Source organism: Taudactylus pleione, unplaced genomic scaffold (genome assembly GCF_031769625.1).
Source record: "Taudactylus pleione unplaced genomic scaffold, aTauple2 ptg000224l, whole genome shotgun sequence".
NCBI classification, from domain to species: Eukaryota; Metazoa; Chordata; class Amphibia; order Anura; family Myobatrachidae; genus Taudactylus; species Taudactylus pleione.
Window position 1 is genome coordinate 61,300 of NW_028284626.1, and position 122,578 is coordinate 183,877.

Consider the following 122,578-nt stretch of genomic DNA (forward strand, 5'->3'; position numbering starts at 1 on the left):
CCTCAACAGTGACCACCTTGGCAGCCCCGCTCTTCAGCACTATACACATTATATCACATAGTCTATGTACCCTCACCAGTGACCACCTTGGCAGCGCCGCTCTTCAGCACTATACACATTATATCACATAGTCTATGTACCCTCACCGGTGACCACCTTGGCAGCACCGCTCTTCAGCACTATACACATTATATCACATAGTCTATGTACCCTCACCGGTGACCACCTTGGCAGCGCCGCTCTTCAGCACTATACACATTATATCACATAGTCTATGTACCCTCACCAGTGACCACCTTGGCAGCGCCGCTCTTCAGCACTATACACATTATATCACATAGTCTATGTACCCTCACCAGTGACCACCTTGGCAGCACCGCTCTTCAGCACTATACACATTATATCACATAGTCTATGTACCCTCACCAGTGACCACCTTGGCAGCACTATACACATTATATCACATAGTCTATGTACCCTCACCAGTGACCACCTTGGCAGCACTATACACATTATATCACATAGTCTATGTACCCTCACCAGTGACCTCCTTGGCAGCACTATACACATTATATCACATAGTCTATGTACCCTCACCACTGACCACCTTGGCAGCACCGCTCTTCAGCACTATACACATATCACATAGTCTATGTACCCTCACCAGTGACCACCTTGGCAGCACTGCTCTTCAGCACTATACACATTATATCATAGTCTATGTACCCTCACCAGTGATCACCTTGGCAGCACCGCTCTTCAGCACTATGCACATTATATCACATAGTCTATGTACCCTCACCAGTGACCACCTTGGCAGCACCGCTCTTCAGCACTATACACATTATATCACATAGTCTATGTACCCTCACCAGTGACCACCTTGGCAGCGCCGCTCTTCAGCACTATACACATTATATCACATAGTCTATGTACCCTCACCAGTGACCACCTTGGCAGCGCCGCTCTTCAGCACTATACACATTATATCACATAGTCTATGTACCCTCACCGGTGACCACCTTGGCAGCGCCGCTCTTCAGCACTATACACATTATATCACATAGTCTATGTACCCTCACCAGTGACCACCTTGGCAGCGCCGCTCTTCAGCACTATACACATTATATCACATAGTCTATGTACCCTCACCAGTGACCACCTTGGCAGCGCCGCTCTTCAGCACTATACACATTATATCACATAGTCTATGTACCCTCAACAGTGACCACCTTGGCAGCCCCGCTCTTCAGCACTATACACATTATATCACATAGTCTATGTACCCTCACCAGTGACCACCTTGACAGCGCCGCTCTTCAGCACTATACACATTATATCATATAGTCTATGTACCCTCACCAGTGACCACCTTGGCAGCGCCGCTCTTCAGCACTATACACATTATATCACATAGTCTATGTACCCTCACCAGTGACCACCTTGGCAGCACTATACACATTATATCACATAGTCTATGTACCCTCACCAGTGACCACCTTGGCAGCACTATACACATTATATCACATAGTCTATGTACCCTCACCAGTGACCACCTTGGCAGCACTATACACATTATATCACATAGTCTATGTACCCTCACCAGTGACCACCTTGGCAGCACTATACACATTATATCACATAGTCTATGTACCCTCACCAGTGACCACCTTGGCAGCACTATACACATTATATCACATAGTCTATGTACCCTCACCAGTGACCACCTTGGCAGCACCGCTCTTCAGCACTATACACATATCACATAGTCTATGTACCCTCACCAGTGACCACCTTGGCAGCACTGCTCTTCAGCACTATACACATTATATCATAGTCTATGTACCCTCACCAGTGATCACCTTGGCAGCACCGCTCTTCAGCACTATGCACATTATATCACATAGTCTATGTACCCTCACCAGTGACCACCTTGGCAGCACCGCTCTTCAGCACTATACACATTATATCACATAGTCTATGTACCCTCACCAGTGACCACCTTGGCAGCGCCGCTCTTCAGCACTATACACATTATATCACATAGTCTATGTACCCTCACCAGTGACCACCTTGGCAGCGCCGCTCTTCAGCACTATACACATTATATCACATAGTCTATGTACCCTCACCAGTGACCACCTTGGCAGCGCCGCTCTTCAGCACTATACACATTATATCACATAGTCTATGTACCCTCACCAGTGACCACCTTGGCAGCGCCGCTCTTCAGCACTATACACATTATATCACATAGTCTATATACCCTCACCAGTGACCACCTTGGCAGCGCCGCTCTTCAGCACTATACACATTATATCACATAGTCTATGAAGGTCTGTGGGATGGATCTTGTAGTGTTGTTAGGAGACAGCAGCCAGATCACTGAGGCCTTTATTCCCGGCCCATGTAGTGTAGATTTGTGGTGCTGACAATAATTGTCTCTGGTATTATTTATACAGAACACACACAATTATTACCTTGTTTATTAGAGATACCATTAGTTTCTTTATTTCTCCTAAAGAGGCCAAAATAATCTCCCCAAAACAGGCAAAAACATTTTTCATTGAATTGCAAGAAAGTGATAAAAAGTGAATGTTTTTATTTATTTTCTGTAACGACCTCCATGAAATACTTTGTGGTTTGTGCATCACCATAAATCCACCATCCCAAAGTAGCAAACAGCTGGATTCTACCCATAAGTTTCCATAATAAACTCTGTTTTCAAAAATGATAATGTATTTTATCTTCTCTGTGTATGACTGATATACATAAAATGTATCCTATATAACAATGACGTGGTCTGTTATTACTGCAGAGAGTGGTGCTGATATATAATAGTATAATAATGTATTTTATCTTCTCTGTGTATGACTGATATACATAAAATGTATCCTATATAACAATGACGTGGTCTGTTATTACTGCAGAGAGTGGTGCCGATATCTAATAGTATAATAATGTATTTATCTTCTCTGTGTATGACTGATATACATAAAATGTATCCTCTATATAACAATGACGTGGTCTGTTATTACTGCAGAGAGTGGTGCTGATATCTAATAGTATAATAATGTATATATCTTCTCTGTATATGACAGATATACATAAAATGTATCCCCTATATAACAACGACGTGGTCTGTTATTACTGCAGAGAGTGGGGCTGATATCTAATAGTATAATAATGTATTTATCTTCTCTGTGTATGACTGATATACATAATATGTATCTCCTATATAACAACGTGGTCTGTTATTACTGCAGAGAGTGGTGCTGATATCTAATAGTATAATAATGTATTTATCTTCTCCGTGTATGACTGATATACATAATAAGTATCCCCTATATAACAATGACGTGGTCTGTTATTACTGCAGAGAGTGGTGCTGATATCTAATAGTATAATAATGTATTTATCTTCTCTGTGTATGACTGATATACATAAAATGTATCCCCTATATAACAATGACGTGGTCTGTTATTACTGCAGAGACTGGTGCTGATATCTAATAGTATAATAATGTATTTATCTTCTCTGTGTATGACTGATATACATAAAATGTATCCTCTATATAACAACAACGTGGTCTGTTATTACTGCAGAGATTGGTGCTGATATCTAATAGTATAATAATGTATTTATCTTCTCTGTGTATGACTGATATACATAAAATGTATCCCCTATATAACAATGACGTGATCTGTTATTACTGCAGAGAGTGGTGATGATATCTAATAGTATAATAATGTATTTATCTTCTCTGTGTATGACTGATATACATAATATGTATCCCCTATATAATAATGACGTGGTCTGTTATTACTGCAGAGAGTGGTGCTGATATCTAATAGTATAATAATGTATTTATCTTCTCTGTGTATGACTGATATACATAATATGTATCCTCTATATAACAACGACGTGGTCTGTTATTACTGCAGAGAATGGTGCTGATATATAATAGTATAATGTATTTATCTTCTCTGTGTATGACTGATATACATAAAATGTATCCTCTATATAACAATGACGTGGTCTGTTATTACTGCGGAGAGTGGTGCTGATATCTAATAGTATAATAATGTATTTATCTTCTCTGTGTATGACTGATATACATAAAATGTATCCCCTATATAACAATGATGTGGTCTGTTATTACTGCAGAGAGTGGTGCTGATATCTAATAGTATAATAATGTATTTATCTTCTCTGTGTATGACTGATATACATAAAATGTATCTCCTATATAACAACGACGTGGTCTGTTATTACTGCAGAGAGTGGGGCTGATATCTAATAGTATAATAATGTATTTATCTTCTCTGTGTATGACTGATATACATAATATGTATCTCCTATATAACAACGTGGTCTGTTATTACTGCAGAGAGTGGTGCTGATATCTAATAGTATAATAATGTATTTATCTTCTCTGTGTATGACTGATATACATAATATATATCCCCTATATAACAATGACGTGGTCTGTTATTACTGCAGAGAGTGGTGCTGATATCTAATAGTATAATAATGTATTTATCTTCTCTGTGTATGACTGATATACATAATATGTATCCTCTATATAACAACGACGTGGTCTGTTATTACTGCAGAGAGTGGTGCTGATATCTAATAGTATAATAATGTATTTATCTTCTCTGTGTATGACTGATATACATAAAATGTATCCCCTATATAACAATGACGTGGTCTGTTATTACTGCAGAGAGTGGTGCTGATATATAATAGTATAATAATGTATTTATCTTCTCTGTGTATGACAGATATACATAATATGTATCCCCTATATAACAATGATGTGGTCTGTTATTACTGCAGAGAGTGGTGCTGATATCTAATAGTATAATAATGTATTTATCTTCTCTGTGTATGACTGATATACATAAAATGTATCCTCTATATAACAACGACGTGGTCTGTTATTACTGCAGAGAGTGGTGCTGATATCTAATAGTATAATAATGTATTTATCTTCTCTGTGTATGACTGATATACATATAATGTATCCCCCTATATAACAACGACGTGGTCTGTTATTACTGCAGAGAGTGGTGCTGATATATAATAGTATAATAATGTATTTATCTTCTCTGTGTATGACTGATATACATAAAATGTATCCCCTATATAACAACGACGTGGTCTGTTATTACTGCAGAGAGTGGTGCCGATATCTAATAGTATAATAATGTATTTATCTTCTCTGTGTATGACTGATATACATAAAATGTATCCCCTATATAACAATGACGTGGTCTGTTATTACTGCAGAGAGTGGTGCCGATATCTAATAGTATAATAATGTATTTATCTTCTCTGTGTATGACTGATATACATAAAATGTATCCCCTATATAACAATGACGTGGTCTGTTATTACTGCAGAGAGTGGTGCTGATATATAATAGTATAATAATGTATTTATCTTCTCTGTGTATGACTGATATACATAAAATGTATCCCCTATATAACAATGATGTGGTCTGTTATTACTGCAGAGAGTGGTGCTGATATCTAATAGTATAATAATGTATTTATCTTCTCTGTGTATGACTGATATACATAAAATGTATCCCCTATATAACAATGACGTGATCTGTTATTACTGCAGAGAGTGGTGCTGATATCTAATAGTATAATAATGTATTTATCTTCTCTGTGTATGACTGATATACATAATATGTATCCCCTATATAACAATGATGTGGTCTGTTATTACTGCAGAGAGTGGTGCTGATATATAATAGTATAATAATGTATTTATCTTCTCTGTGTATGACAGATATACATAATATGTATCCCCTATATAACAATGATGTGGTCTGTTATTACTGCAGAGAGTGGTGCTGATATCTAATAGTATAATAATGTATTTATCTTCTCTGTGTATGACTGATATACATAAAATGTATCCTCTATATAACAACGACGTGGTCTGTTATTACTGCAGAGAGTGGTGCTGATATCTAATAGTATAATAATGTATTTATCTTCTCTGTGTATGACTGATATACATATAATGTATCCCCCTATATAACAACGACGTGGTCTGTTATTACTGCAGAGAGTGGTGCTGATATATAATAGTATAATAATGTATTTATCTTCTCTGTGTATGACTGATATACATAAAATGTATCCCCTATATAACAACGACGTGGTCTGTTATTACTGCAGAGAGTGGTGCTGATATCTAATAGTATAATAATGTATTTATCTTCTCTGTGTATGACTGATATACATAATATGTATCCCCTATATAACAATGATGTGGTCTGTTATTACTGCAGAGAGTGGTGCTGATATATAATAGTATAATAATGTATTTATCTTCTCTGTGTATGACTGATATACATAAAATGTATCTCCTATATAACAACGACGTGGTCTGTTATTACTGCAGAGAGTGGGGCTGATATCTAATAGTATAATAATGTATTTATCTTCTCTGTGTATGACTGATATACATAATATGTATCCCCTATATAACAATGACGTGGTCTGTTATTACTGCAGAGAGTGGGGCTGATATCTAATAGTATAATAATGTATTTATCTTCTCTGTGTATGACTGATATACATAATATGTATCCCCTATATAACAATGACGTGATCTGTTATTACTGCAGAGAGTGGTGCTGATATCTAATAGTATAATAATGTATTTATCTTCTCTGTGTATGACTGATATACATAAAATGTATCCCCTATATAACAATGACGTGGTCTGTTATTACTGCAGAGAGTGGTGCTGATATATAATAGTATAATAATGTATTTATCATCTCTGTGTATGACTGATATACATAATATGTATCCCCTATATAACAATTAATACAGCACAGTAGCTGGTCCCGAGGCCGTGTCACATGATGTATACAACCGCACATGATCAGAATGGACCAATCATAGAGATCTATGCAGATTGCCAGAATGAACTAAAGAGAGAGTCTGGATAATCAGATCCTCCCAGTCATGTGAGGTAATCACACACATGACTGGAATGGACCAATCATGGAGATCTCTGTAGAAAAACCAGCAAGAGGCATGGATGATTTGTTTCACCTGGTCACATGGTAAACCACAATCACGTTACCGGTTACACCAGTAACAATGAGTAAGAGTTGTCATGGTGAAGATATAAAAATACAAGTCTCCGGGCACATTGCATGAGAACAATGTCACGTGATGGAGCTGACCAATCCCAATCATTACATATATATATAATAGCGATTCTAAGTTATAAAGTCACACAATAAGGTATAAATAACACTAATGATATAATAAGATAATGTATTAGTGATCTGTATAGCGGCAGCGTCACTGGGATCCAGGTCACATATATATATATATATTATTATATTTTATTTATAGGGCGCCACAAGTGGTCCGCAGCACCGTAAATACAGTACAGGGTACACAGAACATTACAATACAGTAACCAACTTATAAACAGAGCACAAGTAACAATTAACAACACAATTCTCCATACACAATACGGCTGGGAAGGTGAAGGCTGTCATAGAAGTGCTAGAGAAGAAGCCTGTGAGACAGTGGGGAGGAGGATCCTGCTCCTAGGAGCTTACAATCTAGTATAAATAACACATGATACAGTAAGATAACAGATTAGTGATTATTATTACCCCATATAGTAAAGTTATAATGTTGATAATATTAGTAATAATGTGCGATAGTTTCCACTAGTGAGTCACATGATAGGATCACACCCACACCCCAATTACACTAATAAGGGCAGAGATATATATATATATATATATATATATATAAGCAAATTAATATTCATCCAAGGTCCCTATTGGAGACTTATTCTGAAAATATATAGAATATGAAGAGTTTAGATTTAGGCATAATGAGAACCACATGTAAAGTATCACTGTATATTTTGATGCTGGATAGATATATATATATATATATATATATATATATATATATATTATATATGAGATGTCTCTTCAAATCAAATAGTAAGTACTCTGAAGCGTATTGAATTTTTCCAGTACAATCCTGGATAAGTAATGGCTGTCTTTATGTTGTGTTACTTAATTATGAATTTTAGAATCATGAGTGTTAATAAAGGTTCTGTATTATATGGTTTCAAAAATGAAAGTATACAATATATTTATTTGTATTGTTAAACTATGGAATATATTAGTTTTTTGCTATGGTTCAGGATAATGATATAGTCTCTATAAATCCAATAAGGATATACTTATGAGAATATGTGGAAATAATTTATTCTATACCTTCTTCTATCAATTTTTAAATGATTATAAACTAAATGCTATGAGACAGATTGATGTCTTTATTTTTACATAAGTTATAGGACATGTAATTAATTAAGGTGTGACTAATGATAGAAATTATTAATAATGTTCTTTGGCAACTGATGGAATTTTTTAACGTATAGGTCCATTTTAAGGACAGTATGTTGCCAGTTTCTGTCCGGACTTTTTACAATTCCTAGAATCCGGTATGTATATTCAACCTTCAAAGATTTATATTTATCATGATCAATTATGAGTAATGTCATATGTATACATATTTTATGATGTAATTCTCTAAAATATAAGTCCATTTAAAAGGACATTACTTGGAAACATCTTGTGGATTTAGTTAGTTTTTTGCATTTTGGTATGTATTGACACCAGGAGCAATTCAAATTGTATTAGACCCTATACCATTGTTTTTGTACACCCATTTATTTTTGTTTGTATTTATCTTTAATTGAAGATAAAGTCCTAACAGACAAAACACGTTGGGTTGTGTATTACCAGAAGGGAGAAACCTGCCTATTTGAAAACCTGGTCTTAAGGGGTTAATGGCAGGCTATATATCATCTTCTTCTGTTGAATAATTTAGCAATTGTGTAAGCATTTTAAAAAAAAATTATATGTCAATTTTTTTATTTTAATAAATGTATTGTTCAAAATCTAACAGTGGTCCATTGGGCGTTTTTTGGTGAGTGGCTCTTTTCCAGAAAAAGTTAATTCGGAACTTATAAAAACTACGTCAAGGTTGGTCCAGTCTACTAAAGAAGAAAAAATTGGACTGATTCTTACTCTTCAAAAGGGACTTTATCTGATATCCTACTGTTGGAGGTTCTGATCTGTAGAACGCTTTTTACCCCACGGAAGTGGGTTTCGAACTGTGAAAATACTGAAAATGTATTTAATTATCCATTTAACTGTTAAGATATTTTCGTGTTTTGCGCCCTCATCATATTTTGGTCGATATATATATATATATATATATATATATATATATATATTATATATAGATTACACATACACTACCGTTCAAAAGTTTGGGGTCACTTAGTGCTTTTCTTTCAAAAATAAGGAAATTTCTGTTTTTTTTCAATGAAGATAACATTACATTAATCAGAAATATACTCTATACATTGTTAATGTGGTAAATGACTATACTAGCTGCAAACTTCTGGTTTTTAAAGGAATATCTACATAGGTGTATAGAGACCCATTTCCAGCACCATCACTCCAGTGTTCTAATGGTACATTGTGTTTGCTAAGCGCGTTAGAAGACTAATGGATGATTAGAAAACCCTTGTGCAATTATGTTAGCACAGCTAAAAACGGGTTTGCTCATTAGAGAAGCTATAAAACTGGCCTTCCTTTGAGCTAGTTAAGTATTTGGTGCATCACATTTGTGGGTTCGATTATACTCTCCAAATGGCCAGAAAAAGAGAACTTTCATGTGAAACTCGACAGTCTATTCTTGTTCTTAGAAATGAAGGCTATTCCATGCGAGAAATTTCCAAGAAACTGAACATTTCCTACAACGGTGTGTACTACTCCCTTCACAAAACAGCACAAACAGGCTCTAACCAGAGTAGAAAGAGAAGTGGGAGGCCCCGGTGCACAACTGTGCAAGAAGACAAGTACATCAGAGTCTCCAGTTTGAGAAATAGACGCCTCACAAGTCCTCAACTGGCAGCTTCATTAAATGGTACCTGCAAAATGCCAGTGTCAACGTCTACAGTGAAGAGGCGACTCCGGGATGCTGGCCTTCTAGGCAGATTGGCAAAGAAAAAGCCATATCTGAGACTGGCCAATAAAAGGAAAAGATTAATATGGGCAAAAGAACACAGACATTGGGCAGAGGAAGATTGGAAAAAAGTGTTATGGACAGACGAATCGAAGTTTGAGGTGTTTGGATCACACAGAACATTTGTGAGATGCAGAACAAGTGACAAGATGCTGGAAGAGTGCCTGACGTCATCTGTCAAGCATGGTGGAGGTAATGAGATGGTCTGGGGCTGCTTTGGTGCTGGTAAAGTGGGAGATTTGTACAAGGTAAAAGGAATTGTGAATAAGGAAGCTATCACTCCATTTTGCAACGCCATGCCATACCCTGTGGACAGCGCTTGATTGCAGCCAATTTCCTCCGCCAACAGGACAATGACCCAAAGCACACCTCCAAATTATGCAATAATTATTTAGGGAAGAAGCAGGCAGCTGGTATTCTGTCTGTAATGGAGTGGCCAGTGCAGTCACCAGATCTCAACCCCATTGACCTGTTGTGGGAGCAGCTTGACCACATGGTACGCAAGAAGTGCCCATTCAAGCCAGTCCAACTTGTGGGAGGTGCTTCAGGAAGCGTGGGGTGATATTTCTTCAGATTACCTCAACAAATTAACAGCTAGAATGCCAAAGGCCTGCAATGCTGTAATTGCTGCAAAAGGAGCATTCTTTGACTAAAGCAAAGTTTGAAGGACAAAATTATTATTTCAAATAAAAATCATTATTTCTAACCTTGCCAATGGCTTGACTATATCTTCTATTCATTTTGCAACTCATTTGATAAATAAAAGTCAGTTTTCATGTAAAACACGAAATTGTCTGGGTGACCCCCAAACTTTTGAACGGTAGTATATATATGAAAATTTGTCCTTCTGTCTTTCTATACAAATCCACAGTTTACAAGCCAAGATCGTAAAATTTGATATAGGAGCGTATTAAAACACGGCAGAGGCAACTATAAAAAAATTTAAATCGAAATTACTGTTAGTTTTTAAATAATTAAAAAACACACATACTCAGGACACCCTTAGCGACCCCCACACTGACACCACCAGCACCCCTGCACTGCCAGCACACATGACTGATGACACCACTGGCACCCCCGCTCTGCCGACACCCTGTATTGAGAACACCCTTGCACTGCCAACACAGTCAACAAACCTGCACTGATGACACCACTATTGATATTAAGCCAGGCTTATTATGAGTCTGAATATGGTAAAAATTGATATCTGCATCCATGAGGAGAGATCCATTTGATTTACAGTCAGGCCCATAAAGATGACAACTATACTGGGATGCAAACACGCAGCTCTGCAGCACAAATTTTTATTTATACTTGCTCATGCATGAGCTTACACAACTAGATGGTGTCAACAGTGGCGACCAAACTTTTTTGTTTATCTCCTTGGTTGCTGGACTGCACTATGGAACGCACAGAGGCTACTTCCGGTTCATTCCTTTGTCAGCCCCTGAAGGGTAAAACCGATTGGATGAATCTTATACACCATGGAGACCCTGAATGCCGGAAACAGCTGCACAAGGAACTGGAAGTAGTTGCTGTGCATTTCATAGTGCGATCCAGCAACCAGGAAGTACACAGTCATCCTGGTATCAGAGCAACAGAAGCTCTTTGCCATGTTTACACTGTACATCCGACAAATTTTGAATGCTTCTGTCACCGAAGTTTGCTTTATACCGTTACAGGTCCTACTTCCTTCAAAGACCTTAGGACTGTGGAAGTTTGTCACACTTTTTGTGAGGCCTGCCTAAGGAGGGGTTTGTTGGAGGATGATGTGCAAACATTCTTAAAATTCCGGGCAACGCCAGGTACTCCAGCTAGTGCGTGCGTGTATGTATGTATGTATGTATGTATGTATATATATATATATAAAATATCCCCTGGGTATATTCGTATTAGATATTAGACATTTTAATGCATTTACCAAGCCCTATATTAATTATTGTTGGCGAGATATCTCTAGCACTGTACATTCCTCCTCTCTTTATATTAATGACACACATACCAATTATCTGCGGATGGAGAACTTAAACTACTGTGTGACTGGAGTGTTACCAAATCCCTGTTTTGTATCAGCTCAATTAAATACTTTTCTCACGTGTGACATCTGATGTCTAACAAGGCTCGTTTTTCGTGTAAAACATTTCCCACACTCAGAGCATGGAAATGGTTTCTCACCTGTGTGAGTTTTCTGATGTGTAACAAGAGCTGATTTATATCTAAAACATTTCCCACACTCAGAGCATGGAAAAGGTTTCTCACCTGTATGATGTCTCTGATGAGTATCAGCACCTGATTTCTGTGCAAAACATTTCCCACACTCAGAACATGGAAATGGTTTCTCACCTGTGTGATTTCTCTGATGTATAACAAGAGCTGCTTTATATGAAAAACATTTCCCACACTCAGAGCAAGTAAATGGCTTCTCACCAGTGTGTGTCATCTGATGTCTAACACAAAGAGATTTCTGGGTAAAGCATTTCCCACACTCAGAGCATTGAAATGGCTTCTCACCTGTATGAGTTCTCTCATGTGCAACAAGATCAAATTTATATGTAAAACATTTTCCACACTCAGAACATGAAAATGACTTCACACTTGTGTGAGTTCTCTGATGTGTAACAAGATCAGATTTTACTGAAAAACTTTTCCCACACTCAGAACATGGAAATGGTTTCTCAACTGTGTGAGTTTTCTGATGTCTAACAGAAACTGACCGACGTATAGAACTTTTACCAGATTTAGATAACATTCTATTACCTATATGAGCTGTACTGTGTGTAGCAAGATCTGAATTATCAAGAAAACGTTCCTCATCATTAGAGGGACCAGATGACATATCCGCACTGTGAAGTGCTGGATGTATATTTAGGGTAATTGGAGTTTCTCCTGGAGAATCCGGTCTGATGTTCTTATCTTCTATTTTAAAATCTGGTGACACGATGAGATCTCCCTGCGAGGTATTCCTGCTTGTGCGTCCATCTACTGGAAACAAATGTATAAGAATAAACAATTTACATTGAGAGCAAATGTTCTTGGATGTCTCTGCGCTTAAACTCAATATGTATAAGACTGAAATGATTGGCTTCCCACCATCTGGAGTTCACTCACCTCCTTCAATTTTATTATCCATCGACAACCTCACCATCTCTTCTATCTCACAAGTCCACTGTCTTGGAGATATCCTTAACTCCGCCCTCTGCTTCAATTCCCACATTCAGTACCTCTCCCAGTCTTGCCGCTTCCACCTTCAAAATATCTCCAGGATCAGACCCTCTCTCACCCTGGAGGTAACTTATGGTGCTAACACACGGTACGATAAAAATGTACAATATGAACAATATCGTTCATATCGTGCATTTTTTAGTGCCTTCTAACCCCCAAACGACCAGTGATGCACGGGCACGTATGGACAATAACGATATTGTCCATCGGCCGTGCATGCTGTAACCTGGTCGATATCGACCAGGTCACATAGGGACCCACGATCGTTGATCGCGGATTGCTGGCCTGTTGTTGGTGGGTTGGTGGTGTGCTGGATGAACAATAATGATCATTTAGCACACCGGGAAGGTGCAGGACGATCAGCCAGCGATATTGTTATCGCTGACTGATCGTACCGTGTGTACGCACCATAAAACCCTCATCAACTCACTGTTCATCTCTAAACAGGGCTATTGTAACCTCCCTCCTATGTGGCCTCAACACCCATTTCTCTCCACTGAAATCTGTACTCAATGCTTCTGCCTGGCTCATCTTCACCAAACTACAAACTGCCTTTCCTCTACTCAGGTCCTACACTGGCTCCCCATCCCCACGAGAAAACATTCAAACTCCTCCCAATCATCTATAAAGTTGTGATGTGGGAGTATATGGTTTTATAGTGCAGGGAGGAGACACTGGTCAGATCTCTGGGCTGGTAACACACAGTGACATGATGTGAGGGGGAGAGCAGGGGTATAATAGGGGCTGTTGGCTCCTGATGTATGAGAAACACCAGAGAGTGTGGGGAGGAGACTGGTCAGATCTCTCAGCTGGTAACACACAGTGACATGATGTGAGGGGGAGAGCAGGAGTCTAATAGGGGCTGGTGGCTCCGGATGGTTGGGGGGGAGAGCATGAGACTTAGAGGCTGATGGCCCCTGACTCCCCCAATGTGCAGATACAATTCCCTCATAAGCTTGTACATCGATGTAGTGACTGAGCAAAGAGAATATGTTATAAGGGTTTATAACTCACCTGTGCTGATATATGTAGGGATTTTTTCCTTCTTACACTGCTGATCACTCCTCACATATGTCTCTTCTTCTCCCTCTATATCTTCTGCCTTTATATCAGTCACATACGTCTCTTCTTCTCCCGCTATATCTTCTACCTTCATATCAGTCACATACGTCTCTTCTTCTCCCTCTATATCTTCTGCCTTTATATCAGTCACATACGTCTCTTCTTCTCCCTCTGTATCTTGTGCCTTCATATCAGTCACATACGTTTCTTCTTCTCCCTCTATATCTTCTGCCTTTATATCAGTCACATACGTCTCTTCTTCACCCTCTATATCTTCTGCCTTTATATCAGTCACATACGTCTCTTCTTCTCCCTCTATATCTTCCGCCTTTATATCAGTCACATACGACTCTTCTTCTCCCTCTATATCTTCTGCCTTCATATCAGCAAGATCTTCATTCTAAATGACCCATATAACAATAATGTCTGATTTAATTGAGACTAAATAGTATAATATCAGTGCATAAGACACACACAGCTTCTCTACAGATCATATAGTGACAGTCCCTTTAGTATATTTGTGAGACCCTAAATCCCACCTACCTGATGCGCCTGTGGGATCCTCTGATTCTCATCTATACAATCCTGTGAATAAAGAGGACGGAAACATCTCTCTGGGGTATTTCTATTACTGGGTCCATCTGTAGGAGACACATAGTGACTGAGTACATTGTATATATGTGATTATCAGGTTATGTGTATATAGAGGCTCCCAAACCTCCTCTCCCCTGTACAATAAATGACAGTCTTCTCTTACCCAGTGATGTGAGGGGCCGGTGATTCTCCATCATCACGTCCTTGTACAGACCCCTGTGTTCCTCTATATACTCCCACTCCTGCATGGAGACATAGACAGCGACATCCAGACACCTTATAGGAACCTGACACACACAATGATACAGTCATCACCCAGACACATCCCCTGGTGCTACTGTATAATGTCCCATTCCCAGCAGTCACCTCTCCAGTCAGCAGCTGAATGATCTTGTTTATGAGTTCCAGGATCTTCTGGTCATTGTGTCTCTCATGCATCAGTGAGTGAGGTGGAGGCACCGTCATGGGGGTCTGGGTCCTGCTCAATCCTCCTGATACACAGGGACGGCTGCTGGGTGTCTTACTCTCACCAGATGACTTCCTCACTACTGTGTAACCCTGTGTATTGGGGAAATATAAATGAGAAGGTCAATTAAACTCCACTTAAATGGGGCTGTTTATTCAGGTGATCACATTGCATAATATTCAAGTAGACTCGTATTTTACAACAAAAAAAAAATCTTATAACAATCTACCATATATATGAAAATGTGGAGTATATAGTATCTCTTGCAGCCCAATAAGTTTTTTGTAAGTGACAGAAAGAGAACAACAATAGCAATGTAATAAATACCAACTCCAGTGAGGACTGTGGGATTAATACTATATCTGAGACCGGCTCCCTGCTACTCGGATATTACTATAGATATAAGTGATGTCACTGTGACAGTCCCAGACCCCCTCACCTCCCCAGTAATGTCCCTGTATTATTACTATAGATATAAGTGATGTCACTGTGACACTCCCAGATCCCCTCACCTCCCCAGTCATGTCCCTGTATTATTACTATAGATATAGGTGATGTGACTATGACACTCCCAGATCCCCTCACCTCCCCAGTCTTGTCCCTGTATTATTACTATAGATATAAGTGATGTCACTGTGACACTCTCAGATCCTCTCACCTCCCCAGTCATGTCCCTGTATTATTACTATAGATATAAGTGATGTCACTGTGACACTCCCAGACCCTCTCACCTCCCCAGTCAGCAGGTAGATGATCTCCAGGGTGAGATTTAGTATCCTCTCAGTCATGTGACTCCTGTCCTTGTCCATCCTCAGTGATCAGTGATTTATACAGGACACGTCTCACCCTCACGTGACTTCTAGTAACAAGGATCTGACTCCTCACTGCACAGAAATCTAGGAATAAATATAAATATTAGAAGCTATTTCTTACCAGTTATCTATGTAGTGAGCACATATTACACAGCGCTTTACAGGGAATATTTAGTCACATCTGTCCCTGCCTTTCCTACATTTCCTACCACATGGACAGCCTACACACACACACACATACATACACACACGGGGTATTTATGAAAGAAGCAAACTAACGTACCAGTGTGGATTTGCAGAGTGGGAAGAAACCAATGCAAACACTGGAACATACAGAATCCACACAGAACCTTGGTTAGGAGTTGAATTCACGACCCCAGAACAGCGTAGAAATGCAGTCCACTACGCTATCATGTTGCTGTTGTTATATAAATGTAAGAGTACACTGAGTGACCACTAAGTCCCCTCATTCCCAGAGACAGAGTCTAGGTCAGTGTTTCTCAGAAGCTCCTCTGACCCAGCTTCAAAGGGCTGCTGAGTGACCCCTACACGGCAATGCTGGAGGTTACACCAATGGTCCTCTCATGTCCAAGAGTCATTGACCTCCACGACACACACTTGATTCAATATGTCTGAGGAAGCAGACCTGATCCACGTATTGGGAGTTACACTGACACTCCCCCGGTACCCCCTCTATTAGTGCCTTGGTAACCATGGTTGGCCTGAGTTTTCCTTGGTGAGAGGGTTAATAGTCCCCTCCCTAGATATGATGATGTTGCCCCCAATGTTGGGGTCGAAGTGAAGGATGATTTATTATTGTGGACCCCTGGTATGCAAATGCCCTCATCCTCTGGGTGTTTTGTAGAGGCCCTTCAGAATAATGCTGTGGGGCCACAAAGCTCTATTTACACCCATAATACTGAGACACCTATTCCGGGAGCTGGAAGAGATGGAACTGGTAACCTCACATCTGTTCTGGCAACTCAGATAGAACTATTCCTCCAACACCTACTCGAGCATCTGGAATGAAGGGCTCAGGTACTTAGAGCCCTATTCTTGAACCCGGAATGGATGGCTGCGGCACTGGGGAGAACCAATCGGGGCAGCTATAATGAATGGCCAATGTTCTCGTAGCCCTATACCAGCACCTATAATTGCTGGCTATTGTACTCAGGGATCAATTGCGGCAGCCCAAACACCTGGCTAACATAATCAGAGCTCACTCCGCCACAGTTGGTTAAGGTTATCAGAGCTCTAATCCCGCACCGGGAACGCATTGCTAATGCACTCAAAACTCCATTCTGGCATCCAGAATAGATGGCAGATATACTCTAGCTCTGTATGAGCACCCAGAACAGCAGGCTAGCATACTGTAGCTCCATACTAGCACCTCTTCCTGTTTATCGATGCCAGCTGCATACTATCATACGGTCTCTTAGTCACACTAGCAGGCAACCAATGTAAAGGGTTGCAAGGGGGCTCTAAGGCATTAAAAGGGGTGTGAGGAGGCCCTGAGGCATATAAAGGAGCATGTGGGGGCTTTGGGCTGGCATATAATGGCATAAGGGGCTCTAAGGCATAAAAAGGGGTGTGAGGAGGCCCTGAGGCATACAAAGGAGCATGTGGGGGCTTTGGGCTGGCATATAATGGCATAAGGGGCTCTAAGGCATAAAAAGGGGTGTGAGGAGGCCCTGAGGCATATAAAGGAGCATGTGGGGGCTTTGGGCTGGCATATGGCATAAGGGTCTCTAAGGCATAAATAGGGGTGTGAGGAAGCTCTGAGGTATATAACAGTGCATGTGGGGTCTCTGGGACGGCATATAATGGTATAAGGGGCTCTGAGGCATATGAAGGGGTGTGATTGGGCTCTTAGGCTTATAAAGGGGCACAAGGGGGATCTAAGTCATATAAAAGGGCATGAGTTGCCTTTATAGCATATACAGTGCTGTTTTTGGAAACGTCTCCTGTTCAGGAACCTGTAAAATGAAAAGGTAGTAACCCTGCCCTCAGATCTGGTCACAATGTACAGTGATAGAGAAGGCACGGTAGTGGTGAGGGTGCATGTATCCCCACCGTGTATGCAGATAGCAGAGCTGTCACATACCCCCAAATGAGGACGTGCACTGATGGCTCCACAGAGGCAGGGGGCGCTGCAGTGAGCTGAGCCATTCAGGAGGATTCCATATGGTAGTGGATAGATCCCCGTCCGTAGATGTACCCTGAATTCATCAGTTACTACCAACGTCATTCCCTACTAACCATGTGGACATAGAGGAGGAATATAAACCTGTAGCAAGTGAAGCGAGCCCCCGTGCCCGACGTGTTGCAAACAAAGCGAGACCGCAAGAGGACAAATTTCTTCTTTTGTTGGCCTTTATGGGTATGGAACCGCACTTCTGCCCTCACTCCATGTCACTTCCAGGTACATCTAGTGAAGGGGATCTATACACTACCGTCTCATATATTTACCAAATCCCACTGACCCATTTAATGCTACCAAGACACCAGATAGCGGTCTGTTACCAAGCAAGTATGGTCCGTGCCACCTGTATTATAGTAACTACTGACTCTGCGCCACCTTTATTATAGTAACAACTGGGTCTGCGCCACCTGTATTATAGTAACAACTGGGTCTGCGCCACCTGTATTATAGTAACAACTGAGTCTGCGCCACCTGTATTATAGTAACAACTGAGTCTGCGCCTCCTGTATTATAGTAACAACTGGGTCTGCGCCACCTGTATTATAGTAACAACTGGGTCTGCGCCACCTGTATTATAGTAACAACTGGGTCTGCGCCACCTGTATTATAGTAACAACGGAGTCTGCGCCACCTGCCCTATAGTAACAACTGGGTCTGCGCCACCTTTATTATAGTAACAACTGAGTCTGCGCCTCCTGTATTATAGTAACAACTGGGTCTGCGCCACCTGTATTATAGTAACAACGGAGTCTGCGCCACCTGTATTATAGTAACAACGGAGTCTGCGCCACCGGTATTATAGTAACAACTGGGTCTCCGCCACCTGTATTATAGTAACAACTGAGTCTGCGCCACCTGTATTATAGTAACTGGGTCTGCGCCACCTGTATTATAGTAACTGGGTCTGCGCCACCTGTATTATAGTAACAACTGGGTCTGCGCCACCTGTATTGTAGGAACAACTGGGTCTGCGCCACCTGTATTGTAGGAACAACTGGGTCTGCGCCACCTGTATTTTAGGAACAACTGGGTCTGCGCCACCTGTATTTTAGTAACAACTGGGTCTGCGCCACCTGTATTATAGTAACAACTGAGTCTGCGCCACCTGTATTATAGAAAAAACTGGGTCTGCGCCACCTGTATTATAGTAACAACGGGGTCTGCGCCACCTGTATTATAGTAACAACTGAGTCTGCGCCACCTGTATTATAGTAACAACTGAGTCTGCGCCTCCTGTATTATAGTAACAACTGGGTCTGCGCCACCTGTATTATAGTAACAACTGGGTCTGCGCCACCTGTATTATAGTAACAACTGAGTCTGCGCCACCTGTATTATAGTAACAACTGGGTCTGCGCCACCTGTATTATAGTAACAACTGGGTCTGCGCCACCTGTATTATAGTAACAACTGGGTCTGCGCCACCTGTATTATAGTAACAACTGGGTCTGCGCCACCTGTATTATAGTAACAACTGAGTCTGCGCCACCTGTATTATAGTAACAACTGAGTCTGCGCCACCTGTATTATAGTAACTGGGTCTGCGCCACCTGTATTATAGTAACAACTGGGTCTGCGCCACCTGTATTGTAGGAACAACTGGGTCTGCGCCACCTGTTTTATAGTAACAACTGGGTCTGCGCCACCTGTATTATAGTAACAACAGGGTCTGCGCCTCCTGTATTATAGTAACAACAGGGTCTGCACCACCTGTATTATAGTAACAACTGAGTCTGCGCCACCTGTATTATAGTAACAACAGGGTCTGCGCCACCTGTATTATAGTAACAACAGGGTCTGCACCACCTGTATTATAGTAACAACAGGGTCTGCACCACCTGTATTATAGTAACAACAGGGTCTGCACCACCTGTATTATAGTAACAACTGGGTCTGCACCACCTGTATTATAGTATCGATGAAAACGGCATCACCTGTATTATAGTAACAACTGGGTCTGCACCACCTGTATTATAGTATCGATGAAAACGGCATCACCTGTATTATAGTAACTACTGACTCTGCGCCACCTTTATTATAGTAACAACTGGGTCTGCGCCACCTGTATTATAGTAACAACTGGGTCTGCGCCACCTGTATTATAGTAACAACTGGGTCTGCGCCACCTGTATTATAGTAACAACTGGGTCTGCGCCACCTGTATTATAGTAACAACTGGGTCTGCGCCACCAGTATTATAGTAACAACAGAGTCTGCGCCACCTGTATTATAGTAACAACTGAGTCTGCGCCACCTGTATTATAGTAACAACTGGGTCTGCGCCACCTGTATTATAGTAACAACTGGGTCTGCGCCACCAGTATTATAGTAACAACAGAGTCTGCGCCACCTGTATTATAGTAACAACTGAGTCTGCACCACCTGTATTATAGTAACAACTGAGACTGCACCACCTGTATTATAGTAACAACTGGGTCTGCGCCACCTGTATTATAGTAACAACTGGGTCTGCGCCACCAGTATTATAGTAACAACAGAGTCTGCGCCACCTGTATTATAGTAACAACAGAGTCTGCGCCACCTGTATTATAGTAACAACTGAGTCTGCACCACCTGTATTATAGTAACAACTGAGACTGCACCACCTGTATTATAGTAACAACTGAGACTGCACCACCTGTATTATAGTAACAACTGAGTCTGCGCCACCTGTATTATAGTAACAACTGAGTCTGCGCCACCTGTATTATAGTAACAACAGAGTCTGCACCACCTGTATTATAGTAACAACCGAGTCTGCACCACCTGTATTATAGTAACAACTGAGATTGCACCACCTGTATTATAGTAACAACAGAGTCTGCGCCACCTGTATTATAGTAACAACTGAGTCTGCACCACCTGTATTATAGTAACAACAGTCTGCACCACCTGTATTATAGTAACAACTGAGTCTGCACCACCTGTATTATAGTAACAACTGAGTCTGCACCACCTGTATTATAGTAACAACTGAGTCTGCACCACCTGTATTATAGTAACAACTGAGTCTGCACCACCTGTATTATTGTAACAACTGAGTCTGCACCACCTGTATTATAGTAACAACAGGGTCTGCACCACCTGTATTATTGTAACAACTGAGTCTGCACCACCTGTATTATAGTAACTGGGTCTGCGCCACCTGTATTATAGTAACTGGGTCTGCGCCATTTGTATTATAGTAACAACAGTCTGCACCACCTGTATTATAGTAACAACAGTCTGCACCACCTGTATTATAGTAACAACAGTCTGCACCACCTGTATTATAGGAACAACTGGGTCTGCGCCACCAGTATTATAGTAACAACTGGGTCTGCTCCACCTGTATTATAGTAACAACGGGGTCTGCACCACCTGTATCATAGTAACAATGGAGATTGCGCCACATACTTATAAATATAGGATAAAGGGGCAGCACCATGAGACATCCAAGTTACACAGCACCTGGGCAGCGTATACACTGCCATGACCGGGCACATGGGCTGGAGGCTGGGTCACTCACCCAATACATATTATGTGCGTCTGGTAACCCTGGTAAGCAGGACCCCTGTGTTATTGCCCAGGCTTGCCCTGTTACCGTGCCACAACTGTACCCTGCTGCAGGACAGGCTGGCATTATACAGCTAATACTGGGGGGCTTTCCTGTGCCCTGAGCCCCTGGTTATTATACACACTCCCCCCACCCTATAGTCCTATAGCACTTACTAAGTAACGTAGAACTATAGGATTAGCCGTGCAGTGACCCCAGCAGCCATATTCCCATCACATCCGGGTCACACAGGAAGTGTCTCATGCACGCCCCCTGCAGGGTGTATATGGCATTGCTCTCCCTACATCCCCCAGCTGTCACTTACAGGGCACACTAGAAGGGACTGTACCCGGCCAGTAACCTCTGTAATCCAGGGAACAGAAGTTACACTGAGCTCTACAACCAGATGTGGGCGATGTCACCATCGTGTGCGGCTCTGCGTCACACCGATAAGGAGGAAGTAATGGCAGCTATAGGCAGTAATGGTAACACAATAGTAATAATCTCATCTCCGTCACCATCGTGTGCGGCTCTGCGTCACACCGATAAGGAGGAAGTAATGGCAGCTATAGGCAGTAATGGTAACACTATAGTAATAATCTCTCATCTCCGTCACCATCGTGTGCGGCTCTGCGTCACACCAATAAGGAGGAAGTAATGGCAGCTATAGGCAGTAATGGTAACACAATAGTAATAATCTCATCTCCGTCACCATTGTGTGCGGCTCTGCGTCACACCGATAAGGGGGAAGTAATGGCAGCTATAGGCAGTAATGGTAACACTATAGTAATAATCTCATCTCCGTCACCATCGTGTGCGGCTCTGCGTCACACCGATAAGGAGGAAGTAATGGCAGCTATAGGCAGTAATGGTAACACTATAGTAATAATCTCTCATCTCCGTCACCATCGTGTGCGGCTCTGCGTCACACCAATAAGGAGGAAGTAATGGCAGCTATAGGCAGTAATGGTAACACTATAGTAATAATCTCTCATCTCCGTCACCATCGTGTGCGGCTCTGCGTCACACCGATAAGGGGGAAGTAATGGCAGCTATAGGCAGTAATGGTAACACTATAGTAATAATCTCATCTCCGTCACCATCGTGTGCGGCTCTGCGTCACACCGATAAGGAGGAAGTAATGGCAGCTATAGGCAGTAATGGTAACACAATAGTAATAATCTCATCTCCGTCACCATCGTGTGCGGCTCTGCGTCACACCAATAAGGGGGAAGTAATGGCAGCTATAGGCAGTAATGGTAACACTATAGTAATAATCTCATCTCCGTCACCATCGTGTGCGGCTCTGCGTCACACCGATAAGGAGGAAGTAATGGCAGCTATAGGCAGTAATGGTAACACTATAGTAATAATCTCTCATCTCCGTCACCATCGTGTGCGGCTCTGCGTCACACCGATAAGGAGGAAGTAATGGCAGCTATAGGCAGTAATGGTAACACTACAGTAATAATCTCATCTCCGTCACCATCGTGTGCGGCTCTGCGTCACACCGATAAGGGGGAAGTAATGGCAGCTATAGGCAGTAATGGTAACACTATAGTAATAATCTCATCTCCGTCACCATCGTGTGCGGCTCTGCGTCACACCGATAAGGAGGAAGTAATGGCAGCTATAGGCAGTAATGGTAACACAATAGTAATAATCTCATCTCCGTCACCATCGTGTGCGGCTCTGCGTCACACCAATAAGGGGGAAGTAATGGCAGCTATAGGCAGTAATGGTAACACTATAGTAATAATCTCATCTCCGTCACCATCGTGTGCGGCTCTGCGTCACACCAATAAGGGGGAAGTAATGGCAGCTATAGGCAGTAATGGTAACACAATAGTAATAATCTCATCTCCGACACCATCGTGTGCGGCTCTGCGTCACACCAATAAGGGGGAAGTAATGGCAGCTATAGGCAGTAATGGTAACACAATAGTAATAATCTCATCTCCGTCACCATCGTGTGCGGCTCTGCGTCACACCAATAAGGGGGAAGTAATGGCAGCTATAGGCAGTAATGGTAACACTATAGTAATAATCTCATCTCCTTCACCATCGTGTGCGGCTCTGCGTCACACCAATAAGGAGGAAGTAATGGCAGCTATACGCAGTAATGGTAACACTATAGTAATAATCTCTCATCTCCGTCACCATCATGTGCGGCTCTGCGTCACACCAATAAGGAGGAAGTAATGGCAGCTATAGGCAGTAATGGTAACACTATAGTAATAATCTCTCATCTCCGTCACCATCGTGTGCGGCTCTGCGTCACACCAATAAGGGGGAAGTAATGGCAGCTATAGGCAGTAATGGTAACACTACAGTAATAATCTCATCTCCGTCACCATCGTGTGCGGCTCTGCGTCACACCAATAAGGGGGAAGTAATGGCAGCTATAGGCAGTAATGGTAACACTACAGTAATAATCTCATCTCCGTCACCATCGTGTGCGGCTCTGCGTCACACAAATAAGGGGGAAGTAATGGCAGCTATAGGCAGTAATGGTAACACAATAGTAATAATCTCATCTCCGTCACCATCGTGTGCGGCTCTGCGTCACACCAATAAGGGGGAAGTAATGGCAGCTGTAGGCAGTAATGGTAACACAATAGTAATAACCTCTCATCTCCGTCACCATCGTGTGCGGCTCTGTGTCACACCAATAAGGGGGAAGTAATGGCAGCTATAGGCAGTAATGGTAACACTATAGTAATAATCTCATCTCCGTCACCATCGTGTGCGGCTCTGCATCACACCAATAAGGGGGAAGTAATGGCAGCTATAGGCAGTAATGGTAACACAATAGTAATAACCTCTCATCTCCGTCACCATCGTGTGCGGCTCTGCATCACACCAATAAGGGGGAAGTAATGGCAGCTATAGGCAGTAATGGTAACACTATAGTAATAATCTCATCTCCGTCACCATCGTGTGCAGCTCTGCGTCACACCAATAAGGGGGAAGTAATGACAGCTATAGGCAGTAATGGTAACACTACAGTAATAATCTCATCTCCTTCACCATCGTGTGCGGCTCTGCGTCACACCAATAAGGGGGAAGTAATGGCAGCTATAGGCAGTAATGGTAACACAATAGTAATAATCTCATCTCCGTCACCATCGTGTGCGGCTCTGCGTCACACCAATAAGGGGGAAGTAATGGCAGCTATAGGCAGTAATGGTAACACTATAGTAATAATCTCATCTCCGTCACCATCGTGTGCGGCTCTGCGTCACACCAATAAGGGGGAAGTAATGGCAGCTATAGGCAGTAATGGTAACACAATAGTAATAATCTCATCTCCGACACCATCGTGTGCGGCTCTGCGTCACACCAATAAGGGGGAAGTAATGGCAGCTATAGGCAGTAATGGTAACACAATAGTAATAATCTCATCTCCGTCACCATCGTGTGCGGCTCTGCGTCACACCAATAAGGGGGAAGTAATGGCAGCTATAGGCAGTAATGGTAACACTATAGTAATAATCTCATCTCCTTCACCATCGTGTGCGGCTCTGCGTCACACCAATAAGGAGGAAGTAATGGCAGCTATACGCAGTAATGGTAACACTATAGTAATAATCTCTCATCTCCGTCACCATCATGTGCGGCTCTGCGTCACACCAATAAGGAGGAAGTAATGGCAGCTATAGGCAGTAATGGTAACACTATAGTAATAATCTCTCATCTCCGTCACCATCGTGTGCGGCTCTGCGTCACACCAATAAGGGGGAAGTAATGGCAGCTATAGGCAGTAATGGTAACACTACAGTAATAATCTCATCTCCGTCACCATCGTGTGCGGCTCTGCGTCACACCAATAAGGGGGAAGTAATGGCAGCTATAGGCAGTAATGGTAACACTACAGTAATAATCTCATCTCCGTCACCATCGTGTGCGGCTCTGCGTCACACCAATAAGGGGGAAGTAATGGCAGCTATAGGCAGTAATGGTAACACAATAGTAATAATCTCATCTCCGTCACCATCGTGTGCGGCTCTGCGTCACACCAATAAGGGGGAAGTAATGGCAGCTGTAGGCAGTAATGGTAACACAATAGTAATAACCTCTCATCTCCGTCACCATCGTGTGCGGCTCTGTGTCACACCAATAAGGGGGAAGTAATGGCAGCTATAGGCAGTAATGGTAACACAATAGTAATAATCTCATCTCCGTCACCATCGTGTGCGGCTCTGCGTCACACCAATAAGGGGGAAGTAATGGCAGCTATAGGCAGTAATGGTAACACTATAGTAATAATCTCTCATCTCCGTCACCATCGTGTGCGGCTCTGCGTCACACCAATAAGGGGGAAGTAATGACAGCTATAGGCAGTAATGGTAACACTACAGTAATAATCTCATCTCCTTCACCATCGTGTGCGGCTCTGCGTCACACCAATAAGGGGGAAGTAATGGCAGCTATAGGCAGTAATGGTAACACTATAGTAATAATCTCATCTCCGTCACCATAGTGTGCGGCTCTGCGTCACACCAATAAGGAGGAAGTAATGGCAGCTATAGGCAGTAATGGTAACACAATAGTAATAATCTCATCTCCGTCACCATCGTGTGCGGCTCTGCGTCACACCAATAAGGGGGAAGTAATGGCAGCTATAGGCCGTAATGGTAACACAATAGTAATAATCTCATCTCAGTCACCATCGTGTGCGGCTCTGCGTCACACCAATAAGGGGGAAGTAATGGCAGCTATAGGCAGTAATGGTAACACTACAGTAATAATCTCATCTCCGTCACCATCGTGTGCGGCTCTGCGTCACACCAATAAGGGGGAAGTAATGGCAGCTATAGGCAGTAATGGTAACACTACAGTAATAATCTCATCTCCGTCACCATCGTGTGCGGCTCTGCGTCACACCAATAAGGGGGAAGTAATGGCAGCTATAGGCAGTAATGGTAACACAATAGTAATAATCTCATCTCCGTCACCATCGTGTGCGGCTCTGCGTCACACCAATAAGGGGGAAGTAATGGCAGCTGTAGGCAGTAATGGTAACACAATAGTAATAACCTCTCATCTCCGTCACCATCGTGTGCGGCTCTGTGTCACACCAATAAGGGGGAAGTAATGGCAGCTATAGGCAGTAATGGTAACACAATAGTAATAATCTCATCTCCGTCACCATCGTGTGCGGCTCTGCGTCACACCAATAAGGGGGAAGTAATGGCAGCTATAGGCAGTAATGGTAACACTACAGTAATAATCTCATCTCCTTCACCATCGTGTGCGGCTCTGCGTCACACCAATAAGGGGGAAGTAATGGCAGCTATAGGCAGTAATGGTAACACTATAGTAATAATCTCATCTCCGTCACCATAGTGTGCGGCTCTGTGTCACACCAATAAGGAGGAAGTAATGGCAGCTATAGGCAGTAATGGTAACACAATAGTAATAATCTCATCTCCGTCACCATCGTGTGCGGCTCTGCGTCACACCAATAAGGGGGAAGTAATGGCAGCTATAGGCCGTAATGGTAACACAATAGTAATAATCTCATCTCAGTCACCATCGTGTGCGGCTCTGCGTCACACCAATAAGGAGGAAGTAATGGCAGCTATAGGCAGTAATGGTAACACAATAGTAATAATCTCATCTCCTTCACCATCGTGTGCGGCTCTGCGTCACACCAATAAGGGGGAAGTAATGGCAGCTATAGGCAGTAATGGTAACACAATAGTAATAACCTCTCATCTCCGTCACCATCGTGTGCGGCTCTGCGTCACACCAATAAGGGGGAAGTAATGGCAGCTATAGGCAGTAATGGTAACACTACAGTAATAATCTCATCTCCTTCACCATCGTGTGCGGCTCTGCGTCACACCAATAAGGGGGAAGTAATGGCAGCTATAGGCAGTAATGGTAACACAATAGTAATAATCTCTCATCTCCTTCACCATCGTGTGCGGCTCTGCGTCACACCAATAAGGGGGAAGTAATGGCAGCTATAGGCAGTAATGGTAACACAATAGTAATAATCTCTCATCTCCTTCACCATCGTGTGCGGCTCTGCGTCACACCAATAAGGGGGAAGTAATGGCAGCTATAGGCAGTAATGGTAACACAATAGTAATAATCTCATCTCCGTCACCATCGTGTGCGGCTCTGCGTCACACCAATAAGGGGGAAGTAATGGCAGCTATAGGCAGTAATGGTAACACAATAGTAATAACCTCTCATCTCAGTCACCATCGTGTGCGGCTCTGCGTCACACCAATAAGGGGGAAGTAATGGCAGCTATAGGCAGTAATGGTAAGACAATAGTAATAATCTCATCTCCTTCACCATCGTGTGCGGCTCTGCGTCACACCAATAAGGAGGAAATAATGACAGCTATAGGCAGTAATGGTAACACAATAGTAATAATCTCTCATCTCCGTCACCATCGTGTGCGGCTCTGCGTCACACCAATAAGGGGGAAGTAATGGCAGCTATAGGCAGTAATGGTAACACAATAGTAATAATCTCTCATCTCCTTCACCATCGTGTGCGGCTCTGCGTCACACCAATAAGGGGGAAGTAATGGCAGCTATAGGCAGTAATGGTAACACAATAGTAATAATCTCATCTCCGTCACCATCGTGTGCGGCTCTGCGTCACACCAATAAGGGGGAAGTAATGGCAGCTATAGGCAGTAATGGTAACAAAATAGTAATAATCTCATCTCCGTCACCATCGTGTGCGGCTCTGCATCACACCAATAAGGGGGAAGTAATGGCAGCTATAGGCAGTAATGGTAACACAATAGTAATAATCTCATCTCCGTCACCATCGTGTGCGGCTCTGCGTCACACCAATAAGGGGGAAGTAATGGCAGCTATAGGCAGTAATGGTAACAAAATAGTAATAATCTCATCTCCGTCACCATCGTGTGCGGCTCTGCATCACACCAATAAGGGGGAAGTAATGGCAGCTATAGGCAGTAATGGTAACACTATAGTAATAATCTCTCATCTCCGTAACCATCGTGTGCGGCTCTGCGTCACACCAATAAGGGGGAAGTAATGACAGCTATAGGCAGTAATGGTAACACAATAGTAATAATCTCTCATCTCCGTCACCATCGTGTGCGGCTCTGCGTCACACCAATAAGGGGGAAGTAATGACAGCTATAGGCAGTAATGGTAACACAATAGTAATAATCTCATCTCCGTCACCATCGTGTGCGGCTCTGCGTTACAACAATAAGGAGGAAGTAATGGCAGCTATAGGCAGTAATGGTAACACTATAGTAATAATCTCATCTCCGTCACCATCGTGTACGGCTCTGCGTCACACCAATAAGGGGGAAGTAATGGCAGCTATAGGCAGTAATGGTAACACTATAGTAATAATCTCTCATCTACGTCACCATCGTGTGCGACTCTGCGTCACACCAATAAGGGGGAAGTAATGGCAGCTATAGGCAGTAATGGTAACACAATAGTAATAATCTCTCATCTCCGTCACCATCGTGTGCGGCTCTGCATCACACCCATAAGGAGGAAGTAATGGCAGCTATAGGCAGTAATGGTAACACAATAGTAATAATCTCATCTCCGTCACCATCGTGTACGGCTCTGCGTCACACCAATAAGGAGGAAGTAATGGCAGCTATAGGCAGTAATGGTAACACAATAGTAATAATCTCATCTCCGTCACCATCGTGTGCGGCTCTGCGTCACACCAATAAGGAGGAAGTAATGGCAGCTATAGGCAGTAATGGTAACACAATAGTAATAATCTCTCATCTCCGTCACCATCGTGTGCGGCTCTGCGTCACACCAATAAGGGGGAAGTAATGGCAGCTATAGGCAGTAATGGTAACACAATAGTAATAATCTCATCTCCGTCACCATCGTGTGCGGCTCTGCGTCACACCAATAAGGGGGAAGTAATGGCAGCTATAGGCAGTAATGGTAACACAATAGTAATAATCTCATCTCCGTCACCATCGTGTGCGGCTCTGCGTCACACCAATAAGGGGGAAGTAATGGCAGCTATAGGCAGTAATGGTAACACAATAGTAATAATCTCATCTCCGTCACCATCGTGTGCGGCTCTGCGTCACACCAATAAGGGGGAAGTAATGGCAGCTATAGGCAGTAATGGTAACACTATAGTAATAATCTCATCTCCGTCACCATCGTGTGCGGCTCTGCGTCACACCAATAAGGGGGAAGTAATGGCAGCTATAGGCAGTAATGGTAACACTACAGTAATAATCTCTCATCTCCGTCACCATCGTGTGCGGCTCTGCGTCACACCAATAAGGGGGAAGTAATGGCAGCTATAGGCAGTAATGGTAACACTATAGTAAATAATCTCATCTCCGTCACCATCGTGTGCTGCTCTGCGTCACACCAATAAGTGGGAAGTAATGGCAGCTATAGGCAGTAATGGTAACACAATAGTAATAATCTCATCTCCGTCACCATCGTGTGCGGCTCTGCGTCACACCAATAAGGGGGAAGTAATGGCAGCTATAGGCAGTAATGGTAACACTACAGTAATAATCTCTCATCTCCGTCACCATCGTGTGCGGCTCTGCGTCACACCAATAAGGGGGAAGTAATGGCAGCTATAGGCAGTAATGGTAACACAATAGTAATAATCTCATCTCCGTCACCATCGTGTGCGGCTCTGCGTCACATCAATAAGGGGGAAGTAATGGCAGCTATAGGCAGTAATGGTAACACAATAGTAATAATCTCTCATCTCCGTCACCATCGTGTGCGGCTCTGCGTCACACCAATAAGGGGGAAGTAATGGCAGCTATAGGCAGTAATGGTAACACAATAGTAATAATCTCATCTCAGTCACCATCGTGTGCGGCTCTGCGTCACACCAATAAGGAGGAAGTAATGGCAGCTATAGGCAGTAATGGTAACACAATAGTAATAATCTCTCATCTCCGTCACCATCGTGTGCGGCTCTGCGTCACACCAATAAGGGGGAAGTAATGGCAGCTATAGGCAGTAATGGTAACACAATAGTAATAATCTCATCTCCGTCACCATCGTGTGCGGCTCTGCGTCACACCAATAAGGGGGAAGTAATGGCAGCTATAGGCAGTAATGGTAACACTATAGTAATAATCTCATCTCCGTCACCATCGTGTGCGGCTCTGCGTCACACCAATAAGGGGGAAGTAATGACAGCTATAGGCAGTAATGGTAACACAATAGTAATAATCTCATCTCCGTCACCATCGTGTGCGGCTCTGCGTCACACCAATAAGGAGGAAGTAATGGCAGCTATAGGCAGTAATGGTAACACAATAGTAATAATCTCTCATCTCCGTCACCATCGTGTGCGGCTCTGCGTCACACCAATAAGGAGGAAGTAATGGCAGCTATAGGCAGTAATGGTAACACTACAGTAATAATCTCATCTCCGTCACCATCGTGTGCGGCTCTGCGTCACACCAATAAGGAGGAAGTAATGGCAGCTATAGGCAGTAATGGTAACACTATAGTAATAATCTCATCTCCGTCACCATCGTGTGCGGCTCTGCGTCACACCAATAAGGGGGAAGTAATGACAGCTATACGCAGTAATGGTAACACAATAGTAATAATCTCTCATCTCCGTCACCATCGTGTGCGGCTCTGCGTCACACCAATAAGGGGGAAGTAATGGCAGCTATAGGCAGTAATGGTAACACAATAGTAATAACCTCTCATCTCCGTCACCATCGTGTGCGGCTCTGCGTCACACCAATAAGGGGGAAGTAATGGCAGCTATAGGCAGTAATGGTAACACAATAGTAATAATCTCTCATCTCCATCACCATCGTGTGCGGCTCTGCGTCACACCAATAAGGGGGAAGTAATGGCAGCTATAGGCAGTAATGGTAACACAATAGTAATAATCTCTCATCTCCGTCACCATCGTGTGCGGCTCTGCGTCACACCAATAAAGGGGAAGTAATGGCAGCTATAGGCAGTAATGGTAACACAACAGTAATAATCTCTCATCTCCGTCACCATCGTGTGCGGCTCTGCGTCACACCAATAAGGGGGAAGTAATGGCAGCTATAGGCAGTAATGGTAACACAATAGTAATAATCTCATCTCCTTCACCATCGTGTGCGGCTCTGCGTCACACCAATAAGGGGGAAGTAATGGCAGCTATAGGCAGTAATGGTAACACAATAGTAATAACCTCTCATCTCCGTCACCATCGTGTGCGGCTCTGCGTCACACCAATAAGGGGGAAGTAATGGCAGCTATAGGCAGTAATGGTAACACAATAGTAATAATCTCTCATCTCCGTCACCATCGTGTGCGGCTCTGCGTCACACCAATAAGGGGGAAGTAATGGCAGCTATAGGCAGTAATGGTAACACAATAGTAATAATCTCATCTCCTTCACCATCGTGTGCGGCTCTGCGTCACACCAATAAGGGGGAAGTAATGGCAGCTATAGGCAGTAATGGTAACACTACAGTAATAATCTCATCTCCGTCACCATCGTGTACGGCTCTGCGTCACACCAATAAGGGGGAAGTAATGGCAGCTATAGGCAGTAATGGTAACACAATAGTAATAATCTCATCTCCGTCACCATCGTGTGCGGCTCTGCGTCACACCAATAAGGGGGAAGTAATGGCAGCTATAGGCAGTAATGGTAACACTATAGTAATAATCTCTCATCTCCGTCACCATCGTGTGCGGCTCTGCGTCACACCAATAAGGAGGAAGTAATGGCAGCTATAGGCAGTAATGGTAACACAATAGTAATAATCTCTCATCTCCGTCACCATCGTGTGCGGCTCTGCGTCACACCAATAAGGGGGAAGTAATGGCAGCTATAGGCAGTAATGGTAACACAATAGTAATATTCTCATCTCCGTCACCATTGTGTGCGGCTCTGCGTCACACCAATAAGGGGGAAGTAATGGCAGCTATAGGCAGTAATGGTAACACAATAGTAATAACCTCTCATCTCCGTCACCATCGTGTGCGGCTCTGCGTCACACCAATAAGGGGGAAGTAATGGCAGCTATAGGTAGTAATGGTAACACTACAGTAATAATCTCATCTCCTTCACCATCGTGTGCGGCTCTGCGTCACACCAATAAGGAGGAAGTAATGGCAGCTATAGGCAGTAATGGTAACACTATAGTAATAATCTCATCTCCGTCACCATCGTGTACGGCTCTGCGTCACACCAATAAGGGGGAAGTAATGGCAGCTATAGGCCGTAATGGTAACACAATAGTAATAATCTCTCATCTCCGTCACCATCGTGTGCGGCTCTGCGTCACACCAATAAGGGGGAAGTAATGGCAGCTATAGGCAGTAATGGTAACACAATAGTAATAATCTCATCTCCGTCACCATCGTGTGCGGCTCTGCGTCACACCAATAAGGGGGAAGTAATGGCAGCTATAGGCAGTAATGGTAACACAATAGTAATAATCTCATCTCCGTCACCATCGTGTACGGCTCTGCGTCACACCAATAAGGGGGAAGTAATGGCAGCTATAGGCAGTAATGTTAACACAATAGTAATAGTCTCATCTCCGTCACCATCGTGTGCGACTCTGCGTCACACCAATAAGGGGGAAGTAATGGCAGCTATAGGCAGTAATGGTAACACTATAGTAATAATCTCATCTCCGTCACCATCGTGTGCGGCTCTGCGTCACACCAATAAGGGGGAAGTAATGGCAGCTATAGGCAGTAATGGTAACACAATAGTAATAATCTCTCATCTCCGTCACCATCGTGTGCGGCTCTGCGTCACACCCATAAGGGGGAAGTAATGGCAGCTATAGGCAGTAATGGTAACACTATAGTAATAATCTCATCTCCGTCACCATCGTGTGCGGCTCTGCGTCACACCAATAAGGAGGAAGTAATGGCAGCTATAGGCAGTAATGGTAACACAATAGTAATAATCTCATCTCCGTCACCATCGTGTGCGGCTCTGCGTCACACCAATAAGGAGGAAGTAATGGCAGCTATAGGCAGTAATGGTAACACAATAGTAATAACCTCTCATCTCCGTCACCATCGTGTGCGGCTCTGCGTCACACCAATAAGGGGGAAGTAATGGCAGCTATAGGCAGTAATGGTAACACTATAGTAATAATCTCATCTCCGTCACCATCGTGTGCGGCTCTGCGTCACACCAATAAGGAGGAAGTAATGGCAGCTATAGGCAGTAATGGTAACACAATAGTAATAATCTCATCTCCGTCACCATCGTGTGCGGCTCTGCGTCACACCAATAAGGGGGAAGTAATGGCAGCTATAGGCAGTAATGGTAACACTATAGTAATAATCTCATCTCCGTCACCATCGTGTGCGGCTCTGCGTCACACCAATAAGGAGGAAGTAATGACAGCTATAGGCAGTAATGGTAACACTATAGTAATAATCTCTCATCTCCGTCATCATCGTGTGCGGCTCTGCGTCACACCAATAAGGGGGAAGTAATGGCAGCTATAGGCAGTAATGGTAACACAATAGTAATAATCTCATCTCCGTCACCATCGTGTGCGGCTCTGCGTCACACCAATAAGGGGGAAGTAATGGCAGCTATAGGCAGTAATGGTAACACAATAGTAATAATCTCTAATCTCCGTCACCATCGTGTGCGGCTCTGCGTCACACCAATAAGGAGGAAGTAATGGCAGCTATAGGCAGTAATGGTAACACTACAGTAATAATCTCATCTCCTTCACCATCGTGTGCGGCTCTGCGTCACACCAATAAGGGGGAAGTAATGGCAGCTATAGGCAGTAATGGTAACACAATAGTAATAACCTCTCATCTCCGTCACCATCGTGTGCGGCTCTGCGTCACACCAATAAGGGGGAAGTAATGGCAGCTATAGGCAGTAATGGTAACACTATAGTAATAATCTCATCTCCGTCACCATCGTGTGCGGCTCTGCGTCACACCAATAAGGGGGAAGTAATGGCAGCTATAGGCAGTAATGGTAACACAATAGTAATAATCTCATCTCCGTCACCATCGTGTGCGGCTCTGCGTCACACCAATAAGGGGGAAGTAATGGCAGCTATAGGCAGTAATGGTAACACTATAGTAATAATCTCATCTCCGTCACCATCGTGTGCGGCTCTGCGTCACACCAATAAGGGGGAAGTAATGACAGCTATAGGCAGTAATGGTAACACAATAGTAATAATCTCTCATCTCCATCACCATCGTGTGCGGCTCTGCGTCACACCAATAAGGGGGAAGTAATGGCAGCTATAGGCAGTAATGGTAACACAATAGTAATAATCTCTCATCTCCGTCACCATCGTGTGCGGCTCTGCGTCACACCAATAAGGGGGAAGTAATGGCAGCTATAGGCAGTAATGGTAACACTATAGTAATAATCTCATCTCCGTCACCATCGTGTGCGGCTCTGCGTCACACCAATAAGGAGGAAGTAATGGCAGCTATAGGCAGTAATGGTAACACTATAGTAATAATCTCATCTCCGTCACCATCGTGTGCGGCTCTGCGTCACACCAATAAGGGGGAAGTAATGGCAGCTATAGGCAGTAATGGTAACACTATAGTAATAATCTCTCATCTCCGTCACCATCGTGTGCGGCTCTGCGTCACACCAATAAGGGGGAAGTAATGGCAGCTATAGGCAGTAATGGTAACACTATAGTAATAATCTCATCTCCGTCACCATCGTGTGCGGCTCTGCGTCACACTAATAAGGGGGAAGTAATGGCAGCTATAGGCAGTAATGGTAACACTATAGTAATAATCTCATCTCCGTCACCATCGTGTGCGGCTCTGCGTCACACCAATAAGGGGGAAGTAATGACAGCTATAGGCAGTAATGGTAACACTATAGTAATAATCTCATCTCCGTCACCATCGTGTGCGGCTCTGCATCACACCAATAAGGGGGAAGTAATGGCAGCTATAGTCAGTAATGGTAACACAATAGTAATAATCTCATCTCCGTCACCATCGTGTGCGGCTCTGCGTCACACCAATAAGGGGGAAGTAATGGCAGCTATAGGCAGTAATGATTACACAATAGTAATAATCTCATCTCCGTCACCATCGTGTACGGCTCTGCGTCACACCAATAAGGAGGAAGTAATGGCAGCTATAGGCAGTAATGATTACACAATAGTAATAATCTCATCTCCGTCACCATCGTGTGCGGCTCTGCGTCACACCAATAAGGGGGAAGTAATGGCAGCTATAGGCAGTAATGGTAACACAATAGTAATAATCTCATCTCCGTCACCATCGTGTGCGGCTCTGCGTCACACCAATAAGGGGGAAGTAATGGCAGCTATAGGCAGTAATGGTAACACTACAGTAATAATCTCATCTCCGTCACCATCGTGTGCGGCTCTGCGTCACACCGATAAGGGGGAAGTAATGGCAGCTATAGGCAGTAATGGTAACACAATAGTAATAACCTCTCATCTCCGTCACCATCGTGTGCGGCTCTGCGTCACACCAATAAGGGGGAAGTAATGGCAGCTATAGGCAGTAATGGTAACACAATAGTAATAATCTCTCATCTCCTTCACCATCGTGTGCGGCTCTGCGTCACACCAAAAAGGGGGAAGTAATGACAGCTATAGGCAGTAATGGTAACACAATAGTAATAATCTCTCATCTCCTTCACCATCGTGTGCGGCTCTGCGTCACACCAATAAGGAGGAAGTAATGGCAGCTATAGGCAGTAATGGTAACACAATAGTAATAATCTCTCATCTCCTTCACCATCGTGTGCGGCTCTGCGTCACACCAATAAGGGGGAAGTAATGGCAGCTATAGGCAGTAATGGTAACACAATAGTAATAATCTCTCATCTCCGTCACCATCGTGTGCGGCTCTGCGTCACACCAATAAGGGGGAAGTAATGGCAGCTATAGGCAGTAATGGTAACACAATAGTAATAATCTCTCATCTCCTTCACCATCGTGTGCGGCTCTGCGTCACACCAATAAGGGGGAAGTAATGGCAGCTATAGGCAGTAATGGTAACACAATAGTAATAATCTCATCTCCGTCACCATCGTGTGCGGCTCTGCGTCACACCAATAAGGAGGAAGTAATGGCAGCTATAGGCAGTAATGGTAACACAATAGTAATAATCTCATCTCCTTCACCATCGTGTACGGCTCTGCGTCACACCAATAAGGGGGAAGTAATGGCAGCTATAGGCAGTAATGGTAACACAATAGTAATAATCTCATCTCCGTCACCATCGTGTGCGGCTCTGCGTCACACCAATAAGGGGGAAGTAATGGCAGCTATAGGCAGTAATGGTAACACAATAGTAATAATCTCTCATCTCCGTCACCATCGTGTGCGGCTCTGTGTCACACCAATAAGGGGGAAGTAATGGCAGCTATAGGCAGTAATGGTAACACAATAGTAATAATCTCTCATCTCCTTCACCATCGTGTGCGGCTCTGCGTCACACCAATAAGGGGGAAGTAATGGCAGCTATAGGCAGTAATGGTAACACAATAGTAATAATCTCTCATCTCCTTCACCATCGTGTGCGGCTCTGCGTCACACCAATAAGGGGGAAGTAATGGCAGCTATAGGCAGTAATGGTAACACAATAGTAATAATCTCTCATCTCCGTCACCATCGTGTACGGCTCTGCGTCACACCAATAAGGGGGAAGTAATGGCAGCTATAGGCAGTAATGGTAACACTATAGTAATAATCTCATCTCCGTCACCATCGTGTGCGGCTCTGCGTCACACCAATAAGGGGGAAGTAATGGCAGCTATAGGCAGTAATGGTAACACTACAGTAATAATCTCATCTCCGTCACCATCGTGTGCGGCTCTGCATCACACCCATAAGGAGGAAATAATGGCAGCTATAGGCAGTAATGGTAACACAATAGCAATAATCTCATCTCCGTCACCATCGTGTGCAGCTCTGCGTCACACCAATAAGGGGGAAGTAATGGCAGCTATAGGCAGTAATGGTAACACTACAGTAATAATCTCATCTCCGTCACCATCGTGTGCGGCTCTGCGTCACACCAATAAGGGGGAAGTAATGGCAGCTATAGGCAGTAATGGTAACACAATAGTAATAACCTCTCATCTCCGTCACCATCGTGTGCGGCTCTGCGTCACACCAATAAGGGGGAAGTAATGGCAGCTATAGGCAGTAATGGTAACACAATAGTAATAACCTCTCATCTCCGTCACCATCGTGTGCGGCTCTGCGTCACACCAATAAGGGGGAAGTAATGGCAGCTATAGGCAGTAATGGTAACACAATAGTAATAATCTCATCTCCGTCACCATCGTGTGCGGCTCTGCGTCACACCAATAAGGGGGAAGTAATGGCAGCTATAGGCAGTAATGGTAACACAATAGTAATAATCTCATCTCCGTCACCATCGTGTGCGGCTCTGCGTCACACCAATAAGGGGGAAGTAATGACAGCTATAGGCAGTAATGGTAACACAATAGTAATAATCTCATCTCCGTCACCATTGTGTGCGGCTCTGCGTCACACCAATAAGGGGGAAGTAATGGCAGCTATAGGCAGTAATGGTAACACTACAGTAATAATCTCATCTCCGTCACCATCGTGTGCGGCTCTGCGTCACACCAATAAGGGGGAAGTAATGGCAGCTATAGGCAGTAATGGTAACACAATAGTAATAACCTCTCATCTCCGTCACCATCGTGTGCGGCTCTGCGTCACACCAATAAGGGGGAAGTAATGGCAGCTATAGGCAGTAATGGTAACACAATAGTAATAACCTCTCATCTCCGTCACCATCGTGTGCGGCTCTGCGTCACACCAATAAGGGGGAAGTAATGGCAGCTATAGGCAGTAATGGTAACACAATAGTAATAATCTCATCTCCGTCACCATCGTGTGCGGCTCTGCGTCACACCAATAAGGGGGAAGTAATGGCAGCTATAGGCAGTAATGGTAACACAATAGTAATAATCTCATCTCCGTCACCATCGTGTGCGGCTCTGCGTCACACCAATAAGGGGGAAGTAATGGCAGCTATAGGCAGTAATGGTAACACAATAGTAATAATCTCATCTCCGTCACCATCGTGTGCGGCTCTGCGTCACACCAATAAGGGGGAAGTAATGGCAGCTGTAGGCAGTAATGGTAACACAATAGTAATAACCTCTCATCTCCGTCACCATCGTGTGCGGCTCTGCGTCACACCAATAAGGGGGAAGTAATGGCAGCTATAGGCAGTAATGGTAACACAATAGTAATAACCTCTCATCTCCGTCACCATCGTGTGCGGCTCTGCGTCACACCAATAAGGGGGAAGTAATGGCAGCTATAGGCAGTAATGGTAACACAATAGTAATAACCTCTCATCTCCGTCACCATCGTGTGCGGCTCTGCGTCACACCAATAAGGGGGAAGTAATGGCAGCTATAGGCAGTAATGGTAACACAATAGTAATAATCTCATCTCCGTCACCATCGTGTGCGGCTCTGCGTCACACCAATAAGGGGGAAGTAATGGCAGCTATAGGCAGTAATGGTAACACAATAGTAATAATCTCATCTCCGTCACCATCGTGTGCGGCTCTGCGTCACACCAATAAGGGGGAAGTAATGGCAGCTATAGGCAGTAATGGTAACACAATAGTAATAATCTCATCTCCGTCACCATCGTGTGCGGCTCTGCGTCACACCAATAAGGGGGAAGTAATGGCAGCTGTAGGCAGTAATGGTAACACAATAGTAATAATCTCTCATCTCCGTCACCATCGTGGGATCCAGGACAGCCCTGCACCCAATGACAGGAGAGGCTGGCGGGGAGGAGACATGGTGGGGGCAATGGCTGGTGGAGGGCATGTGAGACATGGGGGGTGGGCAGAGGGGGCGTGCAAAAAACTTTATGGACACATAGCCCAGCCTAACCTATGAATGCTATAAAGCTCTCGTACATGCCCACCAGATATCTTCCCCCTCACACTGCCCTCATGCCCCTCATGCCCCCAGCACCGTCTCCAACCTTATTCTTTCCCAATGCAGCCTGCAGAACTCTGTGTGTGAACAGTCACATGGTCTGATCACATGGTCTGAAACTGCTTGATGACGTCAGAGAGAACGAGCCAATACCCAGCCAATCACACCCTACTTCCTGGATGTGCGTTTCACCCTACTTCCGGGATGTGCGTTTCACCCTACTTCCGGGATGTGCGTTTCACCCTACTTCCGGGATGTGCGTTCCACACACGGGAAATGGAACTCATCCATTGCTGCAGCTTCCGTCAAGTTTTGGCTGCGAATAAGGCGACGTCTCTTTGTCCGGCAGAAGCAGGTAATGGTGTTCTACTGTAAAGGAGGAGCAGCCTGTGGTGTCCTAATATACAGGAGGTGCAGAATGTGATGTCCTAATACACTGGTGGAGCGGCATGTGATATCATTCTATACAGGGGGAGCAGCCTGTGGTGTCCTACTGTACAGGAGGAGCAGCATGTGGTGTCCTAATATACAGGGGGAGAGGCATGTGGTATCCTATACAGCGGGAGCAGCCTGTGGTGTCCTACTATACAGGAGGAGCAGCATGTTGTGTTTTACTATAAAGGGAAGCGGCCTGCAGTGTCCTAGTATACAGGGGAGCGGCCTGCGGTGTCCTATACAGAGGGTGCGGCCTGGGATGTCCTACTATACAGGGGGAGCGGGGTGTGGTGTCCTACTATACAGTGGAGCAACATGGGGTGACCTACTATACACTGGCATCGGCCTTGGGTGTCCTACTATACAGGGTGAGCTGCCTGGGGTGTTCTAGTATATAGGGGGAGAGACCTGGGGTGTCCTAGTATACAGGGGAAGAGGCCTGGGGTGTCCTACTATACAGGGTGAGCTGCCTGGGGTGTTCTAGTATATAGGGGGAGAGACCTGGGGTGTCCTAGTATACAGGGGAAGAGGCCTGGGGTGTCCTACTATACAGGGGGAGCAGCCTGTGGTGTCCTACTATACAGGGGGAGTGGCCTGTGGTGTCCTATTGAACAGGAGGAGTGGCCTGTGATGTACTATACAGGGGGAGCAGCCTGTGGTGTCCTCCTATACAGGGGGAGCAGGCTGTGGTGTCCTGTAATAGCAGCAGCTGCAGAGTAATAATAACAGTAATGAGTGGTTGGGGAATGACACATATTAGCTATAACACGTATGTACAGTATATACCAGATGATACATAACAGGATCAGGGGAAAGATGTGTGAGAAGGACACAGACAGGCCATGTAACAAAGGGCTGCACTCCCTGAGCTGAGGGCGTCTTGTTATCCTGAGCAATAGAGACTCTCTCAGAGACAGCCAGTGGCTGTGACAGTCCCCAGATCCTCAGAGTGTCACTGATTATCCCCCAGGACATGTCTCACCCCACCCTACGCTGCACACACACGGCCGGCAGGCTGGTCACACATGTAACATACATCTGAGGTGCGGTCATTTGTCATTTCATCATTTGTGCAGAGTGACTGATGGGATTCTGTATTGTGTAACCCTTTGTGTGTCCCCTGGGCTGCCTGCTGTCCTATCCCTGTGTTATTAACCTCTTCTGTTCCTTTCCCCCTCCACTGTGTTACTGCCACCTCTGTACAGCTGTAATACCCCCTGTTGTGCGCTCTGTATTCCTACGTTACTTCCCCTCTCCCCATATCTGCACCCCTGTGTACTCTCCCCTCACACCCCTGTTATCTGTATGACCTCAGTATAGTCACAGATTATCTCAGTTTCTGGAATAAATGTAAAACAAAAGTAAAAAATTCCCAAATCCCTAATTCATGTGTCTGTAACAGATTCACGTGGAGCAAATTGCACCAAATATGTGTCTGGGAGGAATAAGACCCCCGGCCAGGAGAGGAGCATTGGTGTACCCTTATACAGTACAGCGTTGTGTGATGGCCTCTGAGGAGCCTTATGGGGCTGGGTCACAGGAACCTCTGACAGACACTGACCAGGGCTCTATGGCTGGGGGGAAAGGAGAGACTTACTGGTCACTCAGTGTAACATGTCTGACTGTGTTACATGTGTTCTCTGTGATGTCTATTATATTTATTCCTAGACTGTCCAGCTGTGTGGTTCCAGAGTCTTAAATTACACATTTTGTATTCTCACTGATTCACTGAGGACGGACAAGGACGGGAGTCATAGGACTGGGGAGGTGAGGGGGTCTGAGAGTGTCAAAGTGACTTCACTTATATCTATAGTAATAATACAGGGACATGACTGGGGAGGTGAGGGGGTCTGAGAGTGTCAAAGTGACTTCACTTATATCTATAGTAATAATACAGGGACATGACTGGGGAGGGGAGGGGATCTGGGAGTGTCACAGTGACATCACTTATATCTATAGTAATAATACAGGGACATGACTGGGGAGGTGAGGGGATCTGGGAGTGTCACAGTGACATCACTTATCCCTATAGTAATAATACAGGGCCGTGACTGGGGAGGGGATCTGGGAGTGTCACAGTGACGTCACTTATATCTATAGTAATAATACAGGGACATGACTGGGGAGGTGAGGAGATCTGGGAGTCTCACAGTGACATCACTTATCCCTATAGTAATAATACAGGGCCGTGACTGGGGAGGGGATCTGGGAGTGTCACAGTGACGTCACTTATATATATAGTAATAATACAGGGACATGACTGGGGAGGTGAGGGGATCTGGGAGTGTCACAGTGACATCACTTATATCTATAGTAATAATACAGGGATATGACTGGTTAGGTGAAGGGATCTTGGAGTGATAGTGATATTTCTCCAATTCACAGGATTACACAGTAGTGAAGAAGACATCCAGTGAGTGTGAGACACCCAGCAGCCATCCTCATGTGTCAGGAGGACTGAGCAGGACCCAGAGCCCCATCACGGTGCCTCCACCTCACTCACTGATACATGAGAGACACAATGACCAGAAGATCCTGGCTCTCACCAACAAGATCATTCAACTGCTGGCTGGAGAGGTAACTGCTGGGAATGGAACATTATACAGTAACAACAGGGGATGTGTCTGGGTGATGACTGGAGAGGTGACTGCTGGGAATGGGACATTATACGGTAACACCAGGGGATGTGTCTGGGTGATGACTGGAGAGGTGACTGCTGGGAATGGGACATTATACAGTATCACCAGGGGATGTGTCTGGGTCTGACTGGAGAGGTGACTGCTGGGAATGGGACATTATACAGTAACACCAGGGGATGTGTCTGGGTGATGACTGGAGAGGTGACTGCTGGGAATGGGACATTATACAGTAACACCAGGGGATGTGTCTGGGTGATGACTGGAGAGGTGACTGCTGGGAATGGGACATTATACAGTAACACCAGGGAATGTGTCTGGGTGATGACTGGAGAGGTGACTGCTGGGAATGGGACATTATACAGTATCACCAGGGGATGTGTCTGTGTGATGACTGGAGAGGTGACTGCTGGGAATGGGACATTATACAGTAACACCAGGTGATGTGTCTGGGTGATGACTGGAGAGGTGACTGCTGGGAATGGGACATTATACAGTAACACCAGGGGATGTGTCTCGGTGATGACTGGAGAGGTGACTGCTGGGAATGGGACATTATACAGTATCACCAGGGGATGTATCTGGGTGATGACTGGAGAGGTGACTGCTGGGAATGGGACATTATACAGTAACACCAGGGGATGTGTCTGGGTGATGACTGGAGAGGTGACTGCTGGGAATGGGACATTATACAGTAACACCAGGGGATGTGTCTGGGTGATGACTGGAGAGGTAACTGCTGGGAATGTGACATTGTGACCGGATGCCTTTCGCCTAGGCCGTCACTGGTCACGGGTTAGCGCTTTTGGACTCCCACTCACCGTCAGTGACCGCCTGTCACTGACTCCACCCACTGTGCCGTGGGCGGTTAACGATGCTGCCACCACCAAACTCTACCATCGGCGTTTGGAACCGCTTATTAGGTACACTCAGGCTCCTACGTCGGCACCTGGAACCGCTTCTGCTGCGTATGCGTTTGACTAACTGCGGACACACCTCCTGTTTGGTGTCGGCTGTTCCCACCTAATCCCTCGCAATGGACCAGGTCTGCACGGTAGCTTGGCAGAGAGCTTGAACTTGGAGACACGGAGCTCTTACCCAGAACAGCAGGAGAACGGAATAGCGTTTTTGCGCAATTCTGTTGGTCGCAGGATTGAGTCAATTGGTAAAGGCAAACGGTGTTTATTTGCTCAATGTCTTAAAGAAGACCTTCCCTTCCGTCTGAAGGGGAATATCACACAGAAATCAAACAGCAATTCTCCACAAAGGATTTTCAAAGATGTACCACGTACAGGAATCTTATCAGCAGGTCTTCTCCACACAGAAGTTACAGGGTTGTACACATACAGGGCTCACAGTCCCTCTTTTTATGTCATTCTAACACACACTTCCACAGGGGGTAAGTCTGCCCTGTGGTTTCCAACCAATCACCTTAAGTGCATGACCTGTGCATGTGCTAGCCACATGCACATTTAACATTGTCCCCTATGGACAGTAGGGAGTGGTCACTCCCCTGAGCCTGAGACTACCTGGTGTTTTGGTCACCACCCAGGAGTCAGCTCGTCTAGGGCCGGGGGAGGTTTTCCTACAAAAAACCATACTTCCAGGAATCTGCTAAGGGACCAGCCCAGCCACCTAAACTTTAAACACAACTGATTTATCATACATTATACTGTCTCCTAAAATGTTGATATAACATTTCACAGGAAATGGTAAATGACATTCATCCTTCCAAATGGAATTATCAATCAGTTTTTCATTTCCAACCTTAACACTATTCAGTGACATCCAAAAGGTTCTTAAAAACAGATTGTCTTTTCAAAGGAAGTTCTGTACATGTAGTGTTTGGCTATATGACACCATTCACACCTTCACACAGAGAACTTCCAGTCACCCTATTCATCAGACCTCCTGCTAAGGGAATGACAATCAGCATCTAGTATCTGCAGACACAGAGGCTGGTCATGTCTTATACAGACATATATTCAAGAAGTGCATTTTCTCTACAAAATATACATGTAAACCATATAGTGCATAGCCTATTAAATATACGTTGCTTCATGCACTAATGCATTGCAGATCAGCTGCAGTGCATTACAGAAATACATATATACTTTAATACAGTTTATTATAAACCATGTGCAGTGTGCTTTTACGCTGTCCTTTTAAAAATGACGGCACAGCACGGGAGCTAACCCCTTCACTGCTGTGGCAGCCATTAACCCCGTGTGGCCTGCCTCCAGCCACAGACATTATACAGTAACACCAGGGGATGTGTCTGGGTGATGACTGGAGAGGTGACTGCTGGGAATGGGACATTATACAGTAACACCAGGGGATGTGTCTGGGTGATGACTGGAGAGGTGACTGCTGGGAATGGGACATTATACAGTAACACCAGGGGATGTGTCTGGGTGACTGCTGGGAATGGGACATTATACAGTAACACCAGGGGATGTGTCTGGGTGATGACTGGAGAGGTGACTGCTGGGAATGGGACATTATACAGTAACACCAGGGGATGTGTCTGGGTGATGACTGGAGAGGTGACTGCTGGGAATGGGACATTATACAGTAACACCAGGGGATGTGTCTGGGTGATGACTGGAGAGGTGACTGCTGGGAATGGGACATTATACAGTAACACCAGGGGATGTGTCTGGGTGATGACTGGAGAGGTGACTGCTGGGAATGGGACATTATACAGTAACACCAGGGGATGTGTCTGGGTGATGACTGTATCATTGTGTGTGTCAGGTTCCTATAAGGTGTCAGGATGTCACTGTCTATGTCTCCATGCAGGAGGTGGAGTATATAGAGGAACACAGGGGTCTGTACAAGGACGTGATGATGGAGAATCACCAGCCCCTTACATCACTGGGTAAGAGGATAATGTGATTTATTGTATAGGGGAGAGCATGTATGGGGGCCACCTATATACACACATTACCTGATAATCACATATATACAATGTACTCAGTCACTGTGTGTCTCCTACAGATGGATCCAGTAACAAGAATACCCCAGAGAGATGCCCCCATCCTCTGTATTCACATAATTGTACAGAGGAGAATCACAGGATCCCACAGGGGCATCAGGTAGATCGGATTTAGGGTCTCACCAATATACCAAAGTCAATGTCACTATATGATCTGTAGAGACTCTGTGTGTGTCTAATACATTGATATTCTACTTTTTATTGTCAATGAAATCGAACATAAAAAAAAAAAGAAAATCAACTTCAGGGTCCATAGGCTCCACAGGGAGGCCTTGGGGTATAGGTGATGATGGAGTCATCTGGGCACCACGCAGTTAAATTTTTCTCCCAGGGTGCACTGGGTCTCCCTCCTATACCCCGCCCCCGGGCCAAGGCACCTCTATTTTGTTGGTTGCACCTCTGTTTCCAGGGCTGTACACTGAAGAGTTTTTTATTTTTAATGAAGATGCCGTTCCGTCACCCTGCCGGTGCCAGTACTATTTGGGGGTTTCAGCGGGCCTCCGGGGTCTTGGCTAGCAGGGACCCCGTGAGGATCCCTGGACTGCGCCCGGTCGCTACTGGGAGCAGGTAAGCGGTGGGTCACTGAGAGTGGTGACCTGCTGAGCAGCAGTCTTTTTCCCTAGGGCTAGGGGGACTCCCTGGGGATGACGGTGGGTGGAGCCAGGCACTGAGACCTGCGCTTCCACTAGATCACCAGTGACACGCTTTTTATGTCAGGGCGTGAATCCAGCGTCCCCGTGGTTAATCGCCGGCCAGGGGGGGCAGCCATCCCTGTTGAACAGCCGGCTCCTCCCCGCTGCACAGCGCGCCTTTCTTCTGTGGTCTGGCTGGGCTGAGGTGGCTCTCCTCCGGATCCGCCCCCTCAGAAGTCTCTGGTGGCCATTTTCTCCTGGCTCAGTCGCAGATCTCGCAGGCAGTGCGGAGCTCGGGTCCTCCTACATAACTCTCCTCCAAGTGGTCAGCTTATGTAGCACTATAGCCTACCAGACACTGAGTCTGTGTAGTTGAATAGTAGTGCCATTTGTGGAGGTGTTGTTTATTCTGCATTGTATGTGACTTTATGCTAGCGCAGTCTGTATTTTTTCTTTCCTTCTGTCAACCATTTTATTTTCCCTGTGCTTTTTCTCACTGACTCCTTACAAGTGTTGTCAGGGAGCATATTGAACCTCAGTTTATTTTTCTGTACGGTGGGTCACCTACAGTGTACAAGCTATCTACACCATGTCTGGTAGTGAGGATAACGTGCCAAGTTTGGCTTCTGACCTGCCGTCATGTAAAAAGTGTGCTGCAGGATTAGCTGTGGGAGACATGGTACTTGAGGGGTTATGTTTGAGGTGTTAGGCTCCTCCAGGTCCCTCTACTGTCTCAGCCACCTCACAGGAGCCTCCCTGGGTGTGCTTTGCTCAAGCACTAACGCCCATTGCGGGACGTTTGGCAATCCCTCCTGTGTTTCCCCCGCTGGGGTTCCCACAGCAGCAGATTGTGCCCTCCCAGAGCCTGCTTCAGCTGGCTGCACCCATACAGGTTGTGTCTGAGCCTCCCTGGGTGAATACATTTTCCACTACGGTGCAGAATCTTACGGATATGCTGCAGGGGGATGCCGTCATCTGTCTACTCAGTATGATGACGATGACATGATGTCTGATGATGGAGAGCTTCCAGATGAACCTGACTCAGCGCCCTCTGCACGAGAGATGGAGTCAAAAATGTATATTCCAGGTCTGATACGAGCTTTCCGTGCAGCCTTTGTCATAGAGGAGGACGAACCTCAGGCCCCCAAGTCCAGACATTCCTATTTCAAGGACATAAAGGTGACCGCTGCCATATTTCCTTTATCTGATCAGCTGGTAGACCACCTGGAAGTGGTATGGAAATCACCTGGTAAGCGTTACCAGCCGTAAAGACGCCTGGCTTATGCTTATCCTTTTGCTGAGGACTATTTTACTAAATGGGAAACTTTCCCAGCAGTGGATTCTCATGTAACGAGCTTGGTTAAAAGTGTGACTCTACGTATACCATCCATGTCGTCCCTAAAGGATACTATGGATAGGAAGGTGGAGGTTTGTTTGAAATCCATATATTCTCTTTCAGGAGCAGTGTGCAGACCGGCCATGGCTATGTACTGGGTAGCTGGAGTTATGGAGTGCTGGGCAAACTCCCTTGAACGGTCCTTGTCCAGCGAGCAAGTGAATCTGGTGGGCAACCTCCGAGATTCAGCTACATATATTAACGAGGCTGCTTTGGTTGTCAGCCTCTTGATTGCCAGGATTTCCAATGCGGCAATTGCAGCTTGCCGCTCCCTGTGACTTTGCTCTTGGAGAGTGGATGCAGACTCCAAGAAAGGCTTAAAGTGTTTTACCTTATAACTTTAAGGCAAGATTGTGGATACGTCGGCAGCAGCTAAGTCTGCTTCTCTGCCTTCTGTCCCTGCTCCCTTTGGGTCTTGGACCTCGTCCTTTTGGACCTATCTGGCCCCAGGTAAGCCTAAAACTGACTCCTTTCCTAGGCCGTCAGTCACCAAGAAGACTGCCAAGCCTGATGACAAACCCTCAGCCTGACTGGACGGGCCTCCCCTTGGGGGATCCCAGGGCTGGGAGGCCGACTTCTTCAGTTCACCCAATACTGGTGTTGGACCATCACAGACACCTGGGTAAGAGAAGTGGTCTCTCACGGATACGCCCTCTCCTTCCGCAGAAGACCTCCCCATCAGTTCTTCTGCACAGGCCTTCTGTCAAACAAGGACAAGACCTTAGAAATTCAGAAGGCAGTACAATCCTTGCTTCAGGCAGTTGTCATTGTACTGGTCCCGTTATCCCAGAGGTGGAACGGGTTATTCCAATTTACAACCGAACGGATCCCACCGGCCTATCCTCAATCTCAAGTCCCTGAACAAATTCCTCACGGTACCTCGGTTGAGGATGGAAACCCTACGCTCAATAATACTGGCTATGGAACTGTGACCGGACGCCTTTCGCCTAGGCCGTCCCTGGTCACCGGTTAGCGCTTTTGGACTCCCACTCACCGTCAGTGACCGCCTGTCACTAACTCCGCCCACTGTGCCGTTGGCGTTTAACGATGCTGCCACCACCAAACTCTACCATCGGCGTTTGGAACCGCTTTTTACGTACAGTCAGGCTCCTGCCTCGGAACCTGGAACCGCTTCTGCTGCGTATGCGTTTGACTAACTGCGGACACACCTCCTGTTTGGTGTCAGCTGTTCCCACCTGATCCCTCGCAATGGACCAGGTCTGCACGGTAGCTTGGCAGAGAGCTTGAACTTGGAGACACGGAGCTCTTACCCAGAACAGCAGGAGAACGGAATAGCGTTTTGCGCAATTCTGTTGGTTGCAGGATTGAGGCACAATTGAAGTCAGGCAAGGTGTTTATTGCTCAAAGTCTTAAAAAAGACCCTCCCTTCAGATTGAAGGGGAATATCAGCATACAGGAATCATACAGCAGGTCTCCTCCACACAGAAGTTACAGGGTTGTACACTATTACTAGGCACAAGCCCTTCTTTTATGCCACTCTAATACACATTACCACAGGGGGTACGCTCGCCCTGTGGTTTCCAACCAATCATCATAAGTGCATGACCTGTGCATGTGCTAGCCACAGGCATGTTTAACAATGTCCCTTATGGCAAGGGGGAGTGGTGACTCCCCTGTGCCTGGGCTCAACCTCTGAGCTGGGCAACGCCCACGGCTCCGCTCCGTCTGGACATAGCCTGGGAAGATAAGGATTTCCCGCCGAAAATGGACTTCCAGGAATCTGCTAAGGGACCAAGCTTGCTACTCTTGCCCGAATCTGAGCTCCAGAGGTGGGCAAGCAGGGTCCCCGGGCACGGTTTCCTGACCATGGAAGGGGAAGCGATTTGAAGCTCCCTAAACCCACTTAGCTGGCTGCATTAGCCAGCTTCCTATGCACCCCCTCATACCACTTCCAGACATGAGGCTGCATAGGAGAACATTTTATTCCCCTAGGGAAGAGGCCTGGGGACCCAGCAGCCCACAGAGAGCTCCGGATCCCCCTGGACCTCCACAGACCACAGGTAAGTGCACTTTTCTTACATTATACATTAAACATATACATTTCATGTTTTTACACATACACCAAAGCCTGTGCCCTGCATCAGGCTGTTACACACTGCAGCACTGTAGCCCAGGACCTGCTGTCCTGGCTCAGTGCTGCACAAATCATTTCAACTGCATTTATATTTATTTATTACACTGCCCAACGCTCAGCGCTGGGCTCCCTTAGCCCTGCAGTCCTGGACTGCTGGGGCTCTCTGCTGTATCATGCTCACAGCGCTGGGGGTCCGGGGAGCTGGCTCTCCCTGTCCCCCAGCGTGCAGCCACTTGGCCATGCTGCTGGGGCCCTCGGGAGCTAGGCTCCCGGTCCCCAGTGCACCCTCTAACACTGCACAGGGAGCCGGCTAGCCCGGTCCCCCTGTGCGCCCTATTTTGGCCAGTCACGATGCACTGGGAGCCGGCTTCTCCGGTCTCCCCGTGTGTGGCCTCTCCTCCTGCACTGGGGTATTGGGAGCTAGTGCCCCCGACCCCCAGAGTGCGGCTATGGCGGTTCTCCCCTCGGTGCCATGCACCGAGGGTTAACTGCCAGCCCCACTGCGTTGTACAGCTGGGGTGCCGGGAGCATCGCTCCTGGTCCCCAGCGATCAGCACCACCTGGGGGAGCCGGCTAGCCCTGTCCCCTCCCCTTGAGCCACTTTGCCCTGCAGTCCGTGATGATCGTATCCCGGCTGCAGTGGCTCCCTGCTGCCCTGGGCGCCAGGAGCTCTGCTCCCAGTCCTCAGCGGTCAGCATCCTGCCCTGCCCTCCGCTGCCTGGCCGCACTAAGCAGCCGGCACGGAGGGACCAGCGGCGTCCCTGTGGAGCTGGGACGCCGGCACGCAGAGCGGCTATCTGCTCCGTTCTGTGGAGCTGGGGCGCCGGGAGCCAGGCTCCCGGTCCCCAGCGTCGGGTCCTCCTGTCGCAGCCATCGGAGATGCTCCGGGGCTGCGGCACCAACATAAAACCCAACCCCCGGTGCAGTACGCCGGGGGGTTAAAACGTTGCCGCTAACGTTAACCACTCGGCACCTAGCGCCGGTAACATTTAAAAGATGGCACCTAGCGCCGATAATACAATTAAATGTGGAGCCAAGCGTCCATTGTTACCTTAGAAAATGGCGCCGCAGCACAGGGGTTAACCCCTTCAGTGCCGCGGCCGCCATTCCCCACGTGAGGCCGGCCTCCAGCCACAGGAACCTGGGGATTTTATGGTGTCACTGGTTATTCAGGATCCATACCTGCATATTCCAATTACTTCGGCTCCCCAACGTTTTCTCAGGTTTGTTGTAATGCAGCAACATTTCCAGTTTCGGGCTCTGCCGTTTGGCTTTTCTACTGCACCTCGCGTGTTTACCAAGATTATAGTGGTAATGGCAGCCCACCAAAATTGCAAACTGCCTCTGTACGAGTCCAGGACAAGAGACGCCAAGGCTCTCTTGGTAGACGCTCTGTCAGTCAAGTGGACCTTCCAGTTTGCATACCTGGTTCCTACAATCTCCCTTCTTCGAGTACTTCGGAAGTTCAAACAAGAAGGAGCCACTGTTCTGCTGGTGGCTTCAGCGTGGCCCAGACATCACTGGTACTCGGATCTTCAGTCTCTCCATAAACATTCTGTTGCTGTTACCTCAACGTCCGGACCTGTTGTCCCAAGGTCCTTGCCTTTACCCGGACCTGAGTCGTCTGTCTTAGATGGCGTGGCTCTTGAAACATCCCTCCTAAGGTCCAAGGGATTTTCCTGCTCTGTGGTTAACACCATACTCAGAGCATGGAAACCAGCTTCTGACAGGATTTACCACAGGGTGTGGCACACCTACTTTCAATGGTGTCGTCCCAAGGGTTACGATTCCCTGGTGTTTCAGATATACAGAGTTTTGGCTTTCCTGCAGGCAGGTTTGGAACTATGTCTCCGCCTTGCCTCACTGAAGGTGCATGTCTCTGCTCTGTCAGTTTGGTTCCAGTGAAGGATTGCGCCTCTTCCTGATATCCGCACTTTACTACAGGGTGTCCTTCACATTTAGCCTCCCTTTGTCCCTCCTGTGGCACCTTGGGATTTGGCTGTTGTCCTTAGGGCTCTTCATTTGAACCCCTGGACTCAGTGGACCTCAAATGGCTTACAGCTAAGATTGTTTTTCTTCTTACTATTGCTTCTGTCAGAAGAGTGTCAGACTTGGGGGCTCTCTCTTGCCGTTCCCCATTTCTAGTCTTTCACCAGGACAGGACGGTGCTTCGGATTCGCCCTGGGTTTCTTCCTAAGGTGGTTTCTAGTTTCCACATAAATGAGGAAATTATTGTACCGGGCTTTAATTCTCCAGACCTCACGGCAGGTGAGGCCTCATTGGATGTGGTACGTGCCCTCAGGATTTATGTGGACGTACCAGTTCCCTTCGGAAGCCTGACTCCTTGTTTGTCCTCTATGGATTCCACAAGAAGGGATGGCCAGCCAATAAACAAACTTTGGCTAAATGGCTTTGCTTGACGATCTCTGAAGCTTACACTCATGAGGGCATTCCAGTGCCGCCCTCTGTCACTGCTCATTCTAATCAGTTTGTGGGTCCTTCGTGGGCAGCTCACCGTGGCGCCTCTGCTGTTCAGCTTTGTAAGGCGGCCATGTGGTCTTCTGTCCAGACCTTTCTGAGGTATTATGCATTTGATACCTTTTTGCCTCTCAGGATGCTTCCATTGGGCGGCGGATTCTCCTCTCTGCACAGGAGTGTGCCCAACATTAAAGGGACTGCTTTTGGACATCCCCAAGGTTTCCCTGTGGAGCCTATGGGACCCTGAAGTAGAAAATGAGAGATATGGTAAGAACTTAGCTTTTGTTATCTCTCTTTCTACGAAGTACACAGGGCACCCACCCTGACACACCTGTGCTGGAGATGGACTTCGCTCTGGTCACCAGTTTTCCGTCTGCTGTGTGAGAATGTGATTCCTGAGTGTTCCAGACTTCTCTCTCTTTTATCCTCCGGCCTTTGGCTTGCTACAAAACTGAGGTGCCTCTGGCCCGGGGGCAGGGTATTGGAGGGAGACCCAGTGCATCTTGTGAGAAAAATTTAACTGCTTGGTGCCCGGATGACTCCATCATCACCTATACCCCAAGGTCTCCCTGTGGACCCTATGGACTTTGTAGAAAGAGAGATAACAAAGGTAAGTACTTACCATGTCTCTCATTTTCTGATTAGGGTGCAGTTCAGACTAATAAACTAGAAAATATAGAGGGAGAAGAAGAGACGTATGTGACTGATATGAAGGCAGAAGATATAGAGGGAGAAGAAGAGACGTATGTGACTGATATGAAGGCAGAAGATATAGAGGGAGAAGAGGAGACGTATGTGACTGATATGAAGGCAGAAGATATAGAGGGAGAAGAAGAGACGTATGTGACTGATGTGAAGGCAGAAGATATAGAGGGAGAAGAAGAGACGTATGTGACTGATATGAAGGCAGATGATACAGAGAGAGAAGTAGAGACATATGTGACTGATATGAATGCAGATGATACAGAGAGAGAAGAAGAGACGTATGTGACTGATATGAAGGCTGAAGATATAGAGGGAGAAGAAGAGACGTATGTGAGGGGTGATCAGCAGTGTAAGGAGGAGAAAATTCCTACAGATATCAGCACAGGTGAGTAATAAACATTTTTTACAGAGAAAGTCACATATTCTCCTTGCTCAGTCACTACAACAGTTTATTATTCTATGTATCCTATTATTATACACCCTCCTCTGTCAGTACAAACTAATGGGGTAAATGTATCTGCCCAGTTGGGGAGTCGGGAGCCATCAGCCCCTATTTTACTCCTTCTCTCCCCCTCACATCATGTCACTGTGTGTTACCAGCCTGGAGATCTGACCTGTCTCCTCCCCACACTCTCTAGTGTATCTCACATACTGAAATGGAAATCACTGCAGGATGCAACTAGTATGACCTGTGTGTGATATAATGTATAGACCATGCCTGCACTCTGTTACACATACTGAGATGGAGATATGGAGAGTGTGAGGACACAGCAGGATACAGCTAGTATGACCTGTGTGTGATATAATGTATAGACCATGCCTGCACTCTGTTACACATACTGAGATGGAGATATGGAGAGTGTGAGGACACAGCAGGGTGCAGCTAGTATGTCCTGTGTGTGATATAATGTATAGACCATGCCTGCGCTCTGTTACACATACTGAGATGGAGATATGGAGAGTGTGAGGACACAGCAGGATACAGCTAGTATGACCTGTGTGTGATATAATGTATAGACCATGCCTGCACTCTGTTACACATACTGAGATGGAGAGTGTGATGACACGGCAGGATGCAGCTAGTATGACCTGTGTGTGAGATAATGTATAGAGCGCTTTGCATTCTGTTAGTAGTGACTGTTTTTAGCTCTGTGTGACAACCATTACAGTGTAGCATATAGGAAAGGTATCTGAATTCAGTGCAGGAAATCTCAGGTTTATGCCCAGATGTTGCACCCATCATACACAACATGTCATAAGAGAGAGAATCTGGGGGAAATGTATCAAGCCTTAGAGATAGAGAGTAGAAATTGCCCACAGCAGCCAATCAGCTTCTAGCTATCATTTAAAGTACAGTCAGTAAAATGACAAAAGCTGGTTGGTTGCTAAGGGCAACTTCTCCACAAACCTTCTGTAAGGTTTGGTTCATCTCCCCCTTTGTCTTTTTTATTACTTCCCGGCCAGTGTTATTGCTACACCCTAAATCTCCTCATGATAAAACTCACCAAATACATGATGAAGTCATTGGCCGCCATTCAGTATAGTGCGATGTTTCTGAGGGTGCCTGGAGAAATCTGATGAAAGCTCCGGCCGCACGGCTGTTTCACGGCTTAGCGCAGCACTAACAGCCTCACAGCCAGCACTTTAGTCAGAGAATGTCGGTTCTCACAACTAAATAGCCAGGGTAAGTCGTGAGAACTGGCTTTCTCTGACTTAACACCGCGCTGAATTGAATTGCTCTGGGACCTCCCACAATCACGGTCACTGACTGTTTGGAGATGTTGGGGTACAGCCGGGCACGTCTTATTATAGTTACACAGTATTGGGATATTGGGGTACAGCTGGGCACGTCTTATTATAGTTACACAGTATGGTATAGTTCTGCATGGAGGCTAATTCCCATATAATTATTCTGTTCCCAGCAGATGGACCCAACCGCAGGAATAACTCGGGGAGACGTCTCATATTATCTCCAGATTGTGACTTAGACGATAATAACTTCTCACAGGACTCTACAGGAGAAAACCCTATTATCCCCAGTATACATCCAGCATCTCACAGTACAGATATTCCATCTGATCTCTCTAACCATGAGGAATATTCCCCTGATACTCCCAGTAGTATTACACACCGCTCAGATAACACAGGTGATAACCCATTGTCATGTCCTGAGTGTGGGAAAAGTTTTACCAAGCAGATCAGTCTTTCTAAACATCAGAAGAGAGTACACGCAGCTGAGAGGCCTTTTCTGTGTTCTGAGTGTGGGAAAAGTTTTACACTGAAAAAATATCTTACTAGACATATAAAGATTCACACAGGTGAGAGACCATATTCATGTTCTGAGTGTGGGAAATGTTTTCTACGGCAGGGAGCACTTGCTGTACATGAGAGAAGTCACACAGGTGAGAGGCCATTTCCATGTTCTGAGTGTGGGAAATGTTTTACAGTGAGAGGTTCTCTTACTAGTCATACAAAGATTCACACAGGTGAGAGACCATATTCATGTTCTGAGTGTGGGAAATGTTTTCTACGGCAGGGAGCACTTGTTGTACATGAGAGAAGTCACACAGGTGAGAGGCCATTTCCATGTTCCGATTGTGGAAAATGTTTTACACAGAAATCAGATCTTGTTCCACATCAGAGACGTCACAAAGGTGAGAAACCATTTTCATGTTCTGAATGTGGGAATTGTTTTACACACAAATCAGCTCTTGTTAAACATCTGCGAAGTCACACAGGTGAGAAACAATTTCCATGTTCTGAGTGTGTGAAATGTTTTACACTGAAATCAGATCTAGTTGTACATCAGAGAAGTCACACAGGTGAGAAACCATTTCCATGTTCTAAGTGTGGGAAATGTTTTACACGCAAATCACATCTTGTTACACATCAGAGAATTCACACAGGTGAGAAACCATTTTCATGCTCCGAATGTAGAAAATGTTTCACAGAGAAATCAGATCTTGTTAAACATCAGAGATATCACACAGGTGAGAAACCATTTTCATGCTCCGAATGTAGAAAATGTTTCACAGAGAAATCATATCTTGTTAAACATCAGAGATATCACACAGGTGAGAAACCATTTTCATGTTCCGATTGTGGAAAATGTTTTACACAGAAATCAGATCTAGTTACACATCAGAGAACTCACACAGGTGAGAGACCATTTTCATGTCCTGAGTGTGGTAAATGTTTTACACACAAATCAACTCTTCTTACACATCAGAGAAGTCACACAGGTGAGAAACCATTTCCATGTTCTGAGTGTGTTAAATGTTTTAAATCAAAATCTGATCTTGTTACACATCAGAGAAGTCACACAGGTGAGAAACCATTTCCATGCTTTGAATGTGGGAAATGTTTTACAGTTAAATCATATCTTGTTACACATCAGAGATGTCACACAGGTGAGAAACCATTTCCATGCTCTGAGTGTGGGGAATGTTTTTCAAAGAAATCAGCTCTTTTAAGTCATCAGAGATATCACACAGGAGAAAAACAATGTGTATGAGCGTCTAGAAATATATTGAAACTTCAGCGATATTTTCAGTACTGTAATTTTATTGAAAATTTTCAGAACAAGCATAAATACAAGGTTATCCTAGAATGCTGTCCCTGCTGGATGAAGGGTAAATGACATTTGCATTATCACACTATGGGCCTGATTCCAGCAAAAGAAGCAATTACAGCTGCAGTCTCTTACAGATCGCAGGTACTAATATATGCTAATGCCGAGGCACAGCCACCATAACCACGCCCACTGCTGCCTTCTCATTGTCCAGTGTCGCCCTCCTGTGTAATCATCGGTACCATGGTCGGCACATTAAGCAGTCACACAGCATTTACATCAGGTCTGATCAGCCGCAAACACTGCAGCTCTCCTGACACTCAGAGGTCTCATGCTGCAGCTGCCATCGCTATGGGTAATTTATACATGCCCATGAGATGGCGATCACACGGACACACGCCCATGAGACGGCGATCACACGCCCATGACATGGCGATCACACGGACACACACGCCTGCAGTTTTCTGTCCACCCCCATTACCTCCCCCAAACGCTGTCACCCTGCCACTCCCTATGTGATGTATTCCTCTGTGCGTCCGTAATCACAATGTGATCGCTGTGTATGCGTAGTGTGACTTATACGCAGGTGTGATGGCAAACATTCGCTCTATATACGTAACTATCGTCATTGTGTCCTCTGGTGAATCAGCCCCTGTATACTAATATATTACACTTTATTATATATCCACACGGATGTCACTAACATAGGGCCTAAAAGGTTCCTCATGTAATGGCTTTCAGTTTCCTTATTCTATCAGATCAGAGTTTCCCAAACTCTGCTATTACAGACTGGGTATTAAGGATACAATAGAAAGGATATGTTAATACAACACCTTAGCGCAACTAGGTGAAGCTACCTCTGGTGGAAACACGTGGGTACCTTAAACCCTTATAAAACGTGACGGAAGTACAAAAATGTGTAACCACTAGGTGGCGCTCACACCAGAGAATAAAGGAAAAATCTGTTACGTTCTTTCCTGATCCCTCATTAGACCATATGACAGGCAATTTAAATATGTAAAGAGAGAAACACAAAATAGTATAATATTGCCAATCAAAAAGTGCATTTATTTATCAATATAAAATGGCATATGTAAAACACAATAAATAAAATTAGGCTCTAAATTGCCATCCACACAAATATATTCAGTCTTTTCAAATGTCAGTTGCCCTTAAGCTCTGCGTACCGGAAATGAGATGTAAAAAAGCGTAGTGTCTGCACTGCTGACCATCCGGATAAGGTAAAGCAGTGACTAACCCACGGATGCCGGTATTCAGGTATCAGGGTCTTCCTTATAGAAGATGTAGTCTGCTGTCCTTAATGCGTTTCCAGCCTAGTAAGCTCTTCTTCAGAAGAATCTGCTTGTTATGCAGTTTTGTGTTTTAGCTTTATCCTAACTTTGCTCTTAGTACCTTTATACTGTGACTGTCTTAGTGTCCATTTCTCATACCCAAACAAGAAAGGTTTTGTCTTACACGTGTGCCCCTCTCTCCTGTCTCCTGTCACTGTGACACCGCTCTGGTGTTGGGGATTTGCTCTCTGATGGGCACCTGCATGGATACACTGGCCTGTCCTGTTATTTCCTCCTATCATGATATATATCAGCATTTTGTCAGTACATATGTATTAGATAATCTGTCATCTCTATTGTATGTGTGCCATGGAGGGAATGACAGCACTGTGCGAGTATCATATCCTGCAGCTTATAATACATGAGTAATACAGAAATGACACATTGTACACAAGCCATGAATAATAACAGGAATTGCTCTGTATGAGTAACTGGACGTTACAGGACTATTATGTGCAGGATGTTACTCTCATCATTAATGTAAGGACCATATTACACCAAAGAGAGAAAGCCAGGACAGCTATTCCTCATGGATGGCTCCTAATACGTACAGACCCCACCTGATGGAAAATGCCAGGATGCTGCGCGTTGGATGTATGATCTGTTATCTATATACAGGTGCACAGCACAGCGTCACTACACCAGTATGCCGGGAGCCTCACATCATTACTCTGTACTGTTACCTAGCTGTATCCATGTCTGTCTTGTCTGATCATAGCTGTAATGGAGTTATATGAGCTGAAATACTCTGTGCTGCTGTTACCATTCTCTTTAGTTTCAGATTTCCAGCTCCACCCACCTTATCTGCTGCTTGTGTGTCTGCCCCCAGGTTGCAGGATACAGCAGCTGCTCATTTTAAAATCTGCTTTTCTTGCTGTATTCAATCACACAATATTATAGTAAATAGTTCTAAATATTCAATAAATAACATTCCAAGTGTTACTACAGAAGGAAACTATATTCTTGTAAAGTTGCAATAAAATGACTCTGATGTAGAAAATTCTGCCTCACTGCTGTGTTTAGTAATAACTTGTGTATAAAGGAAAAGGCGGGGTGTGGGGGGAATGAGGGAGATACCTGTAACCATTATTATATTGGGATGTAGTCGGCAGCTCTGTGGTAGGATGCTGGCGGTCAGAATCCCAGCACCAGAATCACCGCTGATATCCTGATGGTAAGTATTAGATTAGGTACCAGGAGGATGCTGAGATGAGGGGGGAGTAGGGTACTTGCCTTAAGGCATCTGGATTCTGACTGGATGCCACTGTTGGTATAGTGACCGGCAGCATCCGAACTGCCAGTATCCCGTCCCCAACCAATTATATTAATACCGGGGTTCCCGTGTAGTGTGTACTGTAGTAATACCGGGGTTCCCGTGTAGTGTATAGTAATACCGGGGTTCCCATGTAGTGTATAGTGTAGTAATACCGGGGTTCCTGTGTAGTGTATAGTATAGTAATACCGGGGTTCCCGTGTAGTGTATAGTATAGTTCAGGGCTTGACAAATTTTTCTAAAACCTAGGAGCCAGGGGCAGCATTACTGAGCACCTACGCCCCCAGGCAACCAACCCCCATGGCCACACCACTAACGGGGTACTCCAGGTAAACCACCCTTCCACAGCCACATTATTGAGCAGCTAACCCGCCTCTCCAGGCAACCAACCCCCAGAAAGACCACCCCTCCACAGCCAAAAAACCCCGGGCAAGCAAAGCCACCGCCGGCAGTGCCCGAACTAGAGAATGGTGGGCCTAGATGCAAGGCTGCTTTGGGCACCCCTATGCAGTTCCCCCAGTAGTGGTTCCCCTATGCAAGGCCCCCAGTAGTAGTCCCCCCTCTGCAGTGCCCCCAGTAATAGTCCCCCCCTCTGCAGTGCCCCCAGTAGTAGTCCGCACTATGCATTGCCCTTAGTAGTGCCCCCCATACAGTGTCCTAGTAACACCCCCCCTTATACAGTGCCCCCAGTAGCGGCCAACCCCCCCAATGCAGTGCCCCCAGTAGCGGCCACCTCCCTGTGCAGTGCACCCAGTAGTTGTCCCCCAAATGCAGTGACCCCAGTAGTAGTCCCCACTATTCATTGCCCCTAGTAGAGGCCCCACCCTGTACAATGCCCCAGTAGTGGCCCCCCATACAGTGTCCCCAGTAGCGGCCACACCCACCTATGCAGTGCCCCCACAGTTGTGGCCACTCAAACTATGCAGTGCCCCCACAGTGTCTCAAGTAGCGGCCACCCCCCCTATGCAGTGCACCTTACAAAAAAAATAAACCGCAACTTACCTGATCCACGCTCCAGCCAACGACTGCCGCTGTCCGCTCCTCCTGGCCGCTCTGCACTACAGTAGTGTGGGAGAGACGTCATGGTCTCTCACAACCTGCTGTGGGGTGAGCCGGAAGGCGGAGCTCATGAGTGAGCTCCAGCTGGCTCACTCCGTGGACGACGTAGCAGCTAATGAGAGTCTGACAGACTCATCGGCTGCTATAACAAACACACAGCCGCCGCTGGCGGCTGTATGTTTGTTACTCTGTAGTGTGGACTGCGCTCGCTGTCTGCACTACACGGCCCGGGGCTTGCTGAAAATCTGGTCGCCAGGCAACCTGGCCCTCGGATTTTGTCGAGCCCTGGTATAGTAATACCAGGGTTCTCATGTAGTGTATAGTAATACCGGGGTTCCCCTGTAGTGTATAGTAATACCAGGGTTCTCATGTAGTGTATAGTATAGTAATACCGGGGTTCCCGTGTAGTGTATAGTAATAATACGGGGTTCCCGTGTAGTGTATAGTAGAGTAATACCGGGGTTCCCGTGTAGTGTATAGTATAGTAATACTGGGGTTCCCGTGTAATGTATAGTAATACCGGGGTTCCCATGTATAGTATATGATATTGATCAGCAATGAAGAAATTTATAACGGGAGAATCTACCTCATGTGATCCATAACAGCCCATATGTGGGATCATGTAATGGGTACAAGGACCTGTGTATGAGCCTATCTGATGGGTCAAAGCGTCTCCCTATGTCAGTAATGTGTCTGCTCTATGTCAGTCATACAGATATAATAGGACAGTTCCCCCTTATACATGGACTAATGTACCTGCCCCTCTGCACATCCCCCAGCTTTGGTCTGAGGACTGGAGGAGGATGCTGGGAATTGTCACTGGAACCATCTATGGTAAATCATCTCCACATTTTCTCTGATAACAACTTAGATACTATTACTGATGTCTGTATTACAGTAAGAATTAACGACATGAAGAAAACATTGATAGTGCCGATGTATTTAACTTTGGTCACAGAACATTTAGTTTTAAACATTGGTTATGAAATATCAGTGTGTTCTGATGTCTCTACACAGGACACTTCATGGTTATAGCAGGACTGGCTGAGCTGACCCACCGCCTCCTAATAATGGTAGGCTGGCTGTTACTGTGCTTCATGCTCAGCAGTGATCACACAGTGCTCCACCACCTGTGACTCCCATCTGACTGCCCTGATGGACTCTGAGCTTAGCCAATCAGCATTGACCACACACTGCTCCACTGCCTGTGACACCCATGTGACTGCCCCGACTCTGAGCTTAGCCAATCAGCAGTGCCGTCAGTCATTGCCATGCAGAGCTGCTCTGCTGTGACATACTGAGTGTTACCGTGACATCACAGACACCTGGCTGCTGCCCAAGCTGCATGTCTGGTGGAAGAGTCTCTGGAGTAAGTGGGGGATGGCCAGGCCACAGGAGTCAGTCACAATGAGCCAACATCGGAACTGAATTGTTGATGGTGAGGAAACATTGTAACCTCAGCCTTGTGTAAACCATCGAACATTGGAACCAAGCTATCGATAGTGTGATCTGGCAACATGTTTAATGCTGACATGAGCCATGTTGATAGTCATCATGTAGATCTGTAGAAAGTCACCATATTCTCCCCGGTGGCCCAGCAGCTACTTACCTGCTCCTGATGGCTGCAGCGGCTTCCAGGTCCCGGTGGTAATGTGACTTCACACATGGGATCCTCCAGCATTCCAGGAAGTATCCTGCTAATCTTCCATATAGTGCCTAACTCTAACCCCTCACAGCCTATTCCTATCCCCCACAGCCTAACTATCCACTCACAACCAAACACTATCCCCCACAGTTTAACCCTATCCACCACAGTTTAACCCTATCCCCTACAGCCTAACCCTATCCCCTCACATCCTAACCCTATCCCCTCACATCCTAACCCTATCCCCTCACATCCTAACCCTATCCCCTCACATCCTAACCCTATCCCCCCACATCCTAACCCTATCCCCCCACATCCTAACCCTATCCCCCCACATCCTAACCCTATCCCCTCACATCCTAACACTATCCCCCACAGCCTAACCCTATCCTAACATCCTAACCCTATCCCCTCACATCCTAACACTATCCCCCACAGCCTAGCCCTATCCCCTCACATCCTAACCCTATCCCCTCACGTCCTAGCCCTATCCCCTCACGTCCTAACACTATCCCCTCACATCCTAACACTATCCCCTCACATCCTAACACTATCCCCTCACATCCTAACACTATCCCCTCACATCCTAACCCTATCCCTTCACATCCTAACCCTACCCACTCACATCCCAACACTATCTCCTCACCCCTCACATCCTAACCCTATCCCCTCACATCCTAACCCTACCCCCTCACATCCTAACCCTACCCCCTCACATCCTAACACTATCCCCTCACATCCTAACCCTATCCCCCCACATCCTAACACTATCCCCTCACATCCTAACCCTATCCCCTCACATCCTAACACTATCCACTCACATCCTAACCCTATCCCTTCACATCCTAACCCTATCCCCACATCCCAACACTATCTCCTCACCCCTCACATCCTAACCCTATCCCCTCACATCCTAACCCTATCCCCTCACATCCTAACCCTATCCCCTCACATCCTAACCCTATCCCCCTCACATCCTAACCCTATCCCCCTCACATCCTAACCCTATCCCCCTCACATCCTAACCCTATCCCCCCACATCCTAACCCTATCCCCCCACATCCTAACCCTATCCCCTCACATCCTAACCCTATCCCCTCACATCCTAACCCTATCCCCTCACCCCTCACATCCTAACCCTATCCCCTCACATCCTAACCCTATCCCCTCACGTCCTAACCCTATCCCCTCACGTCCTAACCCTATCCCCTCACATCCTAACACTATCCCCTCACATCCTAACACTATCCCCTCACATCCTAACCCTATCCCTTCACATCCTAACCCTACCCCCTCACATCCCAACACTATCTCCTCACCCCTCACATCCTAACCCTACCCCCTCACATCCTAACCCTACCCCCTCACATCCTAACACTATCCCCTCACATCCTAACCCTATCCCCCCACATCCTAACACTATCCCCTCACATCCTAACCCTATCCCCTCACATCCTAACACTATCCACTCACATCCTAACCCTATCCCTTCACATCCTAACCCTATCCCCTCACATCCCAACACTCTCCTCACCCCTCACATCCTAACCCTATCCCCTCACATCCTAACCCTATCCCCCTCACATCCTAACCCTACCCCCTCACATCCTAACCCTACCCCCTCACATCCTAACCCTATCCCCCCACATCCTAACCCTATCCCCTCACATCCTAACCCTATCCCCTCACATCCTAACCCTATCCCCTCACATCCTAACCCTATCCCCTCACATCCTAACCCTATCCCCTCACCCCTCACATCCTAACCCTATCCCCTCACATCCTAACCCTATCCCCTCACATCCTAACCCTATCCCCCTCACATCCTAACACTATCCCCTCGAATCCTAACCCTACACCCTCACAGCCTAACCCTATCTCCTCACATCCTAACCCTATCCCCTCACATCCTAACCCTATCCCCTCACATCCTAACCCTATCCCCCTCACATCCTAACCCTATCCCCTCACATCCTAACCCTATCCCCTCACATCCTAACCCTATACCACCACATCCTAACACTATCCCCTCACATCCTAACCCTATCCCCTCACATCCTAACCCTATCCCCTCACATCCTAGCCCTATCCCCTCACATCCTAGCCCTATCCCCTCACAACCAAACACTATCCTTCACAGCCTATCCCCCACAGTTTAACCCTATCCCCCACAGCCTAACACTATCCTCCACAGCTAAACCCAATCCCCTCACAACGTAACCCTAACCCCCCCACAGATTTATCCTAACAGTCCCAAAGCCTAAGCCATCCACCCGCAGCCTAACTCTATCCCCCCACAGCTTAACTCTAAACCCCCAAAGTCTAAGTCTCGCACCCACAGCCTAACCTTAGTTATTACAGTGTCCTGTATAGACAATGGAATACATTCTAGGCATTGTCCTCAGTAGCATATAAATACCAGTAATACTGCCCTATACTTTTATTCTAAGCAATCCCAATACCAAATTCTTACCCCAATAGTGCAAATGTTATTCATAGCAAAGTATTTAAAAAAACATTAAAGATATTATACCTTCAATGTTTAAATATACTAATATACTGCTGTTACACTGACACATATTCATTACCCATTATCAAGGATAAAATGAGTACAGAAAGTATGTGCGTGTATGCGGATAAGCGTGTGTGTGTGTGTTCTATAATAGGATTGGGGTAGAAGGTCCCTCTGCTAGAGTAGATGGACACCTCCAAACACACAGCTGCCAGGAAACAACACACCAGACCAGGGTTTTCATGCAAGATAGCTGCAGCTAGTTTTTATTGTACAGTATAAAAATGTAAAGCAAAAATAAATCTTAGCCCATCTGGGCACTAACTAAACAATAAATTCCCTCTCACAAAGTGGCAGGGCCTATGCCTTAAACACCAACATAGGCATATGCACAGTACTTACAAGTGGTACATCACAGTGTCTCTGAACAAGCCTGACTGCCTGCTCTCCCCAGGTATGAGACCCTGAGCCAAACCCTGACACAGCTTTTATGAGCCCCCTACAGGTGCGATCACTAATTAGCCTGCTCTCAGGATGAAGGCCAGAAAACCCGAACCAGCCTTGTGGATAGAGCCCTATCTTCTCTCTCACATCCACACTCCCAGGACCCATTATCCAGCTTTTACTTAAAGCACAAATGCTAATCAAGCAGAGACATATCCTGGGGGTTTAAAGTACATAGGTCAGAAACCTTGGACACACATATATACCATTTATCACTTTACCAGTGCTTCTATCACAGTATATACACTCTCTAATGATATATAAAAATGTACATTGTAATCAAACATTGTTTAGTTCACTGTAACTTGCAGGAAACGAGTTTGAAAAATCTGGGGTTCCTGCTATTTATACTTTATTACAGATTATATACAATGCAGACAGCCTCCCCTCCCCCACCCTTATCTGCAGCTGACTGAGCCCCTCTCCCCTTCATCAGGGAGATCACTCAGTCACAGCGGTCTCCGCATCTTGCTGGTGCTGCTGTCACTGTGACTGTGAGGCTCCTCCAAATCGCTCTTCTCCAGCAGCACAATGTGACTGAGTACACACAGAGAGCCCATGTGCAGTGACATCACCATGTGCAGTGACATCATCATGTGCAGTGACATCATCATGTGAAGTGACATCACCATGTGCAGTGACATCATCATGTGAGTTAGCAGCTGAATGCCCAGTGATTGAGGAGGGGAGGTGGAGCTTGGGAGCTACTAGGCAGACTCTTTCCTCCCGGGCCAGGATGTGTATGCAAATCCTTTCCTGACCGGGCGGATGGTAATCAGATTTATTTACAGGGAATTGGGTGATCTAGCTAATGGGTGGCTCAATGCACACCCGGACCACCCCTTAGTCTCACCTATGATGCTATAATAGCTATAATCCCAGGCTTTAATTGTGTGATAGAGATAGATGTGATTGTATAGTTCGGTATGCAGTTGGGAAGCCGGCGGACCTAATCCCGACAGCCGGCTTTCCGACTGCTTAATCCCGGTGAGGGTTAAATGACAGGAGTCTAAATCTAGATGCCTGCCATTTTACTGAGGCCGGAGACCGGCGCCCGGCATCCCGATCGATGGGACGCCGAGCGCGGACAGCCGCGGGGGCGGAGGGTTAGGTTTAGGGTTCCCAGGGGGGACTTAGGGTTAGGCACCCCCCTGGGAGGTTAGGGTTAGGCAAGTGGAGGAAGTGTTAGGTTTAGGCACCCCAACAGGGGGTTTAGGAGGTGGGGAAGGGGGGTTTAGATTTAGGCACTTAGAGGGGATTAGGGTTAGGCACTGTGGGGGAAGGTTAGAGTAAGGCACCCCTAAGGGAGGGTTAGGGGGTAGAATAGGTTAGTGAATACTTACCTGGGGACAATCTGGATTTTCATCCTTGTCGGGCTGGCGCTGCCGGGATTTGAATCGCCGGGCATGGGTCCAGCGGTGAATCATACCGATTCCGTATAGATCAAATGTGTTTATTATCAGCGGAAATGAATTAATGAATGAACAGTTTGGAATGGGGTAAAATGGCCGCCACCATGTGGCTAATCAAACGGATTCTATGCTGTCCTCCCCCTTACATTTCACTGTATATCTGTACACACACACCTGTACACGCACATGCACACATCTGTAAACACACTAACCTATACACACAAACACACACATGCACCTGTAAACACACACCTGTACACACATACGCACACATCTGTACACACATGCACAACCCTGCACACACACACATGCACACATCTGTACACACATGCAGTACCCTGTACACCAGGGATGAGGAACCTTTTTTCTGCCGAGGGCCATTTTGACGTATATAACATTATTTTTTAGGCCTGGTGCAAGCCACACCCCCTCCACATAATGTTACACAGGGGCGGGGCCACAATCACTGGTGATTACAGCAATGCCCGGAGCATCCTGAGCTGTAAGGGCAGTGGTGGGACCATCTGAAGCATCCTAGGGACGCTCCAGGTGGCTCTGCTGCATAGATTCTGGCTGGAGGGGGCCATTCTAGGTACCCTACTAGCCAGATGAGGCTAGCAAAAAATGTTCTGAGGTTCAGACCAAATGATTCCGAGGGCCTCATATGGCCCTCAGGTTTCCCATCCCTGCTGTACACACACCTTAAGTGTTATTTTAGTGTAATGGGTGCAATGTTTTCCTAAATGAAATTATCCTAATGCTGTAAAGGAATATTTCCTGGATAAAACCTTGCGAGTAAGATATTAATTATGTATAAGTTATTAATTATGATAACTTATTAAATGATAAAAATAGAATATTTGTTTCCAGTATATGAGATTAAAACTAAAGGGAAAAGTAAAAGAAAAACAGACAGAGGAAAAAATCACCTTTACATACATGACTTGTGATTATCAGCACATTATAACCATATAAATTATTATTGTTGTATTCAATAGTAAAATATAACAAAATAGTATGTTAGTTTTAGTTTACTGATAGCGCCCTCTATTGCAGGGTCGGATTAAGGCTTGTGGGGGGCCCCTCCCCACTCCATAATATTACTAATGATACAAATATCAGCATACTGCAGGTGGGACCATTGGGGAGGGTGGTCTCTAGGCAGCCAGGTGCCACCTTACAGTGCCAGGCTGCCAGCCAGAGCCCCCCTTCACAGCCGCTGTCCTTGCAATGAGCATTTACCTGTCAGGACCCTGGTGGTCATGATTGGTGAGAATTATGCACCCGGCGGCCACCTTCCTTCTGCTGGAGCCGCACATGGTCACCAGTCATAACTGAGCAGCAGCCGAGGCTGGGAGAGCAGGGAGCCAGACGAGCGCCGATCCCATCCACCCTGGCCGAGGCTGGGAGAGCAGGGAGCCAGACGAGCGCCGATCCCATCCACCCTGGCCGAGGCTGGGAGAGCAGGGAGCAAGACGAGCGCCGATCCCATCCACCCTGGCCGAGGCTGGGAGAGCAGGGAGCCAGACGAGCGCCGATCCCATCCACCCTGGCCGAGGCTGGGAGAGCAGGGAGCCAGACAAGCGCTGATCCCATCCACCCTGGCCGAGGGGAAGGTGGAAACACTGGACTGGAAGGTAAGTATGTGGGAGGGACTGCAATGGTGCCGAGAGCCGGCCAGGTCAGGGAGGGTTCAGAGTAGGCTGGGTAGGAGAAATGTGTGGGGGACCCTAGGTGACCGCCCCATCTATAATCCAGCCCTGATCTATTGGAAATATGTTATAAATAATGTATTGTACACTGAATAATTATAGCACCTGCTATTGGAAAGATAGTGTATATCTAATTATTGTGTATAATGTTTTCTGCTCATTGTCACCTCTATAGAACTGGTAGTAAATGTGTTAAAATCTTATTCCCTTTCTTGTGACTCTTTCTCTAACAAGATCTGTTCTGACACTTTTATTTAATTCCAAAGTTTGCCTTCAAGTTTGTTACTCTTTATGTAGGGGCCATATGACTTATGTATCTGTCGTAATTTAATTGGGTCAAGTGTGTGCCATTTCTGTGTATGCCAACCTTATTAAAGAGTTTGGACATCCCTTCTGTCACCCCAGGACTTGAAACTGTGCACATATCTGTGGGGGTCTGACAGTCGAACAGGTGCTTACTATCTGTATTACCCATATCTTTTGGTTTACAAAACCCTCCTCTGTGGATTTACAAAACCCTTCTCTGTGGGTTTACAAAACCCTGTTCTATTGTATGAGGTATCTCCTACTTAGGGGATGAATACCAGACAGTCTTATTTTTTCTGTTACTAAGGTGGGTATCCTTAGTAGATCTGGACACACTAAAACCGTACCTTTGGGATATAGATTGACTGACTTGTAAATTAGTTATAAACAAATCCCAAAATTCTCCTACTCTGGTCTGGAGATAATCTCCGTCAATATGGTAATCTGCCAAAAGACAAAAGGCACTTCTATGTTTGTTTATTCTATATCTGGAAGTAAAAAGATCACAAGGTGTATCAAGGGACAATATTCATAAAAACCAAAGAAACCAATTATCAAACTGTCAAATAACAATAACACATTTGCATTTCTCACATTCAAATCTATAAGGACTATAGTCTGTAAACATTTTTAAAGGTTCATTAGACATGTAATTTCATAAAATAAAACCCAAAGCAAAAACAAGAGCCTGAGACACATAGATATCCGTTCCTGAATCCCTAGGCAGACACTGGAGCTCACAAAACAGTGGGTCTAGCTTAAGTTATAAGAAATCCTTACTGTGCCATCTAAGTAATGCAGCAAGAGCGGTCATCCCAATTTTCTGGAATTCCTGTGACCCACCCACACGTAAAGATTGGTTCCAGAGAATTGATTATTATTTATCAATGGAGGATCTTATACCTCTTCCCACCAATAGGCCGCCTTTTACCACTACTTGGCTGCCATGGTTGGAGTATAAATCCTCAGCGGAGTATAACAATTATATGTCTCCAACTGTATCTATCCCATAATATCTCTTGGCTTCCTTATTTTTGAATAGATTTACTCTTTTAATATAAGACGACCCTCCCCTACCCCCCCATCTGATAGTTTTTCTGTACTTTTCTTTTTCTATATTTTATTTTATTTATTTTCCACTATAGTTATTGTTCATTATATAACTTTATACTGGTTTCCAATTGCTATACATTTTGATATGGATTTACTAGTTTTTGTATGATTCTATATATCTGTATGTTTGCTTTTTGGAACCTTTACTAAAAGCAGATTGCACAAAAAAGAGATCCATCCATAATTTCAAAAGAGGTATGGTGAGTCTCAGGATAAGATATGTTCATCAATCTATAGGTATATTACCAGCCCAGATATGTTTTTCCCTATATAAGGTCTCAAGGGACAACATATACAGATACAGGGATATTATACTACGTACCATGTTCCTGTTAATTGGGTTCTAATTGGGCTAATTCTGATCAAGGTAGTGTTTAGAATTAGTGGAGTTAATTGGGGATTTCTATTTCATTGGTATCACACAATTTCATATATCATCCCTTCACAGGGGAGTAATGTGCACACACATATATAGATTCATATGGCAGATCTTAGCATAAATCTTCCCAATCAGAATAAATAGATGCATATGAAGGAAATACAATGCTCTGCACCATTCCCCTACCCTGTCCAGGTTCCCCCCACTCTGTGCCCTGCACCATTCCCCTACCCTATCCTGGTGCCTCCCCCTCTCTGTGCCCTGCACCATTCCCCTACCCTGTCCTGCTGCCTCCCCCACTCTGTGCCCTGCTCCATTCCCCTCCCCTGTCCTGCTGCCTCCCCCGCTCTGTGCTCTGCACCATTCCCCTACCCTGTCCAGCTGCCTCCCCTGCTCTGTGCCCTGCACCATTCCCTTACCCTGTCCTGCTGCCTCCCCCACTCTGTGCCCTGCAACATTCCCCTACCCTGTCCTGCTGCCTTCCCTGCTCTGTGCCCTGCACCATTCCCCTACCCTGTCCTGCTGCTTCCCCCGCTCTGTGCCCTGCACCATTCCCCTACCCTGTCCTGCTGCCTCCCCCACTCTGTGCCCTGCACCATTCCCCTACCCTGTCCTGCTGCCTTCCCCACTCTGTGCCCTGCACCATTCCCCTACCCTGTCCTGCTGCTTCCCCCGCTCTGTGTCCTGCACCATTCCCCTACCCTGTCCTGCTGCCTCCCCCACTCTGTGCCCTGCTCCATTCCCCTACCCTGTCCTGCTGTCTTCCCTTCTCTGTGCCCTGCACCATTCACCTACTCTGTCCTGTTGCCTCCCCCACTCTGAGCCCTGCAAAATTCCCCTACCCTGTCCTGCTGCCTCCCCCGCTCTGTGCCCTGCACCATTCCCCTACCCTGTCCTGCTGCCTCCCCCGCTCTGTGCCATTCACCATTCCCCTACCCTGTCCTGCTGCCTCCCCCACTCTGTGCCCTGCTACATTCCCCTACCCTGTCCTGCAGTCTTCCCTGCTCTGTGCCCTGCACCATTCCCTTACCCTGTCCTGCTGCCTTCCCTGCTCTGTGCCCTGCACCATTCCCCTACCCTGTCCTGCTGCTTCCCCCACTCTGTGCCCTGCTCCATTCCCCTACCCTGTCCTGCTGTCTTCCCTTCTCTGTGCCCTGCACCATTCAGCTACTCTGTCCTGTTGCCTCCCCCACTCTGCCCTGCACCATTCCCCTACCCTGTCCAGCTGCCTCCCCTGCTCTGTGCCCTGCACCATTCCCTTACCCTGTCCTGCTGCCTCCCCCACTCTGTGCCCTGCAACATTCCCCTACCCTGTCCTGCTGCCTTCCCTGCTCTGTGCCCTGCACCATTCCCCTACCCTGTCCTGCTGCTTCCCCCGATCTGTGCCCTGCACCACTCCCCTACCCTGTCCTGCTGCCTCCCCCACTCTGTGCCCTGCACCATTCCCCTACCCTGTCCTGCTGCCTTCCCTGCTCTGTGCCCTGCACCATTCCCCTACCCTGTCCTGCTGCTTCCCCCGCTCTGTGCCCTGCACCATTCCCCTACCCTGTCCTGCTGCCTCCCCCACTCTGTGCCCTGCACCATTCCCCTACCCTGTCCTGCTGCCTTCCCTGCTCTGTGCCCTGCACCATTCCCCTACCCTGTCCTGCTGCTTCCCCTGCTCTGTGTCCTGCACCATTCCACTACCCTGTCCTGCTGCCTCCCCCACTCTGTGCCCTGCTCCATTCCCCTACACTGTCCTGCTGTCTTCCCTTCTCTGTGCCCTGCACCATTCACCTACTCTGTCCTGTTGCCTCCCCCACTCTGAGCCCGGCACCATTCCCCTACCCTGTCCTGCTGCCTCCGCCGCTCTGTGCCCTGCACCATTCCCCTACCCTGTCCTGCTGCCTCCCCCGATCTGTGCCCTGCACCATTCCCCTACCCTGTCCTGCCTCCCCCACTCTGTGCTCTGCACCATTCCCCTACCCTGTCCTGCTGCCTCCCCCGCTCTGTGCCTTGCACCATTCCCCTACCCTGTCCTGCTGCCTCCCCCACTCTGTGCCCTGCTACATTCCCCTACCCTGTCCTGCAGTCTTCCCTGCTCTGTGCCCTGCACCATTCCCTTACCCTGTCCTGCTGCCTTCCCTGCTCTGTGCCCTGCACCATTCCCCTACCCTGTCCTGCTGCTTCCCCCGCTCTGTGTCCTGCACCATTCCCCTACCCTGTCCTGCTGCCTCCCCCACTCTGTGCCCTGCTCCATTCCCCTACCCTGTCCTGCTGTCTTCCCCTCTGTGCCCTGCACCATTCACCTACTCTGTCCTGTTGCCTCCCCCACTCTGCCCTGCACCATTCCCCTACCCTGTCCTGCTGCTTCCCCCACTCTGTGCCCTGCACCATTCCCCTACCCTGTCCTGCAGCCTCCCCCGCTCTGTGCCCTGCACCATTCCCCTACCCTGTCCTGCCTCCTCCACTCTGTGCTCTGCACCATTCCCCTACCCTGTCCTGCTGCCTCCCCCGCTCTGTGCCATGCACCATTCCCCTACCCTGTCCTGCTGCCTCCCCCACTCTGTGCCCTGCTACATTCCCCTACCCTGTCCTGCAGTCTTCCCTGCTCTGTGCCCTGCAACATTCCCCTACTCTGTCCTGTTGCCTCCCCAACTCTGCCCAGCACCATTCCCCTACCCTGTCCTGCTGCCTCCCCAGCTCTGTGCCCTGCACCATTCCCCTACCCTGTCCTGCTGCCTCTCCCACTCTGTGCCCTGCTCCATTCCCCTACCCTGTCCTGCTGCCTCCCCTGCTCTGTGCCATTCCCCTACCCTGTCCTGGTGCCTCCCCCACTCTGTGCCCTACTCCATTCCCCTACCATGTCCTGCTGCCTCCCTCACTCTGTGCCCTGCTCCATTCCCCTACCCTGTCCAGCTGCCTCCCCCGCTCTGTGCCCTGCACCATTCCCCTACCAGGTCCTGCTGCCTCCCTCACTCTGTGCCCTGCTCCATTCCCCTATCCTGTCCTGCTGCCTCCCCAGCTCTGTTGGTCTGCCTCCATTCCCCTACCCTGTCCTACTGTCTTCCCCACTCTGTGTCCTGCACCATTCCCCTACCCTGTCCTGCTGCCTCCCCCACTCTGTGCCCAGCTCCATTCCCCTACCCTGTCCTGCAGTCTTCCCTGCTCTGTACCCTGCACCATTCCCCTACCCTGTCCTGCTGCCTCCCTCACTCTGTGCCCTGCTCCATTCCCCTAGCCAGTCCTGCTGCCTTCCCCGCTCTGTGCCCTGCACCATTCCCCTACCCTGTCCTGCTGCCTCCCCTGCTCTGCACCCTGTGCCATTCCCCTACCCTGTCCTGCCTCCCCCGCTCTGTGCCCTGCACCATTCCCCTGCCCTGTGCTGCTGCCTCCCCCACTCTGTGCCCTGCTAAATCCCCCTACCCTGTCCTGCTGTCTCCCCCGCTCTGTGCCCTGCACCATTCCCCTACCCTGTCCTGCTGTCTCCCCCGCTCTTTGCCCTGCTCCATTTGCCTACCCTGTCCTGCTACCTCTCCTGCTCTGTTCCCTGCACCATTCCCCTACCCTGTCCTGGTGCCTTCCCCGCTCTGTGCCCTGCACCATTCCCCTATCCTGTCCTGCTGCCTCCCTCACTCTGTGCCCTGCTCCATTCCCCTACCTTGTCCTGCTGTCTCCCCTGCTCTGTGCACTGCTCCATTCCCCTACCCTGCCTGCTACCTTCAATGCTCTGTGCCCTGCACCATTCCCCTACCCTGTCCTGCTGCCTCCCCTGCTCTGTGCCCCTGCTCCATTCCCCTACCCTGTCCTGCTTCCTCCCCCACTCTGTGCCCTGCACCATTCCCCTAACCTGTCCTGCTGCCTCCCCCACTCTGTGCCCTGCACCATTCCCCTACCCTGTCCTGCTGCCTCCCCCACTCTGTGCCATGCACCATTCCCCTGCCCTGTCCAGCTCCCTTCCCCACTCTGTGCTCTGCTCCATTCCCCTACCCTGTGCTGCTGACTCCCCTGCTCTGCTCCCTGTGCCATTCCCCTACCCTGTCCTGCTGCCTCCCCCGCTCTGTGCCCTGCACCATTCCCCTACCCTGTCCTGCTGCCTTCCCCGCTCTGTGCCCTGCTCCATTCCCCTACCCTGTCCTGCTGTCTCCCCCGCTCTGTGCCCTGCTCCATTCCCCTACCCTGTCCTGCTACCTCTCCTGCTATGTGCCCTGCTCCATTCCCCTACCCTGTCCTGCTGCCTCCCCTGCTCTGTGCCCTGCACCATTCCCCTACCCTGTCCTGCTGCCTCCCCCGCTCTGTGCCCTGCACCATTCCCCTACCCTGTCCTGCTGCCTCCCCCGCTCTGTGCCCTGCACCATTCCCCTACCCTGTCCTGCTACCTCCCCCACTCTGTGCCCTGCACCATTCCCCTACCCTGTCCTGCTACCTCCCCTGCTCTGTGCCCTGCACCATTCCCCTACCCTGTCCTGCCTCCCCCGGTCTGTGCCCAGCACCATTCCCCTACCCTGTGCTGCTGCCTCCCCGCTCTGTGCTCTGCACCATTCCCCTACCCTGTCCTGCTGTCTTCCCCGCTCTGTGCTCTGCACCATTCCCCTACTCTGTCCTGCTGCCTCCCCCACTCTGCCCTGCACCATTCCCCTACCCTGTCCTGCTGCCTCCCCTGCTCTGTGCCCTGCACCATTCCCCTACCCTGTCCTGCCTTCCCCGCTCTGTGCCCTGCACCATTCCCCTACCCTGTGCTGCTGCCTCCCCGCTCTGTGCTCTGCACCATTCCCCTACCCTGTCCTGCTGTCTTCCCCGCTCTGTGCTCTGCACCATTCCCCTACTCTGTCCTGCTGTCTTCCCCGCTCTGTGCCCTGCACCATTCCCCTACCCTGTCCTGCTGTCTTCCCCGCTCTGTGCTCTGCAGCATTCCCCTACCCTGTGCTTCTGAGTCCCCCGCTCTGTGCCCTGCACCATTCCCCTGCCCTGTGCTGCTGTATCCCCTGCTCTGTGCCCTGCTCCATTCCCCTACCCTGTCCTTCTGCCTCCCTCACTCTGTGCCCTGCTCCATTCCCCTACCCTGTGCTTCTGACTCCCCCGCTCTGTGCTCTGCACCATTCCCCTACCCTGTCCTGCTGCCTCCCTTCCTCTGTGCCCTGCACCATTCCCCTACCCTGTCCTGCTACCTCCCCCACTCTGTGCCCTGCACCATTCCCCTATCCTGTCCTGCTGCCTCCCTCACTCTGTGCCCTGCTCCATTCCCCTACCCTGCCTTCTACCTCCAATGCTCCGTGCCCTGCACCATTCCCCTACCCTGTCCTGCTGCCTCCCCTGCTCTGTGCCCCTGCTCCATTCCCCTACCCTGTCCTGCTTCCTCCCCCACTCTGTGCCCTGCACCATTCCCCTACCCTGTCCTGCTGCCTCCCCCACTCTGTGCCCTGCACCATTCCCCTACCCTGTCCTGCTGCCTCCCCCACTCTGTGCCATGCACCATTCCCCTGCCCTGTCCTGCTGCCTTCCCCACTCTGTGCCCTGCTCCATTCCCCTACCCTGTGCTGCTGACTCCCCTGCTCTGCACCCTGTGCCATTCCCCTACCCTGTCCTGCTGCCTCCCCCGCTCTGTGCCCTGCTCCATTCCCCTACCCTGTCCTGCTACCTCTCCTGCTCTGTGCCTTGCTCCATTCCCCTACCCTGTCCTGCTGCCTCCCCTGCTCTGTGCCCTGCACCATTCCCCTACCCTGTCCTGCTGCCTCCCCCGCTCTATGCCCTGCACCATTCCCCTACCCTGTCCTGCTGCCTCCCCCGCTCTGTGCCCTGCACCATTCCCCTACCCTGTCCTGCTACCTCCCCCACTCTGTGCCCTGCACCATTCTCCTACCCTGTCCTGCTGACTCCCCCGCTCTCTGCCCTGCACCATTCCCCTACCCTGTCCTGCTGCCTCCCCTGCTCTGTGCCCTGCACCATTCCCCTACCCTGTCCTGCCTCCCCCGCTCTGTGCCCTGCACCATTCCCCTACCCTGTGCTGCTGCCTCCCCGCTCTGTGCCCTGCACCATTCCCCTACCCTGTCCTGCTGTCTTCCCCGCTCTGTGCTCTGCACCATTCCCCTACCCTGTGCTTCTGACTCCCCCGCTCTGTGCCCTGCACCATTCCCCTACCCTGTCCTGCTGCCTCCCCCGCTCTGTGCTCTGCACCATTCCCCTACCCTGTCCTGCTGCCTCCCTCGCTCTGTGCCCTGCACCATTCCCCTACCCTGTCCTGCTGCCTCCCCCGCTCTGTGCCCTGCACCATTCCCCTACCCTGTGCTGCTGCCTCCCTGCTCTGTGCCCTGCTCCATTCCCCTACCCTGTCCTGCTGTCTTCCCCGCTCTGTGCCCTGCACCATTCCCCTACCCTGTGCTGCTGTATCCCCTGCTCTGTGCCCTGCACCATTCCCCTACCCTGTCCTGCTGCCTTCCCCGCTCTGTGTCCTGCACCATTCCCCTACCCTGTGCTGCTGTCTTCCCCGCTCTGTGCCCTGCACCATTCCCCTACCCTGTGCTGCTGTATCCCCCGCTCTGTGCCCTGCTCCATTCCCCTACCCTGTCCTGCTGTCTTCCCCGCTCTGTGTCCTGCTCAATTCCCCTACCCTGTGCTTCTGCCTCCCCCGCTCTGTGCCCTGCTCCATTCCCCTACCCTGTCCTGCTGCCTCCTCCGCTCTGTGTCCTGCACCATTCCCCTACCCTGTCCTGCTGCCTCCCCCACTCTGAGCCCTGCGCTATTTCACTACCCTGTCCTGCTGCCTCCCCATATAGAGGCTGCTTTTGCTACATATATAACCACCTGGAGAACTTTGGGCCTGATTCACAGCCAAACGCTCTGACCAGAGCGCTCGTTCTGAATCAGTGCCCTCCTCCATGAAAATGGAGCGCCCTCCTGGACGCTCGCATAGCTGTGGGTGACCACCCACAGCTTATGCGAGTGTCCATGATGATGGTCGCAATGGTCAAGACCATCGCGACCATGGGGCTTGCGACGAGACCCTGCGGTAGGGTCTCGTTGCCGCAAGCCCTGGAGTGATTTTGGCTCTATCAGAGCCAAAATCACTCCCACTGACATCACTAGTGATGTCAGTGGGGCTGGACTCACACGGTAGGGAACGCCTCCGTCTGGCAGCCACGCCCCCAGCACGCCCCTAAAGGGGGCGTGCTGTCAGTCACCATCGACAGCACGCCCCCTTTAGTGCGAGACCCATAACGACGGCTTGGCCGACGTTATTCGGGTCTCGCGCATGCGCACGACGGAGCTACCTCCGTCATGCGCATGCGCATTGGGGGAACATCGACCCGCTTGCGAGCGTCCTGCGCTCACGAGCGGGTCTAAATGACCCCCTTTGTGTAGTGTGGACGCAGTTGTTAGTAATTATCCTACAAGTTTCCCATGTGTATGTGTGAGGGAGGTCTAGATGGCTATTGTGGTTCACCACCGTCACTGGCTAATGAGGCTTTATGCTCTGTGATGATGGCTTTGGAACATTACCCAGCAAAGGGCCATATTCATTTCTTTTTGCCTCTGCGACAAAGTTCCACCTACCAGACTTTTCACCAACATCATGTGTTTTGGACACGAAAACTTACCATGCGCGCCCCCACTTTTCGCCCTATTCAATTCCAAACCAGACAAAAATGGCAAGCGACGAATCCAGAACAGGCGGAAAGTGCTGTCAGAAATGGGGAAATCAGCCTGAACCCCCCAAAAAGATGCTCTAACATTGGGGATCAATGTAGAAGTGTTCCAAAAGCCCTAATAAAACTATTTGGGGTACTGAGGTTGTTTAATATTCTTGTTATTAGCGTCCTTGTTAAAGTGGTGAAGAATAGCATTTAGCAGTATTTTTTGTGAAAATAAGTAGTCCTGTCAAATTTGGGGTACTTGAAAATGGGTGCTAGCATATTTTAATGTCTCTAAAGTGAAGTTTTCAAAAACTTCGCCAGTCCCCTCCACTAGCCGCCTCCCTGCAGCGGCAGATGAAAGCCGGAGCTCACTCCTAAGCTCCAACTTCCGGCTCCCGCAGAGAGCACTGTGGGAGGGATGTCATGACGTCTCTCCCATAGATCTATGGAGACGCAGTCGGACTGGACGGCAGCAGGCACAAGATTGGGGCTTAAGGTAAGTATTGTGTTTGTATTTTAATTGTATGTTTTTCAGAAGCGCCAGCACTGGGGGCACGAGTAAAGGGGGCATTACTACTGGGGGGATTACTACAGGGGGCATTACTACTGGAGTCACTACTATAGGGGGCATTACTACTGGGGGCACTACTATAGGGGGCATTACTACTGGGGACACTACTATTGGGAGCATTACCAATGGGTGCACTACTACTGGGGGCATCACTACTATAGGGGGCACTATTACTGGGTGAATTACTATAGGGGGCATTACTACAGGGGGCACTACTAATGGGGTCATTACCAATTGAGGCACTACTAGTGTGGGCATTCCCACTGCCGGTACTACTAATGGGGGCACTGCATGGGGGGCACCACTACTGTGGCCATTGTGGAAGGGGCACTACTACTGTGGGCCTTGTGTATAAGGGGCACTAATTTGGGCATTGTGTAAAATGGGCACCACTGTGTGTCATAACATGAATAAGGGACTACTGTGTGGCGTAATTTGAATTGGGGATAATGTATTGTAAAGGGAATTACTGTGTGTGGCACAATGTATTATACAGGCCATTACTGCGTGTAGCATGTATTATACAGGGCATTACTGCATGTGGCATAATGTGTTATAAGGCCATTACTATGTAAGGCATACTGTGTAAGGCGCTTTACTGCGCATGGCAATTATTCGCCATAAGGGGAGAGCTTGGGGGAAGCCCAGCACCTCCATAAGTGCTGGGCACACCCCACAGTGTGATGAATTGGAGGTCTTTCACAAGGACACGCCCCCTTTCCAGACGTGCACACAGAAGAACGCCATCTAAAAAAAGTTATTTCTTTATTTTGGGGCGAGGGAGGAGGGCGCAACTGGGAACTTTCGCCCTGAGCTCCACAATGTCTAGAACCGACCCTGGGTAGAATCCAGCTGTTTGCTGCTTTGGTGGATTTATGGTGACGCACGAACCACAAAGTATTTCATGGTGGTGGTTAGAAAATAAATTAAAAACTTAGGCCCTCATTCAGAGCCGTACGCTCTGAGCAGAGCGCACGCTCTGAATGAGGGCCGCCCTCCATAATTATGGAGCGTCCTCCTGGACGCTCGTATAGCTGTGGGTCACCACCCACAGCCTATACGAGCGTGCAGTTTGATGGCCGCGATGGTCTTGACCATCGCGACCATCGCCACTGCGAGCCGGAGCCTGCGGTTGAGTTTTTCAACCGCAAGGCCCGGAGTGATTTTGGCTCTATCAGAGCCAAAATCACTCCCACTGACATCACTAGTGATGTCAGTGGGCCGGCTTCTGACGGTAGGCGTTCCCTTGGGAACGCCCCCGTCAGGGAGGCATGCCCCCGGCACGCCCACCAAAGGGGGCGTGCTGTCAATCAACATCGACAGCACGCCCCCTTTGATCAGACACAACGAGCGAAGGAAAGTCCTTCGCTCGTCGCGTCTGGCGCACGCACGACGGAGCTCGTGCCGTCGTGCGCATGCGCAGTGCACAACATCGACCCACTTGCGAGCGGACAGCCGCTTGCGAGTGGGTCTGAATCAGGGCCTTAGTTTTTTTTCACTTTCTTGCAATTCAATGAAAAATGTTTTTGCCTATTTTGGGGAGATTATTTTTGGCCTGTTAAGGAGAATTAATGGTATTTTCTTGAAAAAAAAAACAAGGTACTAAATGTGTGGGCACTGCATAAATAATACAAAGCAGAGACAATTATTGTCACCACCACAAATCTACACTACAAGGGCCGGGAATAAAGTCCTCAGTGATCTGGCTGCTGTCTCCTAACAACACTACAAGATCTATCCAGCAGACCTTCATAGACTATGTGATATAATGTGTATAGTGCTGAAGAGCGGCGCTGCCAAGGTGGTCACTGGTGAGGGTACATAGACTATGTGATATAATGTGTATAGTGCTGAAGAGCGGCGCTGCCAAGGTGGTCACTGGTGAGGGTACATAGACTATGTGATATAATGTGTATAGTGCTGAAGAGCGGTGCTGCCAAGGTGGTCACTGGTGAGGGTACATAGACTATGTGATATAATGTGTATAGTGCTGAAGAGCGGTGCTGCCAAGGTGGTCACTGGTGAGGGTACATAGACTATGTGATATAATGTGTATAGTGCTGTAGCGGCGCTGCCAAGGTGGTCACTGGTGAGGGTACATAGACTATGTGATATAATGTGTATAGTGCTGAAGAGCGGCGCTGCCAAGGTGGTCACTGGTGAGGGTACATAGACTATGTGATGTATATTATGGTGTTACAGATAATAACTGTAACTGTTCATTCCTTATATATATTACTCATCCCGAGGTCATTATTCCCCATTTCTCTCCCATGGATGGATTATACTGATCAGCGTGTGCTCATCACAGATACATGTAATATATAAGAGGATCCAACAATGTGTAGTGTTTTATGCTGATCACAGTAAGCTCAGTCGTTCATTTGGGATATTGTACAGGCGACGTGTACCACCCCCCCAAGGTGCAAATTATATTGCATACCCCGACTCACTGTAATGCAGAAGATAGGCCACTTATAACAGCTTCCACTCATCTTAGGGGTACATACAATTACCCGCGGGACTTCACCCGCGAGTAATTGGGGCTCGAAAGTCCCGCGGCGTGGGGTCAAGCTATTCAATAAAATAGCTTTTTCCTTGCGCCGGTAAATGTGCCCTCGCTTGCGGGAACACACTGTTTCCGCGAGAAGAGCGGAAACAGTGTTTTTCTGACGCGCGAGGCCGAAAAGGGCGGCTTCGTGCAGCTGTTACCTCACACCTACATGAGGTGCGAGGTAAAGCATGACAGCGGGTAATTGACTCACCACCAGCGCAACAATTAGTCACGAGGTAAACCCCGCGGCTAATTGTATATACCCCTTAGAAGGCTTTCTGCAAGTGTTTGGAGGGTTTCTGTGGGAATTTGTGCCCATTCATTCTGTAGAGTATTTATGAGGTCAGACACTGGTGTTGGACGAGAACGCCTGGCTCACAATCTCCGATCCAATTCAACCCAAAGGTGCTCGATGGGGTTGAGGTTAGGGCTCAGTGTGAGACAGTCAAATTCTTCCACAGCAAACTTATCAAACCATGTCTTTATAGTCCTTGCTTTTTTTGCACTGGGGCACAGTCATGTTGGAATAGAAAGGGCCTTCCCCAAACCTCTCCATCCCCTCTAGCATTAAAAATGTTCACAAGGTTTATAACATCCCCTTATTGACCCAGTTGACGTCCTTAGCCACAGCTTGGATGTGTCACGAGGTCTCCGGGTTAGGCCACCTGGCGGCGTTTAAAATTATGTTGTTACCAAAACTGATGTACCTATTTCGTGCCATTCCCTATGCAATCCCCCCGTACATTACAACAGATGAGACGATTGATGTTTTCTTATGTGTGGAAACGTAAGCCCCCCAGAATGGCTTATAATCGTATGATTTGCTGAAAACTGCAGGGGAGGTCTTACACTTCCTGAACGTATTAGATATCATGAGGCTGCCCTACTCTCCCAATTATGTGACTGGTTTCTGCCCCGTCATTCTAAGTCCTGGGTGGATTTGGAACATGCTCTCGTTAAAGGTTTCCCCTCCCTGACCTTCTTTTACTTCCCAGTCAGCTCCATCCACACCCTCCTCTGTTCCCCGCAGCTGTCCTCAACGTCCTAAGAGTTTGGGATCTTAAGCACAAGACCCATTTTGTGTTTACCCTCTCACAAGGAATGTTTCTCTCCAAGCGTTATGCGGATGGGGCAGAGATCTATCTATCTCCTATTGGATGCGCCTAGGTATCTGGTCTCTGACAGATTTCCTTTCCCCGTCTTCCATCTTTTGTCTGGCCTTTGTGTTAAATCGAATGTAAGTTCCTCAGCCTGGTTCTATTACTATAAAGCCAGTGTTTAAGTTGAAGGTATGTATACTGATCCCAATGTGTTTCAATCACCCCCAGTTCTAGGCAGGTTGATTAGACCTTCTTCCCGTGGTGCCATATCTTACTAGTATTGTTTATTGCCCCCCCCCCCAGTTCTAATGGATAAGTCCCTAGGTCAGCTTAAATGGGAGACTGATCTCCAACGTACTTTCACCCATAAACAGTGGGAATCCATTCACCTTTCTTCCTTCTCCCTCTCTAAATGCACCAATCATACTGAAATGCATGTCAAGCTCTTAAATAGATTGTACTTCACTCCCTCTAAACTCCATAAGATATGGCCTGCGACTTCAACATTTTGGTGGCGTCTCTGCAATTCTGACGGTTCTATATTCCATGTTTTTGGGAATGTCCTGTTTTACGCCCTTTATGAATGGAAGTGTTTACCCTTATATATGATGTATTAGGCCTCACCTTAACCCCAGACCCCTCCAAAGCCCTTCTACATTGGTATCTCTCCACTGTTCCTAAATCTGCCCACTGTGTCCTTGGTCACATTATAGTAGTGCCAGGGCCACCATAGCCCAGCATTGGAATTCCCCTTGCCTTCCTCCATTTGCAAAAGTTATTTCTAATGGTGCGTACACACGGATCGATTTTTTGGACGACTTAACGATAATGATGTCGTTCAGTCATCCAAAACATTGTCCAGTTTCAGCCCCAAAACGATGAGTGATAAATACCAATGCGCACTCCCGTTTGTATTTGGTACTTCCCTATCATCGCTCAAACCTCCTGTCCAACCTGACAATATTGTCAGGTTGAACATGTTCGGGGATGAGGGAGGGAACCCGGCACTGAACAAAATCGTTCTTGATTTCATTCAGTGTTTGTGCTCAGTGTCGTTAACAACACTGAGCACACCCCTGCCGGGGACACACAGGACGATTTTGTTCGGGGATAAAATCGTCCTGTGTGTACGCACCTTAAGACTCAATTTAATATTGAAATGAAGACTATAGAGATTCCTTATTTTTCAACCCCTTCTTTTCCCATTATGAAGTGGCTTCCATGGCACATATATATTACAGAGGGTATGGGTGACCCCCCTGCACATGCTGCTCCTCATATTTGTTTGCTGATGACCTTAGATTACCTGTGTCCCCTATCCCCCCTTTATGCTTTTTTTTCCCCCTGTTGTCCCCTATTTTTTCTGTACCCCTACAATTTATTTTTGCATATTTTCAATCAAAATGTAATAATGAAAAAAAAATGGGACACATTGTATTTACAAATACAACTTTATTGATAAAATATTTGAGAGTGTGTAATGTATTTTACTTCAAGTTTTCTATTTCACAATTTTCCTTTTCCTTCTATTTTTATTTAGCTATTTTTAAAACTTGATTCCACATTTTAGAATGAAACTTTAAAAGTTATAATTTATTATAATTTTCTGTGCGTGCACCATAGCTGACAAAGCTTTCTTTTCCTCATTGTTTCATTAATCATTTGTGTCTATGGTTGCGCCCCCCATTCAGGAGAAATAATATTTTTGTTAAATCTGGGGGTTTGTCATTCGTAAGATAAAATATCCTGTGTGACTGATTTACATTCAATTTTCTCACCTATATTGATTCACCTCCCTATGATCCACCTCCTTACGTCAAATTACATAGAGGTGTTTAGAAAATTATTTTCAAGTTTCTATTGAATCTACACATTACATAAACATCATGGTTACTATCATTTGAAATTATAAAAAACAGATACAGCATCCACAGCAGTAAACGTAATTATACAGAGTAAAAAATAAAAATAAATTAAATGATAATAAACCTGAACACATTTATTAAAAAAAAATAAAAATCTCATTTTCCTTCCCAGGACTAGAACTTTTCACCTTGTGCTTCCTAAACCTTTTCTCTATCACTGCTCTCTCTCCACCTGCTAGTGATGGAGCTGGGCTCATATTACACCTATTTCTATTATGTTCATGTATGCTATTTTCCCCTCATCAAAGCCACTTCCATATATCTTGCTCATCAAGTGTATTCCAATTTATTTTTCAATCATTATACTTTTCATATTTATATACTTTTATACAATATAGTCCCATTTTATCCCATGTTATTAAATCCACATATTACACGTTATCAGTGGGCGCTTAAATTCACTAGTATACAAACAAAATTAAAGAGTAAATATGAGAAAAGGTTTATAATTAAGAATAGATTAACTAGTCGTTAGCCATGTATATAATTGCAACATGTGAATATAATATATAAGGATTTATATTGTATTGAACAACAAAAAACATATTAGTTCCCCCCCATGTTTTTACTTGGCCTCAAACCTATTACCTCTTCTGTAGTAGACATAAGATTTAACCACTGCTCTACACTCCATAAACACCATGAAATACATGTATCTTCTTTACCTAGTAAAGGAAATATACCACTAGTTACACCACTCTAACCGCAATGTGTCTTAGTGGTGCATCTATTAATGCTGATCAGACCTAAATACAGAGAGAATTACATGTCTTATCCTGCACATTCCATCATTGTAGGCTGGTCTCCTCCATCAGTTATTCATGTCATCCTGGTATTGTTACCTACACATGTGGGGGATATGGGTAACAGACTCCACACACGTCATGTAACCCCTATTTGTACAGAAAGAGTTGCAGTTATGGCCCCATATACGGGTTCAGCTGACCAGGCTGACTACACCAACATCTAAGCACAGGACTCAATCTTTACCTGGGGTGGCCAACTAGTCGGAGGCAAAGAGCCAAAAAATATATGTAGTCAACCGAAAGAGCTGAGAGCATGCGCGCGTGTCCTAGCTGTCACAAGCACTGATCGCGGTGAGTGACAAAATATGTGGGTCCCAGGGACCCTCCACTTTAAATAAATGGGGTCCTTCCTGACAGTTTCTGGGTCCCATCATAATTTATGCTTTAGAGCTCCCTATATATCTCTCAAATCTCCCCTAACCTCTTACAAATGATGCCACACAGCCATGCCCGGCCTTTACACATTATGCTGCACATTAATGCCCTTTAGTCCCCCTATGCATTGCTCCCAGTAGATGACCCCCTATGCATTGCCACTAGCAGCAGTAGTCTGCCTATGCATTACCCCTAGTAGTCATCACCCCTATGCATTACCCCTAGTAGTCATTCCCCCCTATGAATTGCCCCCAGCAGTCATCCCCCCCTCTGCAGTGCTCCCGTAGCAATCCCCCCCTCTAGTGTGCCCCCAATAGTAATCTCCCCTCTGCAGTGCCCCCAGTAGTAATCCTCCCTCTGCAGTGCTCCTGTAGTCATCCCCCCCTCTGCAGTGCCCCCAGTAGTCATCCCCCCCCTCTGCAGTGCCCCCAGTAGTCACCCCCCCTCTGCAGTGCCCCCAGTAGTCATCCCCCCCTCTGCAATGTCCAGTAGTCATCCCCCCCTGCAGTGCTCCCAGTAGTAATCCCCGCTCTGCAGTGCCCCCAATAGTTGACCCCTATGCATTGTCCCACCTTTTTGACCTTTAGTGACCTGGGCACTCACCTATTTGTGGGGCAAATACCTTCATTTGGGCCTAATGCCCCCTATGTAGCCTGGGCCTTGTGCCCACCTATATACCAACAGGCCTATTGCCTGAATTTATGCCACAGGCCTAGTGCCCGACAACCCTGGTGGTCTAGGGAGGGGTAAATAATGGTGGCTCATGGCCGCCTACTCGCATGGTGGAAGAGGCTGTGGGGGGGATCTTCGATAGCTCTTTTTCTTCCCACCCCCCCAGTCCTCTTCGGTCCTCAACTTCATACTTCTGCCGCTGGCCCGTCCTGGCCAGTGGTGCTGCCTCTTCCTTTCTTCCCTCTTGATCACGCTGTCTTCTGGCCTCTTGTGCGGCCGCCGGAACTGTTGCTGCGCTGCTCTTCGGGAGGTCTTCTCTCCTCCCCTCCGCCGTCGGTACTGAAGTTTCCCACTCAGCCGCGTCTAATTGAAGATGCTGCGAGTGGGCGGGGCTATGACGCGGCGAGCTGCAATTGGCTCATCGTGTCTGCCTCCTATTGGCTGCTGGACCGCGAGCCGTGTTAGGCTTGCAGTCAGTGCCAAACAACAGCTGCCGACCGACGCTACTTGGCTTCCGGGCAGTGAGCTCCGCTTAGCTTGCGCCCGGAGCCAAGCTACTCCCGCCGATGCTGGTGGAAGGGACCAGACGATCCCTTCACCAGGTACCCGCCGGGTTGGCTTACCCAGCGCTGGGAACAAACACACTGTCCCAGCGCCAGGCACGGATGCTGTGCCAATGCTGGGATCAGACACTTGATCCCAGCACGGCTTTACACAGCAGCAGCCTGAGAGTCTATCTGACCCTAATTTGGCTGCTCTAACAGACAGCGTTGTGTCTGTTACTGCAGGGGGACGCGCTGTGCTGCAGCCAGCTGTCAGGTATTGGCCACAGCATAGCGCGTCCCCGGGGACCCAGTAACTTTAAAAAAGTGGGTCCCCAGTGCCCGATATGGGGTAAAATACGCGCTACAGCGCGTATTTGTGAACACTGCACAAGGCCATGAGCAATTTGTGTGTGCACGCCTTTGGTATGACATTTGCAGGAGCATGACCTTGTGTCACACCCCCGATTTTAGTCACGCTGGGGGCGAGCCCAGGACATAGAAAATACACATTTTACATAATCTTCCCAATATACATTTTTCACTGTTCAAGTGAAAGAAAAAGCCAGAGCAATATAGAAAACATTGAAATAGCCACGTTCACATAAAATGCCCAGAGACCAGCCAGATCTACATAAAATACATATTGAAATCCAGAACCACATAAAATACATTGGGAATGCCAGTGCCCATTATGCTGTGCCCCCTGTAGTTGTGTCCCATATGCAGTGCCCCCCTGTAGCTGTGCACATTATGCAATGCCCCCAGTAGTTGTGGCCATTAAGCAATGCCCCCTGTAGCTGCGCCCATTATGCAATGCCCCCTGTAGTTGTGCCCCTTAAGCAATGCCCCCTGTAGTTGTGTCCCTTCTGAAATACCCCCTGTAGCTGTGCCCATTATGCAATGCCCCCATTAGTTGTGGCCCTTATGCAATGCCCCCAGTAGCTGTGCCCATTAAGCAATTGCCCCAGTAGTTGTGGCCTTTAAGCAATGCCCCTGTAGCTGTGCCCATTATGCAATGCCCTCTGTAGTTGTGTCCCTTCTGCATTGTCCCTTGTAGCTGTGCCCATTAAGCAATGCCTCCTCTAGCTGTGCCCCTCCTGCAATATCCCTGTAGTCGTGTCCCCTAAGGAAGTGCCCTCAGCACTAGCGCTCCCCCTCCCAGCCCACACCCCTATGAGGAAACGTACCTTCATGCTGGCACCGCTCCACGCCATCAGGGCTCCTGAGTCCCGCCGTCGCTGCTGCTTCTGCCGCCTGCTGGATCTAACTGGATCCAGCAGACATGCGGGCTCCTCACATTGCGAGTGACATCAGGACGCCACCCATGCATTGCATTACTGGGAACGCTGGCCTCTGAAGCGATCAGAGGCTTCTTTAGTCTCTGATGGCTTCAGAGACCAGCATTCTCAGTAATAATGGGGGTCTGCTGAGCCGCATTAGAAGCTCAAAAGAGCCTCATGCGGCTCGAGAGCCATGGGTTGGCCACCCCTGATCTATAGTATCACTGAGCCCTTGTGGGAACAAGGTTTGTAATGTAAACACCCATAATGCCTCTTTAGCACATAAGTTCCTGAGCCTGTCTACGCCCCTGCTTGTCCTCCACACATGCTGCACCCCTACATGTGACAGGTCTTCAGGAGCACAGCTGTGATTGGTAGCAAAGTGCTGCGACACACTGTGCGGCTGGTGACCCTTTACCATGTTCATCTGTGTTCCCTGAATCTAGCTTTCAGGGAGTGAATGGTACATCCAGTGTACTGTATGCCACAAAGGCTTTTATTATATTATTATATACATTAATGTACACAGCTTTTACAGTAGTTAGTATCGATGCAGTACCTAATATACATTAGTTGCATCAATCGGCCATAGTGTAAATAATCAGCAGCTATTTAATATCCAAAGCATATAAATGTGATATAGGTGAATAAAATGGTGAGAGCATAGACCACACTGCGATCAGTCACCAGGAGCGTCTGCAGGTCACATATACAGAGCTGATAACACTGTAACTGTATATGATGGTAGCACAATAAACACCAATTGGTAGGAACTATTGGGGTCCCATGAGGATGTAGGAACTCCAACTAAGATGAGTCTCCCCAGATTAGTATTTATTGTGCTCATTATTCAGATGCTATTCATTGTGTTTTCCCTCTACACACCTGGATTGTGCTCTGTGCAGCACTTTGGGTCCATGAATATCAGCTCATTGAAATTGTATTTCTCCTGTGTCTAGTTCTCTGATGTCTATGAAGATCTGATTTCTGATTAAAACATTTCCAACACTCAGAGCATGGAAATGGTTTCTCCCCTGTGTGACGTCTCTGATGTTTAACAAGATCTGATTTCTGTGCAAAACACTTCCCACACTCAGAACATGGAAATGGTTTCTCACCTGTGTGACTTCTCTGATGACTATCAAGACCTGATTTCTGTGCAAAACATTTCCCACACTCAGAACATGGAAATAGTTTCTCCCCTGTGTGACTTCTCTGATGTATAACAAGAGCTGCTTTATATGAAAAACATTTCCCACATTCAGAGCAAGTAAACGGCTTCTCACCAGTGTGTGTAATCTGATGTCTAACACAAAGAGATTTCTGGGTAAAGCATTTCCCACACACAGAGCATAGAAATGGCTTCTCACCTGTGTGAGTTCTCTGATGTGTAACAAAATCAGATTTTACTGTAAAACCTTTCCCACACTCAGAGCATGGAAATTGCTTCTCACCTGTGTGAGTTCTCTGATGTGTAACAAGATGTGATATCAGTGTAAAACATTTTCCACACTCAGAACATAGAAATGGCTTCTCACCTGTGTGACATCTTTGATGTGCAACAAGATCAGATTTCTGTGTAAAACATTTTCCACACTCAGAGCATGGAAATGGCTTCTTAAATGTGTAAGTTTTCTGATGTCTAACAGAAACTGACCGACATATAGAACTTTTACCAGATTTAGAACAAGATAATATTCTATTACCTATATGAGCTGTACTGTGTGTAGCAAGTTCTGAATTATCAGGAGGAGAACGTTCCTCATGATTAGAGGGACCAAATGACATATCTGCACTGTGAAGTGCTGGATGTATATTTAGGGTAATTGGAGTTTCTCTTGAGGAATCCTGTCGGATGTTCTTATCTTCTATTTTAAAATCTGGTGACACGATGAGATCTCTCTGCGAGGTATTCCTGCTTGTTTGTCCATCTTCTGGAAACAAATGTATAAGAATAAACAATTTACATTGAGAGCAAATGTTCTTGGATATCACAGTGCTTTCTTAAGCTTAACATGTCTAACACTGAGCAGATTGTGTTCCCACCAACTGGCGTCCCCTCACCTCCTTCGACAACCTCACCATCTCTTCTATCCCACAAGTCTGCTGTCTTGGAGATATCCTTAACTCTGCCCTCTGCTTCCATACCCACATTCAGTTCTTCTCCCAGTCTTCCACTTCTACCTTCAAAATATCTACAGGATCAGACCCTTTCTTACCCTAGAGGTAACCAAGACCCTTATCCACTCACTGTTCATCTCTACAAAGGGCTACTTCAGCCACCTCCTATGTGGCCTCCCCAACACCCATCTCTCTCCACTGCAATCTGTCCTCAATGCTGCGGCCCAGCTCATCTCCAAACTACAGCTTCTGCCTCCCCTCTACTACAGGTCCTACACTGGCTCCCCATCCCCTTCAGAATACTTTCAAGCTCCTTACAATCACCTATAAAGCCACCATATGTCTCCGCCCTTCATTTCTTTATAAATCCCTCCCTCCACACTCTCATCACCTACAGTACTTTACTCTGCCAATGCCTGGCGTCTCGCCACCCAACTCATTATATCCTCCTACTCCTGCCTCCAAGACTTTGCCTGTGCTGCTCCTCACCTCTGGAACTCTTACTCTATCAGACTCACCACCTCTCTCCAAAGCGTCACACAGATAGTACTATTATAGTTTGAATCAATCATTTTAGACAAGCATTGGTGGAAGGACTGTGCAATAATAAGTGTGTGCTTATAGCTTGTGTGTGTATACATGGAGTTTGTTGTGATGTGGGAGTATATGGTTTTAGAGTGCAGGGAGGAGACTGGTCAGATCTCTGGGCTGGTAACACACAGTGATATGATTTGAAAGGGGGAGAGCAGGGGTATAATAGGGGCTGATGGCTCCTGATGTTTGAGATACACCAGAGAGTGTGGGGAGGAGACTAGTCAGATCTCTGGGCTGGTAACACACAGTGACATGATGTGAGGGGGAGAGCAGGAGTATAATAGGGGCTGATGGCTCCTGATGTATGAGATACACCAGAGAGTGTGGGGAGGAGACTGGCCAGATCACTGGGCAGTTAACACACAGTGACATGATGTGAGGGGGAGAGCAGGAGTATAATAGGGGCTGATGGCTCCTGATGTATGAGATACACCAGAGATTGGGGGGAGGAGACTGGCCAGATTACTGGGCTGGTAACACACAGTGATATGATGTGAGGGGGGAGAGCATGAGACTAATAGGGGTTGATGGCAGCTGACTCCCCCAGTTTGCAGATACAATTCCCTCATAAGCTTGTACATTGATGTGGTGACTGAGTAAGGAGAATATGTGATGTTTTTAACTCACCTGTGCTGATGTCTGTAGGGATTTGTTCCTCCTTACACTGCTTATCACTCCTCATATACGTCTCTTCTTCTCCCTCTGTATCTTCTGCCTTCATATCAGTCACATACGTCTCTTCTTCTCCCACTATATCTTCTGCCATATTATCAGTCACATACAGGTCTTCTCCCTCTATATCTGCCTTATTATCAGTCACATACGTCTCTTCTTCTCCCTCTATATCTGCCTTATTATCAGTCACATACGTCTCTTCTTCTCCCTCTATATCTGCCTTATTATCAGTCACATAAGTCTCTTCTGCCTTAATATCAGCAAGATCTTCACTCTAAATGATCCATATAACAATAATGTCTGATTTAATTGAGACTAAACAGTATAATATCAGTGTATAAGACACACACAGCTTCTCTGCAGATCATATAGTGACAGTCACTTTGGTATATTGGTGAGACCCTAAATCCCACCTACCTGATGCTCCTGTGGGATCCTGTGATTCTCCTCTGTACAATCCTGTGAATACAGAGGACGGGGACATCTCTCTGGGGTATTTCTGTTACTGGGTCCATCTGTAGGAGACACACAGTGACTGAGTACATTGTATATATAGATGTGCCCTTACACATCTTTGCTGCAGTCGAGACAAAAATCCCCTTACGGAGCGCCAAGTCCCATGAGACACTGCTAGTGCCATGTGAGTTTTTTGCAACTTTTTTTGCTGAAAATGCATCTAACTCACAATGCGATGTAAAAAGCAGATTAATTGACATGCAACACTTGTATATCTGTGTGCGACTGAGTCTTTGAATCTGTATACGAAGTGCTACAATGTGGTGGCCGCAGCTTTTTTCATTCCAAGTTCAGCTGTGCTTCATATACAGACATAGATGGAAACAGATATACAAGTGTCACATATCACATTAATCAGCACAGTCTGCTGGTGTGTCCTAGTAGCACAGGACCTGGTGGCTCACTCACGCCAGGCAAGTCACACTGGGCCTGATTCAGACCCGCTCGCGAAAGCTATGCGCTCGCAAGCGGGTCGATGTTGGCCCAGTTGTTCCCATGGGAACGCCTACCGTCTAGGGCCGGCCACACTGACATCACAAGTGATGTCAGTGGGAGTGCTTTTGGCTCTGTCAGAGCCAAAAGCACTCTTGGGCTTGCGGCAACGAGACCATACCACAAGGGTCTCGTCGCAAGCCCGATGGTCTTGACCATCGAGACCATCTTCCTGGCCGCTCGCTATAGCTGTGGGTGGTCACCCACAGCTATGTGAGCGACCAGGAGGCCGCTCTAAAATAAAAGGAAGGACGGCCCTGATTCAGAGCGAGCGCTCTGTCAGAGTGTCCGGCTCTGAATCAGGGCCACTGTGTGCTGTTATTTAGGTTAGATTTGAGGACACATCTGTATGAAAGATGCCCAACTTTAGCAGAGTTGCATGGGACCAGAGTGAGCTGCCAGGCAAGCCACGCTGTGGCGTATTGAGGACAGATGTAAGACGACACATGTATAAGTGATTATCAGGTGATGTGTATATATAGGGGGCCCCCATACCTGCTCTCCCCTGTACAATAAATGCCAGTCTCCTCTTACCCAGTAATGTGAGGGGCTGGTGATTCTCCATCATCACGTCCTTGTACAGACCCCTGTGTTCCTCTATATACTCCACCTCCTGCATGGAGACATAGACAGTGACATCCTGACACCTTATAAGAACCTGACACACACAATGATACAGTCATCACCCAGACACATCCCCTGGTGTTACTGTATAATGTCCCATTCCCAGCAGTCACCTCTCCAGTCATCACCCAGACACATCCCCTGGTGTTACTGTACAATGTCCCATACCCAGCAGTCACCTCTCCAGTCGTCACCCAGACACATCCCCTGGTGTTACTGTATAATGTCCCATTCCCAGCAGTCACCTCTCCAGTCATCACCCAGACACAACCCCTGGTGTTACTGTATAATGTCCCATTCCCAGCAGTCACCTCTCCGGTCATCACCCAGACACATCCCCTGGTGTTACTGTATAATGTCACATTCCCAGCAGTTACCTCTCCAGTCATCACCCAGACACTTCCCCTGGTGTTACTGTGTAATGTCCCATTCCCAGCAGTCATCTCTCCAGTCATCACCCAGACACATCCCCTGGTGTTACTGTATAATGTCCCATTCCCAGCAGTCCCCTCTCCAGTCATCACCCAGACACATCCCCTGGTGTTACTGTATAATGTCACATTCCCAGCAGTTATCTCTCCAGTCATCACCCAGACACTTCCCCTGGTGTTACTGTGTAATGTCCCATTCCCAGCAGTCATCTCTCCAGTCATCACCCAGACACATCCCCTGGTGTTACTGTATAATGTCCCATTCCCAGCAGTCACCTCTCCAGTCATCACCCAGACACATCCACTGGTGTTACTGTATAATGTCCCATTCCCAGCAGTCACCTCTCCAGTCATCACCCAGACACATCCCCTGGTGTTACTGTATAATGTCCTATTCCCAGCAGTCACCTCTCCAGTCATCACCCAGACACATCCCCTGGTGTTACTGTATAATGTCTGTGGCTGGAGGCAGGCCACACGGGGTTAATGGCTGCCACAGCAGTGAAGGGGTTAACCCCCGTGCTGTGCCGTCATTTTCAAAAGGACAGCGTAAAAGCACACTGCACATGGTTTATAATAAACTGCCAAGCTACCGTGCAGACCTGGTCCATTGCGAGGGATCAGGTGGGAACAGCTGACACCAAACAGGAGGTGTGTCCGCAGTTAGTCAAACGCATACGCAGCAGAAGCGGTTCCAGGTTCCGAGGCAGGAGCCTGACTGTACGTAAAAAGCGGTTCCAAACGCCGATGGTAGAGTTTGGTGGTGGCAGCATCGTTAAACGCCCACGGCGCAGTGGGCGGAGTTAGTGACAGGCGGTCACTGACGGTGAGTGGGAGTCCAAAAGCGCTAACCCGTGACCAGTGACAGCCTAGGCGAAAGGCATCCGATCACAACGTCCCTTTCCCAGCAGTCACCTCTCCAGTCAGCAGCTGAATGATCTTGTTGGTGAGTTCCAGGATCTTCTGGTCATTGTCTCTCTCTAGTAACAGTGAGTGACGTTGAGGCACCATGATGGGGCTCTGGGTCCTGCTCAGTCCTCCTGACATACGGAGATGGCTGCTGGGTATCTCACACTCACCGGATGTCTTCTTCACTACTGTGTAATCCTGTGTATTGGGAAAATATCAATGAGAAGGTCAATTAAACTCCACCTAAATGAGACGGTTTATTCAGGTGATCAAATTGCATAGTATTCAAGTAGACTATTTTACAAAAAAAACATGTTATAACAATCTCCGATATATATGAAAATGTGGAGTATATAGTATCTCTTGCAGCCCCAAAAACTTTTTTGTAAGTGACAGAGAAAGAACAACATACTGATAACAATGTAATACATACCAACTCCAGTGAGAACTGTGGGATTAATACTATATCCGAGAACGACTCCCTGCTGCTCGGATATTACTATAGATATAAGTGATGTCACAGTGACACTCCCAGAACCTTTCACCTCCCCAGTCATGTTCCTGTATTATTACTATAGATATAAGTGATGTCACTGTGATACTCCCAGATCCCCTCACCTCCCCAGTCATGTCCCTGTAATATTACTATAGATATAAGTGATGTCACTGTGACACTCCCAGATCCCCTCACCTCTCCAGTCATGTCCCTGTATTATTACTATAGATATAAGTGATGTCACTGTGACACTCCCAGATTCCCTCACCCCCCAGTCATGTCCCTGTATTATTACTATAGATATAAGTGATGTCACTGTGACACTCCCAGAACCTTTCACCTCCCCAGTCATGTCACTGTATTATTGCTATAGATATAAGTGATGTCACTGTGACACTCCCAGATCCCCTCACCTCCCCAGTCATTGTTCCTGTATTATTACTATAGATATAAGTGGTCACTGTGACATTTCCAGATCCCCATTCATGTCCCTGTATTATTACTATAGATATAAGTGATGTCACTGTGACACTCCCAGATCCCCTCACCTCCCCAGTCATGTCCCTGTATTATTACTATAGATATGAGTGATATCACTGTGACACTCCCAGATCCCCTCACCTCCCCAGTCATGTCCCTGTATTATTACTATAGATATAAGTGATGTCACTGTGACACTCCCAGATCCCCTCACCTCCCCAGTCATGTCCCTGTATTATTACTATAGATATAAGTGATGTCACTGTGACACTCCCAGACCCTCTCACTTCCCCAGTTATGTCCCTGTATTATTACTATAGATAGAAGTGATGTCACAGTGACACTCCCAGATCCCCTCACCTCCCCAGTCATGTCCCTGTATTATTACTATAGATGAGTGATATCACTGTGACACTCCCAGATCCCCTCACCTCCCCAGTCATGTCCCTGTATTATTACTATAGATATAAGTGAAGTCACTCTGACACTCCCAGATCCCCTCACCTCCCCAGTCATGTCCCTGTATTATTACTATAGATATAAGTGAAGTCACTCTGACATGCTCAGATTCGCTCACCTCCCCAGTCAGCAGGTAGATGATCTCCAGGGTGAGATTTAGTATCCTCTCAGTCATGTGACTCATCACTGCACAGAAATATAGGAATAAATATAATTATTAGAAGCTATGTATGTTGTGTGCACATATTACACAGTGCTTTACAGGGAATATTTAATCACATCTGTCCCTTCCCCATGGGAGTTTACAATCTACATTTCCTACCACATGGACAGCCCATACACACACACACCAGGGGTATTTATGAAAGAAGCCAACTAACCTACCAGTGTGGCTTTGGAGAATGGGAAGAAACCAGAGCACCTGGAAGAAATCAATTCAAACACGGAAACACTACAGAATCCACACATACAAGACCTTGGTTGGGAATTGAATTCACGACCACAGAGCAGAGTAGAAATGCTGTCCGCTACGCTATCATGTTGCCTATATAAATGTAAGAGTACACTGAGTGACCACTAAGTCCCCTCATTCCCAGAGCCATAGAGTCTAGGTCAGTGTTTCTCAGAAGTTCCTCTGCCCCAGCTTCATAGGGCTGCTCACTGACCACCACACGGCATTGCTGGAGGTCACACCAATGGTCCTCTCATGGCCAATAATCTTAATGCAGGGAAGCCACCTCGGTCCCGGAAGACCTACTATTTAATCTTTCATTTGTCCCTACTGTACCCTTCAATGAGTTTCAATGGGACATAGAGAAAAATACCCTACAGAGAAAACTTAAACTCAAAGAATTTTTTAAAGATTGTGATGGAAAACAAGGATCAAATTCCTTCTAAATTGAAAGCTGTGGGCCCCCGCTGCTCTTTTGAACCCCAATCAAACTCCAGCATCAAAACATACGTCAGAATCTTGGACCATGAGTTAGCGAGCACTGAAATCAAAAAAGTTCCGATTCACCCTAACCTCTCTGTCTTGGAACGCCAAGCACTGTTTGCATTGTAAAACAAAAAAATCTTATAATCCGCCCTGTGGACAAGGGCGGTGCTATAGTGCTGTAGGACCTTACTGATTATCGATTAGAAGCTGAACGCCAACTTTCTGATAGAGATGTGTATTCTAAGCTTCCTGATGACCCTAGAGCATCATGCAAGAAAAAAATAATGACTATTCTTCAACAGGCTATGGACTTGCAATTGATCACAGCAAAACTTATAGAGTCATTAATTCCAGCTTTTCCAATAGTAACCCCTGTTTTAATGGATCCCTAAGATCCACAAAGGCATTGATCCTCCGCCCGGATGCCCCATAGTCTCGGCTAGGGGCTCGCTATTACAGCCCTGTGCAATTATTTGGATCATTTATTGCAGCCCCTTATTCAGAACGAACCTTCGTTCTTACTTGATACCACCAGCTTGCTGGAGAGAATTAAATCTATTGCTTGTGTACCGAAAACTTGTTGGCTTAAAGGAATTGCTGTAGTCTCTTTATATAATTAGATTCCTCATGATTTCAGTTTGGTATTTGTAAAAAAATTACTGGAATTGCTACTAACAACTTCTTTATCTATGATAAAAGCTTTTTCCTACAGACAAAGGGCTGCGCTATGGGTTCTAGCGCAGCCCCGGTCTATGCGAATATCGTAATGTTTGAAGTATAGCGATACACAGGTTGTTGAAAAGATATTTTCTTACTCTTGTTTCATTGATGATCTGCTCCTTTTTTGGAGTGGGGAAGGACATGAGTTCCAGCTATTCATGGAAAAACATAATAAAATCAATTAACCTATTAACATGAGTAGGCATGAAATAAATTTTCTAGATGTAAAAATAATTATTGATAACAACTCTATAATTACAACATTATACACAAAACCCACAGATAGAAATTTGCTGCTACAAGCGCAAAGCTGCCACCCCAGAAGTCTGATCCGGGGGCTCCCCTACTCACAAATGATTGGGGTGAGGCGTATCAATAGTGATCCTTTGAGAGCCAGCACTCAACTAAATGAGCTTATTGAAAGCTTTTATGCCAGAGGCTACTCATGAAAAGCCTTAGAGCAAACTAAAGAAAAAGTTATGGCGCTTAATAAGAGATCAACTTTTATCTAGGAAAGAGAAGAAAAATTCTTCTATTCCAAAATTTCCTTGGGTCAACAGGTTTAACACAGCGTCCCAAGTGATTAACCAAGTTTCTAAGAAACATTGGCCTATCATCGAATCAGACAGCAATTAACATCTTACTGGTGGCCAGCTTATTCCAAGTTATTCACAAGGATGCAATTTGCGTGACCTCTTGGTAAAGACCGATATTTCTAAGTTGAATGAAAATACCTCAACTAGGTTCTTTACACATGCAAAAGTGGGTTGCATTAAATGCTCGTGTATCACATGTCAATATCATTGTAGGTGATTCGTTTTTGCATCCAGATCTCCATCAAGTACTTATTGAGCTGCAATACAAGTTATGTGGTTTATCGATTCATCTGCCCATGCGGCCTCACCTACATTGGTAAGACCGAAAGGAAATTTAAGGAGCGTATGGCGGGGCACCGTTCCGCCATACGTCAAGCCCTAGAATCAGGCACTAGTGAACAGCCGGTAGCTCGGCACTTTGCCATGTTTAAACATCCCTTGGCCAGCATACGCTACCATATGATTGACCATGTTCCCCCCCATTTGCGAGGAGTTGATCGAGCTTCAAATTTATTACAGTGTGAAGCACGTTGGATATCCCGTTTGGATGTGGTCCATCCTAGGGGCCTAAATTAAAGTATTTCATATGCTAGTGTTTTGTAACTTTAATCTGTCCTCATGGAGCCTTAGGTACAAAGGCACTATAAATTCATTTAGTAGCCCAACTGTGAGTTCTCCAATATCGCACTGATGTATTCAGCTTTTGTGACTTTGTGCGTATAATGGTAACATAAAGTTTATGTATTAGCTTCTCTGTGGGCTGTTTTCTTGATATTGGTCCAAGATGTCAGCTGTTAGGGGTCTCTTTAGCTTGTAGCGACTACAGTTACCATTACTTAGCCCCCAGCTGAGAGCCATGTGATTGGTGCAATAGGCAGTCATGTATGTGTATTGTGTTTCTTTATATGTCTTTTTATATGTACTCATTTTTGACCATTAGGAGTTACTTTAGTAACTATGGTGATGGTGTCACAGGTATGAGCGTCCTTTCTCACTGACAGCGTGATGACGTCATCCAACAGCGCCGCCGGGTGGGTACGCAGTCCCAGAGGCGAAGGGAACGGCTTCACGTGTGATGAGATGCCTGTATATAAGGTATGTTTGTGTACAGCTTTGTTATCTTGAAAAGTCTTTATTGAACTAAAACGTTGATATACCCCACCGCCTCTTCTCAGCTGTTGTTGTATGCTGTGAGTGCCGCACCTTCCGTTCTCTCTCTATACACACACACAGCACTGTGCCATGATGTATTTGTCTGACCACAAATGATACAGAAAATCACTATATACATCTCCCATCACACAGCTGGTCAGTGCTGAGGGGTTATTGGCCCTGGTTAGACCAGGCTTTATATCCTCTTTCTGTTACGTTATGTGTATTTCCTGACTTATTGCGCTATACGGATAACACCTCGGTCATTTCTTACTGACACTATTACAGGTTACACTTTATTATTAGTTGCTGTTAACTGTATAATGATAATGAAACACCAGAGCCTGCTCCACCTTGATAACGCCGGAATATATGACCGTACATATTCCTTCAGCAATTCACGAATATATGCATGCTTATGTCTTTCATTATTTTCATTGCAATTAAGAGTACATAGACATGACTCAGAATATATATTAGTTGTAAGTTGCAGAGGACCGACGTGTCGAATGGCCTCAGGCCTAGAGATGAGGTCTACCTTCTCTCTAAAGTAGGCAGGTGTGTGTCTGAAGCAACAGTTATTATTGTTTAATATTGTATGATCTAAAGGTATAAATGTTATTACAGAAATAGGTATAAATTAGAACTGATCAAAACCATTTCTTCTCTAGCAAGACAGAATAATGGGTTAGTTGAGTATGAACAGACCAGGAGACAGTAGGTCTCAGATCTGGCTAAACAAGGAGGGAGCTAATCAGGATAGCCTTGGCCTATATGCGGTCACCAGTATTTTGAGAACATAGAAAGGAGATTATAGGTTTTGTTATGATTAAAACATATTATCAGTGAAATGTTTAGTGCGCATGAATATTGAATTAATTAATTAATATTCGCCATTTTAGAATATGTCAGTAGCAGAGAGGAAAAAGTATAAAAGATTGATCAAAAAGGGGAGGGGTGGGTCAGTCGGGCTGAGCAGAAGAGATCGTAGGTCGAGAGAGTCGCGGGGCGCTGGGCTGTAAGTATAAACATGGCTGACTGTCACCTTGGGAGTCTATGCTGGGCATTGCCAATAATCATTTTGTTACTGTTGCTGAACTAATGATTTTCATGTTGTAAGTCTGCTTTGACAATAATACCATAATACATGTATAATTAATTTGCTTTTTAAGTAAAACATTGTCATTTATTTTAAAGTTGGTATTGGTGTGAATTATTCCATTTCTTCTTATAATAAGTAAGGTTTAAAAATAATATCCAAAACACCTCGCGTTATCAATCATGGAGGCCCCAGCGAGATTACACAGGTTAACGCCCGCTGTATCGGTGATTGAGAGAGAGTGCACGGCAGTGAGTTATTTTGCTCATTAGATAATTTTTATTTTTAAAACGTGCAGTTTTCGTTTTTCCCTCTCCTTCAGACATTGATATGATGGTTAAGTTAATTGCGCTGTATTGATTGTTTTGCATTTGTTTTGTTTTGGTAGGATTTGTTTTCCAGAAATTTGAAATTGTATTTGAGTCATTTTTCCCAGAAATTAGGGGCAGTATTGTTGAGTTTTTTTGATGGTTGGTTTTGTGGTTATAAAAATTAAGTGTCAGCGGGGGGTTGGGACGAGAGGCATTTGGTGAGCTGGCTTTTCCCATTTTCCCCTGTAGTATGCCTTGCATAGAAGTGGAGTAGAGAGGCATAAATCTGGTTATGTGAATTGCGGGGTAATATTATAAACAAAGAAGAGAAGTCCACGTGGCTAGATAGTGTAAAATTGATCTGCAGATATTTAAGAACAAGATAATATTGATGTAAAAGTGCTAAATCTGATAACGAGGGCAGGTGCACAAAGTATACGTATAGTCACATGTGTAACGGGCGCGGAACACTGATAACGAGGACAGGGGAGGCACCGGGTAACTGAGGTACAAATCTGTTAACGAGGTCAGATTGTACATGAGAGGTGTTGACCTGATAACGAAAGACAGGTAACACGAGGGTAGAGTTTTTTGGGTTTTCATTTTGACAGACGATTTTTAAAAGGCAACATTGTCTGGTACTTGAATGGGATTGGAGTTGGTTCTTGTAAGTGTTAAGAGGGTAAGCGCAAGTGATTTGAGGGTGAAGAGGTTGATTGTAGCTTGATAAGCTACAGAGCATGGGGAGAATGGCGCGTGATGCACCTGGATGGTAATGGTTGTTTGAATGAAGGTGAGAAGGAATTAGTTTGGTGAAACGGAAATCTGAAACCAGGGTAGTTTACCATAAAATTGTAAAGGTATCCCACTAACAAAACTTGTACTTAAGAATTAAGTTTCTCATTGCAAGTGTAAAAGCTTATTTGAGGAGCTGGAAGAGTGTTCCCGTTTCAAGGTCATAGAGATTGGCTGTTTGAGAAAAAAAATGCAGTTTTATTTTTGCAGCAGAGCGAGAGAAAGACATTTTTTTTAATATGGCATCGAGTGAGTTGCCAACAGTTAAGAGGGTAGTTATTTAAAAAAAATATATATATATGTGATTAGGAATGACCAGTATGTGTGCAGTTATGAAAGACAAGTACGGAGATGAGAGTGTGAGGTTTGTTGCAGGGTGGAGTGGGATGACTGAATGGACCTCTGGTCATTTCCCCATGGCTGGCACATTTAACCAATATGTTCTGGAAGCTTTGAAGGCAGCAATTATTTTGACTAGGTTGGTGAAGAATAGGGTTAAGTATTTGCAATGTCTGGCAATATGGCAACGGGAGGTGGAACAAGGTGGCAGTCAGCCAACAGCGCCCCCGGCTCTCACAGCTGGCCCAGCTGACCCCCTTTTTTTGTTTTTTATTGTTTTTTTGTCCCAAGATTTGAACCCCAGAGACTCCTGTCTCTGGTGATGACAATGTTGATGTAACGCTTATGCTTATTGCTTTCTCTATGCTTGCTTATTTTAATTAATAATCATTCCAAGATTTGTACCTCACAGACTATTGTCTCTGAAGCTAACTAAAATGTCTAAGCTTACTGTTATAGTTATGCCTGTTTATTCTAATCAACAATTTGTTTATGACTATTCCCCAGAAGTGAACTGTTAGATCTGATTCAGCTGATACAATTGATGATTATTACTGATATTCATGTGCTTCCTGCAACTAATCTCACTATCATTAGCAGGTTCAGTGTGTCCTGGATACCTTGTGTTTATCTGACCATTTATTGTTTGTGAGGACGTCACAGTTTCTGGATGTTGTCACAGAAATCCTACATCATGTGCAGCATCATTCACAGCTAAGAAATTGTGCAGTTATTTATGTTTCCAGATATAGTATCATATCCCATGTGTTGTTGAAGGTGACAGAGGTACTTATTTTACAGGGAAGGTATTACAATCAATATGTCAATATATGGGTTTATAAAAAAGCAAAATTGAAAGTGTAAACACTAACATTGAGTACAAGTTAGATAAGGTGGGTGTGGGGACTACCATGAGTTGACTGGGGGCTTTTACCTCTAGTTTTGTATAGCATCCACATCACTCCAAAGCGATCACTTAACCTGAGCCTTGTTAGCTATTTATTTATTTATTTTATTTTTTTTGGAAAACTGCCTATCCTTATTGTAAGTCCAGCAACAGACTTGTCACTGTTATATGATTTAACTACGGACTATGTTATACAATTCTCACAGCATCTGAAGGAAAGCTTATGAAGAGACTCCCAGAAGAACCTTGTCATGGAGTCCAGTCTGGAGACTATGCAATGGTGAGAAATTTCTTATGTTCTGGTTGTCTCATAGATCGATGGCAAGGCCCGTTCTAAGTTCTGCTAACAACCTCGATGTGGCTGAAAAGGACAATTGGATTCACAAAATCTCACTGCAAGAAGGTTGCCGACCCGGCGGTGAGGTCAGTTAAAGCCAAAGAAGATGCAGATAAAGACATTGACTGTGATTTAAATTTAACGAACTTATTTGATGATGGGCCTGATCAAAGTCACAGTTCAGGCCAAGATAAGGTTCACAGAATCGGGGACATTATTAGTAGTGTTCTGCGGGTTGTGAACAAAGAAAAGGAAAGATGGCTATTGGTGATCAAGTCTCTGTGTATCCATTGATTGGGAAAGTTATTTTTTCTTCCATTTTTAAATTTTTTATTTTTTTATAGTAAATAGGAGCTGAGAAGGACTGGTGACTGATGAGGACGGTGTGGAGTGTTATCCTAGGGGTACTGCCGGCGTCATATTGGTAGACTCCACTCCTATTTTAAAACTCATGATCATAAGGGATATGGTTTTAATCACATTAAGAGTCATAAAAGACGCACACACTCATTTTACTACTGATACTCCCAGGTATAGGTACGCATCAGAGGATGGTCAAAAGACCAAGGGAAAAAAAATCTTAAAATGTTTGAAAAAGAAATACATTATAGGTAAATAAGGTCTCATACTGGTACTAGGTGCAAGATACATCTGATGAAGTATCGGAAAAAAGAGCCATTACTGTAAGACAAAGGTGTGAAGGGTTGTCTCACAATTCCAAGGTATATATGTAAATACTGTGGTTTAAATTCAGAAAAGGGGTATACAATGGTGCAAAGAAAGCATCTCTATACAAACTGACACTTCTTCCCTGAACACTTATCATGAGCTTATAGAAAGAACAATAAAGTTGATTGTTGGGTATGTAGTCACCATGTCATTCAGGGAATGTTGTGCTAATGTCTATCTCATTGCACTCAAATCCAACAGCACTTCACTCACTATGTGGAACTCTCACACTTGAACCTTATAATGTCACAGGTTCCCTACGTTTAAAATTAACAAGGTATCCAAGGTATGATCAGGACAACATCATGTCTATTAACAAAATGGTACAGGAGCTGAATGTATTTATTTGGGAACCTGTGTTTGTAACACAATCTTACAAGGAGGATCTTACTGAATCAAACTTGTTTGGGGATCTTTTAGAAATTATTAAATACACAAAAAACCTAATAAAAAATTATATGTGAGTGCATTAATAAACTGTGTAATAACAGAAGGAATGTTGGGGTACAATAAAACATACAGTCATCATATCACAGAATGGAACAAGCAAGAAGAAAGCGTGGATGAAAAGGTGCCCGTTGTAATGTTCCTTATAATGCTTTTCTAACACATTGTCTAATAAACCATGACACTACCACGGGGGTTATATTATATGTGTGGGCATAAGGCTTATTGATGGTTACCGGTGAATTCTTTTGAAAAGGGTCTTATAAGAACATTACTACCTGATGCAAAGGTAACACAACAGAAAATCTAAAAGAAACATATGAAATAATTACTGTGTAAGAACGGTAAATAGAAATACAAATGGTATATGGAAAAGTACAAGCACCTCTTTACACTCTCCCAAAGTTATAAGGTTGGTTTAGGATTTGGTGACATAATAACATTTGGTACATAGGGAATTAATAAACAATATCGCAGACATTGTGCTAAGAGAGTTTCAAGCAATAAAACACTGAATTAAAATGCAGCACACACTACCTTACAGCCGTAACTTTGGATATTGTGTCACATTACAAGCAGTATATGAGTTAAAGTGTCATACATACATCACAAATTCTTTTGATGCAGAATAAATAAAATAAAATAATAATAATAAAATAAAAATGAAATTACTCAGGTTAAAAATGAATTTGCTGAATAAACATGATGGTACGATTCCTGACAGTTGGTTCACCTGGTTGAACCCCAGCACGTGGTTCGCATGGGTTGAAAATTGGTTCGGCGGCATTATACACGCAATGGGAAGATTAATATTTTTTGTCATGATAATGTTGTTAATTTTCTATATATTAGTGAAAGGCTTCAAGAAGATTTTCCAATGCATTAAGAAGAAATCAGACGATGCCACCTATGAGAGATATGAACTTTTTTCGGAGTTATGACCCCTCAAATTTCATGAGGATGGAACTGATAACGCCGGAATATGTGACCGTACATATTCCTTCAGCAATTCACGAATATATGCATGCTTATGTCTTTCATTATTTTCATTGCAATTAAGAGTAAATAGAAATGATTCAGAATATATATTAGTTGTAAGTTGCGGAGGACCGACATGTGTGGAATGGCCTCAGGCCTAGAGATGAGGTTTACCTTCTCTCTAAAGTAGGCAGGTGTGTGTCTGAAGCAACAGTTATTATTGTTTAATATTGTATAATCTAAAGGTATAAATGTTATTACAGAAATAGGTATAAATTAGAACTGATCAAAACCATTTCTTCTCTAGCAAGACAGAATAATGGGTTAGTTGAGTATGAACAGACCAGGAGACAGTAGGTCTCAGATCTGGCTAAGCAAGGAGGGAGCTAATCAGGATAGCCTTGGCCTATATGCGGTCACCAGTATTTTGAGAACATAGAAAGGAGATTGTGGGTTTTGTTATGATTAAAACATATTATCAGTGAAATGTTTAGTGCGCATGAATATTGAATTAATTAATTAATATTCGTCATTTTAGAATATGTTAGTAGCAGAGAGGAAAAAGTATAAAAGATTGATCAAAAAGGGGAGGGGTCGGTCAGTCGGGCTGAGCAGGAGAGATCGTAGGTCGTGAGAGTCGCGGGGCGCTGGGCTGTAAGTATAAACAGGGCTGGCTGTCACCTTGGGAGTCTATGCTCGGCATTGCACATAATCATTTTGTCACTGTTGCTGAACTAATGATTTTCATGTTGTAAGTCTGCTTTGACAATAATACCATAATACATGTAGAATTAATTTGCTTTTTAAGTAAAACATTGTCATTTATTTTAGAGTTGGTATTGGTGTGAATTATTCCATTTCTTCTTATAATAAGTAAGGTTTAAACACAATATCCAAAACACCTCGCGTTATCAAACCGCACATGATCGGAATGGACCAATCATGTCAATCACTGCAGGGTGCCAGAATGAACTAGATAGGGAGTCTGGGTAATCACATCCACCTGGTCATGTAATATAAGCATGCACACATGACTGGAATGCACCAATCATGGAAATCTCTGTGGAAAAAAACAGTAAGATGCTTAGATGATTTGTTCCACCCAGTTGCATGGTAACCCACAATCACATGACTAGTTACATCAGTAACAAATGAGTAAGAGTTGACATGGTGAAGATATGCACGTCACTGGGATCTAGGTCACGTTATCCATACGACATAATAATCCCATATTGTATAGTTCTAATGTTGATGATTGCAAAATCTTGCAATATTGTTCACTATATGATCACACCCACATGCCTAAATATACTAATAAGGATATATATATATATATATATGTATGTATATAAAATATACACATATACATATACACTTACACACACATATAGTTAAATAAAAAGGTAGAAAATTACATATGTGAAGTCATACGGAGGAGCATAACAAATATCTAGGTGGTCGGTAGGACCAAGTGAAGGGACTCTTGTCTATCTAGTCTAAAAGACCACAGATGTATCAGGTGATAGTGAGGAGTTTGTTTTTTTTAGTTTAAACCATCTGGGTGGAGCAAATTCAGTTAGAACATCCAGATCACCTCCTGACGGCACAGATGGCAAAATCTGTCACTGCCCCTAGGAGTCTTCATATTAAGTACTATACATTTTTATTGCATCTACATCAAGCCCTATTTAAATTATGTATTGTTGTTTAGGTTTCCCTAGTAGTGTACATCCCTTCTCTTTTTATATTAATGATACATCCCAATTATCTGCAGTGTTGCTACAACCTTGTTTTGTATCAGCTCATAGAAAAGCTTTTCTCTTGTGTGACTGCTGATGTCTAACAAGAGCAGATTTATGTGAAAAACATTTCCCACACTCAGAGCATGGAAATGGCCTCTCACCTGTGTGTTGTCTCTGATGTATAACAAGACCTGTTTTCCGTGTAAAACATTTTCCACACTCAGAACATGGAAATGGTTTCTCACCTGTGTGACTTCTCTGATGTCTAACAAGGTCTGACTTATGTGTATAACATTTTCCACACTCAGAACATGGAAATGTTTTCTCACCTGTGTGACTTCTCTGATGTGTAACAAGATGTGATTTCTGTGTAAAACATTTCCCACACTCAGAGCATGGAAATGGATTCTCCCCTGTGTGACTTCTCTGATGTGTAACAAGATTTGATTTTCGTGTAAAAAAAATTCCACACTCAGAACATGGAAATGGTTTTTCACCTGTGTGACTTCTCTGATGTCTAACAAGGTCTGACCTATGTGTAAAACATTTCCAGCACTCTGGGCATGGAAATATTTTATCAAGTGTATTAGCTGCACTATATGTAACAAACACTGAGGTATCAGGATAACAGTCCTTGCAATTAGAGGGATCAGATGATATATCTGCACTGTGATGTACTGGATGTATATTTAGTGTAACAGGATTATCTCCTGGAGATTCCTGTGTGATGTTATATTCTGTTTTAATATCTGTAGACAAGACGAGATCTTCCTCCAAGTCATTCCTGCTTGTGTGTCCATCTGCTGGAAATACAATAACTGTATTATTATTACTCACACCTCTTTATACAGCGCAGAAATACTGAGAAGCACTTTACAGAGAATATTTAGTAATTCACATGGGGCCATGCCCTAGTGGAGCTTACAAACTATATTCCCTACCATATGTACACATATACACACACACTAGTGTTAATTTGTATCAGAAGCTAATCAACCTACCACTATAATTTTGGAGGGTTGGAGGAAACACATACAAACTCCAAACATTCCATATTGGTTTAAATTAATAGATCCAGCCCCAGGGACAGGCAGATGGCATATCACCAATGTATATCTCCCCCCAAATGCAGACTTTGCTGGGCAACATTCCCTAGCCATTATCACAGAGCAGGAAGCCTCATTAGCCAGTGACGTTGGTGAGCCACAAAATCCATCTAGACCGCCCTCACACATGCACATGGTAATTAGCCCACAAGTTTCCCAACAAATGCGTCCACACTACACAAAGTTCTCCAGGTGGATATATATGTAGCAAAAGCAGTTTCTATATGGTCCTCTGGTCATTCTCAGGGAGAGTAGCCCCAACAGACTCATGCTACTAAATTAGGGTAATGAGTCACTGTATATAACCGCTGAGAGGGAAGGATAGCGATAGGACAGAGCTACATAGAATGATGGTAGCACAGAGCAGGGGAGGCAGCAGGATAGGGTAGGGGAATGTCGCAGGGCACAGATGGGCAACAGCAGGAGGAGGAAGTAGGCAGAAGGACAGAGCTGGATACAGAGACTGGTCAGCAGATAAAGCGCAAAAGTACAGATCATCCAAGCGCAGAGACTGGAGGAAGCCATTGTTGAATGACCGGAGTGTCGTTATAGCTCTGTGTGTGTGAGGTCAAGTTCGTGTGACGTTTGCGTTGTCTAATATAGAGCATATTTGGGCTGGTAACACACAGTAATATGATGTAAGGGGGAGAGCAGGAGTATAATAAGGGCTGATGGATCCTGATGTATAAGATAAACCACAGAGTGTGGGGAGGAGACTGGTCAGATCTCTATGCCGGTAACACACAGTGACATGATGTGAGGGGGAGAGCAGGAGTATAATAGGGGCTGATGGCTCCTGATGTATGAGATACACCAGAGAGTGTGGGGAGGAGACTGGTCAGATTTCTGGGGGGAGTCAGTATGATTTACCGCTGACTCCTGGCTGGCGGTTCAAATTCCGACAGCGGCTGCCCGAACAGGATGAAAATCCCGATCGTCCCCAGGTAAGTACTAACATATTCTACCCCCTAACCCTCCTTTAGGGTGCCTAACCCTAACCCCCCCCAAATGCCTAACCCTTATCCCCCCTCTAAGTGCCTAAACCTAACCCCACCTACCCTGTTGCCTAAAATTAAGTCCCCCGGGGGTTCGCCTAACTCTAACCTCCCCTGGGGGTGCCTAACCCTCCCTCCCCCTAGTTTAACCCTAACCTCCTGGGGGGGTGCCTAACCCTAAGTCACCCCCGGGAGCCTTAAACCTAACCCTCCCCCCAGCGGCTATCCGCAGTGGTGCCCGGCATCCCTTCGTTCGGGAAGGCCGGGCGCCGGTCATCTGGCGTCGGTAAAATGACAGGCGTCTAGATTTAGACTCCTGTCATTTAACCCTCGATGGGATTAAGCAGTCGGGAACCCGGCTGTCGGGACTAGGTTTGCCGGCTTCCCGACTGCATACCCTTTGGGCTGGTAACACACAGTGACATGATGGAAGGGGAGAGCAGGAGTATAATTTGGGCTGATGGCTCCTGATGTATGAGATACACCAGAGAGTGTGGAGAGGAGACTGGTCAGATCTCTGGGCTGGTAACACACAGTGACATGATGTGAGGGGGAGAGCAGGAGTATAATAGGGGCTGATGGCTCCTGATGTATGATATACACCAGAGAGTGTGGGGAGGAGACTGGTCAGATCTCTGGGCTGGTAACACACAGTGACATGATGTGAGGGGGAGAGCAGGAGTATATTAGGGGCTGATGGCTCCTGATGTATGAGATACACCAGACAGTGTGTGGAGGAGACTGGTCAGCTCTCTGAGATGGTAACACACAGTGACATGATGTGAGGGGGAGAGCAGGAGTATAATAGGGGCTGATGGCTCCTGATGTATGAGATACACTAGAGAGTGTGGGAAGGAGACTGGTCAGATCTCTGGGCTGGTAACACACAGTGACATGATGTGAGGGGGAGAGCAGGAGCATAATAGGGGCTAATGGCTCATGATGTATGAGATACACCAGACAGTGTGTGGAGGAGACTGGTCAGCTCTCTGGGATGGTAACACACAGTGACATGATGTGAGCGAGAGATCATGAGTATAATAGGGGCTGATGGCTCCTGATGTATGACATACACCAGAGAGTATGGGGATGAGACTGGTCAGATATCTGGGCTGGTAACACACAATGACATGATGTGAGGGGGAAAGCAGGAGTATAATAGGGGCTGATGTCTCCTGATGTATGAGATACACCAGAGAGTGTGGAGAGTAGACTGGTCAGATCTCTGGGCTAGTAACACACAGTGACATGATGTGAGGGGGAGAGCAGTATAATAGGGACTGACGGCTCCTGACTTCACACTGGGAAGATACATTCCTCTCATTAGTTTGTACTGACAGAGGAGAATGTAGCAGTGACTGAGAAAGTAGAATACAGTATGTGACTATTTTCTGTAATGTGTTTATTACTCACGTGTGCTGATATCTGTAGGTATTTCCTCCTCTGTAAACTGCTGATCACCCATAATATACTTTTCTTCTTCCACCTCTATATCCTCTGCCTTAATATCAGTCACATACGTCTCTTCTTCTCCCTCTATATCTTCTGCCTTCATATCAGTCACATACGTCTCTTCTTCTCCCTCTATATCTTCCGCCTTCATATCAGTCACATACGTCTCTTCTTCTCCCTCTGTATCTTCTGCCATAATATCAGTCACATACGTCTCTGATTCTCCCTCTCTATCTTCTGCCTTATTATCAGTCACATACGTCTCTTCTTCTCCCTCTATATCTTCCGCCTTCATATCAGTCACATACGTCTCTTCTTCTCCCTCTGTATCTTCTGCCATAATATCAGTCACATACGTCTCTTCTTCTCCCTCTATATCTTCTGCCTTCATATCAGTCACATACGTCTCTTCTTCTCCCTCTATATCTTCCGCCTTCATATCAGTCACATACGTCTCTTCTTCTCCCTCTGTATCTTCTGCCATAATATCAGTCACATACGTCTCTGATTCTCCCTCTCTATCTTCTGCCTTATTATCAGTCACATACGTCTCTTCTTCTCCCTCTATATCTTCCGCCTTCATATCAGTCACATACGTCTCTTCTTCTCCCTCTGTATCTTCTGCCATAATATCAGTCACATACGTCTCTGATTCTCCCTCTATATCTTCTGCCTTATTATCAGTCACATATGTCTTTTCTTCTCCATCTATATAATTTATCTTAATATTAATCAGATCTTCACCCTAAATCAGATAATAAAAAATTGCATAAAGTCTGATGTCATTATTTGAGAGTATACAGTATAATATCGGTGAATAAAACACACACAGCTGCTCTACAGATCATATAGTGACAGTCTCTATAGTATATTGGTGAGACCCCAAATCTCAGCTACCTGATGCTCAGGTGGAATCTTGTGATTCTTCTCTGTACAATCCTGAAAATAAAGAGGATGGGGACATCTCTCTGGGGTATTTCTGTTACTGGGTCCATCTGTAGGGGACAAACAGTGACTGAGTACATTGTATATATGTGATTATCAGATGATGTATATATATATAAGAGGCCCCCATACCTGCTCTCCCCTGTACAATAAATGACAGTCTCCTCTTACCCAGTAATGTGAGGGGCTGGTGCTTCTCCATCATCACGTCCTTGTATAGATCATTGTGTTCCTCTATATACTCCTCCTGCATGGAAACATAGACGGTGAAATCCTGACACCTTATAGGAACCTGACACACACAAAGTTACATTCATCACCCAGACACATCCCCTGGTGTTACTGTATAGTGTCCCATTCCCAGCAGTCACCTCTCCCAGTCATCACCCAAACACATCCCCCGGTGTTACTGTATAATGTCCCATTCCAGCAGTCACCTCTCCAGTTAGCAGCTGCATGTTCTTGTTGGTGAGTTCCAGGATCTTCTGGTCATTGTGTCTCTCATGTGTCAGTGAGTGAGGTGGAGGCACCATGATGGGGGTCTGGGTCTTGCTGAGTCCTCCTGACACAGGGGGATGGCTGCTGGGTATCTCACACTCACCAGATGTCTTCTTCACTACTGTGTAATCCTGTTTATTGGGGGAGACAACAATGAGATGGTCAATTAAGCTCCACTTAAATGGGGGTGTTTATTCAGGTGATAACTTTGCATAATATACAAGAAGACTATTTCACAATAAAAAGTCTTGTAACAGTCTCCTATATATAGGAAAATGTAGAATATATAGTATCTCCTGTAGCTTTGACATCTGTGTGTCAGTGAAAAAAATTAAATAACATACTGCGAGCAATGTGCTAAATCCCAACTCCAGGGAGGATTGTGGGACTGATACTAATATCTGAGAGTGGCTAACTGCTGCTAGGGTATTACTATAGATATATGTGATGTTACTGTGACACTCCCAGATCCCTGTTACCTCCAGAGTAATGTCCCTGTATTATTACTATAGGTATAAGTGATGTCACGGTGACACTCCCAAAACCCCTCACCTTCCCAGTTATGTCCCTGTATTATTACTATAGATATAAGTGATGTGACTGTGACACTCCCAGATCCCCTCACCTCCACAGTCAAGTCCCTGTATTATTACTATAGATATAAGTGATGTCACTGTGACACTCCCAGATCCCCTCACCTCCCCAGTCATGTCCCTATATTATTACTATAGATATAAGTGATGTCACTGTGACACTCCCAAATCCCCTTACCTCCCCAGTCATGTCCCTGTATTATTACTATAGATATAAATGATGTCACTGTGACACTCCCAGATCCCCTCACCTCCCCAGTCATGTCCCTGTAATATTACTGTAGATATGTCATGTCACTGTGACACTCAAAGATCCTTTCACCTCCCCAGTCATGTCACTGCAATATTACTGTAGATATGTCATGTCACTGTGACACTCCCAGATCCCCTCACCTCCCCAGTCATGTCCCTGTATTATTACTACAGATATAAGTGATGTCACTGTGACACTCCCAGATCCCCTCACCTCCCCAGTCATGTCCCTGTAATATTACTATAGATATAAATGACGTCACTGTGACTCTCCCAGATCCTCTCACCTCCCCAGTCATGTCCCTGTAATATTACTGTAGATATGTCATGTCACTGTGACACTCCCAGATCCCCTCACCTCCCCAGTCATGTTCCAGTATTATTACTATAGATAGAAGTGATGTCACTGTGACACCCCCAGATCCTCTCACCTCCCCAGTCATGTCCCTGTATTATTACTATAGATATAAGTGATGTCACTGTGACACTCCCAGATCCCCTCACCTCCCCAGTCATGTCCCGGTAATATTACTGTAGATATGTCATGTCACTGTGACACTCCCAGATCCTTTCACCTCCCCAGTCATGTCCCTGTAATATTACTGTAGATATGTCATGTCACTGTGACACTCCCAGATCCCCTCACCTCCCCAGTCATGTTCCTGTATTATTACTATAGATAGAAGTGACGTCTGTGTGATAGCCCCAGGCCCTCTCACCTCCCCAGTTAGCACGTAGATGATCTCCAGGGTGAGCTGTAAGAAGCTTTCAGTACGGTGACTGCCGTTCTTGTCCATCCTCAGTGAATCAGTGAGAATACAGAACGTGTGATGTGTAATAAAACTCTGGTTCCTCAGAGAAGGACTTTCTAGAAAGAAATAGAATAAATATAACAGACATCACAGAGAACACATGTAACACAGTCAGACATGTAACATTGAGTGATCAGTAAGTCTCCCCTTCCCCCCCAGTCATAGAGCCCTGGTCAGTGTCTGTCAGAGGTTCCTGTGTACCAGCTCCATAAGACTCCTCAGGGGCTGTCATACAATGCTGTACTGCATAAGGTTACACCAATGCTCCTCTCCTGGCCGGGGGCCTTATTCCTCCAAGAGACATATATCAAAATCTCTTTGCGCCACTAGAAATAAGTTACATCGGTGTTAGGACACTGGCCCTTATTTTGTATCTGACATTGTCTCCTCACATACAGGAGTTAATATTACTCCACTTTTTATCACCTGCCTCACAGACTATTTATTCCTGCCCCTGACCATGCCCCCTGCTGGTCATTGATTGTTTTCCCTGGATTGTATTCCACAGCCTGAACTTGATATCCAGTCTATTGGACTTCAGCAAACTGCAGCTCCACTGCTGTCCATGAGTCTGTCTCATCTACTCTGCAGCTTTATACCTTTGCTTGTATCCATTCTGTATACCTCCAGCCCATAATCTGTGCAGCTAAAGCCAGCTGGGCCTCTGCAAGCTGTCCCTCCTATTGCTGCATGTTAATCTGCCTCATCGATTACAGAGTGCACCATTGTTTTTGTAATTTGCCTGGATTATGTTTTTGTTTCAATAACATTTTATATTTCACTATGCTCCTGACTACACACCTGTCATTATAAGTATCCAGTTACATAACATTTGTCACACCGGAGGGTTGGTTTGGGTTGGAACAGGTGTGGGAGGTTAAAGAAGAGATTTAAGAGATGTGGATGAACTTATGTGGCTTGAGCCACAACTTCCTCAAGTATAGATGTGAGGAGGTAGAGATACGGCAGTGGATGATGGGCCCGAAGGTGAGAACAGGAATAGAAAGTCTTTATTGAACACGAGGTTGCAATGGAACTGGACATAAAATACTGAAGGAATGGGCAGACTCGGATTGGGACCGATGATGCTGATTGAGAGCTGGATTGTTTTGAGACTGATGTTGATGAATTGAAGAACTTGATAGATTTGAATCCGATGTTGATGAACTTGATCGATTTTGGACCGATGTCGAAGAATTCGAAGAACTTAATTGATATGAGTCCGATATTAATGATTTGAAGAAGCGTCATTCCACACCAGTTTAACCTGGTGTGTCCACCACCCAACTCAGAATTTCCATAAAAATTTTTAGTTGACAGATAATGTAAAAAAAAAAACTATTTCTGCCAAATATCTCAACTGTCTGACTTTTCCAAAATATAGATTTTTCAATTTATTAAACTATTTACTAATGTCTATTTATTTATTCACTTTATTTGAAGTATCACAGGTGTTTATTAAGGAATCACCATGAAATTTGGACCTCTAAGGTAACTTTTTCTCAGAATCTAAAAATCCAAACTAAATTACTTTATCTGTCTTACGTTTCGAGTTACAGGACAGATTAAAGATTTTGGAACAGAATTAAAAACACAAGGTTAAAGCAACATTAGATATCTCAATTTTATTTAGGTGCTTAAGAAAGGTTAACATTACTACCACAAAAAAAAAATCAGCATGGTACTCTGTTTTATAGTGGAGAGAAAAAAAGTATGAAATTGACATTTGATTACTGTTGTACAGCATCCATAATTAACATAAGAAACCTAGAAATGTAAAAACGTAAACATAACTGAAGCTGAGTCAACAATAACATTATTTTCCCCTTGTTTGGAACCTGTTGTAATGGTCACGTGTCAGCAGACAGTGTATATTGTCTTCCAGTAATTCCCAAAAAATGGGTATATCTAATGTTGATTTAACCTTGCATTTTTAATTCTGTTCCAAAATCTTGAAATTTTGTTGCAATTCGAAAAGTAAGGCAGATAAAGTAATTTGGTTACCTTAAGCCTCCAAATTTCATGGAGATTCCTTAATAAACAGCCATGATACTTGAAATAAACTGAATAAATAAGTCGCGATTAGTAATAGTTTAATAAATTGAAAAATCAATGTTTTGGAAATTAACGATTACATCCGCTCTGATGACATTTTTTTTTTTTTTAAATCTGAGAAGAGTGGCGGACAATTAATTTGTTTTGGGGGAACTGATATGGAATGACCCTTTATGAACCCCTCTCCCCTAAATAATAAAAATACAGCATATCAGTGAGTGCCAGCAGCTGTTTAATTCCCCCTCATACAACACTGTAGTCCTCTACCCCCTATATAATAATACCACATATATAACTGTGTGCTGTTTTATTCCCCCTCATTTATCACCGAACAGTCCCCTCTCCCTTACATAATAATACCACATATCAGTGTGTGCTGGGAGCTGTGTTATTCTCCCTCATATATCACTGTACGGTTCCCTCTCTCCCCTATATAATAATAATACCACATATCAGTGTGTGCTGGGAGCTGTGTTATTCCCCCTCATATATCACTGTACAGTCCCCTCCCCCTATATAATAATAATATCACATATCAGTGTGTGCTGGGATCTGTGTTATTCCCCCTCATATACCACTGTACGGTCCCCTCCCCCTATATAATAATAATATCACAAATCAGTGTGTGCTGGGAGCTGTGCTATTCCCCCTCATATATCACTGTACAGTCCCCTCTCCCTTATATAAGAATACCACATATCAGTGTGTGCTGGGAGCTGTGTTATTCTCCTTCATATATCACTATACAGTCCCCTCCCCCTATATAATAATAATATCACATATCAGTGTGTGCTGGGATCTGTGTTATTGCCCCTCACATATCACTGTACAGTCCCCTCTCCCCTATATAATAATAATACCACATATCAGTGTGTGCTGGGATCTGTGTTATTCCCCCTCATATACCACTGTACGGTCCCCTCTCCCTTATATAATAATACCACATATCAGTGTGTGCTGGAAGCTGTGTTATTCCCCCTCATATATCACTGTACAGTCCCCTCTCCCCTATATAATGATAAAACCACATATCAGTGTGTGCTGGGAGCTGTGTTATTCATCCTCATATATCACTGTACAGTCCCCTCTCCCCTATATAATAATAATACCACATATCAGTGTGTGCTGGGAGCTGTGTTATTCCCCCTCATATATCACTGTACGGTCCCCTCTCCCCTATATAATAATACCACATATCAGTGTGTGCTGGGAGCTGTGTTATTCCCCCTCATATATCACTGTACATTCCCCTATCTCCTATATAATAATAATACCACATATCAGTGTGTGCTGGGAGCTGTGTTATCCCCCCTCATATATCACTGTACAGTCCCCTCTCCCCCTATATAATAATAATACCACATATCACTGTGTGCTCGGAGCTGTGTTATTCCCCATCATATATCACTGTACAGTCCCCTCCCCCTATATAATAATAATACCACATATCAGTGTGTGCTGGGAGCTGTGTTATTCCCCCTAATATATCACTCTACGGATCCCTCTCTCCCCTATATAATAATAATACCACATATCAGTGTGTGCTGGGAGCTGTGTTATTCCCCCTCATATATCACTGTACAGTCCCTTCTCCCCTATATAATAATAATACCACATATCAGTGTGTGCTGGGAGCTGTGTTATTCCCCCTCATATATCACTGTACAGTCCCCTCTCCATTATATAATAATAATAATACCACATATCAGTGTGTGCTGGGAGCTGTGTTATTCCCCCTCATATATCACTGTACAGTCCCCTCCCCCCTATATAATAATAATATCACATATCAGTGTGTGCTGGGAGCTGTGTTATTCCCCCTCATATATCACTGTACAGTCCCCTCCCCCCTATATAATAATAATACCACATATCAGTGTGTGCTGGGAGCTGTGTTATTCCCCCTCATATATCACTGTACGGTCCCCTACCCCCTATATAATAATACCACATAGTGTGTGCTGGGAGCTGTGTTATTCCCCCTCATATATCACTGTACGGTCCCCTACCCCCTATATAATAATACCACATATCAGTGTGTGCTGGGAGCTGTGTTATCCCCCCTCATATATCACTGTACAGTCCCCTCTCCCCCTATATAATAATAATACCACATATCAGTGTGTGCTGGGAGCTGTGTTATTCCCCCTCATATATCACTGTACAGTCCCCTCCCCCCTATATAATAATACCACATATCAGTGTGTGCTGGGAGCTGTGTTATCCCCCCTCATATATCACTGTAGTCCCCTCTCCCCCTATATAATAATAATAATACCACATATCACTGTGTGCTGGAAGCTGTTATTCCCCCTCATATATCACTGTACAGTCCCCTCTCCCCTATATAATAATACCACATATCAGTGTGTGGTGGGAGCTGTGTTATTCCCCCTCATATATCACTGTACAGTCCCCTCTCCCCTATATAATAATAATATAATTAATATATACAGGAGACGTTACCTGGCTCTGGCTGTCAGGAATGTCTATAACAAAATGGCAGCTAAAGCCCCTGTGGCCCCGCCCCCTCTGCTCTGTGACTGGGAGACTATAACAATATGGCCGCCGGTCACCGTACATGAGGACACCATTAGACTATACTCATGTTACTCTAGTGATGAAGCTGTGAGCGGCAGTTGCCGGTGGCTTCTAGTTACAGGACGTCCTTCCTACTTTGTGCCGTCTGATTGGCTACTCGCTGCTGCCAATCACCGCACTGAGGGGAATGAGAGGAGGGCGGTCACTATGATACGGGGGCGGGGTAGATAGTAGCCATAACTACATGGAGATGAGGGGGCGGGGCTATGTAGAGGGGGCGTTTCTTTTATTTACTTCAACTTCCGGGTGACTGTTCCAGCAGGAGGAATAAGCAGCAGGTGATGGTATTTATTATTATTATTATACAGGGGGAGCAGACTGTGGTGCCTTATTATTATCATACAGGTAGAGCAGACACCAGTGTACTATATAATACAGGTGTGCCAAACCCTGGTTTTACGTTGATACGGCTGGAGCAACCTCTAGTGCTGCATTATATATATGCACAGGTAGTGCAGGTGCCAGTGATGGTATGATACAGGTGGAGCAGAACCTTTTGTTACTAATATACAGCTGGAGCAGACTCTGCATTATCTTTATATAAGTGGAGCAGACCCCAGTGTTGATGTAATACAGGTGGAGCAGAACCTTTTGTTACTGTAATAAAGCTGGAGCAGACTCTGGTGCTGCATTATGATGTATCAGGTGGAGCAGACGCCAGTGTTGGTTAGATACAGGTGAAACTAACTTATGTTACTAACATACAGCTGGAGCAAACTCTGGTGCTGCATTATCATAGTACAGGTGGAGCATACCCCAATGTTTGTATACTGCAGGTGGAGCAGAACTTTTTGTTACTAATAAATAGCTGGAGCAGACTTTAGTGCTGCATTATCATTATAAAGGTGGAACATTCCCCAGTGTTGGTATTATACAGGTGGAGCAGATGCTTTTGTTACTAATATACAGCTGGAGCAGACCCTGGTGCTGCATCACCATTATACAGGTGGAGCAGACCCCAGAGTTGGTCTAATACAGGTGGAGTAGGCCTCAGTATTGGCATAATACGGGTGGAGCAGATCCTTTTGTTACTATAATACAGCTGGAGCAGACTCTGGTGCTGCATTATCATTACACATGTAGCAACTATAGAAGCAGGAAGTTCTCTCTATATTTTGGGGCACTCACCCTCCTAATAATATAACGTAACCTGTAATAGTGTCAGTAAGAAATGACCGAGGTGTTATACGTATAGCGCAATAAGTCAGGAAATACACAGAACGTAACAGAAAGACGATACAAAGCCTGGTCTAACCAGGGCCAATAACCCCTCAGCATTGACCAGCTGTGTGATGGGAGACGTATATAGTGATTATCTGTATCACTTATGGTCTAATAAATCTGTATAATAAAGCGTCAGTAACCACTTAAAGCGTCTGCGCATTTGATTTTAGGTGCCATATAGAACCTTTGGCCTTTTTTATATTTTGTGCATTATAGTGTAACCTATTTGTGTCTGGGAGTTTTTAATCACAGTAATAAACAGCTATAAGCAGCAGTGCTCCCACCCTTGGGGGGGGGGGGGGGGGGAGAAGAGAGAGAGAGAAAACGAACTCACTGGACTACTTAAAGATTTTTATGGAAAAGGTAAAAAGTTTTTAATCCATATAGAGTCAGTCGTCGGCGTTTCGGCTCACAACAAGCCTTTGTCAAGACATCAATAAGAAATCCACCAACACTAACGAATAGTTGCTGTTCGTTAGTGTTGGTGGATTTATGTCTTGACAAAGGCTTGTTGTGAGCCGAAACGTCGACGACTGACTTTATATGGATTAAAAACTTTTTACCTTTTGCATAAAAATCTTTTAGTCTGGTGAGTGCTCTCCAAATATACTCTCAATATATCTGGGTGTCTCTGTGAGATGGACTTCCCTGAGATGTGGCACCCCAGCAGCTGAGGAAATTGGAGGCTTGTGAGTGCGGTTTCCTTGTTGAACTATATACAGTCAGGTGCATAAATATTGGGACATTGGCCCTCATTCAGAGCCGCTCGCTAGCGGCAGTACGCTCGTTCCGAGCGATGTTTGCACATCTGCGCATGCGTACGGTTTTTAGTACGCATGCGCGAACCAGTCAGTGCGGCCGAAAATCGTTTGTACGCTATATAGCGAGTGCCTGCTATTTTGAGTGACAGAATGAGGCGTATGTGGGTGGTAACAGGGGAAGGTGCTTGAAAATGGGGGGTGGAGATCCGAACGCAGGCGTGCTTAAAGGTCAAAACGGGCGTTTTATGGGTGTGTATATTTAAAACAGCAGCGTCAGTGACCACGTCACTTGGTTATTTTAGAGCCAGAACTGCTCGCAAATTTGTGGTAGCAAACACCAACCACAAGAATAGCGAGCAGTTCATACGCTGGTCGATGTACTCGATTAATCTAATAAATAGCGGACATGACGTAGTATGCGAGCGGCCAGGGGGCGTTTTTAACAAATAAACGAGCGTATGTTTTGCTCGCTCGTTCAGACTTAGAGGTGTGAACAGACTGCAATGTGCGTACGGATCATTTGAATAGCCACCCCTTGTTTTTAAACGAACGACCACAAATAGCGAACGGCTCTGAATCAGGCCCATTGACAGAATTTTCAGATTTTGGCCTCTATTCACCACCACAATGGCTTTGAAATGAAACAAACAAGATGTGCTTTAACTGCAGACTTTCAGATTTCATTTGAGGGTAAGTACATCAAAATCAGGTGAACGGTGTAGGAATTACAACGGTTTCTATATGTGCCTCACACTTTTTAAGGGGCCAAAAGTAATGGGACTATCAACTCAAAAGCTATTTCATGGACAGTTGTGGGCTATTCCCTCATTATTTCATTATCAATTAAGCAGGTAAAAGGTCTGGAGTTGATTCTATGTGTGACATTTGCATTTGGAATCAGTTGCTGTCAACTCTCAATATGAGATCCAAAGAGCTGTCACTATCAGTGAAGCAAGTCATCATTAGGCTGAAAAATCAAAACAAACCCATCAGAGAGATAGCAAAAACATTAGGTGTGGCCAAATCAACTGTTTGGAACATTCTTAAAAAGAAAGAACGCACCGGAGAGCTCAGCAACACCAAAAGACCCGGAAGACCACGGAAAACAACTGTGGTGGATGACAAAAGAATTATTTCCCTGGTGAAGAAAACCCCTTCACAACAGTTGGCCAAATCAAGAACACTCTCTAGGAGGTAGGTGTATATGTGTCAAAGTCAACAATCAAGAGAAGACTTCACAAGAGTGAATATAGAGGGTTCACCACAAGATGTAAACCATTGGTGAGCCTCAAAAACAGGAAGACCAGATTAGAGTTTGCCATACAACATTTAAAAAAGCCATTACAGTTCTGGAACAACATCCTATGGACAGATGAGACAAAGATCAACTTGTACCAGAGTGATGGGAAGAGAAGAGTATGGAGAAGGAAAGGAACTGCTCATGATCAAAAACATACCACCTCATCAGTGAAGCATGGTGATGGTAGTGTCATGGTGTGGGCATGTATGGCTGCCAATGGAACTGGTTCCCTTGTATTTATTGATGATGTGTCTGCTGACAAAAGCAGGAGAATGAATTCTGAAGTGTTTCGGGCAATATTATATGCTCATATTCAGTCAAATGCTTCAGAACTCAGATGGACAATGACCCGAAGCATACTGCAAAAGCAACCAAAGAGTTTTTTTAAGACTAAAAAGTGGAATGTTATGCAATGGCCAAGTCAATCCCCTGACCTGAATCCGATTGAGCATGCATTTCACTTGATGAAGACAAAACTGAAGGGAAAATGCCCCAAGAACAAGCAGGAACTGAAGACATTTGCAGTAGAGGCCTGGCAGAGCATCACCAGGGATGAAACCCAGCGTCTGGTGATGTCTATGCGTTCCAGACTTCAGGCTGTAATTGCCTGCAAAGGATTTGCAACAAAGTATTAAAAAGTGAAAGTTAGATTTAGGATTGTTTTAGTTTGTCCCATTACTTTTGGCCCCTTAAAAAGTGGGAGGCACATATAGAAACCGTTGTAATTCCTACACCGTTCACCTGATTTGGATGTAATTACCCTCAAATTAAATCTGAAAGTCTGCAGTTAAAGCACATCTTGTTTGTTTACTTTCAAAGCAATTGTGGTGAATAGAGGCCAAAATATGAAAATTCTGTCAATGTCCCAATATTTATGCACCTGACTGTGTGTGTGTATATATATATATATATATATATATATTCTGTATGTATGTATATCTACATAGTGGTAGAAAAATAAAAATCCAGCACAAGTTGCATTGTACTTCAGATCATGTGATTTATCTGATTATTTCCACTTGTGGCCAACACTATGTGGGGATGACCACACGTAATTTTAGAGAACGTATGGCCAACCATCGCTCCTCTATTCGGACTGCACTGTTGAATAATGATTCAGATAAACCGGTAGCCCGACATTTTGCCAAAGAGAGACTCTGTATCAAGTCTTAAGTGCATGCTAATAGATTATGTTCCTATTCTTCCTCGTGGTTATGACCGTGCCAAGACATTACGCCAACGTGAGGTTAGATAGATTTTTTTTTTAACTGGACACAGTGGCCCCACGGGGTTTAAATAGCGTTCCCGTTAGGCTATGTTTCAGCAGGGCGCCGCGCCCTGCCCTATTTCTCAAGGGCAGAAAGCACCCTGACCTCCAGCGCGGCGCCCCGCTGATACAGCCAGCGGGTTCTGTCTCCACCCGTGGGTCACAGTGTCCCACGGGTGGTGAATCCGGCGGCGCAGTGGTCATCGCCGGTGAACGGACGTCGGGTGCATGCGC

At 45.7% G+C, this 122,578-nt stretch overlaps 2 protein-coding genes across 5 annotated transcripts; one reads left to right on the top strand and one right to left on the bottom strand.

Moving 5' to 3' along the window:
• Positions 1-11,988: 11,988 nt before the first annotated feature.
• Positions 11,989-111,247, bottom strand: LOC148517284 (uncharacterized). Its single transcript, XM_088478896.1, has 11 exons — positions 111,153-111,247; positions 110,934-111,031; positions 109,998-110,781; positions 106,546-107,286; positions 95,513-95,580; positions 93,966-94,157; positions 92,530-92,608; positions 91,405-91,502; positions 90,940-91,261; positions 88,566-89,531; positions 11,989-12,806 (listed from the first exon to the last, which is right to left on the bottom strand). Exons 1-11 carry the CDS (start codon positions 111,232-111,234, stop codon positions 12,184-12,186), a joined length of 4,053 nt encoding a protein of 1,350 aa, XP_088335022.1. The 5' UTR covers positions 111,235-111,247; the 3' UTR covers positions 11,989-12,183.
• Positions 40,231-56,883, top strand: LOC148517285 (uncharacterized). Of its 4 annotated transcripts, XM_088478869.1 has the most exons (7): positions 40,263-40,301; positions 42,050-42,148; positions 42,767-42,958; positions 45,820-45,898; positions 46,018-46,115; positions 53,262-53,706; positions 55,244-56,883. In XM_088478869.1, the coding sequence occupies exons 4-7, from the start codon at positions 45,865-45,867 to the stop codon at positions 56,833-56,835; spliced, it is 2,169 nt and encodes a 722-aa protein (XP_088334995.1). In that variant the 5' UTR covers positions 40,263-40,301; positions 42,050-42,148; positions 42,767-42,958; positions 45,820-45,864; the 3' UTR covers positions 56,836-56,883. The 4 variants fall into 4 exon arrangements, with proteins under 4 accessions (XP_088334994.1, XP_088334997.1, XP_088334995.1 ...); XM_088478868.1 differs by lacking the exon at positions 42,050-42,148 and having other exon boundaries at positions 40,231-40,301; XM_088478871.1 differs by lacking the exon at positions 42,050-42,148 and having other exon boundaries at positions 40,231-40,301; positions 55,247-56,883.
• Positions 111,248-122,578: the final 11,331 nt, after the last annotated feature.

Coding starts and splice junctions, on each gene's coding strand:
- LOC148517284 (XM_088478896.1), bottom strand. CDS start 111,234: ATGCAGGAGGAGTATATAGAGGAACACAATGATCTATACAAGGACGTG. Junction 107,287..109,997: donor ACCTACAGATATCAGCACAC/GTGAGTAATAAA, acceptor TTGTATTTCCAG/CAGATGGACACACAAGCAGG. Junction 91,503..92,529: donor CCAGCCCCTCACATTACTGG/GTAAGAGGAGAC, acceptor TGTCTCCTACAG/ATGGACCCAGTAACAGAAAT.
- LOC148517285 (XM_088478868.1), top strand. CDS start 45,865: ATGATGGAGAATCACCAGCCCCTTACATCACTGG. Junction 45,899..46,017: donor CCAGCCCCTTACATCACTGG/GTAAGAGGATAA, acceptor TGTCTCCTACAG/ATGGATCCAGTAACAAGAAT. Junction 46,116..53,261: donor GGATCCCACAGGGGCATCAG/GTAGATCGGATT, acceptor TTTTCTGATTAG/GGTGCAGTTCAGACTAATAA.